Raw genomic sequence first — 144,179 nt, 5'->3', positions numbered from 1 at the left:
CCTAAACGCCCAAAATCCAAACCTCTAAACACCCAAAACGCATCCTCCTAAACACCCAAAGCCCAACCCCTGAAACACACAAACTCAACCCCTTAAACACCCAAAACCTAACACTCTACACACCCAAAACCCCAACCGCCTGAACACCCAAACCCCAAAATTCTAATCACCCAAAACCCAACCTCCTAAACACCAAAAACCTAGCCCCCAAAATACTCAAAACCCAACCCCCTAAACACCCAAAGCCCAACCCACTAAACACCCAAAACCAACCCCCCTAAACACCCAAACCCCAACACTCTAAACATTCAAAACCCAACCCCCAAAACACCTAAAACCAAAGCCCTAAACACCCAAAACCCAACCCCCTAAACACCCAAAACCCAACCCCCTAAACACTCAAAACCCAACCCCCTAAACACCCAAAACCCAACCCCCTAAACACCCAAAACCCAACCCCCTAAACACCCAAAACCCAACCCCCTAAACACCCAAAACCCAACCCCCTAAACACCCAAAACCCAACCCGCTAAACACCCAAACCTCAACCCCCTAAACACCCAAAACCCAACCCTATAAACACCCAAAACCCGACCTCTTAAACACCGAAAACTCCTAAACACCCTAGATGCCTAAATACGCAAAACCCAAACCTCTAAACACGAAAAACCCAACCGCCTAAACACCCAAAGCCCAACCCCCTAAACACCCAAAACCCGACCTAATAAACACCCAACACCCAATTCCCTAAACACCCAAAGCCCAGTCCCTTGAACACTCAAATCCCAACCACTTGTACACTCAAAACCCAACCCCCAAAACACTCAAAACCCAATGCCCTAAACACACAAAACCCAACACCCTATACACCCAAAGCCCAAACCCTAAACACCCAAAACCTAACCCCCTAAACACTCAAAACAGTCCAAAGATGTGTGGGTTAGGTTGATTGGCCAGGTTAGAAATTGCCCCTTAGAATACTAAAATGCGTAGGTTAGAGGGATTAGCGGGTAAATATGTGGGGGTAGGGCTGGGTGGGATTGTGGTCGGTGCAGACTCGATGGGCCGAATGGCCTCCTTCTGCACTGTAGGGTTTCTAAGATTTCTATGAAAACCCCATCAACTAAACACCTAAAACCCAACCCACTAAACATCCAAAACAAAAACCCCAAAACACCCCAAAATCTTAAACATCCAAATCAGTGAGTGAGTGTGAACAGTGAGTGGGTGAATAGTGAGTGTGTGTGTACAGTGTGTGTGTGAACAGTGAGTGAGTGTGAACGGTGTGTGTGTGTGTGAACAGTCAGTGAGTGTGCAAAGAGTGAGTGAGTGTGTAAAGAGTGTGTGTGAGAGAACGGTGTGTGTGAGAACAGTGTGGGTGTGTGCAAACAGTGGGTGAGTGTGAGTGAGTGTGCAAACAGTGTGTGTAAGAACAGTTTGTGTGTGAGAACAGTGAGTGTGTGAGCATGAACAGTGAGTGAGTGTGAAAAGTGTGTGTGTGTGAACAGTGAGTGCGTGAGAACAGTGAGTGAGTGCAAACAGTGAGTGTGTGTGAACAGTGTGTGTGTATAAACATTGTGTGTGTAAAGAGTGAGTGTGAACAGTGAGTGTGTGTGAACAATGTGTGTGTGTGTGAGAACTGAGTGACTGTGAACAGTGAGTGTGGCTGAACAGTGTGTGTGAACTGTGTGTGTGTGAGAACTGAGTGTGTGTGAACAGTGACTGTGTCTGAACAGTGTGTGTGTGTGAACTGTGAGTGAGAGTGAACAATGAGTGTGTGTAAACAGTGAGAGTGTGTGAACAGTGAGTGAGTGTGTAAACAGTGTGTGTTGGATTAGCGTGTGTGTGTGAATAGTGTGTGTGTGTGTGAGAACTGAGTGAGTGTGAACAGTGAGTGTGTCTGAACAGTGTGTGTGTGAACAGTGTGTGTGTGTGAGAACTGAGTGAGTGCGAACAGTGAGTGTGTCTGAACAGTGTGTGTGTATAAACATTGTGTGTGTGTGTGAGAACTGAGTGACTGTGAACAGTGAGTGGCTGAACAGTGTGTGTGAACTGTGTGTGTGTGAGAACTGAGTGTGTGTGAACAGTGACTGTGTCTGAACTGTGTGTGTGTGTGTGTGTGTGTGAACTGTGAGTGAGAGTGAACAATGAGTGTGTGTAAACAGTGAGAGTGTGTGAACAGTGAGTGAGTGTGTAAACAGTGTGTGTTGGATTAGCGTGTGTGTGTGAATAGTGTGTGTGTGAACAGTGAGTGTGTGAGAACAGTGAGTAGGGGTGTGAGAACAGTGTGTGTGTGAGAACAGTGTGTATGTGTGAGAATAGTGTGCATCTGTGTGAATAGAGTGCGTGTAAACTGTGAGTGTGTGTGAACATTGAGTGAGTGTGAACAGTGTGTGTGTAAACAGTAAGTGAGTGTGAACAATGCGTGTGTGAGAACAATGAGTGAGTGTGAAAAGTGTGTGTGCAAGGAGTGAATGACTGTGAACAGTTAGTGTGTGTGAAGAGTGAGTATGTGTGTAAAGAGTGTGAGTGTGAACAGTGAGTGTGATAACAGTGTGTATGTGTGTGAACAGTGTGTGTCTGTGTGAATAGAGTGTGTGTAAATAGTGAGTGTGTGTGAACAATGTGTGTGAACAGTGAGTGTGTGTGAACAATGTGTGTGTGAGAACAATGAGTGAGTGTGAAAAGTGTGTGTGCAAGAAGTGAATGACTGTGAACAGCGAGTGTGTGTGAATAGCGAGTGTGTGTGAATAGTGAGTGAGTGTGAACAGTGAGTGAGCATGAACAGTGAGTGAGTGTGAACAGTGAGTGTGTAAACAGTGAGTGAGCGCGTACAGTGAGTGTGTGTGAACAGTGAGTGAGTGTGAACAGTGAGTGAGTATGAACAGTGAGTGAGCGTGAACAGTGAGTGAGTGTAAACAGTGAGTGAGTGTGAACAGTGAGTGTGTAATCAGTGAGTGAGTGCGAACAGTGAGTGTGTGTGAACAGTGAGTGAGTGTGAACAGTGAGTTGTGAACAGTGAGTTGTGAACAGTGAGTGTGTGTGAACAGTGAGTGTGTGTGAACAGTGAGTGAGTGTGAACAGTGAGTTGTGAACAGTGAGTGTGTGTGAACAGTGAGTGAGTATGAACAGTGAGTGTGTGTGAACAGTATGTGTGTGTGTGTGTGTAAACTTTGTGTGTGTGAGAACTAGTGGATAGTGGACAGTGAAGAAAGTTATCTCCAATTGCAACGGGATCTTGATCAATTGGGCCAGTGGGCTGATGAATGGCAGATGGAGTTTAATTTAGACAAATGCGAGGTGATGTATTTTGGTAGATTGAACCAGGGCAGGACTTACTCAGTTAATGGTAGGGCATTGGGGAGAGTTACAGAACAAAGAGATCTAGGGGTACATGTTCATAGCTCCTTGAAAGTAGAGTCACAGGTGGACATAGTGGTGAAGAAGGCATTCAGCATGCTTGGTTTCATCGGTCAGAACATTGAATACAGGAGTTGGAATGTCTTGTTGAAGTTGTACAAGACATTGAAAAGGCCACACTTGGAATACTGTGTGCATTTCTGGTCACCCTATTATAGAAAGGATATTTTTAAACTAGAAAGAGTGCAGAAAAGATTTACTAGGATGCTACCGGGACTTGATGGATTGAGTTATAAGGAGAGGCTGAATAGACTGGGACTTTTTTCTCTGGAGTGTAGGAGGCTGAGGGGTGATCTTATAGAGGTCTATAAAATAATGAGAGGCATAGATCAGCTAGATAGTCAATATATTTTCCCAAGGGTAGGGGAGTCTAAAACTAGAGGGCATAGGTTTAAGGTGAGAGGGGAGAGATACAAAAGTGTCCAGAGGGGCAATTTTTTCACACAGAGGGTGGTGAGTGTCTGGAACAAGCTGCCAGAGGTAGTAGTAGAGGCGGGTACAATTTTGTGTTTTAAAAAGCATTTAGTTAGTTACATGGGTACGATGGGTATAGAGGGATATGGGCCAAATGCGGGCAATTGGGATTAGCTTAGAGGTTTTAAAAAAAAGGCGGCATGGACAAGTTGAGCTGAAGGGCCTGTTTCCATGCTGTAAATCTCAATGACTCTATGACTGTGAGTGAGTGTGAACAGTGAGTGTGTGTAAACAGTGCGTGTGTATGAACAGTCAGTAAGTTGCAAACAGTGTGTGTTGGGATAGCGTGTGTGTGTGAGAACAGTGAGTATGTGTGTGAACAGCGTGCTTCTGAGTGAATAGTGTAAACAGTGAGTGTGCGTGTGAACAGTGAGTGAGCGTGAACAGCATGTATATAAACAGTGAGTGAGTGTGAACAGTGAGGGAGTGTGAACAGTGTGTGAAAGAACAGCGAGTGAGTGTGAGCAGTGTGTGTGTAAACAGTGAGTGTGTGAACAGTGAGTGAGTGTGAACAGTGAGTGTGTGTTTGTGAACAGTGTGTGTGTGTGTAAAGAGTGAGCGTGTGTATAAGCAGTGTGTGTGAGAGAGAACAGTGTGTGTGTGAGAACAATGTGTGTGAAAACAGTGAGTGAGTGTGAACAATGAGTGTGGACAGTGAATGAATGTGAACAGTGAGTGTGTGTAAACAGTGTGTGTGAGAACAATGTGTGTGAAAACAGTGAGTGAGTGTGAACAATGAGTGTGAACAGTGAGTGAATGTGAACAGTGAGTGTGTTTGTAAACAGTGTGTGTGAGAACAGTGATTGTGGGAACGGGGTGTATGTGAGAACAGTGAGTGTGTGTGAACAACATGTGTGAACAGTGAGTGAGTGTGAACAGTGCGTATGAGAACAGTGAGTGAGTGTGAACAGTGTGTGTGTAAAGAGTAAGTGAGTGTGAACAGAGAGTGTGTGAGAACAGTGAGTGTGTGTGAACATTGAGTGAGTGTGAACAGTGTGTGTGTGAACAGTGTGTGTGGGTGGGTGAACATTGTGTGTGTAAATAGTGAGTGTGTGTGTAAACAATGTGAGTGTGAGCAGTGTGTGTGAGCAGTGAGTAACTATGAACAGTGAAAGAGTGTGAAAAGTGTGTGTGTGAGAACAGCGAGTGAGTGTGAGCAGTGTGTGTGTAAACAGTGAGTGAGTGTGAACAGTGAGTGTGTGTGTGTTTGTGAACAGTGTGTGTGTGTAAAGATTGAATGTGTGTGTAAGCAGTGTGGGTGAGAGAGAACAGTTTGTGTGAGAACGATGTGTGTGAGTGTAAACAGTGAGTGTGTGTGAACAGTGAGTGAATGTGAACAGTGAGCGTGTGTGTAAACAGTGTGTGTGTGTGCATGAGAACAGTGAGTGAGTGTGAACCGTGATTGTGTGTGAACAGTGTTTGTGTTTGTGAACAGTGTGTGTGTAAACATTGTGTGTGAGAACAGTGAGTGTGTGAGAACAGTGAGTGTGTGTGAACAGTGTGTGTGTGTTTGTGAACAGTGTGTGTGTGTGTTAAGAGTAAGCAGTGTGCGAGAGAGAGAACAGTGTGTGTGAGAACAATGTGTGTGAAAACAGTGAGTGAGTGTGAACAATGAGTGTGAACAGTGAGTGAATGTGAACAGTGAGTGTGTGTGTAAACAGTGTGTGTGTGAGAACAGTGAGTGTGGGAACAGGGTGTATGTGAGAACAGTGAGTGAGTGTGAACAATGAGTGTGTGTGAACAATGTGTGAACAGTGAGTGAGTGTGAACAGTGTGTGTGTAAGAGTAGTGAGTGAGTGTGAACAGTGCATGTGTAAAGAGTAAGTGAGTGTGAACAGTGAGTGCGTGCACAGTGAGTGAGTGTGAACAGTGTGTGTGTGAACAAATGTGTGTGTGAACATTGTGTGTGTGTAAAGAGTGAGTGTGTAAACAGTGTGAATGTGATCAGTACGTGTGAGCAGTGAGTAACTATGAACAGTGAATGAGTGTGAACAGTGTGTGTGAGAACAGCGAGTGAGTGTGAGCAGTGTGTGTGTAAACAGTGAGTGAGTGTGAATAGTGCATGATTGTGAACAGTGCATGATTGTGAACAGTGTGTGTGTGTTTGTGAACAGTGTGTGTGTGTAAAGATTGAGAGTGTGTAAGCAGTGTGTGTGAGAGAGAATAGTGTGTGTGAGAACAGTGAGTGTGTGTGAACAGTGTGTGTGCAAACATTGTGTGTGTGAGAACTGTGTGTGAGTGCGAACAGTGTGAGTGTGAACAGTGTGAGAACAGTTAGTGTGTGAACAGTGAGTGTGTGTGAACAGTGAGTGTGTGTGTGAGAATGGTGAGTGTGTAAGAACAGTGAGTGTGTGTGAACAGTGAGTGAATGTGAACAGTGAGTGTGTGTGAATAATGTGTGTGTGTGAACAGTGAGTACATGTGAACAGTGTGTGTGAACAGTGAGTGTGTGTGAACAGTGAGTGTGAGAACAGGGTGTATGTGAGAATAGTGAGTGAGTGTGACCAGTGTGTGTGAACAGTGTGTGTGTGAAAAGTGAGTGAGTGTGTAGAGAGTGAGTGAGTGTGTAAAAAGTGTGTGTGTGAGAGAACGGTGTGCTTGGGAACATTGTGGGGGTGTATAAAGAGTGAGTGAGTGTGAGTGAGTGTGTAAAAATAGTGCGTGTGAGAGAACAGTGTGTGTGAGAACAGTGAGTGTGTGTAAACAGTAGGTGTGTGTAAACAGTGAGTGTGTGTGAACAGTCAGTAAGTGTGTAAACAATGTGTGTTGGGATTGCATGCATGTGTGTTTTAATAGTGTGTGTGTGAACAGTGAGTGTGTGAGAACAGTGAGTATGTGTGAGAACAGTGTGTCTGTGTGAATAGTGTGTGTACAGTGTGTGTGTGTGTGTGTGTGAACAGTGAGTGAGTGTGAACAGTGAGTGAGTGTGAACAGTGAGTGAGCGTGAAGTGTGTGTGTGTGAGAACAGTGAGTGAGTGTGAACAGTGTGTGTGTTAAGAGTAAGTGAGTGTGGACAGAGAGTGTGTGTGAACAGTGAGTGAGTGTGAACAGTGAGTGTGTGTGAATAGTGTGTGTGTGTGAACAGTGAGTACATGTGAACAGTGTGTGTGAACAGTGAGTGTGTGTGAATAGTGTGTGTACTGTGTGTGTGTGTGTGTGTGAACAGTGAGTGAGTGTGAACAGTGAGTGAGTGTGAACAGTGAGTGAGCGTGAAGTGTGTGAGTGTGAGAACAGTGAGTGAGTGTGAACAGTGTGTGTGTTAAGAGTAAGTGAGTGTGGACAGAAAGTGTGTGTGTACAGTGAATGAGTGTGAATAGCGTGTGTGTTTGTGAACAGTGTGTGAGTGTAAAGTGTGACTATGTGTGTAAATAGTGTGAATGTGCGCAGTGTGTGTGCAAACAGTGAGTGAGTGTGAACAGTGAGTGAGTGTGAAACATAAGTGAGTGTGAACAGTTTGTGTGTGAACAGTGAGTGTGAGAACAGTGAGTGAGTGTGAACAGAGAGTGTGTGTGAACAGTGTGTGTGTGTGGGTGAACATTGTGTGTGTAAAGAGTGAGTGTGTGTGAACAGTCAGTAAGTGTGTAAACAATGTGTGTTGGGATTGCATGCATGTGTGTGTTAATAGTGTGTGTGTGAACAGTGAGTGTGTGAGAACAGTGAGTATGTGTGAGAACAGTGTGTGTCTGTGTGAATAGTGTGTGTACTGTGTGTGTGTGTGTGTGTGAACAGTGAGTGAGTGTGAACAGTGAGTGAGTGTGAACAGTGAGTGAGCGTGAAGTGTGTGAGTGTGAGAACAGTGAGTGAGTGTGAACAGTGTGTGTGTTAAGAGTAAGTGAGTGTGGACAGAAAGTGTGTGTGAACAGTGAGTGAGTGTGAATAGCGTGTGTGTTTGTGAACAGTGTGTGAGTGTAAAGTGTGACTATGTGTGTAAATAGTGTGAATGTGCGCAGTGTGTGTGCAAACAGTGAGTGAGTGTGAACAGTGAGTGAGTGTGAAACATAAGTGAGTGTGAACAGTTTGTGTGTGAACAGTGAGTGTGAGAACAGTGAGTGAGTGTGAACAGTGAGTGTGTGTGAACAGTGTGTGTGTGTGGGTGAACATTGTGTGTGTAAAGAGTGAGTGTGTGTGTAAACAATGTGAGTGTGAGCAGTGTGTGTGAGCAGTGAGTAACTATGAACAGTGAAAGAGTGTGAAAAGTGTGTGTGTGAGAACAGCGAGTGAGTGTGAGCAGTGTGTGTGTAAACAGTGAGTGAGTGTGAACAGTGAGTGTGTGTGTTTGTGAACAGTGTGTGTGTGTAAAGATTGACTGTGTGTGTAAGCAGTGTATGTGAGGGAACAGTTTGTGTGAGAATGATGTGTGTGAGTGTAAACAGTGAGTGTGTGTGATTAGTGAGTGAGTGTGAACAGTGAGTGTGTGTGTAAACAGTGTGTGTGTGTTAACAGTGAGTGTGAGAACAGGGTGTATGTGAGTGAGTGTGGACAGTGTATGTGTGAACAGTGTGTGTGTTCATACTGAGTAAGTACGAACAGTGAGCATGTGTGAGAACAGTGAGTGTGCATGAGCAGTAAGTGAGTGTGAACAATGAGTGAGTGTGAACAGTGTGCCTGTGAGTGTGTGAGAACAGCGAGTATGGGAACAGTGAGTGTGTAAGAACAGTGAGTGTGTGTGAACAGTGAGTGAATGTGAACAGTGAGTGTGTGTGAATAATGTGTGTGTGTGAACAGTGAGTACATGTGAACAGTGTGTGTGAACAGTGAGTGTGTGTGAACAGTGAGTGTGAGAACAGGGTGTATGTGAGAATAGTGAGTGAGTGTGACCAGTGTGTGTGAACAGTGTGTGTGTGAAAAGTGAGTGAGTGTGTAGAGAGTGAGTGAGTGTGTAAAAAGTGTGTGTGTGAGAGAACGGTGTGCTTGGGAACATTGTGGGGGTGTATAAAGAGTGAGTGAGTGTGAGTGAGTGTGTAAAAATAGTGAGTGTGTGTGAACAGTCAGTAAGTGTGTAAACAATGTGTGTTGGGATTGCATGCATGTGTGTGTTAATAGTGTGTGTGTGAACAGTGAGTGTGTGAGAACAGTGAGTATGTGTGAGAACAGTGTGTGTCTGTGTGAATAGTGTGTGTACTGTGTGTGTGTGTGTGTGTGAACAGTGAGTGAGTGTGAACAGTGAGTGAGTGTGAACAGTGAGTGAGCGTGAAGTGTGTGAGTGTGAGAACAGTGAGTGAGTGTGAACAGTGTGTGTGTTAAGAGTAAGTGAGTGTGGACAGAAAGTGTGTGTGTACAGTGAGTGAGTGTGAATAGCGTGTGTGTTTGTGAACAGTGTGTGAGTGTAAAGTGTGACTATGTGTGTAAATAGTGTGAATGTGCGCAGTGTGTGTGCAAACAGTGAGTGAGTGTGAACAGTGAGTGAGTGTGAAACATAAGTGAGTGTGAACAGTTTGTGTGTGAACAGTGAGTGTGAGAACAGTGAGTGAGTGTGAACAGAGAGTGTGTGTGAACAGTGTGTGTGTGTGGGTGAACATTGTGTGTGTAAAGAGTGAGTGTGTGTGAACAGTCAGTAAGTGTGTAAACAATGTGTGTTGGGATTGCATGCATGTGTGTGTTAATAGTGTGTGTGTGAACAGTGAGTGTGTGAGAACAGTGAGTATGTGTGAGAACAGTGTGTGTCTGTGTGAATAGTGTGTGTACTGTGTGTGTGTGTGTGTGAACAGTGAGTGAGTGTGAACAGTGAGTGAGTGTGAACAGTGAGTGAGCGTGAAGTGTGTGAGTGTGAGAACAGTGAGTGAGTGTGAACAGTGTGTGTGTTAAGAGTAAGTGAGTGTGGACAGAGAGTGTGTGTGAACAGTGAGTGAGTGTGAACAGTGAGTGTGTGTGAATAGTGTGTGTGTGTGAACAGTGAGTACATGTGAACAGTGTGTGTGAACAGTGAGTGTGTGTGAATAGTGTGTGTACTGTGTGTGTGTGTGTGTGAACAGTGAGTGAGTGTGAACAGTGAGTGAGTGTGAACAGTGAGTGAGCGTGAAGTGTGTGAGTGTGAGAACAGTGAGTGAGTGTGAACAGCGTGTGTGTTAAGAGTAAGTGAGTGTGGACAGAAAGTGTGTGTGTACAGTGAGTGAGTGTGAATAGCGTGTGTGTTTGTGAACAGTGTGTGAGTGTAAAGTGTGACTATGTGTGTAAATAGTGTGAATGTGCGCAGTGTGTGTGCAAACAGTGAGTGAGTGTGAACAGTGAGTGAGTGTGAAACATAAGTGAGTGTGAACAGTTTGTGTGTGAACAGTGAGTGTGAGAACAGTGAGTGAGTGTGAACAGAGAGTGTGTGTGAACAGTGTGTGTGTGTGGGTGAACATTGTGTGTGTAAAGAGTGAGTGTGTGTGAACAGTCAGTAAGTGTGTAAACAATGTGTGTTGGGATTGCATGCATGTGTGTGTTAATAGTGTGTGTGTGAACAGTGAGTGTGTGAGAACAGTGAGTATGTGTGAGAACAGTGTGTGTCTGTGTGAATAGTGTGTGTACTGTGTGTGTGTGTGTGTGAACAGTGAGTGAGTGTGAACAGTGAGTGAGTGTGAACAGTGAGTGAGCGTGAAGTGTGTGAGTGTGAGAACAGTGAGTGAGTGTGAACAGTGTGTGTGTTAAGAGTAAGTGAGTGTGGACAGAAAGTGTGTGTGAACAGTGAGTGAGTGTGAATAGCGTGTGTGTTTGTGAACAGTGTGTGAGTGTAAAGTGTGACTATGTGTGTAAATAGTGTGAATGTGCGCAGTGTGTGTGCAAACAGTGAGTGAGTGTGAACAGTGAGTGAGTGTGAAACATAAGTGAGTGTGAACAGTTTGTGTGTGAACAGTGAGTGTGAGAACAGTGAGTGAGTGTGAACAGTGAGTGTGTGTGAACAGTGTGTGTGTGTGGGTGAACATTGTGTGTGTAAAGAGTGAGTGTGTGTGTAAACAATGTGAGTGTGAGCAGTGTGTGTGAGCAGTGAGTAACTATGAACAGTGAAAGAGTGTGAAAAGTGTGCCTGTGAGCAGTATGTGTCTGAACAGTGATTGAGTGTGAACATTGTGTATGTGAACAGTGAGTGTGTGAGCAGTGAGTATGAACAATGAATTTGTGTGAACAGTGTGTGTGTGAACCGTGTGTGTGAACAGTGTGTGTGTGTGTGTGTGTGTGAACAGTGAGTGAGTGTGAACAGTGATTTAGTGTGAACAGTGAGTAGTGCGAACAATGAGTGAGTGAACAGTGTGTGTGTGAGAACAGAGTGAACGTGAACAGTGTATATGTGTGTGAACAGCGTGTGTGTGTGAGCAACGAGTGTGAGCACTGAGTGTAGATATTGAGTGTGTGTGAACAGTGTGTATGTGTAAACAGTGAGTGAGTGTGAACAGTGTGTGTGTGAACAGTGAGTGTGTGTGAAAAGTGAGTGAGTGTGTAAAGGGTGAGTGAGTGTGTAAAGAGTGTGTGTGTATGAACAGTGTGCTTGGGAACAGTGTGGCTGTGTGTAAAGATTGAGTGAGTGTGAGTGTGTAAACAGTGTGTGTGAGTGTGAGAACAGTGTGTGTGTGAGACCAATGTTTGTGTGAGGGAACGGTTTATGTGTGAGAACAGTGAGTGAGTGATAACTGTGTGGGTGTGTGTAAACATTGTGTGTGTGAGAACTGAGTGACTGTGAACACTGAGCATGTGTGGACAGTGTGTGTGTGTGTGTGTGTGTGTGTGAACAGTCAGTGAGTGTGAACCGTGATTGTGTGTGAACAGTGTTTGTGTTTGTGAACAGTGTGTGTGTAAAGAGTGAACATGTGTGTAAGCAGTGTATGTGAGAGAGAACAGTGTGTGTGAGAACAGTGTGTGTGTGAGGAAACAGTTTATGTGTGAGAACAGAGAGTGAGTGTGAACAGTGTGTGTGTGTGTGTGTAAACATTGTGTGTGTGAGAACAGTGAGTGTGTGAGAACAGTGAGTGTGTGTGAACAGTGTGTGTGTTTGTGAACAGTGTGTGTGTGTGTGAAGAGTAAGCAGTGTGCGAGAGAGAGAACAGTGTGTGTGAGAACAATGTGTGTGAAAACAGTGAGTGAGTGTGAACAATGAGTGTGAACAGTGAGTGAATGTGAACAGTGAGTGTGTGTGTAAACAGTGTGTGTGTGAGAACAGTGAGTGTGGGAACAAGGTGTATGTGAGAACAGTGAGTGAGTGTGAACAATGAGTGTGTGTGAATAATGTGTGTGAACAGTGAGTGAGTGTAAACAGTGTGCGTGTGAGAGTAGTGAGTGAGTGTGAACAGTGCGCGTGTAAAGAGTAAGTGAGTGTGAACAGTGAGTGTGTGCACAGTTAGTGAGTGTGAACAGTGTGTGTGTGAACATTGTGTGTGTATAAAGAGTGAGTGTGTGTAAACAGTGTGAATGTGAGTAGTGTGTGTGAGCAGCGAGTACTATGAACAGTGAATGAGTGTGAACAGTGTGTGTGAGAACAGCGAGTGAGTGTGAGCAGTGTGTGTGTAAACAGTGAGTGAGTGTGAACAGTGCGTGATTGTGAACAGTGCATGATTGTGAACAGTGTGTGTGTGTTTGTGAACAGTGTGTGTGTGTGTAAAGATTGAGAGTGTGTGTAAGCAATGTGTGTGAGAGAGAACAGTGTGTGTCAGAACAGTGAGTGTGTGTGAACAGTGTGTGTGCAAACATTGTGTGTGCGAGAACTGTGAGTGAGTGCGAACAGTGTGAGTGTGTGAACTGTGTGTGTGTGAGAACAGTTAGTGTGTGAACAGTGAGTGTGTGTGAACAGTGAGTGAGTGTGAACAGTGAGTGTGTGTGAATAGTGTGTGTGTGAACAGTGAGTACATGTGAACAGTGTGTGTGAACAGTGAGTGTGTGTGAACAGTGAGTGTGAGAACAGGGTGTATGTGAGAATAGTGAGTGAGTGTGACCAGTGTGTGTGTGTGTGTGTGTGTGAAAAGTGAGTGAGTGTGTAGAGAGTGAGTGAGTGTGTAAAAAGTGTGTGTGTGAGAGAACGGTGTGCTTGGGAACAGTGTGGGGGTGTGTAAAGAGTGAGTGTGAGTGAGTGTGTAAAAAGAGCGCGTGTGAGAGAACAGTGTGTGTGAGAACAGTGTGTGTGTGGAGAACAGTGAGTGTGTGTAAACAGTAGGTGTGTGTAAACAGTGAGTGTGTGTGAACAGTCAGTAAGTGTGTAAACAATGTGTGTTGGGATTGCATGCGTGTGTGTGTTAATAGTGTGTGTGTGAACAGTGAGTGTGTGTAAACAGTAGGTGTGTGTAAACAGTGAGTGTGTGTGAACAGTGAGTATGTGTGAGAACAGTGTGTGTCTGTGTGAATAGTGTGTGTACAGTGTGTATGTGAACAGTGAGTGAGTGTGAACAGTGAGTGAGTGTGAACAGTGAGTGAGCATGAGGTGTGTGTGTGTGAGAACAGTGAGTGAGTGTGAATAGTGTGTGTGTTTGTGAACAGTGTGTGTGTAAAGAGTGACTATGTGTGTAAATAGTGTGAGTGTGCGCAGTGTGTGTGCAAACAGTGAGTGAGTGTGAACAGTGCGTGAGTGTGAACAGTGAGTGTGTGTGACCAGTGTGAGTGTAAACAGTGTGTGTGAAAATGGTGAGTGAGTGTGAACAGTGAGTGTGTGTGAACAGTGTTTGTGTCAACATTGTGGATGTTAGAACAGTGAGTGAGTGTGAACAGTGAGTGAGTGTGAACAGAGTGACTGTGAACAGTGAGTGTGTGAGAACAATGTGTGCATGAACAGTGCACACGATCAGTGATTGAGCACTGAAAAGTGAGTGAGTGTGAACAGTGAATGTGTGTGAACAATGTGTGTGTGAGAACAGTGTGTGTGCGAAAAGTGAGTGAGTGCGAACAGTGAGTGAGTGTGAATAATGAATGTGTGTAAGCAGTGAGTGTGTGCAAACAGTATTTATGTGAACAGTGAGTGTGTGTCAACAGTGAGTGTGTGTCAACAGTGAGTGTGTGTGAACAGTGAGTGTGTGTGAACAGTGTGTGTGTCAACAGTGAGTGTGTGTGAACAGTGTGTGTGTGAACAATGAGTGAGTGTGAACAGTGTGTGTATGAGAACAATGTGTGTGTGTGAGAACGGTGGATGTGAACAGTGAGTGTGTGTAAACATTGAGTGAGTGTGAACAGAGTGGGAACAGTGAGTGAGTGTGAACAATGAGTGTGTGTATACAGCGAGTGTCTGTGAACAGTGTTTGTGTGCAGAGTGAGTGTGTATCATCAGTGAGTGTGTGTGAACAGTGTGTGTGTGAACAGTGTGTATGTGAACAGTGAGTGAGTATGAAAAGTGAGTGAGTGTGAGCAGTGAGTTGTGTGTGAACAGTGAGTGCGTGAGAACAATGAATGTGCGTGAACAGTGAATGTGTGTGAACAGTGAGTGTGTGTGAGAAAAGTGAGTATGTGTGTGAGCAGTGAGTGGGTGTGAACAATGAGTGGGTGTGAACAGTGTGCCTGTGAAGAGTGTGTGTCTGAATAGGGAACAGTGATGAGTGTGAACAGTGTGTGCGTGAACAGCGAGTGAGTGTGAACAGTGAGTGAGTGTAAACAGTGTGTGTGAACAGTGTGTGTGTGAGAACAGTAAGTGTGTGTGAACAGTGAGTGGGTGTGAGAACAATGAGTGTGTATTTGTGAAGTGTGTGTGTGTGTGTGACCAGTGAGTGTGTGTGAACAGTGTGTGTGTGTGAACAGTGTGTGTGAACAATGAGTGAGTGTGAACAGTGTGTGCATGAGAACAATGTGTGTGTGAGAACAGTGAGTGTGAACAGTGAGTGTGTGTAAACAGTGAGTGAGTGTGAGCAGTGAGTGAATGTGAACAATGAGTGTGTGTATACAGCGAGTGACTGTGAACAGTGTTTGTGTGCAGAGTGAGTGTGTGTCATCAGTGAGTGTGTGTGAACAGTGTGTATGTGAACAGTGAGTGAGTATGAAAAGTGAGTGAGTGTGAGCAGTGAGTTGTGTGTGAACAGTGAGTGCGTGAGAACAGTGAGTGTGTGTGAACAGTGAATGTGTGTGAACAGTGAGTGTGTGTGAGAAAAGTGAGTGTGTGTGAGAACAATGAGTGTGTTTGAGCAGTGAGTGTGAGCAATAAGTGGGTGTGAACAGTGTGCCTGTGAACAGTGGGCGTCTGAAAAGGGAACGGTGATGAGTGTGAACAGTGTGTGTGTGTGTGTGCAGTGTGTGTGTGTGTGAACAGTGTGTGTGTGGGAACCGTGTGTGTATGTGTGAGAAGAGTGAGTGTGAACAGTGTGTGTGTGAGAAAAATGTGGGTGTGAACAGTGAGTGTGTGAGAACAGTGTGTGTGTCTGAACAGTGTGTGTGTGAACAGTGAGTGAGTGTGAACAGTGAGTGTGTGAGAACAATGTGTGCATGAACAGTGTGCACGGACAGTGATTGAGCACCGAAAAGTGAGTGAATGTGAACAGTGTGTGAGTGTGAACAGTGAGTGTGTGTGAACATTGTGCATGTGAGAACAGTGTGTGTGCGAAAAGTGAGTGAGTGCGAACAGTGAGTGAGTGTGAATAATGAGTGTGTGTAAGCAGTGAGTGTGTGCAAACAGTATTTATGTGAACAGTGAGTGTGTCAACAGTGAGTGTGTGTGAACAGCCTGTGTGAACAATGAGTGAGTGTGAACGGTGTGTGTATGAGAACAATGTGTGTGTGAGAACAGTGAAGAGTGTGTGTGAGAACAGTGAGAACAGTGAAGAGTGAGTGTGTGTCATTACTGAGTGTTTGTGAACAGTGTGTGTTTGAACAGAGTGTATGTGAACAGTGAGTGAGTATGAAAAGTGAGTGAGTGTGAGCAGTGAGTTGTGTGTGAACAGTGGGTGTGTGAGAACAGTGAGTGTGTGTGAACAGTGAGTGAGTGTGAACAGTGAGTGAGTGTGAACAGTGAGTGAGTGTGAGCAGTGAATGTGTGTGAACAGAGTGTGTGTGAGAAAGGTGAGTGTGTGTGTAAGCAGTGAGTGGGTGTGAACAATGAGTGTGTGTGAACAGTGTGCCTGTGAAGAGTGTGTGTCTGAATAGGGAACAGTGATGAGTGTGAACAGTGTGTGTGTGTGTGTGAACAGTGAGTGAGTGTGAACAGTGAGTGAGTGTAAACAGTGTGTGTGTAAACAGTGTGTGTGTAAACAGTGTGTGTGAGAACAGTAAGTGTGTGTGAACAGTGAGTGGGCGTGAGAACAATGAGTGTGTATGTGTGAACAGTGTGTGTGTGACCAGTGAGTGTGTGTGAACAGTGTGTGTGAACAGTGTGTGTGTGAACATTGAGTGGGTATGAACAGTGAGTGAGTCTGAACAGTGTGTGTGAAAACAATGAGTGTGTGTGAGCAGTGTGTGTGAACAGTGAGTGTGTGAACAGTGAGTGAGTATGAACAATGAGTGTGTGTGAACAGTGTGTGTGAACAGTGTGTGTGTGAACAATGAGTATGTGTGAACAGTGTGTGTGTGAACAGTGAGCGAGTGTGAACAGTGATTTAGTGTGAACAGAGTAGTGCAAAATATGAGTGAGTGTGAACAGTGTGTGTGTGAGAATAGTGAGTGAGTGTGAACAGTGTATATGTGTGTGAACAGTGAGTGTGTGTGAGCAGCGAGTGCGAGCAGTGAGTGAGTATAGGTATTGAATGTGTGTGAACAGTGTGTGTGTGAACAGTGAGTGAGTGTGAACAGTGAGTGTGTGTGAACAGTGTGTAAGTGTGAACAGTGAGTGTGTGTGTGAACAGTGAGTGAGTGTGAACAGTGAGTGAGTGTGAACAGTACGTGTGAACCGTGAGTGAATTTGAACAGAGTGATCGTGAACAGTGCGTGAGCGTGAACAGTGAGTGTGTGTGAACAGTGAGTGTGTGTGACCAGTGTGAGTGTAAACAGTGTGTGTGAAAATGGTGAGTGAGTGTGAATAGTGCATGTGAGAACAGTGTGTGTGAACAGTGAGTGTGAACAGTGAGTGAATTTGAACAGTGAGTGATTGTGAACAGTGCGTGAGTGTGAACAGTGAGTGAGTGTGAACAGTGGGTGAGTGTGAACAGTGAGTGAGAACAATATGTATGTGAACAGTGATTGTGAACAGTGCGTGAGCGTGAACAGTGAGTGTGTGTGAACAGTGAGTGTGTGTGACCAGTGTGAGTGTAAACAGTGTGTGTGAAAATGGTGAGTGAGTGTGAATAGTGAGTGTGAGAACAGTGTGTGTGAACAGTGAGTGTGAACAGTGAGTGAATTTGAACAGTGAGTGATTGTGAACAGTGCGTGAGTGTGAACAGTGAGTGTGTGTGACCAGTGTGAGTGTAAACAGTGTGTGTGAAAATGGTGAGTGAGTGTGAACAGTGAGTGAGTGTGAACAGTGGGTGAGTGTGAACAGTGAGTGAGAACAATATGTATGTGAACAGTGAGTGTGAGCAGTCAGTGACTGTGAACAGTGAGTGAGTGTGAACAATAAGTGTAAACAGTGTGTGTGTGTGTGAACAGTGAGTGTGAACAGCGAGCATGTGTGAGAACAGTATGTGTGTGAAGAGTGTGTGTGTCAACAGTGTGTGTGTTAGAACAGTGAGTGAGTGTGAACAGTGAATGTATGTGAACAGTGTGTGTGTGTGTGAATAGTGTGTGTGAACTGTGAGTGAGTGTGAACAATGAGTGTGTGTAAACAGTGAGTGTCTGTGAACAGTGTTTGTGTGAAGAATGAGTGTGTGTCAAAAATGATTGTGTGTGAACAGTGTGTGTGTGAATAGTGAGTGAGTATAAACAGGGAGAGAGTATGAATAGTGAGTGAGTGTGAACAGTGTGTGTGTGAAGAGTGTGTGTGTGAACAATGTGTGTGTGAACAGTGAGTGAGTGTGAATGGTGAGTGAGTGTGAACAGTGTGTGTGTGAACACTGTGTGTGTGCGAACAGTGTGTGAACGATGTGTAGTTGAATAATGTGTGTGTGAACAGTGAGTGAGTGTGAACAGTGAATGTTTGTGTGAACAGTGGATGAGTGTGAACAGTGTGTGTGTTAGAACAGTGAGTGAGTGTGAACAGTGAGCGTATATGCACAGTGAGTGTGAACAGCGAGTGAGTGTGTACAGTGAGTGTGTGTGGGAACAGTGTGTGTGTAAACAGTGAGTGTGTGTGTGTGAACAGTGAGTGTGTGTGAATAATGAGTGGGTGTGAACAGTGTATGTGTGAACAGTGTGTGTGTGTTAATAGTGAGTAAGTACGAACAGTGAGTGTGAATAGTGAATGTGTGAGAACAGTGAGAGAGTGTGAACAATGAGTGAGTGTGGACAGTGTATGTGTGAACAGTGTGTGTGTTCATACTGAGTAAGTACGAACAGTGAGCATGTGTGAGAACAGTGAGTGTGCATGAGCAGTAAGTGTGAACAATGAGTGAGTGTGAACAGTGTGCCTGTGAGCAGTATGTGTCTGAACAGTGATTGAGTGTGAACATTGTGTATGTGAACAGTGAGTGTGTGAGCAGTGAGTCTGAACAATGAATTTGTGTGAACAGTGTGTGTGTGAACCGTGTGTGTGAACAGTGTGTGTGTGTGTGTGTGTGTGTGAACAGTGAGTGAGTGTGAACAGTGATTTAGTGTGAACAGTGAGTAGTGCGAACAATGAGTGAGTGAACAGTGTGTGTGTGAGAACAGAGTGAACGTGAACAGTGTATATGTGTGTGAACAGCGTGTGTGTGTGAGCAACGAGTGTGAGCACTGAGTGTAGATATTGAGTGTGTGTGAACAGTGTGTATGTGTAAACAGTGAGTGAGTGTGAACAGTGAGTGTGTGTGTGAACAGTGAGTGAGTGTGAACAGTGAGTGAGTGTGAACAGTGAGTGAGTGTTAACAGTGTGCGTGTGATAACAGTGAGCGTGTGTGAACAGTGAGTGTGAACAGTGAGTGAGTTTGAACAGTGTGTGTGTGAACAGTGTGTATGTGTAAACAGTGAGTGAGTGTGAACAGTGAGTGTGTGTGAACAGTGAGTGAGTGTTAACAGTGTGCGTGTGAGAACAGTGAGCGTCTGTGAACAGTGAGTTTGAACAGTGACTGTGTGTGTGAACAGCGAGTGTGTGTGAGCAGCAAGTGAGTGTGAACAGTGTGTGTGAGAACAGTGAGTATTAACAGTGTGTGTGTGTGAGCAGCGAGTGTGAGCAAGGTGTGAGTGTAGATTTTGAGTGTGTGTGTGAACATTGAGTGAGTGTGAACAGTGAGTGAATGTGAACAGTGTGTGTGGGAACAGTGAGTGAGTGTGAACAGTGAGTGAGTGTGAACAGTGTGTGTGGGAACAGTGAGTGAGTGTGAACAGTGAGTGAGTGTGAACAGTGTGTGTGGGAACAGTGAGTGAGTGTGAACAGTGAGTGAGTGTGAGCAGTGTGTGTGGGAACAGTGAGTGAGTGTGAACAGTGAGTGAGTGTGTGAACAGAGTGTGGGTAGTGAGCACTTGTTTTTATTGAGTGTAATGCATCAGTTTTCCACCCGAGCATACTCCCTCAATTCTTTCACATACTTTAGTGTCTCAATCAAGACTTTTCCTCGAGTGTTGCGCACTTTTGGAAGGGAAATAAAAGTGTGAAAAAAATCCTGAAAGAAATGTGTGGAATATCTTAAGAAACAAGCAGGCGAGTGAAGTTAAAGAGTAGCTGTGAGTGCGGTTCTGCTGGTTTCCTGCAGGAGAATTTGCTTCGGGTTTCCTTGTTCGTGTTTTGAACTGACACATGTACTAATCAGACTAGCACATGCTCTTTATTGTTTGGAGGTCAGAGCAGGGAGCATTAATATCAAACAGGTGAGAAGGTGGCGTTGGGAAAGTGGAATGTGATGGTGTTTTGCAATCACATCTAAAACACAGCAGTCACAAACCTGGATCAAAGAGCTAACAATTTTATTTTGAAAAGGTCATTTTTTACTAGCTGAAGTCTGAAAAACCATGAAATTGATTCAGCCAATCCCTGCCGGGAGAATGGCAAAACACTCTGGGAACAGTTTACATTCTCACAGAAGGTCACAGATGAAAGTTTAAAGAAAATGCCATTAAAATATTCAGCTGCAGCAGACAGCAACACCGTCCAATTCGCGATATTTAAGTAGTTGCAGCTAATGGTGTGATGATAGGGAAAGGGGAGGCAGGGTTTTGAAGATTATTAGATGAGGGGAATATGGTTGATATGGTTCAGCTTTTCAGAAAGCTTTTGATCAGTTCCCTGCATGGGCCAGGATTCAAACATTCTGAAACTCTGCACGAAAGGGAATCATAGAATCGTAGCTTCACGCAGTGTCTGGGAGGCATGCCAACCCTTTAACAGGGTTGCCCCAATAGATCCCTGTCCATCCTCGTTAGCCCCTGCTAATTGCCCTCTTCAAATACAACAACAAATTACATTTATATAGCACCTTTAATGCAGCAAAGCATTTCATTTCAGGACAGTTATCAGACAAAATGTGACACCGAGCCTGATAAAAAGGTATCAGATGGCCAAAAGCTTGGTCAAAGGGGTAGGTTTTGAAAAGTTTCTTAAAGGAGGGAAGACGGAGAGTTGGAAAGAGTCAGGGAGCAAATTGAAGGGCTCCGGGCTCAGGCAGTGGGAGACGCAGCCCCCCGTTGGAAAAGTGATTAAAAATTGGGAATAAGTGAGAAGCCGGAAGTAGAGGAGTACAGATATCTCGGAGGGTTTGGGGACTGGAGGAGATCACCGAGATAAAGACGGGGGGGAAGTCATGGGGGAATTTGAAAACATGAATGAGAATTTTAAAATCGGAGCATGGTCAGACTGAAGCCAATTCAGTTAGTCAGCAACTACAGGGTGCTGGGCAAATGGGATTTAGTGCGGGTTAGGATGCGGGAGCAGAGTTTTGGATGATCTCAAGTTTACAGAGGGTAGAATGTAGGGAGTCAGCCAGGCAATTGTTGGAATGGTCAAATCCAAGGGTAATGATTGAGGTTTTCAACTGCAGATGAGATGTGGCTGGGGCAATGTTGTGTGAATATCTGGAAGTGACAACAGGTGGCCTTGGTGATGCTGTGGAAATATGGTCGCAAAACTCACCCTGCTCTCAATTTTGACACCAAGGGCAGTGCAGCATGCACCTGTGCACACTCATATTCAAGTACGCAGAAATACATTCCCACACTCATTGGTACGCTTACAGACACTTAGCAAACTCAGACGCACAAACTCATGCAGACAGTAAAATAAGGAATTTGAAAAGCATTCACAGGATGAAGGACTGACACAGCTGATCATTTTTCAGCAAATAATCATTTTGGTAAAGACATTGTTTTGTAATAAATATGAAATTGGACAAGCGCTCGAGGAATTGGGAGAGTGTAAGAATGATATAAGATGTTGAATTATTGATCAGATGTTGTCTGAGTAAACTTGTCCAGATTTTAACCATTGCAGAGTTTCTGACATGTTGCTAAAATTGTGGCAGTGTTGTCCAAGAGTTTGCATGACAGAAAGCAGAGAGGAAAAGTGGGTAGATTGGCTGTTTGCTGGATCATCTGGCAGTGTTTAGCTCTCCAGCCCTGAACTACATTCTTTATAAACCACACAGAATACCTGTGGCCTTAATTCATTAATGAACAGTGATTTTTCTGCTTCCTTTCAACATGCCAATGTTTTTTTGTAAGGAACTGCCCTTTTTTCAGGAAACCCTTTAGGGCCCACACCTTCAATTGCTGGTTAGAATCCACCTTATACAATAACAAAACCACACATATTGCTTCAGCTTGTGTGCGGTGGCACCAATTCAACACACATGAGCAGAAGTCATCAACTGCAAGTGTGCCCAGCGTGCTGTTCCCAATGTACATACCCAAAGCCTCGGTACTTGCAATAAAACAGCATTCATTTTTGGGGGTGTTACAGAGCTGCAAATCAATGGAGACCTCTGGCACCATCCTGAACTTCAGTTTGAGTCTCAGCAGAAACACTGCCTGCTGAACTGAAGATGCTCGCTCGCTCAGTTCAATCCAATATTGATAGAAACTTCCAACACATGAGACCACTCATCCCATTATGTCTGTGCCAGCTGCAAAAGGACATCGTCCCTAAGCTCACTTTTGAACTCTTGGCCTTATATGTAAAGGTTACAGCACTTAACGTGCAATTCTAAATACCTTTTAAGTTTATTTATTTATTAGTCACAAGTAAAGGTTACATTAACACTGCAATGAAGTTACTGTGAAAATCCCCCAGCCGCCACACTCTGGCGCCTGTTCGGGTTCACTGAGGGAGAATTTAGCATGGCCAATATACATAACCAGCATATTTTTTTCGGATTGTGGGAGGAAACCAGAGCACCTGGAGGAAACTCACGCAGGCACAGGGAGGACGTACAAACTCCACACCGACGGTGATCCAAGCCGGGAATTGAACCCAGATCTCTGGAGCTGTAAGGCAGCAGTGCTAACCACTTTGCCACCGTGCTGCCCCATTTTAAATGTGATGAGGGTTCCTGCCTCTATGGTAGTGCGTTCCAGTCCCCCACCATTCTCTTCAGCTCCCCTCTCAGCCTTCTGTCAATAACTTTAAATCTATGCCCCGGGTTATTGACTTCCCTGTTAAAGAAAATAGGTCCTTCCAACTCACTCTGTCTAGGCCACTCAATTTTATATACACCAATTACATTTCCTTCAACCTCCTTTGTTTCAAAGAAAACAAACCCAAATCTATCCAATCATTCCTCATAGTGTTAGGGACCAGATCAGAAACTCCGAGGAATATTGTGAAGTTAGCTTGGACCCCAACTATTTTTGGTTTTGGTATTAATGTGAGCATAAGGTGAGTCCACTCCAGGTGTGATTCTATTGACCCACTAGGAAGCTTTTATTAAAAGAAACTTTATTTAACAATACAGTTTAACTATAACAAAAAGAATTAGCATAACTTTCACCAATTGAAATATTTAAACATGACAAGGTATAACTCTTAACTGCTAGCTATTTCTATTAGTTCCAATTTAAGCAATATCCCCCATAAACGTAAACCCCTCTTCAAATTCAGTTAGCAAAAACACACAGGCTACGTGAATTCTCAGTACTCCAGTCTTTTATCCCCTCTGACCAGAGATACAGAGAGACCCATCTTCTGACTCACAGACAGCAGCCTCCAGAGGAAAACCTATCTTCACACAGCAAAACTCCAGTGAGAGGGAGAGAGAGAGGGAGGAAACATATTTTGCCTTTTGCAGACATCTATCTCCTAGCAGGTCTGCAGACTTCAATTTCCAGAAAGAGAGAGAGAGAAAAAGAGCTACTGCTCTTTCCAAATTCAAACTGCAACTGCCTGCTTTTTTCCCCCCTGCAAGACTTGCTCCACCGACACACATGATTTTCTTGTCAATCATCCTAAGCGAACCCTACTCTGAAACCCCAGGGAACAAAACTAAGAATAACAATAATGCATTAACCCAAATTAAAACAAACACTGCGATAATTAGGAGAAATTAACCTTCTGCAGTGTCAGCATGTGAGCTGCCAGTTTAGACCACAGGCACTGTGATCAGAGTTGAAGTATAAGACAGTCCCTTCAGAAGAAACATGGAACAAATACATTTCTTAAAGGTACAGTTTTGTCAGAATAGCTAAACTTCTCCAATACTGGCAACATCCTCGCAAATCGCCTCCATACCCTCTTTAGTGTGATAACATCCTTCTTGGAATGTGGTGACCAGAAATATACAAAGTCTTCTAGCTATGGCCTAACTAGTGTTTTGTAGTTCTACCATGACCTCCCCAGCCTTATATTCTATGCCTCAACTAATAAGGGAAAGTATCCCATATGTTTTCTTCACCATTTTATCTGCTTTACCCACTACTTTCGGTGATCAGAAGGTTTGAACTCCCAAGGTCCCATGGATCCTCGACACCTTTCAGTTTTCGATTATTTATTTTGCCTTTTCCAACTGCATTACTTCACATTTCTCCAGATTAAATTCCATCTCCCACTTTGCCGCCCACTTGACCAGTATAACGGGGCTAGGGTCTCACACTCTATACTTACATGAACTGTTATATGTGTATAAATAATATATACAGGGACTAGCTTAGGGGTTAAAAACGGGGCGGCATGGACAAGTTGGGCCAAAGGGCCTGTTTCCATGCTGTAAACCTCTATACTCTATGGCTTTATATACATAAATAATATATGTTATATATTTATAGTCATGGCAATTTCTAAATTTTTAAAACTAGACAATGACTTTTTAAAATGGTTGAAGCCATGTCTGGCTGTGACCTTCAAATACTAGGAATTAATCTAATAGTGTCAGGGAAATTTGCATCTTGTTATCTGTGAAGAGACCCAGCAACTCTTGTGGGCTGCAGAGACCAAATACAAAGGGTACTATACCAAGGCCATCTGCATTTAAGAACCTTTAAGAAAGGCAGCACGGTAACACAGTGGTGTTACTGCTGCCTCACAGCGCCAGGGACACAGGTTCAATTCCAGCCTCGGGTCACTGTGTGGAGTTTGCACATTCTCCCTGTGTCTGTGTAGGTTTCCTCCGGGTGCTCCGGTTTCCTCCCATAGTCCAAAAGTGTGCGGGTTAGGTTGATTGGCCATGATAAATTGCCTCTTAGTGTCAGGAGGATTAGGAGGGTAAATATGTGAAGGTTACGGGGATAGGACCTGGGTGGGATTGTTGTTGGTGCAGGCTCAATGGTCCAAATGGCCTCCTTCTGCACTGTACATTCTATGATAGGTCTATGATAACCTAGACTGGGGAATTGGAACCTATTCGTCTGCTGAGACAAAGAGTCCTACAACCTTCCTTGCAAATTCTTAATGGTTTGAACATTAACAATCTCAGCAGCCAAGACACCCTTTGTCAAAGCCAAAGTGGAAAGGTTGGAGTCATCTGACATGACCACCCAGATTAGTTGAATCTATAATATTGCCTTGTTAAACTCTAAAGCTTTCTGCCAAGTTCTTATTTACCAAGCAGCTACACAGAAAAGGGGCTCTGGTCAGACTTGAATGCCCAACCCCCGCCGACACTACTTCTACTGGAACTTCTGAACATCTGCACCATCGCCTGTAAGACGAATTCATCTCTGCGTGCCTTTCTGAGAGTGGAAGGCATCTCTATTGGAAAATTAACCAGCATCAGTTTTCAACCTGCCAAACTCTGCAAAGGCACACACCGTTGGATTTTGACTATGATCTCTGGACTCACGTGAAACAATTTTCTTTGATCTGTGGTCTTTGCCCCGTAAAACTTTCATTCTCTTTCCCCTCTTTCATTGCATGAGTGAAAAGGTGGCAACTTTGCTACCCTCCCCCTGTGTTTGAAGGTGTGCAAAATAAACTAACCCTTTGAGTTCATCCTATCATGAATTTTCTGTGGGAATATTAATGGAAATTGGATCACACCAAAACCAAGGGGTTTGGAATTACAGCACCACATATAAAGGGGGAAATCAAAATCAAACATCTTCTTGTTTATGAATGGGTGACAAGTGGAGAAATCGGGGCTTTTTAAATTAAACTACCTCCTGTCTGGAACAGAATTTGACCAGAATCCAAGTTAAGAGATGAGCCAAATCTGATATAAAAAAGGAGATAAAACAGGAAATCTGATATAAAAGAGTCAATTGGAAGCCAAAGAGCAAGATGCAGTGGCTGGAATGAATTTTAAATTACAAGTCACTTATCACAGCAGGTTCCTTATCCCTAATACTAAGAAAATGTCAACCTTTGATGCCCAGAGGCACCTTTGATGCCTTTGGGGCAGCACGGTGGCACAGTGGTTAGCGCTGCTGCCTCACAGCACCAGAGACCAGGGTTCGATTCCCGGTTTGGGTCACTGTTTGTGCGGCGTCTGCATGTTCTCCCCGTGTCTGCATGGGTTTCCTCTGGGTGCTCCGGTTTCCTCCCACAGTCTGAAAGACATGCTGGTTAGATGCATTGGCCATGCTAAATTCTCCCTCAGTGTATCCGAATAGGCACCGGAGTGTGGTGACTAGGGGATTTTCACAGTAACGTCATTGCAGCATTAATGTAAGCCTATTTGTGATTTTAAAACTTTAAACCAAAAGGTATGGATCAAGCAAGGAAATGTGAACAGTGAACCTTTAGCAGCTCTCCGCACAGAACAACTGGAAGTGATAGCTAGGGAGGGACAGTTAAAATTGCCCAGCAAAGCGAGGAGAAGTGAACAGATCCAATTGTTGGTAGAACATTTGGGTCCCACGTTATCAGTAGAGCAGTTAGATGTAGACCTCAACCAGGACTCAGAATCCCTCTACTCGCCCAATTCGAGCTGGAAAAGCTCAGAGCGCAGTTAGAATTTAGGAGATGGAACAGGAAAGGGGAAGAGAAATCCAGCTCCGAAAATTGGAAATGGAGCTGGCAACTCAAAGGGAGGGAGAGAGAGACCAGATAATCGGAAGCTGCAAGGGAAAATCTCACTACCTGGTAATATCTCCTACCTCCCTACCCCAGAACCACTCTCTGAGACTCTCATGTTTGCTAGATTCATTCCCAAATTCGAGGAGAGCGATATGGAGTCATTTTCTCCCCCACTTTTGAGTTAAAGATCCAGGACAGCTAAATCAGCCATCAGAGATCTGGACACTTTTAATTCTAGGGCAGCCGTCAGGGACAGCCCAAGATGTCTACTCTGTGCTGACTCCTGATGTGTCCATGAACTATGAGCAGAGCAAGGATGCCATCATAAGTGCCTACTAATTAGTCCCGGAGATATATCGGCAGCAATTCCGAAACGCATGTAGGAAGGCCACACAAACCCGAGTTTAAATGGCTGAAGCAAATCATGTTCGACCGATGGATGGGATAGTCGTTGCCTGGCACTTGTTTAACATGAATTAAACTTGCCGTTTATTAGCCCAAGCTTGAATTTTGCCCAGGTTTTGATGCATGTGAGCACGGATTGCTGCAGTATCTGAGGAGTTGTGAACAGAACTGAAGATTATACAATCATCAGTGAACATCCCCATTTCTGACCTCATGATGGAAGGAAGGTCATAGTGAAGCAGTTGAAGATGGTTGGGCCCAGGACACTGTCATCAACATTGGGTTCATTGGTGTTAAGGTTGGTGAACCAAGTTGAAGCTTAGGGTTGGCGAATTAAGTTTTAGCATTAGTATTAGTGTTCAGGGTTAGTGTTGTGATTCTGTTAGGGTTCAGTCCTTGGTGGCTGTTTTTGAGTTAGAGTATTTAGGGAGAAGTAAAGTTTAGGGATTAGAGGTTATGATTAGGAACTATGGTTAATGTGAAGGTTAGAGTTGATGTTGTGGCTAAAATTAGAGTTGTGCTTGGAGAGTTTGGTTAAAGGTTAGAGCTTGGGTTGGGGGTTAGGTTTAGGGTTGGCATTATCAGGACAAATGTGTCCTTTGTTGACAAGAAGACATGGTTTAGTGTAAGGACTCTAAATTTACAGGCCTCAAAAGTAAGCCTGCATGGTGGAGCTGGTGAATATCAGCCAACAAATAAAATCCATTTTGTGAAAGGCAGAGGTCACTAAAGTGACAGTCATGTGCTTTGTGATGTATGAAGGATTTCCAGGACTTTGGATTGCCCAGAAGTCTCTAGAAATAGAGGATAGATATCCTGAGGATTGCTGCCAATGGCTCAGAACTAACAAGTAGAGTTGTTGGCCAATGGCAAGGCTGTAAATGGTGACCAATAAGCATGAGCTGGGTAGAGTTAGGTTTTTGGGGGTTAAAGTTAGGGCTAGAGTTAGGGCCAGGGTTAGGGTTAGGGTCAGGGTTCGGGTTAGGGATAAGGTTAGGGTTAGGGTTAGAGTTTGGGTTAATAATTGGCAGGTCAGAGACTGCAGTTCCCAGGCTTATCAGGAAACAAACGACCCTAACAATTGGAAATTTTTCCGAATCCATTTACCCAATCCACCCCTACTAATGTGTCATACTTTTCATCGGTTCATGGGAGCCCGACTCTGCATCTCAGGGGAACTTCCCAGTCAAACTGGGATCAGACCTACTGGAACCTACACTATAGAGAGGCACCTGGAGTTAGTGCCTGTTCATAGCAGCAGGAGCTGGGGCTCTGAGGGGGAGCATCATATGGTTTACTATCCCTGCCTACAATTGGGGAGAACTTTCCTGGGCAAAAGCAGGTGTCTTCAGGTGCATCAAGCCCCCTAAAAGTAATGTGTTGCGATCCCAACATCATCCCATCCTCTTCCTGAACTCCACTGGGACTGGATTGAAGGTGAGTAAGGAATCCCCTGTCAGCTGTTGGGTCAGCAACGTTCACCAAAGTAGGAGCAGCCATACCATCACCTTTCTCCTCCTTAGTGTTTCACCTGTTCACAGGTTAGATGGGATGGACACTGAGATCCACCTGGAAGGAGAGTAAATATTGAAATAAAGGAGATTGTAGGGAGATTTGATAGAGGTGTACAAGATAACAAAGGTTTAGGTGGACAGGGAAAGGCTGTTCTCCATCGGCTGCTTGTGCAGGTGTAGGGTACGTGGATTTGGGTGTGGGATGGGGAGTGGGGAGTGAGTAAGCATGTTTTTACACTGCAAGTGGCAATGATCTGGAGCCTGCTGCTTACCAGGGCACTGGATGTAAAGACAATCAATCATTGTGAATTGAAAGATGTGCACGGGAGGCCATGGCCTGGTGGTTAGACTATTAATCCAGAAACTCAGCTAATGTTCTGGGGATTTGTGTTCGAATCCCACCATGGCAGATGGTGGAATTTGAATTCGATAAAAAAAATCTGGAATTAAGTATCTACTGATGACCATGAAACCATTGTCAATTGTCAGAAAAACCCATCTGTTTCACTGATGTCCTTTAGGGAAGGAAATCTGCCATCCTTACCTGGTCTGGCCTACATGTGACTCCAGGGCCACAGCAATGTGGTTGACTCTGAAGTGCCCTCAGGCAATGAGGATGGGCAATAAATGCTGCCCAGCCAGCAACACCCATGTCCCACGAATAAAAAAAAAGATTAGGTGGATTGGCCATGCTATAAGTGGGGTAAATAAGTAGGGTTACAGGATTAGAGCTTGGGTAAGATGTTCTGTCGGAGAGTCAGTGCTGATTCGATGGGCCGAATGGCCTCCTTTTGCACTGTAGGGATTCTATGATTCTATGAAAATTGGATGGGCTGCAATGATAGAGCAGGCGAATGGAATTACAACGAATCAGCATGATTCTAGGGGGCTAAATGGCCTCCTTTTCTGTAATGACTCTATGATATTATTGGTAAATTATTGCATGTTCCAAATAAATTAATAAAGATTCCCTGTTTATTATATATTCTTGCAATATTCTTGGTAAATTATTATATGTTCTCAGAAAATTATTGAAAATTCTTGGTAAATTATTATAGATTTTTATAAATTATTAAACAATTCCTGTATTCAGTAAATTGTTAGCCATTCCCTGTAAACAAATACATATTTTCTGTAAATTATTAAACATTCTCAGTAAATTATTATGTGTTATCTTGTCGAAGTGGTGTGACCATTTGAAGGTTGGGATCCCAAAAGCCAAATGGGTGGTTTTATTGAGCCTCTCCCCATGAACCATGGCATTAGCATCCTACCTCTCGGCTCCTTTGTCCACTGGACCTATCAGAAGAAGGATTTCTAGTTAAAGGGACCCAAGCTGGTTTCCAAAGACTCAGCAGTCCTTGCATTTTTAAAGCTGCAGCGACAGTAGGAATGGAGGGTAGACCAAGGGACGGTGCTACGTCTCTCACTATGGCTGGTAGTCTTGCTGTGGGATCTGAGAGGCCACAGTGAGGAACAGGAAGAAGACATCCTCTTCATCCAAATGGATGTAGGTGGAAATGACCGAGGAAGTCAATAGTAGAAGTGTGCTTCCTCCATCCTGGAGGTGGTGCATTATGAGCATCCATGGCCTCAGGAAGGGGTGGTATTTGGCTTGGTTGGGTTTGTCCTGCTTTTTTGTGTGTGCCGGGCATATTGGACAATTTTCGCATTGCCAACTAGATGCTAGTATTGTAGCTGTACTGGAACAGCTTGGCTAGGAGCGTGACAAGTCTGGAGCACAGAACTCTGATAAATCTCCTCAGCACTCTGTCCAAGTCTCTCACATCCTAAAGTGTGGTGACCAAATGTGGATGCAATATTCTTGTTGTGGTCGAATCAGAGCTTTATAATGGTTCATCATAACTGCCTTGCTTTTGATACCAATACCATTGTTTATGAAGCCCATCTGCATTGCGAATTACTCTCTTAGTGTGTCCTGTCACCTTCAAAGATCCGTGCACATGAACCCCCAGATCCCACTGTCCCTTCATACTTTTTCGAACTGTGCCTTTAAGTCAATATTCCCTGTCCCTAATCCTTCTGCCAAAATGCATCACCTCACACTTCACTGTATTAAATTCCATCTGTCCCTCGCCTGCCCATTCTGCCATCCTGTCTATGTCACATTGCAGTTGATTTGTAATATATCCTCACTGTCAGCCACATGTCCAAATGTGCGATTATTGGCAAGTTTTGAAATTTTACTCTGCGTTCTAAAATCATTGTTGTTCACATAGAAGCAAAAGCAGTGGTGCTGGCACTGATCCTTGGGGAACACCGCTGTCTACCATCCTCCATTCCAAAACAACCAATATTTACCATGACTCCCTGCTGTCTGTCCTTGAGCCAATTAATTTACCAAAACTGATACTGACTCTCCTATTCAATGAGCCACAAATTTTATTAACTGGCCTCTTGTTTGGTGCTTTGCCAAAATCTTTTGTAAACTCCATTCAGACTGTGTCCATTGCATCAACCTTCTCTGTTACTTCATCAATAGGTTCAAGTTGCCTTTCACAAATCCATGCTGGCTCTTCTCAGTTGACACAAACCACTCTCAAATATATGTTGATTTTTCCCTGATCAATGTTACTAAAGTCTTACTCCCCACCGATGTTAAGCCGACAGGACTGTGATTACTTAGAATGTCCTGACACCCTTTTTGGAATAACAGTGTTGTGTGTGCCACTCTCCAAACCTCTGGCACCTCCCCCCATTGAGGGGAGTTTAGAAGATTATGGAAAGCCCTTTGTTATCTCCATCCCCTCTCCCTTCAGCAACCCGGAATGTAAGCCGTCTGGAGCAGGAGACTTATTCATTCGAAGCATTGCCAGCCTCTTCAATACCTTCGCCTTTCAATTTTCATGCCAATTATTGCCTCTTCCATCTCCTCTTCTGCCCATCTTTAATGGCCATCCTCTTCCTTAGAAAACACCGATACAATGTACTCTACACATTCTAGCATTGTCTGTATCATCTTATTTGTCTCCAGTTGGACCCACACTGCTTCTTACTATTTGCAGAATATCTATATGTCAGTTGAAGATTTTTGGGTTTTTGTATAATAATTTACCGAGAATATTTAATAATTTACCAAGAATATATAATAGTTTCCAGGGAATGTGCAATGATTTACTAAGAAGATGTAATAGATTACCATACAGAGGCAAAATACTGCAAATGTGGGAAATCTGAAATAAAAATAGAAAATGCTGGATAAACTCGGCAGGTCTGGCGGCATCTGTAGAGAGAGAAACAGAGTTAATGTTTAAAATCCATATGACCCGTCTACATATAATAGATTAGTCTGTCGGATTAATAATTTACCGGAGATATGTAATAATTAACTAGGAATGTTTACCTTGATCTCCGAGCACACTCTGAGGGGAAAACTCAATGACCCCCTCAGGAGTGGCAGGGAGGCTGAGTGACCTACAGCGAGTGGCAGAGAGGTAGGGTAACCTATGGGGAGTGGCCTGGGCAGTGGGATGACCCTTTTGGCACTAGAATGGGAGTTGGGGTGACCCTTTGGAGAGTGGGATGGAGGGGGGGGGGGGGGTGGGGTGACAGTTCCAGCAGTGGGCTGGCAGGGTATATAATCTGGCAGTGGAGAGCACATCACCTTCCCAACTCCTCTCGATCCAGTCAGGGGCAGGGAATGTTGAGGTGGGCTTTCCTGCACAGAGGAAAATTCAGGTTCTTGAGTGGCCAATCAAAGGCTGCTTCAGGGCTTCATCCTAGTGCTGCCAATGGGGGTTTGGGGCCCGGTACCTGAGCCATGTGGGCAGGCTACTGGGTACAGCCTGGCAGTCTCGCTGCAGGTTTGGCATGCTGAGTCCTGCTGAGTCCCACGCCGTGCCCCTCTGGAGCCATGGACTGCCCCTATTGAATACTACCCTCCACAGGGACAGTGCCCTTGCCCCTCGCTAGGGCCTGCCTAGCTGCCAGGATGAACCCACCCTACTCACATCTCTTCCAGGTCTCCATTCTGATCCAGGGTCTACAGGCTTACACAGTGATAAGCACTGCTGCCTCACAGCGCCGGGGGCCTGGGTTCGATTCCCAGCTTGGGTCACTGTCTGTGTGGAGTCTGCATGTTCTCCCCGTGTCTGTGTGGGTTTCCTCCGGGTGCTCCGGTTTCCTCCCACAGTCCGAAAAACATGCTGGTTAGGTGCAATGGCCATGCTAAATTCTCCCTCAGTGTATCCGAACAGGCGCCGGAGTGTGGCGATTAGGGGATTTTCACAGTAACTTCATTGCAGTGTTAATGTAAGCCTACATGCGACACGAATACATAAACCTTAAAGCACCACTCCTGGGACTGATTAACCAGCAGCCCTTGGGAGGCTGGGTCTTCACCTTGAAGGGCACTGGAACACCAATGCAAACAGTTAACTGCCTGATAGGTAGTTAATCCTCTGCAGGGCTCCAGTAAATGACCACAGTGCAGTTGCCACTGGCTTTCCAGCCCATACAAAGCGCCACTGCCACGGTTATCAAATCCATCCAAAAATTTCAATTCAGATACATACATCAACTATAAAGCAGAAATTATAACGACAACTTGGCTGCTTGCTGGGTGGGGGGAAGCTCTGAAAGAAACAGAGGGGAATATTTTAGTGAAGAGAGAGCTTTAATACCAGTTCAGGGATAAGTTTTAATTGTTTTTTTCCAAGAGTTTATTGTTTTCAGTTGGTACTGTGGCCTTTGTACAACATTAGTAGGGTAGTGGCTTAGGGGGAGATGGCAATGTAAAGGTAGTCATGATGTGGAGATGCCGGCGTTGGACTGGGGTAAACACAGTAAGAAGTTTAACAACACCAGGTTAAAGTCCAACAGGTTTATTTGGTAGCAAAAGCCACACAAGCTTTCGAGGCTCTGAGCCCCTTCTTCAGGTGAGTGGGAATTCTGTTCACAAACAGAACTTATAAGACACAGACTCAATTTACATGAATAATGGTTGGAATGCGAATACTTACAACTAATCCAGTCTTTAAGAAACAAAACAATGGGAGTGGAGAGAGCATCAAGACAGGCTAAAAAGATGTGTATTGTCTCCAGACAAGACAGCCAGTGAAACTCTGCAGGTCCACGCAACTGTGGGAGTTACAAATAGTGTGACATAAATTCTGATTCTAGGATCGCATTCGGCCTCTGATATTCGGGTAAGCGTTCTCCAAGGCGGCCTTCGCGACACACGACAGCGCAGAGTCGCGGAGCAGAAACTGATAGCCAGGTTCCGCACACACAAGGACGGCCTCAACCGGGATATTGGGTTTATGTCACACTATTTCACATAAATATTTCTGCTTTTTTCCTCCTGAGTCTTTATCATGCGATCCTAGAATCAGAATTTATGTCACACTATTTGTAACTCCCACAGTTGCGTGGACCTGCAGAGTTTCACTGGCTGTCTTGTCTGGAGACAATACACATCTTTTTAGCCTGTCTTGATGCTCTCTCCACTCCCATTGTTTTGTTTCTTAAAGACTGGATTAGTTGTAAGTATTCGCATTCCAACCATTATTCATGTAAATTGAGTCTGTGTCTTATAAGTTCTGTTTGTGAACAGAATTCCCACTCACCTGAAGAAGGGGCTCAGAGCCTCGAAAGCTTGTGTGGCTTTTGCTACCAAATAAACCTGTTGGACTTTAACCTGGTGTTGTTAAACTTCTTACAATGTAAAGGTATGCATGGGGGTGTGAGGGGGGAGGTGGGGGGTTTGCATAATGACAAGGGCGCACTATGCACGGGGGGTCGGCTGCTGTGCATGGCGGTAGTCGTGCAGAGGGGGGGCTGGTTTATGGATGGGGTCATGATGGGGCTTGGGGGGGGGGGGGGACATGTCAGGGGTTCACCGGGGGAGCCATCAGGAGGGCCCTGATGTCCTGATGCTGGAGACCAGTGTCGGTGTGGGGGTGACAATGCTGCCAATGACGAGGGCTGGTCTGCAGCCGCCTTCACCAGCGTGTGTAGTCTCTGTCCCCACCCCACCACCCACCCACTCACCCACCCACACACCCCCATGCCAGCTCTCAAAAAAATTGACCGAGTGCCGGAAGATTGCAACGCCGAGCTCACCAGAAATACCGGTGCGGAGGACTCCTGCTTTCTCGCCAACACACCGCCTTGGGAAAAACTCCGCCCAACATCTCCAGGTCTATCTGACTGGTTGGTGCGCTCAATTCTGATGGTGACTGGAGTCACTAAAACAAACTGCCCAATTTAATTTTGCTGTAAAACCTCTCTTTGTCCTGTCTGAAGTTGCTCGCCGCACTGTTTTGCAACAGGTCCAAAGGGAGACCTTTGTGAAAGATCCTTTCCTCCTCTTCAGTGGGGGCTGAGAAGTTGGGAAATGTCGATTTTCTGTTCTCGGTCAAGACACTGTGATTCTAGCATTCGAACCTTTTCCAGTTTAAATATTTCACCCAGTTATTGATCATAACAACATTCAACCCAGCGATCGGGGCCCTCACTGAGAGATTCAGCAGGTTATTGCTGCTATGTGAGTTTGGGTTTTTAAATATTGATTTGACTCCCGGACTGTATCCTTCTCTACCTGTGGAAATGTTCTATTAAAATTTATCTCGGGCACCCAGATTTGTGCATTTGGAAATGCATTTTTGTGACAATCTGAATAGTGAATGCAGCTGTTTAATTGCAGTCAATGCCCTTTGTGGTTAATGCTAATTGAAGGCAGCACCTTTTTAGAATTCTGGATGCAGTTCCAAATTGCTCCAGAATGCTGGAGCATGAGAAAATGTGTTTCCCGGGAAACAAGTCAATCCCTGCCATTGGATTCGTGCGACATTTTATTTGGGAGTGATTAGAGGGCCCTATTATCAATATTGGTGAACAGGTTTGATTTGCCAGGTGCTATGTTTTAGTGTGTTTCTGGGATATCGCGTCATGCTTGTAGGCTGTCCCTGTCAGAGTCAGATTAATCTGTGATGCTGTATTCAATGGGCTGGTCCCGCTTTACTGCTTTGTCTCTGTGGCCCGGATTGGAGTGCTATCGTAGTCTTGAGATATAAATTCACTGGGGGCAGGCGTTGTCAGTGAGGTTGAGGTTTTCAGCCTGAGTGGGCCTTTCCCCTGCGACAGGGACTGTTCTTTCATCATGGTCTTGGGAGGGAGGGAGGAGCAGTGTGTGAATAATCTTAAAATCATTCAGTACGGCTGAGGTTAGTTTGTTTATAATCCAGTTTATTGTAACCTGCTGTGGCTGGTTCCCCTCCTAATACCTGGACATGTTAAATTTGGACTCTGGGGAAAGCAGGCACAATGCCTGAATTCAAGATGCGAACCACAAGGGATCTGCTTTGTGGTACGAGGCAGCCCAGGTCGATGCATGACCTGTGGAGCTGTGACTGTCTGTGAGCACAGCTGAGTTACGTACTTCTAAATCGCCAATTGTTTTTGTTTTAAATGTCCCTTTCATTTTTCCTTTGTTGCAGCTTACTGTTCCGACAATGGGTCCGTGAAGTGGGTTAATCAACTCGGCCTTCTCCCAGTCCTCACCCAGGTTTTGCAGGCTGCTTATGTAAATGTTCAATCGGATCTTGTTTCTAAAGTCCACTTTTCAGAACCTGAAGCCAGTTTTTTTTTCCAAGGTTTTCCATGATGTGTTAGCTGCTTTTATGATCAACGTTCATTCCTTTGCCAAAGGCATTTGGGAGACAGGTTCTTTCTCTCCAGCAATAATAGCTCGTGGATTGTCCAGCTCATTTTATAAATGATTTGAACTATTCGAACAAAAACTTCCCCCCCTGGCTAATGGAAATCCATTTGACCCAGGCTTCAAACTCGGATGTTGGACGAAGCCTGTGCAGTGAGGTCCATCCTCTGAGTGTAGAATGCATTGGTGTGGAGATGCCGGCGTTGGACTGGGGTAAACACAGTAAGAAGTCTCACAACACCAGGTTAAAGTCCAACAGGTTTATTTGGTAGCAAAAGCCACTAGTGACTCGCCTGATGAAGGAGCAGCGCTCCGAAAGCTAGTGGCTTTTGCTACCAAATAAACCTGTGGGACTTTAACCTGGTGTTGTGAGACTTCTTACTCAGTAGAAAGCATTAACAGAGGGTGAACAGTCACCACTGAGGGATCTCAATTTCATGTTGGAACCATTCTCTGCGATCAACCTGAGACGTGACATTTGTTTTACTTCAGTTGGTATTCTCTTCCCACGTTTGTCTCCCCAAGCAGGTCAAACTGTTCTAAGTTAACGAAGGGTTTTGTTTCATTTGGAGGCAATGCTTTTGCATTTTGTCGCATTTTAAATAGACAATTTTGTTTGTAATGCAACACTGCCATCTGGTGGCTACTCGCTTTTGTAGGGCTCTCGCTGACTCTTCATTAATGTCAACCCAGGTTTTAGTTTCCATTATCCACATCCCAACCTGGGGTTATAGTTGGAATTAGAGCTCAAGGTGTATATCAATTACTTGTAATAGGGCTTATGAGAGAGCAGACTAGTCTAAGCTCAAGGTGAGGTTTAGAGTAAGGGAATTAGTTATTAGGAATGGGGGCGTATGAATGAAGATTGAGTGAGTTAAGATTCAACGTTAGAGTTAGTGTTCAGGGTTAATGTTGGCATTTCGATTTCTTTGACTTTTTTATGGGATGTGGATGTCACCGGCTAGGCCAGTATTTGTTGCCCATCCCTTATTGCCCTCAAGAAGATGATGCTGAGCTGCCTTCTTGGGCCGCTGCAGTCCATGTGCACCCACAGTACTGCTTAGGGAGGGAGTTCCAGGACTTTGACCCCGTGACAGTGAAGGAACGGCGATATATTTCCAACTCAGGATGGTGTGTAGCTTGGAGGAGAATTTCAATGATGGTGGTGTTCCCATGTATCTGCCATCCTTGTCCTTCTAGGTGGTAGATGTCGCAAGTTTGGAAGATGCTGTTGAAAGAGCCTTAATGAGTTGCTGCAGTGCGTTTTGTAAATGGTACTCACTGCTGCCATGGTAATGTAATTGAATGTCAAGGGAAAATGGTTAGATTCTCTGTTGTTGAAATGGTTTTTGTCTGGCACTTTGTTATGCAAATGTGACTTGCCACTTATCAGCCCAAGCCTGAATGTTGCCCAGGATTTGCTGCATATGGACACAGACTGCTTCGCTATTGGAGGAGTTGCGAATGGTGCTGAACATTGTGCAACTGTCAGTGAACATACCCTCTTCTGACCTTGTATTGGAAGCGAGGCCATTGATTTATTATTGTCACATGTATTAGGATACAGTGAAAAGTATTGTTTCTTGTGTGCTATACAGACAAAGCATACCGTACATAGGGGAGAAGGAAAGGAGAGGGTGCAGAATGTTATGTTACAATCATAACTAGAGTGTAGAGAAAGATCAGCTTAATATATGATCGGTCCATTCAAAGGTCTGATGGCAGCAGGGAAGAAGCTGTTCTTGAGTCGGTGGGTATGTGATCTCAGGTTTTTGTATCTTTTTCCTGGTGGAAGGTGGTATGTCCCGGGTGCGTGGGGTCCTTAATTATGTTGGCTGCTTTCTTGACGCAGCGGGAAGTGTAGATAGAGTCAATGGATGGGAGGCTGGTTTGAGTGATGGACTGGGCTACGTTCACAACCCTTTCTGGTTACTTGTGGTCATAGTCAGAGCAGGAACCATGCCAAGCTGTGATACATCTGGAATGAATGCTTTTTATGGTGCATCTGTGGAAATTGGTGAGAGTCGTAGCAGACATGCCGAACTTCCTTAGCCTCCTGAGAAAGTCGAGGCGTTGGTGGGCTTTCTTAACTATACCGTTGGCATGGAGGGACCAGAACAAGTTGTTAGTGATCTGGACACCTAGAAACTTGAAGCTTTCTTGGGCCTAGGGCACTACCCTGAGGAACACTTCTGCAGTCACAATCTGGAACTAAAATGATTGCCCTCCAACAACCATCTTCCTTTGGATTCCAACCAGTGGAGAGATTTCCTTCTGATTCCCATTGATTTCGGTTTTGCCTTGATGTCACACTTGGTCAAATGCTGCCTTGATCATAGAATCCCTACAGTGCAAAAGGAGGCCATTTGGCCGAGCGAGCCCGCACTGACAACAATCCCACACAGGCCCTATCCCCTTAACACCCAGGTATTTACCGTGCTAATCCCCCTGACATTAATTTAGCATGGCCAATCCTCCTAACCTGCACATCTACAGACTGCAGGAGGAAACTGGAGGAAACCCACGCAGACATGGGGAGAAGGTGCAAACTCCACACAGACAGTGACCCAAGGCTGGAATTGAACCCGGGTCCCTGGCAATGTGAAGCAGTAGTGCTAACCACTGTGCCACCATGCCGCCCTTTGATGTCAAGAATAGTCACTCTCTCCTCACCACTAGAGTTGGGCTCTTTTGTCCATGTTTAGACTAGAGCTGTAATGAGATCAGGAGCTGAGTGACCCTGGCACAATCCAAACTGAGCATCAGTGAGCAGCTTGCTGTTGTATAAGTGCCGCTTGATAGCACTATCAACAACACCTTCCATCACTTTGCTCATGATTGAGAGTAGACTGATGGTGATTGGATTATCTCGATTCTTGTGGACAGGATATTCCTGGGCAATTTTGTTGGCTACATGTCAGTGTTGCAGCTTAACTGGAACAGCTTGGTGAGGGGCGCAGCTAGTTCTGGAATACATGTCTCCAGTATTATTGCTGGAATATTGTCGGGGCCCTTAACCTTTGCAGTATCCAGTGCCTTCTGCTATTTCTTGATATCACGTGGAGTGAGTTGAATTGGCTGAAGAGTGACACTCGTGATGCTGGAGACCTCGGGCAATGATGGATCATCCACTCGGCATTTCTGGATATAGATGGTTGCAAATGCTTCCACCTTGTCTCTTGCACTGATGTGCTGGGCTCCCCCAATCAAATGAGTTTGGAGACATTTGTGGAGTTTCCTTCTCTGGTTGGTTATTTTATTTTCCATCATCATTCTTGACTGGATCTGGCAGGACTGCAGAGCTTAGAAACACAACCTGTGGGTGTCCACAACGTGAAGATGGGACTTGGTCTCCACAAGGACCACGATTATGTTTTGTGGCAGTACCAGAGTGCTAAATGGGATAGACTTCGAACAGAACTAATAACTCATGAGGAACTGTGAGCCATCAGCAGCAGCAGAATTGTATTCAACCACAATTTGTAATCTCATGGCCCAGTATATCCTCCATCCCACCCCTACCATCAAGCTAGGGGATCAACCCTGGTTCAGTGAGGAGAGAAGGGGGGCACGTCGGGAGCAACACCAGGCATATCTAAACCTGAGGTGTCAACCTCGTGAAGCTACAACACAGGACTACTTACCAATACCATGGACACATGTATCAGCGACAGGTAGATTGGACAGGGTCAAGTCAGTTTCTTTCCTCTTGTTGGTTTCTTCACCACTTGTTGTGGACCCAGTTTAGCAGCTATATCCTTTCAGACGGGGCAGCTTAGTCTGAGGTGGCATTTTGAGTCTGGATGACCCTCCGTCGGAGCTGACGAAGAGTCACCCAGACTCGATGTTAGCTCTATTCACTCTCCCACAGATGCTGAGATTTTCCCAGCATTTTCTATTTCTGTTTCAGATTCAAGCCTCTGCAGTATTTTACTTTTATATCAGTCTGAGCTGATGCTACTGAGCCACACTTGGTGATGGACATTGAAGTCCTCCACCCAGAGTACATTCTGTCACCCTTAGTGCTGCTTCCAAACATGGAGGGTGACTGATTCTTCGGCAGTGGTGAGGAGGGGGAGGGGCTGGGGGGTGCGTTGGTGATTAACTGGGGGTTTCCCTGCCCATGTTTGACTTGATACTCATGAAACTTCATGGGGACTGAGATGAATGTTGAGGACTTACGAGGGGTATGGACAGAGTGAATAGGAAGCAGCTGTTCCCCCTTGGGTGAGGGGTGAATCACAGGAAGGCAAGTTTTAGGGTGAGGGGCAGGAGATTCAGAGGGGATTTGAGAAAACATTTTTATCACTCCAGCGGATGGTGGGAATCTGGAGTGCGCCGCCTGGGAAGGTAGTGGAGACCGGAAACCTTACAATCTTTAAAAAGTATTTGGATGAAACATTAAAACTTTCCAAGGATATGGGGCAAAGTGCTGGAAAATGGGATTAGTGTGACTTTAGTGGATGTTATTGTCGGTGCGGACTCGATGGGCTGAAGGGCCTTTTCTGTGCTGTATGACTCTGACTCTTAGACTCCCAGTGCAACACCTTCCTGACAGTACACCGCTGATGGTGAATGTATCCGCCCGGTGAGAAAGGGCATACCCAGGGACGGTGATGGTGGTGTCTGGGACATTGGCTGTAGGGTACAACTCCATGAGTATTTCTGTGTCAGGCTGTTATGATTTGCAAGCTAGATTTAGGGTTAGGACATTAGTGTTAGGACGATTAAGCTAATGTTAGAATTAGGATAATAAGGTTACTGTATTAAGGTTATGGTGAGGCTTGGGGCTTTAGGTTGAGGGTAGGCTATGTTAGGGTGCATTAGAGCTGGTGCTTTGGAGTTCAAATGTGTTGGAGTTAGGGGTTCGGGGTTAAGGTTAGGGTATTTGGATAAAGGTATCTTTCCTTGTGTCCATTTACTCATTTCTTGTGTTTTATTTCACTGTTAGCTGCTACTTTTAATCAGCTCACACTTTGTATTCTTGTCTGCCCGGTTATTCTTGACATTATCCATACCCAGCTGGACTTTATGGTCTTGCAGGTTTAGTATTTTGGCACTTCCTGGGCAATACAATCACAATATGCTTCCCCCAGCCCGTGTTGTTTTATTTCATTGGTATTCAAAGATTCTGCTTCCACTGCCTTTTGAGGAAGAAAGTTCCAGAGACTCCCCTCTGAGGTAAAAAAAATAACTTTCTCCTCATCCCTATTTTAAATCCCTTATGTTTAAACAGTGACTCGTCCACAAGAGGAAAGATCCTCTTCACATCCACCCTGCCAGTAACGTTCAGGTTTCAATCAGGTCGTCTCTTACCCTTCTATAGAATCTTGGGATTGTTTTACCCCCAGGAAGCTGTGGAGGACGACTGAGCCCTTGAACATTTTCAAGGCTGAGATCGGTAGGTTTTTAATCAGTGGGGGAATTAAAGGTTATTGAGAGAAGGCAGCAAAGTGGACTTGGTGAGCATCAGATCATGATCTTACTGAGTGGCAGAGCAGGCTGAAAGGGCTGAATGGCCTACTCCTGTTCCTATTTCTAATGGTCTTAAACTCTGGTGGATTCAAACCAAACCCATCCAACCTTTCTTCATAAGATAAGTTGTCCATTCCTGGAACTTGCCTGGTAAATCTTTACTGAGCTGTTTCTAACAACATTTACATCTTTCCTTAGATAAGAAGACCAATTCTGTACGAGGTACTCCAGATGTGTTCTCACCAATGCCCTGTACAACCTACATTTGTAATCAATTCCCCTCATAAATGCTGGGTGCGATCAGGGGAGAATTCTCACCCCATATTCAAACAATTAAATTTTCAAAGTTTAATGGTTGAATGTGTTCTTTATACATTCTGCCTCCTTTAAATAAATAGCTTGCTTTCTTTGCTGGTACGACATTGCCATCTAGTGGTTTGGCATGATATCTGCACACCTGTAGAAACTTAATAAAAAGATTTGGATCTAATTCAATATAAAAACAAAATACTGCGGAGGCTGGAATCTGAATCAAAAACAGAAAATGTTTGGAAAATCTCAGCAAGTCTGACAGCATCTAGTGGTGAGGGAATAGAGGTAACGTTTCGAGTCTGGATGATCCTTCGTCACTCGCCTGTCCCAAAGCTGTCTAACATTGCTGCTATCCTGAAGTGCTAAGTTTAAAATTTTCATTCTATTTATTACATTTTTATATTTAAAGGTTATGAGGGAATTGAGCCTGGTTTAGTTCCAGCAGGCGTTGTGAATAGAAGCATGGCAGCTTCCCCGACAAAGACCTAGCACATGCAAGATGGGCCACATTTTGATTTGATTTGTCACATGTATTAACATAGTGAAAAGTATTGTTTCTTGCGCACTATACAGGCAAAACGTACCGTTCATAGAGAAGGAAACAAGAGAGTGCAGAATGTAGTGTTACAGTCATAGCTAGGGGGTAGAGAAAGATCAACTTAATGCAAGGTAAGTCCATTCAAAAGTCTGACAGCAGCAGGGAAGAAGCTGTTCTTGAGTCGGTTGGTACGTGACCTCCGACTTTTGTATCTTTTCCCCGAAGGAAGAAGGTGGAAGAGAGAGAGTCTGGAGTGCGTGGGGACCTTAATTGTGCTGGCTGCTTTGCCAAGGTAGCGGGAAATGTAGACAGAGTCAATGGATGGGAGGCTGGTTGGTTTGCGTGATGGACTGGGCTTCATTCACGACCCTTTGTAGTTCCTTCCGGTCTTGGGCAGAGCAGGAGCCATACCAAGCTGTGATCCAACCAGAAAGAATGTTTCTATGGTGCATCTGTAAAAGTTGGTGAGAGTCGGAGCTGACATGCCAAATTTCCTTAGTCTTCTGAGAAAGTAGAGGCGTTGGTGGGCTTTCTTAACTATAGTGTCGGCATGGGAGGACCAGGACAGGTTGTTGGTGACCTGGACACCTAAAAACCTGAATCTCCCAACCCTTTCTACTTCATTCCAATTGATGTAGACAGGGTCTTGTTCTCCTTTACGCTTCCTGAAGTTGATGACAATCTCCTTCATTTTGTTGACATTGAGGGAGAGATTATTGTTGCCAGATTCTCTATCTCATTCCTGTACTCTGTCTCGTCATTGTTTGAGATCCGACCCACTACAGTGGTGTCGTCAGCAAACTTGAAAATTGAATTGGAGGGGAATTTGGTTGCACAGTTATAGGTGTACAAGGAGTATAGTAGGGGGCTGAGAACACAGCCTTGTGTGGCATCGGTGTTGAGGATGATCGTGGAGGAGGTGTTGTTGCCTATCCTTACATGACCTCCTCCTGTGCAGGAATGTTTATAATTACATATTCTGTTTGATGGTACCTGCCCAGTACATAAACCAAACCAGGTTTCATTTCTCCATCAATGAATTGTTTGAATTCATACTATAGATTTGAGCTCGGATTTAGACCTGGAGTCTGTGGCCTTGAAGGTTTTTATTTTTGGCACTGCCTGGGCAATCCCAATACACAGTGAGTCACACTCAGTGTTGGGGAAGGGTATTCAGGTGGGAAAGGGGGGGAGGGGGGAGCTGTTTCTCCTCCAGCCCCCCTCCACCCCCGCCCCCCGAGTTAATTTATTCATGCTGTGAGGCTTTATTTCATTGGTCTCTGCCACGATTAACCGGATCACACTTTGCATTGAGGTTTTTCTTGCCATTGCCCAATCCTTCCTGGAGTTATAATTCAAGGTCTGTGCTAATTACTTGCAGATACTCGGTCATCAAATAATCTTTCTTGGACAGCAAGATCCTTTGCCGGAGAAACCTCGAAACGGTTTACGCACCGTCCTCCGGGGAAATTTACAAACTTCCTCACCAAAAAGAACTGTCGCTCAGAAACTCGCTTGCACCTTCGTTTCTTGGTGATTGGCTCATTCTAAGAGGCCACAGGTGACTTCAGCCGGCTCAGTCTGTTCAGTAGCCATTCTTGCACAATGCAAGTCATTCACGTTCTGCCTGCCTAGGTAATGCAGTTTATTATATTTGATACAGGAAGTGCTTTAATTTGCAGGATGCGGGTCGAACAGGGACCTCAACTGTTCTCTGTATTTATTAACGATTAAAATGATGGGAAATAAAAGCACATATTCAAGTTTGTCCGTGACACACACAACAGGCAGCATTGCAAACTGCTCAGCTAACGTAACCTAATGCAGAAACGATTTACCAGGGATGAGGGACTTTAATTGGGGCGGCACGGTGGTTAGCATTGCTCCACATCTCCCGAGGGACCCGGGTTCAATTCCAGCCTCAGGGGACTGTCCGTGTGGAGTTTGCACATTCTCCTCGTGTCAGCGTGGGTTTCCTCCGGGTGCTCCGGTTTCCTCCCGCACTCCAAAGATGTGTGGGTTAGGTGGATTGGCCATGCTAAATTGCTCCTTAGTGCCAGGGAGCTCAGCAGGGGTAAATACGTGGAGGTTAAGGGGATATGGCCTGAGTGGGATTGTTGTTGGTGCAGGCTCTATGGACTGAATGTAGGGATTCTATGATTCTTTAATTGTGTGGATAGATTGCGGAGGCTGGGTCTGTTCTCCTCAGGGAAGGAGAAGGTTGCGAGGAAGTTTGATAGAGATCTTCAAAATCATAGGGTTAGATTTAGCAGCACCCTACTGGCTGCGATACTGAGGGGAGGGGAGGGGGGCATGTGAAATATGAGGAATGGATAGCCCATCGCCTTGTCTACCCCTGATCTATCCCCCAAAATGCAGGCTGTTGGTGAGTGCCAAAATCAGCCACTCTTCCTCCATATGAAAATAAATAATTAAGGGCCAACCATAACATGTTTGACATGGGTAGACAGGCAAGGGTAGGCTGCCCGTTCTTTGCAGAAGGAAGGGGGTCCTATCTTCTGTGGCTTGCCTTTTGCCAGATCCCTCCCCACCCAATAGATTCTTTGAGCCCAGGATCCATTTGGGCCTCGATTGACCCCAATCACATTGACCAGTTGGCAGATCCTGAAGGTGGGGCTTTCTCCCAGTGAGGGGCCGAAGTGCCACACTTCCCTTGTTGGTGACGCCTGCAGCATGTATCATCGTGGGTCGGACTTTTTATTCATCAGTCAGTCCTCAACCAACCTTTCAGCTGGGGCAAGTAGCATACACCGCCCCGCCCCTCCACAACACAATCCCGTAAAATTCAGCCCATGAGGGGTCTGGAGAGCCCAGATAGAAAGAAACTGTTCCCATTGGCGGTGGAAGGATCAAGAATCAGAAAACAGCAGGTAAGGTGGTGCTGGGAAAAAAAATCAACGTGACCTGGGGGGAACCAGTCAGAGGTTAGGATCTGAGGTAGCATTGCCTGCGAGAGCGATGGGGATTGGTTCAGTTGAGGCTCTCATAAGGGAATTGGGTATGTTCCCCTTGAGGTGAAAATGCCAGTGGCTGCAGAATGAATGGGAGTGTGGGGCTGGGGTTAAACCGCTCTCTGAGAGGCAGCCTGGACGGGCTGAATGACCTCCAGTGCTGCAACCATAAACAGGACAACTCAGTGAGGTCACTCGCTATATTTCCAGGCGCTGGAACAATAGACTGAACTCATGTGGCTCCATGAGCTCCTATTGTCAACCCAGACGCCATTAATCAACTGACAGAGACTTTGATCCCAGAATCATAGAATCCCTACAGTGCAGAAGGAGGCCATTTGGCCCATTGAGACTGTACCGACCACAATCCCATCCAGGCCCTATTCCCATAACCCCACATATTTACCCTGCTAATCCCCTGACACTAAGGGTCAATTTACCATGGCCAAACCACCTAACCCACACATCTTTGGACTATGGGAGGAAACTGGAGCACCCGGAAGAGATCCCGGCTGACACGGTGAGAATGTGCAAATTCCACACAGACAGTGACCTGACGCCAGAATTGAACTCGGGTCCCTGACGCTGTGAGGCAGCAGTGCTAACCACTGTGCCACCGTGTCGCCCTGCGCAATCAAATTGATGCTTAATCAAAGCATGAATGCAGGCCCCAGGTTTCCACAGATCAGTGCCCAGTATATAAGATGTTATCATATTCAATCAGTCATTCGCAGTCGAGTGTCCCTGCACTCTGAAGCTACTGACATCTTCCATGAGGCAAGCGACATTGAATACTGGTGTGGTAACTAGAAACACTGAATAGGGGTGGAAGAATGCCACACTCGAGCTCATATTTGCATTCAAGTTAAAATTGGCATGGTGAAGGACAGGTTCAATTATGTCGATATGCTCAAAGTTCCCTCCATTAGCTCCCAATTTTAAAGGAGCATTTGTTGGGCCTAAGACATCTCAAACTGCTTTGCAGTCGATGAAGTATTATTACAGTGTAGTCAGTATTGTAATATAGGGAAATACAGCAACCAATTGTGTTCATCAGGAGGATAATGACAAGATTATCTATGCTTTTTAGTGAGGTTGATCAGGACTCCAGGAAAATTCCCTCACCTTTCGTCAAAATAGTGCTTTTCATCCCATCAGAGAGGGCAAACTTTCTGCCTCAGTCCCTGCTCCCTCCTCATCTCCATGTTTATAGTGAGGTCACAGAGTACAAAAGCAAGGCAATTATGATAAACCTTTATAAAATATTGGCAAGACCACAGTTTATAAAGAAGGTCAGAATCTCGCAGAGGAGATTTACCAGAAGGATGCCAGAGCTAATGGAATTAAGTTATATTGAATTTAGGTTTATTTATTATTGTCACAAGTAGGCTTACATTAACACAGCAATGAAGTTACTGTGAAAATCCCCTAGTCACCACACTCCGGCGCCTGTTCAGGTACACTGAGGGAGAATTTAGCACGGCCAATGCACTGAACCAGCACGTATTTCGGACTGTGGGAGGAAACCGGAGCTTTCGGAGGAAACCCACACAGACAGGGGGAGAATGCGCAGACTACGCACTGACAGTGACCCAAGGAATCGAACCCAGGTCTCTAGCGCTGTGAGGCAGCAGTGCTAACCACTGTGCCATCATGCTACTCTGAGAGACTGGAGAATCATAGAAATTTAAACTACGAGGAAGACCATTTGGTTCATAATGGTGCTGTTTTTTTGACAGAGCAGTCATACTTCATGCATGACATCCCTGCTTTCTGTCTATAACCTGTGAGTCCCTCATTTTCAGAATCTGTCCAACTCCCTTTTAAAATTATCTATGGAGTCCGCTTCCACCACCTTTCCAGGTTGGACATTCATTCCCAATAATTCTGAGTGAAAAGATTTCTCTGCAACTGCCCTCAGTCATTTTCTAAGGATTTAAATCTATTGCCTCTGGTAATTGAAATACTCAAAGGATAATTTTACTCTGTATAATCTACTGACTTGAAAATCTCTATTTGATCACCTCTTAACCTTTCCTGTTCCAAGGAGATCAGTCTTAACTTCTCATCATAACTGAAGTCCCTCATCCTTGTGACATTCTGATAACCTTCTCTCTAACCTTTCGATCCCTCTCTACATTTTTCCTGGACTGTTCCCAGAATTTTTTATTCTTTCATGGGAGATAGATGGCACTGACAAAGCCAGCGTTTGTTCATTATACCCAATTATGCCGGAGAAGGTAGTGGTGAGCTGTCTTCTTGAACCGTGTGATGTAGGTACACCTGCAGTGCTGTTAGGGAGGGTTCTCCAGGATTTTGACCCAGCAACAATGAAGCAACAGCGATATATTTCCAAGTCAGGATGATGAGTGGCTTGGAGGGAAACTTGCAGATGCTGGTGTTCCCATATGCCTACTGCCCTTGTCCTTCCAGGTGGTAGAGGTCACGGGTTTACAGGGTGCTGTAGAAGGAGCCATGTTGAGTTGCTGCAGTGTATCTTGTAGATGTTACCCATTGTAGTCACTGTGCGCCAGTGGTGGAGGGAGTGAATGTTTAAGATGCCAGATGAGGTACTGATCAAATTGTGCTGCTTTTCTTGGGTGAGTTTTGTCGGAGATGCATTCAACCAGGCGAGTGGAGAGTATTCCATCACACCCCTGACTTGGACCTTGCAGACAGGCTTTGGGAAGTCAGGAGGTGAGTTACTTGCTGCAGAATTCCCAGCTTTTGAGCTGTTCTTATAGACATAGGACAGAATTTTCCCATCCCACCTGCCATAGGAATCGTAGCAGGCGACCTCGGGCGGGAATTTCCGGCCTTGAGCTGAGCGCGGCTAGGGCGGGGTTTTCTGGCTGCCCTCGCCCCAATGCCAGAAAATCCCATGGACCTTTGCATGGTCCATGTCTCGCCCGCTACGATTCCCGTGGCGGGTAAGATGGGAACATTCCGGCCATAGTGTTTATACGGCTGGTACAGTTCAGGTTCTGGTCAAGGGTAACCCCCAGGATGTTGACAATGGGGGATTCAGTGATGATAATGCCATTGAATGTCAAGGGGAGATGGTTAGATTCTCCAATGCTGGAGATGGCCTTTGCCTAGAACTTGTGTGACACTGGTCAGGTAATTCCTCATTGCACTTAAATAGTGCTCAGCCCCCTTGGACAGAATGAATATGGGGGGGGGGGGGGTGTAAGGAGGTAAAATCACCTCATATAGGACCTATATTTCACACACTTGCTCAACAGCCAATAAATAAGCATTCTTGTAAGATTACATTTCACATTAGGATCAGAGATTTCTTAGTGAGTTAATTGCAGCCACTTTGTATTCATTGATATAGGTTCCTCCCACTCTGAGCTCAGTCACTTTCATTGCAGGAAGTATTTATTCCTGTTTTCCTAGCCCAAATCAATCATTATTGATGTATCGCTAATCCACCCAAAGCAATTTTCTAAGATGCTTTCTTTCAGCTTGCTGCAATTTCTTCAACATTATTCAACATTCTGATTATTAATCAGAAAAGTTGTGTAGAGTGATTAAATGTGTGACATGATATTATGGACTGGTAGATTCTTCAAATTCTTTCACAGGATCTGGACATCGCTCAGAAAGCCCCATCTCTAATTTCCCTTGAACTGAGTGGCTCTCTCAGCCATTTCAGAGTCAACCACATTGCTGTGGGACTGAAGTAGGCCAGACCAGGTAAAGATGGGAGATTTCCTTCCCTGGAGGACGTTTGTGAACCAGCTGGAATTTTACAATAACATGTCAGGTGAAGTGGGCTTTATATTCCAGGTTTATTAATTGAATTATGGGCAGTATGGTGGCACAGTGGTTAGCACTGCTGCCTCACAGTGCCAATTCTGGCTTCGAGTCACTATCTATGTGGAGTTTGCACATTCTCCCCCTGTCTGCGTGGGTTTCCTCCGGATGCTCCGGTTTCCTCCCACAATCCAAAGATGTGTGGGTTAGTTTGATTGGCCATGTTAAATTGACCCTAGTGTCAAAGAACGAAGAAAATTACAGCACAGGAACAGGCCCTTCGGCCCTCTAAGCTTGCACTGACCATGCTGCCCGACTTAACTAAAACCCCCTACCCTTCCGGGGACCATATCCCTCTATTCCCATCCTATTCATGTACTTGTCAAGACGCCCCTTAAAAGTCACTACCGTATCCGTTTCCACTACCTCCCCCGGCAACGAGCTCCAGGCACCCACTACTCTCTGTGTAAAAAATCTGCCTCGTATATCTCCTTTAAACCTTGCCCCTCGCACCTTAAACCTGTGCCTCTTCCATCCTGTCAGGGGGATTAGCAGGGTAAATGTGTGGGGTTACGGGAATAGGGCCTGGGTGGGATTGTGGTCGGTGCAGACTCGATGGACCGAATGGCCTCCTTCTGTACTGTAGGGTTTCTAATTCTATGATTCCATGAATTTAAATTCTAGCAATGGCCATGCTGGCATTTGAACCCCTGACCTCAGAGCTTTAGCCTGGGTCTCAGATTATTAGTCCAGAGAGATTATCACTACACCACCATCTCCCCAAAGACCTGGTACTCTTTGAGTCAACATTTATCCAAGAGATATTTCAAGGGAGACATGTTTAATAGGAGCTCTGTCACTGTGCTAAAGAGATCAATGATACTTAGCACCAAGCCTACATTCCACTTTGGCGGGAGAATCAGATTAGGTCCTAGCTGGGGAATCGAGCATTGCAGAATGACAGATAAAAAAAGAAAAACAACCTTAAAACGGGGCAAATACCACCAGACAAAATAGGACGGCATCTTAATATCATATCCCAGCAGGCCACATGAGGTTCTTCCAGCTTTCCATTGTAAAAGTCCGATGTTAACATTGCAATGTTTATTTGTACACTTGGTGACTCCCTATCCTGTCATACTTTTCATAGGATCCCCTCTCTAATGTGAGTCGGTGACACTGTCGTTGCAGGTTGCGGCCAGTGTGTGACAGTCTGCCACAGTGTACAAAGCGAAACCCTTTATTTTAATTCTTGTGGTTTAAAATTGAATTTTTACTGTGCCAGGCAAGAGACCACCCCTAGTTCCAGTTTTTAAATATTTAGATAGATGGATACATAAATATATTCTCCCTCCAATTTAAAAACAATATTTGGAATGTCTTCAGCTCCTTCTTTTGTTGGTCTATGATCTTTCGTTCTCCTTTAACCCCTAATGGAGCATCCACTGAGGCCTCATATTCCCTCAACTCTTTCTATCCCTCGTTAAATTTCTGTAGAATTTTACATCCTGCTGCATCTCTTGCCATTTTGGATTGAATCTGCTGATCCACTGCAACTCCTTTTATCTCCCCTGCCCTCCCATCATCTTCATCCTGATGTTCCCGAGCTTTTCCTTCATGGTGGACAACAAACTCTGTCTCTCGTGGCTCCCAGTATATATTTGACTCTCCATTTTGGAGTGATCCTTTCGTTACTGTAGATTACCCTTGTGGCCAATAGTCTTGAACACCTAGTGACCCCTCTTTCCAAAGAGATATCTGACCGTTTTTGAATCATCCTCCCCAGTCTGTCCTCTGCATCAAGGGCTCTCTAAACCTGAAAATTGTCACCCTCTGATCAAAAGGATTGGATCCTGAGTTTAAACTACTCAGGCAAAAATTCAGTTGGGAGTTTCATGGTTTGGCAAACCTGACCTTTAGAAATTGTGTCCTGCACATTGGATTTTCGGTTGGGGGAGGGGGTAGGGCGGGACATGGGCTGAAATAGGAGTGGAATCAGGCAATCTTTAAATTAAAGACCCAAGCAGATTTTCCCCACAACAAGGGAAAATCAGTAGATGTAATATATTTGGATTTCCAAAGAGCATTCAATAATGATAGAATCCCTACAGTACAGGATTAAGCTGTTCAGCCCATCAAGTCTGTACCAACCATAATGCCCCTGACACTAGGGTCAATTCAGCATGGCCAATCAACCTAACTCACCCATCTTTGGGCTGTGGGAGGAAACTGGAGCATCTGGAGGAAATCCACACAGACACGGGGAGAACGTGCAAACTTCACACAGTGACCCACGGCCAGGATTGAACCTGCGACCCTGGCGCTGCGAGACAGTAGTGCTAACCACCGTGCCACCGTACCTCCCCACAGATAACGTAATGTACAAAAGGCTACTTCATAGTTAAGAGCCCTACCCAACTTCATGCCCATTAGGTTGTCACTATTCTCAGCCAGAATCAGAATATTTGTTGTTAAACAGAGTGAAGAGTGAGCTGAAGGAAATTTTAGATTGCAATAATATATTCAGTATAATGTTACCTATCATGGATTTTCCATTCCATCAGCAATTTTAAGGATCAAAGCGAGTTTCCGTATCCTTTTCACATATTCCTTGTTCAGAAATGTCTGACAATAACATGGTTATGGAAAGGGTGGCCATGATAATATGTGAGGAAGAGGTCCACAGATTCTGATAATAATCGAAAGGTACTTGCTTCTGTTATCACATGCATCTTTAATAATGTTCCATTTAGCAACTTTCCAACATCGTCATTGTCTGTCTTTGTAGATTATTCACATGGAATGGTGCAATCAAGATGTTATACGAGCCTAATACATTCGTTAGACTCCAGCTGCCTCTTGCTTGTCCTTTTTCCAACTCTAAGGGGGTAAATTTGTCCAGTGCTAGTGAATCAGAAACCCGTTCGATATGTTGCTCATATTGATTTCAAGCCCAATTTCAGCCCCAGATTTTTGTGCTGTTAATTCACCATAATAAGCAAATTACTGTCTTAAAAAATTACTTGGATTTTTTAGCCACAAAAAACAATGAAATCAGAGAGCCATTAATACACACCAAATACCTACTAAATAATTCCCCAAATTAGTTTTTCTGTTAGTTTGCAAATAACACGGGTTGTGACAATTTTAAGGTTATGCTACTGTAAGTCATCTATAATGTAACTAGATTATTCTAACCAAATTGTGAGCAACTAAAGATATAACTGTGGATAAAAAGCTCAAACCATGGCGAACAATTAACAGAAGCTAATCAGCATTTTATAAAATCAAAGTTCTTCCTTTATTTCTTCTTCTGTATTATCCGTGGTACTTGGTTTTTCACCAGGTTTCTGTGAAAGGAATAGGAAAAAAAGCTGAGATGCGAATCGGTAACTTAATTGTGTTACAAGTCTCAGTATGAAATTGGGTGATTTTGTTTGGGACATTCCTCCATGATCCTGCCTCAAATTGGGTGGGAGAACGATGGTGAGATGGATGCACTTGGGTGGTGATGGCAGCTGCCAGCTCTCAGTCCTAACTGAATCCCTTTCTCCCTCTCCCACCAGAATTACCACCAGCCACTCCTGCCCCACCCCCATCCATATGCAAAACAGCAAGTGGGCATGGCCCTGGTTGCCAGCAGATTTTTATGTTTACTTGCACCTGTATTATTGCCAATTCCTAGGGCCGCCATGGAGAAGATTCTGGAAATGGTTCTGACTGGAGGGGAAAATGTCTTGTAGTGGCCTACTCTTCCTCCATTCAATACCCTGATCTGTTGAAGCTCTCAATCTTGGCTAAGACCTTCACTTGAGGTGATGGCCTAGTGGTATTATTGCTCAGCTAAATATATATGTATATATCTAACTCAGCTAAATGTTCACGGGATCAGGGTTCAAATCCCGTCACAGCAGATAGTGGAATTTGAATTTAGGAAAAGAAATCTGGAATTAAGAATCTACTGATGACCATGAAACCATTGTCAATTATTAGAAAAACCCATCTGGGTCACTAATGTTCTTCAGGAAAGGAAATCTGCTGTCCTCACCTGATCTGGCCTACATGTGACTCCAGAACCACAGCAACAGAGTTGACTCTCAACTGTTCTCCAAGGGCAACTAGGGATGGGCAATAAATACTGGCCAGTCAGAAATGCCCATGTCCCACGAATGAGAATCAATGTAGATGGTGCATTTCTGCACCACATTTATTTAAATGAGTCATTTAGAGCATCTATTCAAATAGCAGAGCCTGCATTTAAATAGCATCCTTCAGAAACCTTGGAGTGTTCCAAAGTGCCTTACAACCAATGAGGTTGGTTTAAAGTGTCATTAGTATAGTAATGTCGGAAATGCAGCAACCAGTTTGTGCTCCACCAAGTCCCACAAACAACAATGAGCAGATCTTTTGTCTGGGAATTTGGCTGAGGGTTAAATATTTGTTAGGATACTGAGGAAAACTCCTATGGAATATATTATATCCACCCGAGAGGGCAGATGGAGCTTCTGTATAATATCATCTAAAACACTGAGCCTCTGACTCCAGTAGCTCTCCCTTAATCAAGCTGGGTTAGATTATGTGCTCAAGTCATTGGGGTGGAACTTGAACTCAATTTTCTGTTTTTTGTCATAAGTAGGCTTACATTAACACTGCAATGGAAGTTACTGTGAAAATCCTCTCGTCACCACACCCCGGTGCCTGTTCGGGTACACTGAGGGAGAATTTAGCACGGCCAATGCACCCTAACCAGCCGCGTCTTTCGGACTGTGGGAGGAAACCAGAGCACCCAGAGGAAACCCACACAGGGAGAACGTGCAGATTCCACACAGACAGCGACCCACGAAACAGGGAAATGCTTAGAACTTAACCAAATTATTTTAAATTGTATTAAGCTTAGATTATACAAATATAAAAAGTGTTGCTGAAAAAAAGTCGTATCTGATGTTAGACACTATGGGTGGGATTTTACGTACTCGCTCAACCTGAGACCGGAAAATCCCGCCTGAGGTCAATGGACATTTCCCTTGTCCACCCCTCGTCCGCTCCAATTCCATGGTGGGCAGGGCAAAAGTATTCTGGCGCATGTTCTGAGTTTTGTCAAGCACAGGCTGGTTCAGCATGATCAGAACTTTGCCTGTTGCAAATAACTCAAGGGACACACTGTTTGACATGATTCACAAGCCATTGTGACATATGGCCTACATACCAAGATCACACTGCTACTGGAATTCATAAACACATTACCGGTGTGATGCCATGTAAGCCGTGCTTCCCAATGACTGTTGGGTGGTATCAAACATCATGTCATTCTACAACTGGACAACACTTACTAAACAATCCTTATTGTGCTAAGAACTACACTAACAACTGATTTAAGATTATTAGTTGAGCCCACAGTGTGGCTCACTTATGTATGCCAGAATTGGCAGTTTCCACTAGCGGGAGAGACTAGAAATCGAAGGCACAGCCTCAGAGCGAAGGGGCGCTCCTTTAAAACTGAGATGAGGAGGAATTTCTTCAGCCAAAAGGTGGTGAATCTGTGGAACTCATTGCCACAGAGGGCTGTGGAGGTCAAGTCATTGAATGTCTTTAAGACAGAGATAGATAGGTTCTTGATCAATAAGGGGATCAAGGGTTACAGGGAGAAGGCAGTAGAATGGGGATGAGAATCATATCAGCCATGATTGAATGTTGGAGCAGACTCGGTGGATCGAATGGCCTAATTCTGCTCCTATACCTTCTGGTCTTATGCTACATGTATTTACACACATGACCCTATTGCATGCAAAGATAAAGAACATATCCACTCATTGCATCTTTTTCAACTAAACAAAAGTTTGGGTAACAACCATTCCCTGGTTCATTCCCCATGCCAATGCCTTGACTAATTAAAGTCAGTGTGCCTGGTTTAAATTCAAACAAAAACCTGATGGTTAACTGTTAACATAAGAACATAAGAAATAGGAGCAGGAGTAGGCCATCTAGCCTCTCAAGCCTGCCCCGCCATTCAATAAGGTCATGGCTGATCTGAAGTGGATCAGTTCCACTTACCCGCCTGATCCCTATAACCCCTAATTCCCTTACCGATCAGGAATCCATCTATCCGTGATTTAAACATATTCAATGAGGTAGCCTCCACCACTTCAGTGGGCAGAGAATTCCAGAGATTCACCACCCTCTGAGAGAAGAAGTTCCTCCTCAACTCTGTCCCAAACTGACCCCCCTTTATTTTGAGGCTGTGCCCTCTAGTTCTAGCTTCCTTTCTAAGTGGAAAGAACCTCTCCACCTCTACCCTATCCAGCCCCTTCATTATCTTATAGGTCTCTATAAGGTCCCCCCTCAGCCTTCTAAATTCCAACGAGTACAAACCCAATCTGTTCCCTGGTGCATTCTCCATGGCAACATCTCTGCCAATCAGAGTCCACTTGCTAACCAATCAGCACCTTCTTCTCATGCAGTATGAATTGTTACTCCCTTTGAGATTAGCCATTCTTGTGAATCTGACTTGATGAATGCATAACAAAAAGCTTCAACAACATGTTTTATTTTTTCAGCGTTACTCAAGTCCTGTACTCCCAAGCAACTATTAATTTTTTTTAACTGAATTGTGAGGCAACTATTAAATATTAAAATTTGTTTTTTACTGAATTGAGAGGCAGTACATTGCTAATAGATTCAACTTTCAGCTTTAAACATTACTAAATAAAATGGGCTGACTTAACGTAATTGAAAACATACCTTTGATTTTTCTTGTTTATCCAAAAATTCAGAAAGAGCTTCGAGAGTCTTAGCCTTGGTATAGTGCACAATCTGCATGAAAACAAGTGTTAAGTATTGATGTCAGAATGAAAAAGACACAAGGAAAAGCTTAATAAAACAAAGGATCCTGATGGTAACAAACCTTTCTCTTTGATCCAGCAGGGAAATATGTTAAACTTGGATACTTCTCAACTATAACTGACTCAACTTCATTCATAGTGATGTCTATCTTAGCAATAACGATATTTTCAGAGTCCTTGTATTTCATCCCCAGTTGATCCCAAATAGAATTAATTTTCTTGCACCTCTGAGATTGTGGAGAACCTTTAAAGTAGAAAACAAAAGTGTTACTAAATTATGCAACAACTATCAACTTCACTTTCCATAAGTTCCAGCATGTCTTTCAGAATGTGGGAGGAAACCGGAGCACCTGGAAGAACCCACGCAGACATGGGGAGAAAGTGCAGACTCCACACAGACAGTGACCCAAGCCGGGAATCGAACCTGGGTGCCTGGCTGATGGTTTCCTGAGTATGGAATGAGTTGGTTATTGTAATTCTGTTTGCTCCCCAAGTTTCAGCTGGTTAACATAATGCATAGGTAAGCTACACAGGAAGTTCTTGGTCTGTGTCAATTTAGCTAACCTCAGCTGGCATGGTGACTGGGCTGCAACACTTTCCCAGAGTAGGATGGGAAATTTCTCACCCCTGCCACTCTCCAGTAATCCACTGGAAGTGCACATCTGTGGACAATGCGTGAGTGAGGTCACCTTTGGGGGCTTTGTTCCCTTAAATCAAATATCCTGCTGGCCTGTGTTGTATTTGCCTGTTGACTGAGGTTCTGGGTGGTGACTAATGCCCAGCGAGAAGTTTAACATCATTAGGAGAGAAAATTGATGAAAAGAAAAACATTGTTTATACGTACTATTAAAACAGGAATCCTGAGAATAACATGCATTGGGTCAATATTGAATTCAAATGGGATAAGATGCAATTTAAGCAGATGCACAAAATTGGTATTAGTGGGTTAGTTGCCTGTTATACACCCATCTGTTTACCTTTTCATTAACTTTGGATGTTTGTAGTGGATGGTCGATCCATTATCACTGTTTCATATCCCAGTGTATCAAAGTGGAGATAATGGAACGTCCTAATAATGTATTGTCCCTAACTGTCTTCATATCATGGTTACATTCAGGTCGCAAATGCTTTGTGACAGAATAGGAAAAATACACAAGACTGCACAACTACACGAGAACGATCGGTTCTTACAAAATACTTACAAAACAACACAAAAACACTCTTTGTGATATTAAATACAACTTCATCAAAATTCATTCCCACGAGCACTTTGACGGGATTCTTGTCCCAATCTTCTGGAATTTCCTCGCTGAACTCTTGAGGCTGATGAAGTAAATGGAAGTATTAGACGATGATTCTTTTCTATTGGAATGTCACATTGTTATACATGCCAAATTTCAAATTGCCACACATGCCTATTGTCACATTGACACACATGTTCATACATTCTAAATACATAGCTTTTTAGTTTTAGAAATTGAATTTTAAATGCAAGTTCAGTGGGAGAAAGGCTGGTAAATATCTAAAGGCTGGTAAATATCTAAAAGCACAAAGGCTTAACACAATTACAGTTCAAAGAGTAATTTGTATTTACTGGATAAGGTCAGAGTAAAAGGATGAGAGTCATAAAATGGCAGGTAGGCTTACTTAGCTAAAAAACTGGAGACATGGGGTGGAATTTTACAGAAATAATTCTAAGTGCCGAACAAGAGTAAAAATGGGAGAGAATCACACTGAATCATGACTCCCAGTCGCAATCATACAGTACTTGGTTAAAAAAAAGCCCGGATGCAATTCTCGCCAGTATGTGGGGGACAGAGTCTAATCTCGCCAGTTAAGCCAGCTGCTGAGCTCCAGGGACACCATTGTGCAGGCATCCTGATCTTCCAGTGCATTGGGAGATCTCCTGTCATCCACCCAACCCCCCTCCACGGGACATCAGGACCCACCATAGATCGTTCCTTGTGCCAGTATCCCACCCCTACCAGGCGCCACCCCTGCCCACCGTCTTCCCCACCTATCACAGTCCCTGCAGAGCTCCCCCCTTGGTCCGATTGCCGCCTCTGCAAAGTCCCCCCCCCACCTCGCCTATCGTCACCCCCACTGATCAAACCCCCCCTTCCGCTGAGTTCTCCCCTTCACCCACCCTGTGGGGCTTCCTGCCATCATTGCTCCACCCCTTCTCAGGCCTCACCCCCTCTTGCCCCGCCCTTTGCACTGCCAGGGTGCCCGGTGGGCAGTGCCAGGCTGGCCCTGTCCCCGACAACCTGGGGGGTTTCAATAGCCCCCAGTCCCATTGGCGAGGCCTTTACGTCTGGCCTTCACCGATGGCGACCAGCTGTGATTCTTGCTGGTGAGGACCTCGACCGGTGAGCAGGTAAGTGCAAGTGAACCCGGATGATAGTGTCCAGGACTCACTAATGACATGCACATTTAAATTGGCTTCTTGCTTTTCCTGGGCATGAAGATGATTTCACCAGCAAATCAGTGCCGGTAAGATCGCAAGAGGTGAGAAACGAAGCGCGATGCTGATTTTTTGCCTCTGGCAATATCTTACTGGTTCGCCTTGCTGACCAATGGAACGAGCTGGTAATATTGCATCTATGAAGTCTGCAGCTATTCCAGTGACTGATTTAAGTTATTCATTTTCCATCCCAGAAGAAAGGAGAGCTTAGGAATTAAAAAGTGGCTAATTTGCATTTCAACTTGGAAACAGGCAGTGCGTGTCACCTTACTATGGAGATGGGTGAATCTTAGTCAGAGTCTTTGTTGTGAATTTACCTCTGTGAATTCAGTAAGTGGAAAGCCAGCAGGGAAGACTGGTTGATGTTTGGAAAATAGCTAAGTGGCTGTGTCAGCGTTGGGTCTAATATAGCTTGTCGCTCCTTGGAAATCGAGAGCTAAAGCCAGATATACGTCTGAGGCAGAGTAAATGCTAGATGTGTTGTGGGAAATCTAGGGAGCTGGGATGTACCTTTTGGATTGGTCCCAAGAAAAATGAGGGAACCTTCGAGATTTCGTAAGAAAAGGGAAACTTTTTTGGGGTGAAGGTGGGGGCAGGTGGGGCGGGGGGGGAGTGGGGGTGGGAGGTGGTTCAAAAATGTTGAGCAAGTGTGGTGAACCATCGTTGGTTCCCACTAGATAGTACTGAGCCAGGGTCTGGCCAGTACTACAAGTATGTATATATGTTGCTGTTGGGGTTAGGGATGGGTTGTTCTACTTGTTGCTGTTGGGGTTAGGGTTGGGCTGTTACACCTTGTATTATAGTTATTGTGGTACATCCCAGTCGGGCTCCGCCTCCTGGGAGAGGTATAAAGGTCACTGCTCTGTCTGGGACCCCTCAGTCTGGGATCGTGTATATAATTAGTAGCTTCGTTGTAACAGCTAATAAAAGCCTTTATTTCCTGAGCATCTCAAGCCTCATGTGTGATAACGCGCATCAGCAAGTAAAATGTGGAAGTGAATTTATAGCTTGAGTCTTTATAAACTTTAATGTTAAATTAATAGTGCGTTCTTTAATTTCTCTTTATACGTACAATAAAGCTTGTTTTGTGAAGAAAGTTACATCTTGTGGTTTAGTTCTGTTGGTTAATTGCTGGATGTTCAGATTTCCACTGAAAACCTCCACCCTTGTTCACGGCTGGGATTCTCCGGTGCCGCTGAAGTGCATTGTGTTTTAGCTGGAACGCCAGATTCTCCATTCTCACTTGCAGCAGGCGGGAACAGACGAGATCTGTTTTTAAATGCAATGCCAGGAATGTACATCTTTATTCCATGTGCTATCTAAAAGTGCATCTGTACAGGGCATTGGTGAGGCCGCTGCTGGAATACTGTGTGCAGTATTGGTCCCCTTATTTGCGGAAGGATATATTGGCCTTGGAGGGAGTGCAGAGAAGGTTCACCAGGTTGATACCAGAGATGAGGGGTGTTGATTATGAGGAGAGACTGAGCAGATTGGGTTTGTACTCGTTGGAATTTAGAAGGCTGAGGGGGGATCTTATAGAGACCTATAAAATAATGAAGGGGCTGGATAGGGTAGAGGTGGAGAGATTCTTTCCACTTAGAAAGGAAGCTAGAACTAGGGGGCACAGCCTCAAAATAAAGGGGGGTCAGTTTAGGACAGAGTTGAAGAGGAACTTCTTCTCTCAGAGGGTGGTGAATCTCTGGAATTCTCTGCCCACTGAAGTGGTGGAAGCTACCTCGTTGAATATGTTTAAATCACGGATAGATGGATTCCTGATCGGTAAGGGAATTAGGAGTTATAGGGATCAGGCGGGTAAGTGGAGCTGATCCACTTCAGATCAGGCATGATCTTATTGAATGGCGGGGCAGGCTCGAGGGGCTAGATGGCCTACTCCTGCTCCTATTTCTTATATTCTTATGTTCTTATGTATGCTGGTGCACTCAAACTGATGGATAATCCAATAGCACAAGGTTAATCAGTTTAGCAGCCACAAAACTGTGGGACATTCAGCTACTGATTACTGGACAAGCGTACTCTATGATGTGAAGCAACAATGTCCTAGAGGATAAAGCAGGCTTTGAAATCCATTGGCCTGGAAGTTGATATGGGATCACACACTCAGACAGGCTGCAGGAAGTGCCAGGCATGAAAAAACATGGCAGAATGAGAAATGAGAAGGAGCATTCATAAAAAATCAACCTCTATGCTAGGGAATGATTTGTTACAAGCTATTTCTGTTCATCAAAGTAAATTAAGAAGACTATCAGGTTGTTTGAGTATGTCCCCGTAGAGGATGATAATTTTTAAAAAGAGATGAATCTTCCAAAGGCTCAATGAAACACAAGGAGTGGGATTTTCCTGCCAATCATGTTGGTGGGATCTTCCAGTCCCACCAAAGGCAACCCTCCATGGCAGGTTCCCCAGCAGTGAGACAAGAAAGCCGTAAAAATCTTCGCTCACGCTGACGGGACCAGAAGCTCCCACTGGTAAGTCACCTTCATCATCTGAAAACACACTGTGGGCAGGAGGTGGGGGAGTGAGGGTGTGGAGAATCCCCCCCAAGATTTCACTTTTTTAAAGACTTTTATAATAGCAAACTAAAATCGATATAGTTCAAACATTAATTAACAGGCAACTGATACATCTAACTTACAAAAAAGGTACATTTTGAATTAATCAACGCAATTGAAATATGTCTTCCAAAATTATTTTGCACCCCACTTCTGGTAGATATATAGGATGGGATTTTCTGGCCATGCTCTCCCGAAACAGGAAAATCCCATCTGAGATCAATGGACCTTCCATGGACGGCTCCCCCCCGTTCACTACGATTCCCGTAGCGGGTGGCACAGGAAAATTCCCCCCCCCCATAGAATTAAATGAACCATCACAAAGTCACTCTCAGCTCTCCATTTACCTCCCCTCGTCATACCAAGCTGAAATTTCAAGTGTCACTTGACAACCATTGCACAGCGTCCAAAGATTCCCTGGATGCATTTATCACCAGCAAGGAACACCACAATAAATCCCCCCTCTCCCTCAGGTCACAACAGCCCTACCAATCCAGAATTCCAGATATTCCTGTGGCTGACCCCTTTAAATGGTTTAATCAGCTGTGGTAAAACTGTTTTCCCCATGGAGAACTTTACTTCTGCTCCCCATCAGAACTGTCAAGACCTGATCCTGGGGGAGTTCCAATTCTCCTGCTGTTTGTGTCTCTGCACTGGCTGTCTCTTGCTCTTTGTACTACTGTGAAATGTACTAAAAATGGCAATTGACATCTCAATTGGTTTCTATTTGAGTTTCTCTCCCTGCGACAACCTGAAGTCACATGAGTACTTCACCAAACTGAGATGTGTATCAGTAATTCCAATTACAACCTTTCCAAAATTTTCTTTCACTCACAACTTAAGTCATAGAAACCCTACAGTGCAGAAAGAGGCCGTTCGGCCCATCGAGTCTGCACCGACCTCAATCCCACCCAGGCCCTACCCCCATATCCCTACATATTTACCTGCTAATCCCTTTAACCCTTGCATCTCAGGACACTAAGGGGCAATTTTAGCATGGCCAATCAACCTACCCCGCACATCTTTGGACTGTGGGAGGAAACCGGAGCACCCGGAGGAAACCCACGCAGACATGAGGAGAATGTGCAAACTCCACACAGACAGTGGCCTAAGCCGGGAATCGAACCCAGGTCCCTGGAGCTGTGAAACAGCAGTGCTAACCACTGTGCTACCGTGCCGCCCCAAACAGACATTTGCCTCACAAAGGTTAGTGTTTCTGACAGTTTGTGTAGCTAATGTGAACTAATTGAGTGACGTGTTCCAATTAAATTAATTTTATTAAAAAAAGACATTTAAAGGGTTGATGCAGCTGAGGAAATGTGAAGACTTATAATCGGATTCAGGTGACAATTACGGTCCCCAGCATATGAGAATGTAGCATTGCGCTGCTGCTTAAAATACATCGCACAATATATTCTCTCATTCGGTCAATAGTTTTGTTCTAGAAAAGAATCAGCAAAAGACAAAGTCCAGATGTTTTCCTCAAGTCACAATGGATGTTATTGCCTGGAAAGCAGTGCAGGCCATGGGCACTTTGTTCTAGTTTCACAACAGTTTCAGATTCCACTCCCAAGTTGGGCAGTGTCACATAGCAAAGCTTTTTTATTCCGCAGACTGTTATTCATAGAAACCCTACTGTGCAGAAGGAGGCCATTCGGCCCATCGAGTCTGTACTGACAACAATCCCACCTAGGCCCTATCCCTGTAACCCCACATATTTAGCCCGCTAATCCCTTTAATCCACGCATCCCAGGACACTAAGGGCAATTTAACGTGGCCAATGCACCTAACCTGCACATCTTTGGACTGTGGGAGGAAACCGGAGCACCTGGAGGAAACCCACGCACGCACGGGGACAACGTGCAAACTCTACACAGACAGCCACCCAAGCCGGGAATCGAACACAGGTCCCTGGAGCTGCGAGGCAGCAGTGCTAACCAGTGCCACCATGCCGCTCCAGCATATTGTAGTCATCTCTGCAGGCTTGTGTGCAAAAAATAAAGTTGAAGCATCTCTCAAGATGATTCTAATTGTTGCTATACTCATGTCTAATTCTATACTTTTTCATTTCAGGGTGCTCATTTGGAGAGTCCTGTTTAGAGATGAAATCTAGAGAGCCATGGATGAGGGGGTCCCAACAACTCACTCACATAACAATAGTCTATGTTAAAACAGGACAGGTAAACTGTGTTTACCGTCCCATTGGCACAGTAACCGGATCACAATCAACAGTGCTTAGATGAAAAAGTGCAGCTTTAATGCAACCACAAGATCAAACAGTAGCAATAAGCAATACAAAATGGCCGTTCGCAAATGAGAACAGCCACCAGGGTTCAATAATATATATTGGCACAGGGCAACGCCAATGCCAGAATGGGTGTCTCTCAAATTTCTCCCAAGTCCCTCCATCCCAATCCTTCACCTCTGGCTGCTCCTGGGCAAATTACTACAGAAACCTCCAAACAAGTCCTAAAATCTGAATAGAACAACTTATTCCTGGTATACAGACAGGACCTTCTGCCAAGGTAGGCAGTCAGCTAGATCATAAGTGAGATCCAGCTGTCAGGAGATTTCCAAACATGCTTTTGAAGTAATTGCTTTTCCAGCTGAACAACATGATTGTTTCAGTGAGCGTGCAAGTTAGTCTTCAATCATAGTTTGGCAATCCCCTGCCTGCTGCCTGCTGCGACTGTTCAGTTTCCATTTGCCCACCTGCCACCCATCATCCTCCATCTCCCCCCTTTTCTTCCTGCTCCATAGCTGGTTGTCACTGTTATTTCACAAACCGAGGAACCAGATGCCTCTTTCTATGGCCATATTGTAGTCATCAAAACAATGTAACACCTGCAGTGTCGAGCACCTCTGGTGAAACGCAAAGGTTGGAACTGCTTGCTCCACCTCTGTGTCTATGAAAGCTCTTTTAAGGAAGGTATGAGCTATCCGAGAGCATATTTTAATGTTCCTTATCCAAGGAGGAGCAACCAAACAATCTATCATCGTCCTGGGACAAGCGGGGAACCTAAGATTCCCCTTTGAGCAATCATTTGCACACTCTGCAAAATGTGCTTTAATGTATAATTTTATGACGATGGGTTGAGATTATCTGGCTATTCAGTTTTGTTCTCCTGATGAGCATATTGCAATGTCTGAAATGGCCACATGAATCTGGTCAGTGTTGCATTTTACCCATGGAATGCAACACCTTTCATAAAAGTTGCCAGGATGCAGCGTCGATGGGCCAAAGGGCCTTTTCTGCACTCTATGACTCTGTATGATTCTATGAGGTCGTGCCGCCTCTGTGGCTGATGCTGTACCCAATGCTGATTTAAATATATTCAGCACCATGTCAAGTCTCTGTGACATCAATAACACAGCAATGAATTGCAGACCGACTGCTGTCTCCTGTTATTGCCTGTTCTGTGTTGTTGTTGTTGTCAACCTAAAATACATTAACGCCAAAACTGACATTTAAACGTGCATGAACCCATATTATATATGAGTGGAAGAGAACAAAAACATGTTCTAATACTTCATAGAAATCATAGAAACCCTACAGTGCAGAAGGAGGCCATTCAGCCCATCGAGTCTGCACCGACCACAATCCCACCCAGGCCCTACCCCCACATATTTTACCCACTAATCCCTCTAACCTACGCATCCCAGGACTCTAAGGGGCAATTTTTTTAACCTGGCCAATCAACCTAATCCGCACATCTTTGGACTGTGGGAGGAAACCGGAGCACCCAGAGGAAACCCACGCAGACACGAGGAGAATGTGCAAACTCCACACAGACAGTGACCCGAGCCGGGAATCGAACCCAGGACCCTGGAGCTGTGAAGCAGCAGTGCTAGCCACTGTGCTACCGTGCCGCTTCATTAACTTCATTAATGTTCATGCAGAAAATGAGGACCCTAAACACACACCCACACCAACATAGATTAGATCCCACAAACACATTTAAGGGTTAAATTTGAAGAGCTTAAACGATACAATATTTCAGGAGAAGCAATTCCTTTAAGCTAATGTATTTTCTTTTGACACTGAGTGCATCGCATATTTGCTCTCAGTGCCATTTAACTGTATTGGGTGTTCTGTAAAACAATGATACCTTTTCTTTTCCATTGAGATAAGCCTGGCAGAAAGACTTCACGTTTTCACTTGTGACTTCGTCACCTCGCATTCTGTATCTCATACTATCTGTCGTATTAATCAGACGAACAGCAGGTATGTCCAGCTCCCGAATCCGGAAAAACTCTCTCAAGCGGCCATTCTGACTTTCATCGGTGTCCACCAAAATAAAGATGATCTGAGAAGTTCAGCAAAGGAAAGCTTACAAACAACTAGAAACGTCCTCGAAAAACAGGATTGTTACATAATACTGCACGAGATGGGTTTTTAATTACAATGTTTGAAGTACCACTTAATAGCGAGGAAGTTCTGGACGAAAGGAGAAGGCATGTAGGCAATTGCTTTAATTTAAAAAAGCAGCAAGTGCTGAAAAAACTCTGCAGGTCTGGCAACATCTTTGGAGAGAAACAGAGTTAACAGGCAGGATTTTCCGGTCGCTCCTGCAGCAGGATCGGGTCCTGATGGTGACAACCTCCTGCTGCGGGTATCCCGGTGGTGGAAGGTGTGAACATTGACAACGGTGGGACTGGAAGATCCCGCTGCCGGATAATGGTGAGCCACCTCCTCAGGTGTATAACATGCCACGGGGGCGGGGGTGTCGGGGGGGGTGGGTGTGTTGGGGGGGGCGGGGGGGGTTGGGAGGGGGTGGAATCTGGCCCAATGTTTTGAGACCAAAATGACCCTTCGTCAGAATGGACCTGCTGAGATTTTCCATCATTTTCCGTTTTTATTTCCAATCCCCAGAATCCGCTGTAATTTCCTTTTAGTTTAGGCAATTGTTTTATTGCCTCTGCATTTTGATCATCTAATTGAGTTATTATCATGGTAATACCAGCATCCTGGGGGTTACCATTGACCAGAAAGTGAACTGGACTAGCCATATAAATACTGCGGCTACCAGAGCAAGTCAGAGACTAGGAATACTGCGGTGAGTAACTCACCTCCTGACTCCCAAAGTCTGTCCACAATCTACAAGGCACAAGTCAGGAGTGTGATGGAATACTCTGCACTTGCCTGGATAAGTGCAGCTCCAATAACACTCAAGAAACTTGACACCATCCAGGACCAAGCAGCCCACTTGATTGGCACCACATCCACAAACATTCAATCCCTCGATCGCCAATGAACAGTGGCAGCCGTGTGTATCGTCTACTGCACTGCACAGCAGGAACTCACCAAGGTTCTTTCGGCAGCACCTTCCAAACCCACAACCACTACCATCTGGAAGGACAAGGAACACCATCACCTGGAGGTTCCCCTCCAAGTCACTCACCACCATCACTGACTTGGAAATATATCACCATTCCTTCACTGTTGCTGGGTCAAAATCCTGGAATTACTTCCCTAACAGAATTGTGGGTGTACCAACGCCTCAGCGGTTCAAGAAGGTGGCTCACCACCACCTTCTGAAGGGCAACTATGGGCGGGCAATAAATGTTGGTCTAGCCAGCGAAGTCCACCTCCCATAAATGAGTAAAAAATAATTGATTAGGATGCACTGCACTACCCATGACTCTAATTGCACTGGATTACAGCACGATTCAAACATGTCAGGGTTTTCCACAACCTCCATTTGCAAAAAAACAGGGGAATCGCTCTTAGAAAGAGTTTGCATTTCTGATTAATGCATGGTGTGAAATAATGCAGGTAACCCATTTTAATCTTAGCAAGAAGATTACAGTTTAGATGAATCTGTTCAACTATGACTTGAGCAACATCAGCTCAAGGTTCGTGGTGCTTATCGTGTCTTGTTTGGAAACAAGAAAATGAGCTAAGCTTGCAGATAAAATTGTAACTTTGATTGGAGATTGTGTTGTGTGGATTGTTCACGGAAGTGTTTGAAGTGTAACGTCACTAAGCATTTTTAATTGTATTTCTGGATGTAATCTCATCACGTCTGGCTGGAAACCTGACTTCAAGGGAAATTGAGTGAATAAGAAATGGATGCTGGTATCCATCTGGTTCCAAGATTAGGATCAGATGAATCAAGCTCTTTGGTGAATGACTTGCGTTAAATATATGAGCCTTCAATTCCAAATGACAAAAAGCAAGTGGGAGCGACAGAGGGGAAGGAGATTGCCATTGCAATGTAATTACTGGGGACTCTTGTTAAAGTGTCTCTTGTTTTGAGCAATACTTCAAGAGAAGTCAGTAAAAAAGGATAAATTAAATCCCTATTGTCTTTGCCGATTCAATCACTGTGTCGTAACTTCAATGTCTATTGAATTATGTTACATTTCATTCTGAGCATTTATAATTGAACATAAATACACATAGTAGTAGTTCAAGAAGGTGGCTCACCCCCCACCTTCTCAAGGACAATTCAGGATGGGCAATAAATGCTGGCCTAGCCAGCGACACCCACATCCTGTGACAGAATAAAATAAAGTGACTTCAATACTTGAAAGCTGTGGTTGGAATTTGATAACATGTCAATTTGATGATTGCATTGACGAGGAAGGATATGATTAATCCAGTACTTAGATAGAACTATAGTGCTTAACAGTCATACACTTCTACAAGTGTAGATTACAGATTAAGTTACAATTTCCAGCAATTGAATCTATTAAACCAGAGAAGCAACAATTAAAACTCAAAACCAAAGAAGGTGCAAAATTCACATCCAGAAATTTAAAAAATATATTACTTTATGGTATCTTTCTCAATTTAATGTAAGATCTTAAATAATTAATGTGATTAGAACAGACAGAGGAGCAAACCTGAGCCCTGAAGTCGGCAGCAACATCTTTCATGTCTTTGTAGATATCATTAAACTCCTTCGATGTTTTGTCTACAAATAGCAGAAGGTGACTGGCAACGCCAACATCAAAGATCTTGTCTGAAGACTGAAAAATAATTTTTAGATGTAAAAGAAAAGAAAAAGAATCTCTCAAAATTGAATTATTTTGAAATAAGAATGTAAACTAAGACATAAGTTGACAGTTTATATTTAGAGCAGAATTTAGGACTCTGCTCCAAATCTGACTTTCAGCCACTGAGGAAAATTTGAGTTTAATATTTTTATAATCTCCAAGGATTACAAATCCAACAGTTTTCGCTGTGAATTGGAAAGCTTTGTGCCAAAAAGGACATTTTGACGTGACTTTCCAGAGGTTATGAACGCCAACTAAAGAGTGGGGAAAAAAAGTCAGCTGAATCACTCCAGTGGTAAATATGATAAATGGGCACCAATAAAATAAAATGAAAAATTACTGTTGGATGATCTTACCAGATAACAGCTTCATGTGTCCATTTGACAATCTTCTGTCCGCTATTTTGAGAGAAGCTGCACTTCTAAACATGCCCATTAAAATTACAGGCAACAACAATAACATTGTGTTCATATAGCACCTTTAACATTAGAGAATGTCCCACTGGAGCAATGTAAATTTATGACAGTTAGCCAAATAAGGAGATAATTGGGCAGATGACTATAAACAAAAGTTGTTTCCAAGAACTACGCTTTAAGGAGGCTCCTAACTAAGGAAAACGAAATCCAGGTAGAGAGGTTGAGGGAGGGAATTCCAGAATTTAGGTCCTGTGGCAGCTGAATGTGTGGCCATTGCTGACGGAGCAATTGGGGCTATTGGAGAGGCCAGTACTAGAGGAATGCAGATATCTCAGAAGACTGTGGACTGGAGGAAGGTTGCAGAGTTAGAGAAGGTTATAGAGGGATTTGAAAACAAGAATTAGAACTTCAAAAGCTAAGGTGTGCTTAACAGAGAATGAATGCAAATCGATGATAACGGGGGGTGGTAGATGAATGGGATTTGCTGTGAGTTAGGACACATGCTAAATAAATTTGGATTAGCACAAGTTGATGGAGGGTAGAAGATGGGAGGGGGGAGGGCGGGGGGTGGGTGGGCGGGGGGGGGGGGCGGGTGGTGCAGCAAGGAGTGTGTTAGCATGGTCCCATCCAGGGGTTAAAGAATGAATGATGATTTCTGTAAATTCAGCTGTGTCAGGGGTAGAGTCAGATAATGCTATGGAAGTGGAAATAGGTTGTCTTAGTGATAAAGCAGATATGTGGTAGAAAGCTAATCTTGGGTCAAATATGATATCTACATTGTGAACAGTCTGGTTCAGCGCGGACCGTTGTCTGGGATTGAGTAGTTGGCTAAGGAGGACAACTTGTGATGAGGACTGAAAGCAATGGTTTTGCTCATCCTAATGTTTAACTGGGCAGAGGAATGTGATGTCAAGATGCGAAGCATCCATACACACACACACCACCAAGATTAATTTCTAGCTTCTGATAGACTAATACAGAATGAGAGAATATTCACCCTAAATTTCAGGATGGACTGAAACCTCTGGCCTGGATTTTCACCAGGGTCAAGAAGACTTGGTAGCCCTTTAAAAATAGTGCAAGCCCCAATTCTGAGATTCCTGACCACATTCATGGGTTGTCTGATTTTCAGGAGTATGGGCTGTTTTCTGTCAAAAGCCCACTTCCAGCATTGCTGATCTGGCTGGCACCATTGCAGAGTTGGAATGTCCTACTCCACTACAATTTTCATGGAGTTTGGCTAGGTTTATAAAACATGGTAAGCCCTAGTCTGCATGTCGGGATGTATTAGAAGGTGAGTTCAAAACGTCCTTCTCATGCTCCCTATGTCAAAATATACCACTCCGTCCATCCAATGGCCTCTTACACTTCCAATGCTAAGCTATGCCCTTCACCCACCCCACAGCGACCCTCATGTCCCCCATGCCAAGCTGTGGCAATTCCATGTCAATTCATAGACTGAATAGGGCAACGAACCCTATAGTCACAGTAGGATATGTAAAGAAAATATTTTTTAAAAGTAATTCATTCATTGCTTTCTACTATATTAAAAAGTCATTTCACTTAGAAGTTAAAAGTGTCAATCATCCAGGCCCTTTATTGTATCAATAGCAAAACCACAAATCCTTGAAACCACTTATGTAAAAAATATTGTGAAATTGACAGCACAGATCAGAGAACCTGAACTGTCAAACAACCATTATTTTCTCGGGGGGTGGGGGGGGGGAGGCGGAGTGTAGGTGTTTCAACAAGTGGTATGGTACCTGCGCTGTCTGTGGCCAAGCATACATACAAGGTTACACTCGTTCTACACAGGTGTGAATGTATTCCTTTGCAGCTTTTTGGGGGAATTTGGAGGTATTCTATAAAGAAAGCCATGTGCCTTTGGGTGTTTGTACAGGGTTTAATTCAGATGGGGAAAGGTTAATGGAAACAGCTTGTCTGGGGGAGTTGAAAGGTAAAAGGATAACAATGCTAGATGCATTTGTAATGAGAGGCTATGGTGAGTTGGATTTACAAGTAAATACATTAGGAGATAGATAAAGACTTAATTTTTCAGCTGTTAAACTTCAAAGGGGAGTTTAAGGGACGTTTACAACTTACAAAGGTTTCATGAGTAAACCAGGGAAGGTTATTACATTTTATTTGACCTGAAAGTGGAGGCAATAGGAAAACATGAAAGATATTTATATTCTGAGAAAAGTTAAATTCAAAGAGATGCTGAGGATGATGGAATCAGAGACAGAAGAGGAAAAGGATATTTAAAGAGAGATGTTGAGTTGAGTAGTGATGGTTGCATAGGCAAGATGCCTTGAGGCCAGCTCTGTGCTGAGAGAGAGTATGAAATGTGAAACAACCATCCTTTAAGACTGAAACAATCTTTGTTTCAGAAGTTTTGTTTCTGAATTTTGTTGGATTTCTACAGCAGACTGGAAGGGTTTGTGGAGACCTGTGGCATACTGTTACTAAATTAAAGCAGTTTTGCCCTAATTGGACTTTTATAATTAAAAATCTATACGGGAGATGTTGCCATTTAGTTTACTTGTGTGTTCTGACCAAGTGAGTTTTTTTGCTGTGGGGAAGGGGTGTTTTGTAAGATTGTTTTAATTGTGTAACTTTTATCTTTTGTGCTTAAGGTTTTTTCGCTTTTGTTAATAATCCTTCTAATTTTCAAAATCATAAAATTGTTACTGGAATTCTATGCTTCTGTTTTCAGTAATTTTTTTTCTCCTTGTTTTCAAAATACAAAAGAAAACTTAATGGGCAAGGCAAATTTCCCTCTGGGATTTGGCTAACTCAGCAAATAACACCTCCTGTTGTTGTAACACAGTGTATAGTGAGTAAATGGGCATGGAGGTGCCACAGCTTGACGGGAAACATGAGGGGCCATAGGTGTAGATGGAAGGGTATAACTTGTCATTGGAGGTATGAGTGAGCATAAGGCCTGGGGGAAAGGGCAAATCTTAGCATGGGGGAATGAGGTGGCATGGAAGGGGCATATGGTGTTTGAATGGTGGGGGTGGGGAATGAGGGCTGGAGGACCTTCATGTTTTTATTTTAACTAGGATGGTGTCTTACTGCATTGGGGTAAAAGCTTTTAAACAGTCCACCTCTGAACTTGGCAGCCCTTGTGACTGCCTCCAAATTTTTTCCCAGGTTGACTAGCCTAACTCCAACTCAACCCCACCTCCGCAGCAATGAAGATCCCACCTGTGTGGGCACTTACTCCTGAGGTGGATGGGCTGAGCAGGAAATTTTCCTGAATCCTGGCTTGTATTTCATTTGATTCATTCATGGGATGGGCGTCGCTGGCTGGGCCAGCATTCATTGCCCATCCCTAATTATCCTTGAACTTAGTGGCCTGCTAGGCAATTCCAGAGGGCATTTTTTAAGAGTCAACTACTTACGTGTCAGTGGGACTCATAAAACCAAATAGCCTTGAGAATCCTGCCCAAATAAATCAGTATGTGAAGACAGTTTGAAATTGCTGGTTATAATGTGCTGTAGGGTTTCTATGATTTCTATGATAACTAATTAAAATAGGGACATTCTCCATTTACCTCTCGATTATACTCTGTGACTAAACGCAGCTCATTGACTTTGATGAATTTGATTAGATCATCTTTTTCCAGTCTACTGCCGTCAGCAATTTCATAGCCAATGCGTTCTTCTTCAAACTATGATCCAAAGAAACATATAAACATTAACAACAAAGAACAATACAGCACAGGAACAGGCCCTTCGGCCCTCCAAGCCCGCGCCGCTCCCCGGTCCAGGATTGAATCCTGAATCCAGGATCCCCGCCCAATTTTCCAGCCTATCTACATACCAATATCCTATCCACCGAGCTGTCCCCCACAGCTACGATGCTTTGTTCATTACAACCTATTAACTCACCCCCACCCCCCCCATTCCAGACCATGTGATCTCCAGGGAGAGGCGAAAACCCAGAGTGAAAAACCCCAGGGCCAATATGGGGAAAAGAAAATCTGGGAAATTCCTCTCCGACCCCCTGAGGCGATCGAAACGAGTCCAGGAGATCACAATGGCCCTGATCGGAAAATGCTTCCCAACCCTAGTCATTTCCACTTCCACGAGAAACAAGGAACAATTAGCCCGCGCCGCTCCCTGGTCCAAACTAGACCACTCTTTTGTATCCCTCCATTCCCACTCCGTTCATATAGCTGTCTAGATAAGTCTTAAACATTCCCAGTGTGTCCGCCTCCACCACCTTGCCCGGCAACACATTCCAGGCCCCCACGACCCTCTGTGTGAAATATGTCCTTCTGATATCTGTGTTAAACCTCCCCCCCTTCACCTTGAACCTATGACCCCTCGTGAACGTCACCACCGACCCGGGGAAAAGCTTCCCACCGTTCACCCTATCTATGCCTTTCATAATCTTATACACCTCTATTAAGTCTCCCCTCATCCTCCGTCTTTCCAAGGAGAACAACCCCAGCTTCCCCAATCTCTCCTCATAACCAAGCCCCTCCATACCAGGCAACATCCTGGTAATCCTCCTCTGTACTCTCTCCAAAGCCTCCACGTCCTTCTGGTAGTGTGGCGACCAGAACTGGACGCAGTATTCCAAATGCGGCCGAACCAACGTTCTATACATCTGCAACATCAGACCCCAACTTTTATACTCTATGCCCCGTCCTATAAAGGCAAGCATGCCATATGCCTTCTTCACCACCTTCTCCACCTGTGACGTCACCTTCAAAGATCTGTGGACTTGCACACCCAGGTCCCTCTGCGTCTCTACACCCTTTATAGTTCTTCCATTTATCGTGTAGCTCCTCCTTACATTATTCCCACCAAAATGCATCACTTCGCATTTATCAGGATTGAACTCCATCTGCCATTTCCTTGCCCAAATTTCCAGCCTATCTATATCCTTCTGTAGCCTCTGACAATGTTCCTCACTATCTGCAAGTCCTGCCAGTTTTGTGTCGTCCGCAAACTTACTGATCACCCCAGTTACTCCTTCTTCCAGATCATTTATATAAATCACAAACAGCAGAGGTCCCAATACAGAGCCCTGCGGTACACCACTAGTCACAGGCTTCCAGCCGGAAAAAGACCCTTCCACTACCACCCTCTGTCTTCTGTGACCAAGCCAGTTCTCCACCCATCTAGCCACCTCCCCCTTTATCCCATGGGATCCAACCTTTTTCACTAGCCTACCATGAGGGACTTTGTCAAACGCTTTACTAAAGTCCATATAGACAACATCCACTGCCCTTCCTTCGTCAACCATTTTGGTCACTTCTTCAAAAAACACCACCAGGTTAGTGAGGCATGACCTCCCTCTCACAAAACCATGTTGACTATCGTTAATGAGTTTATTCCTTTCTAAATGCGCATACATCCTATCTTTAAGAATCTTCTCCAACAACTTCCCCACCACGGACGTCAAGCTCACCGGCCTATAATTACCCGGGTTATCCTTCCTACCCTTCTTAAATAACGGGACCACATTGGCTATCCTCCAATCCTCTGGGACCTCACCTGTGTCCAGTGACGAGACAAAGATTTGCGTCAGAGGCCCAACGATTTCACCTCTCGTCTCCCTGAGCAGCCTTGGATAGATTCCATCAGGCCCTGGGGATTTGTCAGTCTTTATATTCTCTAAAAAACCTAACACTTCCTCCTTTGTAATGGAGATTTTCTCCAACGGTTCAACACTCCCCTCCGAGACACTCCCAGTCAACACATCCCTCTCCTTTGTGAATACCGACGCAAAGTATTCATTTAGGATCTCCCCTACCTCTTTGGGCTCCAAGCATAAGTCCCCACTTTTGTCCCTGAGAGGTCCAATTTTTTCCCTAACAACCCTTTTGTTCCTAACATATGAATAAAATGCCTTGGGATTCTCCTTAATCCTGTCTGCCAAGAACATTTCGTGACCCCTTTTTGCTCTTCTAATTCCCCGTTTGAGTATTTTCCTACTTTCATTGTACTCCTCCAGAGCTCCCTCCGTTTTTAGCTGATTGGACCTAACATACGCCTCTCTTTTCCTTTTGACCAGTCCCTCTTTTCCTTTTGACCAGTCGTGATCTTCACATCTTCAGCAGTATAAATGACACTGATAACCTGCCCTACACACATGCATACATTTCACCGATGCTATTATACATATAGAAATACCAACTGCATTTTACTTCCAAATATGTTATATTTCTGCTAAAATATTACATGTGTTTGTAGATGTGAAATTTTAATTTTGGTTTTCTTCTCAATCTTCCCTGGCCAGGTCAGGCTATCCAATCAAGAAGGTTGGTCAGCTTGCACAGTTTTAGACACTGGCTGGGATTTATGATGCTGGTGCCAGGGGCACATTTTCAGTGGTACATTGCCAGGTGGTAAAGTGGCATTAGCCATTGACTCTGTCTACACTTCCCGCTGCCTCGGCAAAGCAGCCAGCATAATGAAGGACCCCACGCATTCTCTCTTCCACCTTCTTCCTTCGGGAAAAAGATACAAAAGTCTGAGGTCACGTACCAACCGACTCAAGAATAGCTTCTCCCCTGCTGCTGTCAGACTTTTGAATGGACCTACCTTGCGTTAAATTGACCTTTCTCTACACTCTAGCTATGACTGTAACACTACATTCTGCACTCTCTCATTTCCTTCTCTATGAACAGTATGCTTTGTCTGTATAGTGCGCAAGAAACAATACTTTTCACTGTAAATACATGTGACAATAATAAATCAAATCAAATTAAATCAAATCAGATATGCCGACCAGCAGTTGCCAGGAATTAGCCTGGACCTCGCGATCTGCAGAACAATAATTAAAATTTTGCACCACCAATACATTGTTTATCACATATTAAAAACTATCACACTAATTTTAGATGTTATGGGTATATCCATTGGTGTCTATGTCATACCTTCCTGAACAGAATGATGGTGTCCCTGGTGATGCCATACTTAGCAAAATGTTTTGCATTATTTGTGACTCCAAATGGAAGATCAGGAATGTCCTTTGCAGTCTCATAAAAAGTTTTAGTGTCATTTCCTTTCAGATCCTGTTTAGAAGCAATGAAAATGCGATTGTATTAATAGTTATTAGATCATCATAGAAAAGCTCTTGTAAAAATTGCAAAAGTTGTCCTTTGCTCACCCCAACCATACGGTATGTGTCATGAGTATAGCTATAAATAAACTACTCTTCAAATGAATGCTGAGATAATTACCAATGGTTTTATTTTATTATGCATTCATGAAATGTGACTGTTCCACACAAGTTCAACATTTGTTGTCCATCCTTCATTGGTGAGCCATTTTCTTGAACTGCTGCAGTCTATGTGATGTGTAGGTACACCTACATTGCTGTTAGGAAGGGAGTTTCAGGGTTTTGACCCAGCAACAGTGAGCGGTTGCTTGCCCTGTTCAATAAGATCCCAGATGTCCTGTAGAGACTTCCAGTCAGTGCCAGTATAACTACAACATTGGCATCTACCCAGCGATGTGGAAAATTGCCCAGGGATGTCCTGCATACACAAAAAGCAGGGCAAACCCCCAGCCAATTACAGAGCCATCAGTCTACTTTCAGTCTGACCATCAGCTAAGTGATGGAAGAGGTCATCAACAGTGCTATCTAGTGGTGTTTGTTTAGCAATTAGCTACTCACTGGCAGTTTGGATTCCACCAGAGTCACTCAGCCCCTGACCTCATTACAGCCTTGGTTCAAACATGGACCATCAAGCTAACATGGAGCTTAGCTCTAGAGATGAAGTGAGAATGACTGCCCATGACATTTGATAGAGTGCGGCTTCAAGGAGACCTAGAAAAAATAGAGTCAATGGGGATCGGGGAAAGCCCTCTGCTGGTTGGATTCATATCGAGCACAAAGGAAGATGGTTGTGGTAGTTGGAGATCAATCATCTCAGTTCCAGGACATCACTGTAGGAGTTCCTTCGGGTAGGGTCCTTGACCTAAACATCTTCAACTGCTTCATCAATGGCCTTCCTTCCATCATAAGGTGAGAAGTGGAGATGTTCGCTGATGCATAATGTTCAGCATCATTCATGACTCCTCAGATACTGAAGCAGTCCATGTCCAAATGCAGCAAGATCTGGACAATAGCCTGGCTTTGGCTGACAAATAGCAAGTAACACTCATGCCACACAAATGCCAGCCAATGACATAGAAACATAGAAACTAGGAGCAGGAGTAGGTCATTTAGCCCTTTGAGACAATTGCGCCATTCAATATGATCATGGCTGATCCTATATCTCAATGCTATATTCCTGCTTTCTCCCCATACCCCATGATGCCATTAAAATCTGAAAAAAAACTATCTCTTTATTGAATATATTCAGTGACTTGGCCTCCACAGCTTTCTGTGGTCAAGAATTCCACAGGTTCACTACTCATGTCCCTGGTTCTAGATTCCCATCCCTGCATCTAGTCTGTCTAGCCCTACTAGAATTTTATACATTTCAGTCAGATCTCCTCTCATCCTTCTCAACTCTAAAAGTGAATACAGACTCAGTTGAACCAATCTCTCTTTATAGGTCAGTTCCACCAACCCCCATATCAGCCTAGAGAACCTCTGATACACACCCTCTATGGCAAGTATATCTTTTCTTAGGTAGGGAGACCAAAGCTGCACACATTACTTCATGTGTGGTCTCACCAAGGCCTTGTATAACTGCAGTAAGACATCCTTACTTCTGAACTCAAGATCATCTTGCAATGAAGGCCAACATACCATTTGCCTTCCTCATTGCTTGCTGAATCTGCTTCTCCACTTTCATTGACAGGTGCGCAAGGACACCCAGATCCCTTTGTACATCGTACTTCCCAATATATCACCATTTAGATAAACTTTTCCTTTCTGTTTTTCACATGACCATCTCTGACAAAAGGGGATCTAATCATTGCTCCTTGACATTCAATGACATCACCAGTGCTGAATCGCCCACTATCCTGGGGGTTACCATTAACTAGCCTAAACAAATACTATTGCTACAAGAGAATGTCAGAGATCCGGAATCCTGCGGTGAGTAACTCACCTCCTGACTCCTCAAAACCTATCCACATTCTACAAGGCACAAGTCAGGAATGTGACAGAATACTCTCCTCTTGCCTGGATGAGTGTAGCTGCAACACACTCAAGAAGCTCAACACCATCCGGACAAAGAAGCCTGCTCGATTGGCAACCCTTCCACAAACATTCATTCTTTCTACCACTGATGAACATTGGCAGCCGCGTGTACCATCTACAAGATGCATTGCAGGAGTTCACCAAAGTTCATTTGGCAGCACCTTCCAAACCCACGACCATCTAGAAGGACAAGGGCAGCAGATACATGGGAACACCGCCACCTGGAATTTCCCCTCCAAGCCACTCACCATCCTGACTTGGAAATATATCGCCGTTCCTTCACTGTCGCTGGGTCAAAATCCTGGAACTCCCTCCCAAGCGACACAGTGAACTGCAGCGATTCAAGAAGACAGCTCACCATTTCCATCTCAAGGACAACTAGGCATTGGCAATAAATGCTGGCTTCGCCAACGATGCCCACATCCCGTAAATGAATTTAAAAATTAAAAAAGGGGGCCCCTATGTTTCCATCTTGCACTTCCACAATTTGCAGATCAAAATATCTTGGGAATTAAATAGGCGCATGCATGTGTAACAACAGGTAACGATGATGCATGTGTAACAACAGCAAGTGCCATTCACTGGCCTGCCCCAGAAATCTTTGGGCTATTATCTACAGTATTAAACATCTTGCTTATGTAGTACTTCAAAGATAAGGAGGAGAACCTTGGTTCATTTCTCCGAAGTGTCTCATCACATACATTGAGATGCCTCCAGGTACAGTAATTATTATGGAGGCAGATGCAGCAGCCATTTTACATTCAGCCATTATCTTGATGGAAGGCTTATTTAAAACTTCATTCGTGGGTGATGCAGGTTGGGCCAGCATTTATTGTCCATCCCTAATGTTTTTGGAATTCTTTCATGGGATGTGAGCATCACTGGCTGGGTCAGCAATAATTGGCCGTACCCAAGGGACATTTTTTTTAAATAGCCAACCACATTGCTGTGGATCTGGAGTCACATGTAGGCCAGAGCAGGTAACGATGGTAGATTTCCTTCCCTAAAGGACATTAGTTAGATAGATGGGTTTGTCTGACAATCAGCAATGGTTTCATGGTTATCATTTGACTTTTAATTCTAGATTTTTATTGAATTCAAATTTCACCATCTTCCGTGGTGGGATTCTAACCTAGGTCCAGAGCATTACCCTGGCTCTCTGGACTACTGACAATACCACTACACCACTGCCTCCCCTCATTGCACTTGAGAAGGTGAAGGTGAGCCACCTTCTTGAACTGTTATAGTTCACGCAGTGTAGGTACACCCCAAGTGCTGTTAGAGATGGAGTTCCAGGATTTTGACCCAATGACACTGAAGGAACCGTGATATATTTCAGTCAGGATGGTGTGTGATTTGGAGGGGAACTTCTAGGTGGTGGTGTTCCCATTCATCTGCTGCCCTTTCTAGATGGTAGTGGTTGGAATGAGCTTGGAAAGTTTGAATAGTGATGTGGTGTCTTTAATGTCCATTGTTGTGGTATGGAATCTTTGACATGTATGGAAAGCCTAACCATTTCCAGAGTCCGTGAAACCAGTCATAGAAACATAGCAACAGGCCATTCAGCTCCTTCAGCCTGCCTTTCCGCTCAATGGTATCATGGTTGACTGGTACCACAACTCCATTTATCAACACTCACTCCATACCCTTTGATACCCATACCAAACACAAATCTATGTCCTGAAAGCTCTAACTGTCCCAGAATACAAGGTTTTCAGGGTGCGAATTTCAGATTTCTACCAACTTTTCTCAACTGCACTCTTGAACAGTCCAGCTCTAATTTTAAGATGATGTCCTATCATCAGCAGAGGTGGTTTCTCTTGGGCCACAGGTTGAAGAGCTTTGATAATGAAACCGATTTTTATCCAAACACCCAAAATATTTTGGAAATTTATTGTGAGATATCAGTTGAAAAACATCATGCTCCCTTTAAACTCTGATCCATTGCCAAAACCCTGGTTTTTTGAGTGTGGGAGTGTGGTTGGCAGCATTCTGGCAGTGTTGGCTTTTATGACCCTGTGAGACTGACCATAGCTTCAGAATGAAGGGCTTCATGGAGAAATCCAGAAGTTGCCACAGTCTGCACTGTACAACCGCCCCCCCCTCCCCCCACCACCGTCCCCCTCTCCCCCCACCACCGTCCCCCCATCCCTCCTCTCCCCTGCCCTCCCCTCCCCTTCGCCTATCCCTTCCCCTCCCCTCCCTCTCCCTCCCCTCCTCCCTTCCCCCTCCCTTCCCCCTCCCTCTTTCCCCCCCACCCCCTGCCCTCTTTCCCCTCCCCTGCCCTACCTCTCCTCTGCCCCTCCCCCTCCCCCCTCCCCACCCCACCCCACCCCCCCTTGCCCTCCCCCTCCCCACCCCCCCTTGCCCTCCCTCCCCCTCCCCCCTTGCCCTCCCTCCCCCTCCCCTCCCCCTCCTTCTCCCCTCCCCTCCGTCCCCGCCTCCAACACAGAGCTGGAAATTTCGAGATCAGTGAGAAATTCGTCTCCCCCCCCGCCCCCCCCCCCCCCCATTGCCATTTGATTGTTCAAATGTTTCAGGCACCGCCACATGGTGAAAGTGGTAAAATTCTTGTCAAAGCGATTGCTGGATTTCTTGGCAAGACTTACTTCAAGGTGAGCAGTGCTCATGCTTAATGGTTGACCACAGATTTCAGGCTATTTTGTTTATAACTTTTAATTCATGTAAAAAAACCACATCCTTCCTTCACTTCTCTTTCTGCTTTCTTCCTATTTATCTGGCAGTTTTCTCCGGATATTCCAGCTCTGTCTTTTCCTCACATCCCTCCCCAGTCATAGAAACATAGCAACAGAGATGAGCATTCAGCCCCTTTAGCCTGCCTCTTCACTCACTGATATCATGCTTGACTGGTACCACAACTCCATTTATCAACACTCACTCCATACCCTTTGATACCCATACCAAACACAAATCTATGTCCTGAAAGCTCTAACTGTCCCAAAATACAATGTTTTCTGGGCAAGAATTTCAGAGTTCTACCAACTTTAACACCATAATATTTGCAAACGATCTTCTCTGTCAGCCACCTCACATGATGTAAATAATTGTCCACAATTCTACATCACGTACTATCTGAATCACAAATAGATTTCAGCTTTATCACTCTCTTATTGCTATCAGTGACTAAGAACTGCCAAGTTTTCATGGCCCAAAAGGTATCATCTATTCTGAAGGGATTTTCAAGCCATTTTGTTTGCACACATTATTCAAAACTAACCGAGGAAAATGACACAAGCAGAGTTTAATAATCAATCCTTCAGTCTTCAATCAAAATGAACAGATGTAAATAAATAACAGATATACACATATTTATATTTTAAATGAACAAATACAAGTTTGGGGCGGCACGGTGGCACAGTGGCTAGCACTGCTGCCTCTCAGCGTCAGGGACCCAGGTTCAATTCCGGCCCTGGATCACTGTCTGTGTGGAGTTTGCACACTCCCCCCGTGTCTGCGTGGGTTTCCTCTGGGTGCTCCGGTTTCCTCCCACACTCCAAAGATGTGCGGATTAGATTGATTGGCCATGCTAAATTGACCCTAGTGTCAGGGGGATTATCAGGGTAAATATGTGGGGTTACGGAAAGAGGGCCTGGGTGGGATTGTGGTCGGTGCAGACTCGATGGGCCGAATGGCCTCCTTCTGCGTTGAAGGGATTCTATGATTCCATGAAGTAAAGCAGTAAAAATAAAGACAGAAGAGTTAATGTGACAGTTTCTATTTAAGGTATAGTAAGTTATAAAAGGGGTTACCTTTAAGAAACCAACAACTACCACATCTGCAGAGGCGATAAAGGTTTCGACATGAGTGATATTGAGCAGATGTATGGCACTTGGACCAATCCTTCTCTTTATCCAGGTGGCAATGGAAGATTCACTTCTTGCTCCTGAAAGAAAGGATCCCAAACTATGTAACTTCTAACCTTACAAATCTGAAAAGCTATTCATGTAATTATTTGTTGAAAAGCGTGCTTTGTCACAAAGAAAAAGAACTTCCAGTCAGCCTCCAGGTTCCCTGTATGATGAGGAGGTGTGGGTGTAGTTTAACTGGCTGGAGGCTGGCACCCAGTGCTCCAGGTAGGCCTATGGTCTCTCTGTACTTGCCTGTGTCTGTGTTCAGCTAAAGGCCTCCCTGAATAAGGATCCCCTGCCCCACCCCATAGTGGGGGCCGGGTTGGTTTTTCTATTTCATTAAGTTATTCTAATAAGTTGCTGAAAGGGCCACTTGATGTTAAAGCACCCTATCAGTTACATCCCCTTTAGTGCAACTGGCAGCTTCACTGAATTCTGAAGGCCTCTGATTAGCCCTCCAGCTTTAAGAGGCCACCTACCACCCTTGGGACATGGAACCTGATTCTGTGCTGACTCAGGAGGTGCCCCAGTCAAAATCCCAAAGAACGCCTGTTTTCCCTAGAGTGGATTTGGGACCCAGAAACATTCTGGCTCCTGTTTCCCACCCCTCAAAGCACAAATATTTAACCTCGAAATTCAGTTCTGGAAATAGCAACTTTCAAACTCATTACTGAACACAACCTTTATCATGCATAATAGGCCTCATTTTAGGACACAACCTGAGTTACTGCACTATACTCGTAGCATTAGTGGCTTTGAAGAATGTTCTAAATTAAACAGAACTCACAATATCTAAACAAACTGTTCAGCCTATCAGGTCTTTGCTTGTGTTTATGCTTCACATAAATCTCCTCCCAATTTCATTTAATCCTGTAACATTAATTTCTCCCTCATTTAATTATCTATTCCCCTCTTAAGTGCCTCCAAGCTTTAACCAGTTTAACCACTTCATGTGTAGCAATTTCCTCATTCTCACCACTCTCTGAGTAAAGAAACCTCTCAGTGAATTGCTTATTGTATTTATTCGGGCATCCCTGATTGCCCTTCAACTGAGTGGCTTAAGAGTCAACCACATTGCTGTGGACCTGGGGTCACATGTAGGCCAGACCAGGTAAGGATGGCAAATTTCCTTGCCTAATGGATGTCAGTGATCCAGATGGGTTTTAAGGTAATGGCTTCAAGGTCATCATTAGACTTTTAATTCTAGGTTTTTATTGAAATCAAAAGTCACCATCTGCTGTGGTGGGATTCAAACCTGGGTCCCCAGATTGCAACCCATTGACAATTCCACTACGTCCCCCACCCCCCACTCCGACCCCTGTGACTCTTATATATTCATGGCTTATTGTTTCGAACTCCCCACATAAATTATCAGTAATTCATTATCTGCACATGTAATGTTACTTTTTGATCATTTCATGGACCATTTATTCTCAATCTATACAATAATTCAGTATAATATCTCCATTTTTGGATTAGACAGTAAAACTGTTATGGTGTATGTAACAGATTCCACTGCACTGTTCAATGAAGAGCAGTTATTGCTCATTGCCAGCTTGTCATGTTCCACTAACACCACCCAAAAGTGGCAGGCTGGCACAGTGGTTAGCACTGCTGTTTCACAGTGGCAGGGAACTGGGTTCGATTCCTGGCTTGGGTCACTGCCTGTGCGGAGTCTGCACGTTCTCCCCATGTCTGTGTGGGTTTCCCCCGAGTACTCAGGTTTCTTCCCACAGTCTGAAAGACGTGCTGGTTTGGTGCGTTGGCCATGCTAAAATTGTCCTGGTGAGCCCGAACAGGTGCTGGAGTATGGCGACTGGGGAATTTTCACAGTAACTTCATTGCAGTGTGAACGTAAGCCTACTTGTGACACTAATAAATAAACTTTAAATTTTTGAAAGCATAGAATTATTTAACTTTTAAGTTGCTGTTTTTGGGAGCTTGCTCTGAGTAAACTGGCACGTTTGCCTCCTTCACCCCAGTAAGTACACTTCAAAAAAGGTGTGACTTTGAATGCAATAAGGTGCCGCATAGAAACAAGCCTCCTTTTCCTTTGTCTTGGTGGGGTGAACAAGAACAAACATCGTAGTTTAATACTGAGAGCTTTCTGTTAATTAGCACAACATGTACACGGAGAGAGAGCTCGCCAGAGGAATGTGTGAGAGTTGTGTTTTTTTTCAACAATTGCAACCTGTACAGTTCAGGGGGTTTATCCTGTCTCCTTTTATGAAAAATTTCAGAAATGGATAATCTTGAGAGTCAAACTCTTTCGTAAGATCCTTTTCTTCCGAGACATCAACCTTGCCGAGTTTCACTTGATTTTTCTCATTCTCGAGCAGTTTCGCTGCCTTCTCAAATTCTCCCAGCAAAGCGAGTGAATTCCCAGACAAGGGGGCAACTGCAACAGGAGGCAAGAACGTGAAAGAATGAATATTATAGCCCAATATTTCCCCATTTTGCTGTAAAACCAAATATGCTGCATTAATTCTCAACGTTTCCCTGATACATTGCGTGATATCCAGAACTCCAAACAGGATTTCTTCTTGCGCATATTAATTATTCTTTTTAAAAATTAATTCAGTCGCTGCAAAAGGTCCATTTGATTGAATTCTCTGGGAGAATTTCTCAGCAAATCATTGCATATTCTCTTTGCAGATAGGTCGGTCTATTTGATCAAAGCTCAGGCAGCTTGAGTTTCCTCAGTGAAGGCAATAATGAGGTTACAGTGATTGCTGCACATGCACACAGTTCCCCTCTTATCCCTTATGAAAGAATTGTATGTCTGTGTCAAGATAAAGGATAATGACTTAGTCAGAATGTCAGCAAGTCCTTCCAAAACTTATACCAACTCTTTTATCTTTATGATTTTTCTGAATTACAACTTGAAAAGATTTCTGTGTTTCCCTTACTCTGGTGCGCATGATTTTGCTTTATTTGTGAGAAATATTCACAGCTCCTCTCATTCTGACAACTCTTTAGCAATGGTCACTTTGAGTTGTGCTGGAATCATGACTCCGGCCCTTCCTGATCCAGATATGGATGCAAAAAGCTTCAGGCCAAAGGAAATGCGAGCGTGTAGCTGAATAGAGAAACATGTTGCCGATTCTTCTTCTTGTCTTGCTTTCATCAAGGCAAATGCAAGGATGGCAAATCTCACATCATCACAAGTTATATCACAGGAGAATTAATCTGCACCAGTCTGCCATGAATCAATTAATCAATTAATCAAATTACCCTGCAAGTCAAGAGCCTGGATTCTCCCAAATTGCAACTAAGTGCCCGCGCCAATGGGAAAATCGGAATGTTTCCTGTTGGTACTGGCAGCATCTGTCAGGCGGGATTCACCACCCAAAATATGCAAATGAATGCATGTCGGGAATCACGCCAGCCAGCCCCGCCTTTCAAAGATTGGGGCGCTGGTTATAAAGGGTGCTCCAATCTCCTCATTCGCAGACAGGTCCTCCTCCCAAAAACCAAACTGTGATCCCCCCCCCACATTGACAAGGGAGCACTGTCCTTCCCTCACCACTGAAATAACAGGTCACGCACCTCCCCCAGTGCCTCCCTCACATCACGCAGGCATGAGTGGGACCCAACCCAGTGCTCCCCTCAGCCCCCTTTCCCCTTTATCCCCCCCACTCCCTCAGACCCCCTCAGATACCCCTCAGCACGCCCCTCAGAATGCCCCTCAAACATATCCTCCTCTCTCAAAACCCCCCTCTCCTCCTCAGAGTCCCACTCGGGCCCTCCTTCAGGCCCCACTCCTAGGCAGTGCCTGGCCCCGCTCCTGGCACCTTATCTCTGTCCCCCTGGCTTGGCACCTTGGACCCCAAGGGGGTAAAGGATTTAAGATCCAATGCCATGTCCCCCTCTGCCACTGCCAGGCTGCAGGCGGCAGGTACCCTAGGTGTCTTGGGGGTTGGGTGAGCTTGGGCTGGGGGCAAGGGGTTGACCTCAGCACCCTCCCCCATGATGGGGCTCTTATGGGTGGGCTGCCCCTTCTAACTCTGGGAAAGGTATTGTTCAGTTTGTCTCTGTCCTCTAAAACCATTCACATTCCCTGGTCACTTTAATCACCTTGCCCCCTGGACAGACGGAAGGATTCCAGATCACTGAGGCACTCCATTCAGCTGAAGGGATTCCCCCTTCTCTGTCTAGGAAGCTGCAGGTGTGAGAAGGTCCCTTTCAAGTCCTCTGACTGTCAGAAGACACTCACTGTCACTATGGGGGTTGGGGTGGGGTGGGATGGTGGGAATTACCATCTCCACAGCTGTTCACTCAGTCCCATTGTTTTAACATAGCATTTATTGGAGGTCTCTGAGCCTCTCAAAACCATTGTGTCCAGTAATTTGAACTCTCATTTGATTGACAGATTAATGGTTTCTCCTCAGCATGCAGTTAACTGTGTTTATTTACCTTTCTCTTCATGCATGAATGCATCTCAAGTACCCCCATTGTAAACCACAATGTTTATACGGAAGAGGGAATGAAAAGCTTAGCTGGGTTGAAATTGCTTACAGCTGCTAGTGCCCAAGACCACTCAACTCCAGGACTCTTGGGGGAACCTCCCTCTGCAGCCTGGCAGCAGCAGAGGGGCACATGACTCTGCACCTACCACCTTCACCTACCACCTACACACCAGGTCCACATTGGGGGTCATGACCTACACCAAATCCCACCCGGTGCAGTTCCCGCTGAGGAGGCAGGTGAATAGCAGGTGGCCGCTGAATGGGCTGGTCAGCCCGTTAATGATATGTCAATGAGGGGTTTTACATCATTATTGGGTTTCCACCCATTATGGGCACAAACCTGATCGGGGCCAGCAGGGTGGGCTTGGTGAATCCCGAATGCCTTCATGCTCGGCAGTAAACCTGTTTTTAGCCCCGACGCCCAATTCAGTATGCAATCTGGATTCCTGCTATTGGTGAACGGGGCCAGTGAATCCCCCTCCAAGGGATCTCAAATATTTGAGCAACAGGTTAAGCAAGCCACTTCACACTGCTACTATGCAGTGGCGAGGCAAGTGATATTTTCCACCAACAGGATGCTGTTGACACTCTAAAATGACATTCTGCCTATCACACAATAGGGTAACATGGTAAATGAATTTAAGTGCCAGTGTGATGCCAGGTACGTAAGCTGTATGTCCCAGTGATTGGTTGATCGAGTCAAACAGCATGTTGTTCACAATAGGCAGAGTACAGGCTCTACTCAACCAGTCCACAATGCAGAACCCAAACAAAAAATGCCGACTGTTAGATGTGATTTCATGATTGGGCAGTACTAACTAAACAATCATGAGTGTGCTAATAGCTACACTAATAATCCATTTAAGATAATCCATTGATCTTGTAATATGGCTCATTTACACTTACTAGAAGCAACATCGATTCATAAATTGGGACCTGCTCCCTGCAAACAAAAGGAATACATTCAGGATTTGCATCTTTTCTAAATGACCCAAAGCTTGGGGAGTCTATTGTTTCCCATTGCTTTCACACTGGCAATCCTCCAGATTCGACTTGCCAACATGTTAGCACCTTTTTCTCCTGTAGTATAAATTGTTGTGATTGTTTAAAATATGTCATTCTTGCATTTGTCCTGATGAGTGCAAGATGAAAAGCTTCAACAACATGCCTCTTTTTGTGGCAAAATTCTAATACTCTATTACAAGATGGGAGTATTTTGTCTCAACATGAAGGCAGCATTTGTTGAAATAAAACAGAAAATGCTGAAAATACTTAGCAGGTCAGGCAACATCTGTAAAAAGAAAAATCTGATGCTTCAGGTTGATGACTCTTCATTGACTGAAGGTCTCATAACTGTTTTTGAAACACTTCACAAACATATCTAACTGAAACAGTGACTAGTGAGGTTCTGCAGGGATCTGTGCTAGGACCCCAACTGTTCACATTGTATATTCAAAGAACAAGAACAAAGAACAAAGAACAATACAGCACAGGAACAGGCCCTTCGGCCCTCCAAGCCCGCGCCGCTCCCCGGTCCAGGATTGAATCCTGAATCCAGGATCCCCGCCCAATTTTCCAGCCTATCTACATACTAATATCCTATCCACCGAGCTGTCCCTCACAGCTACGATGCTTCGTTCATCACAACCTATTAACTCACCCCCACCCCCCATTCCAGACCATGTGATCTCCAGGGAGAGGCGAAAACCCAGAGTGAAAACCCCAGGGCCAATATGGAGAAAAAAAATCTGGGAAATTCCTCTCCGACCCCCTGAGGCGATCGAAACGAGTCCAGGAGATCACACTGGCCCTGATCGGAAAATGCTTCCCAACCCTATTCATTTCCACTTCCACGAACACCATATGAATTCCCTGCCCCCGAGACAGGTTCCCAACTATCCGCAGTCTTGCTCTGTACTGGCACCAGCAAGATGATCATAGAATGAAGCCTTGAAACGAGAAACAAAGAACAATTAGCCCGCGCCGCTCCCTGGTCCAAACTAGACCACTCTTTTGTATCCCTCCATTCCCACTCCGTTCATATAGCTGTCTAGATAAGTCTTAAACGTTCCCAGTGTGTCCGCCTCCACCACCTTGCCCGGCAACACATTCCAGGCCCCCACGACCCTCTGTGTAAAATATGTCCTTCTGATATCTGTGTTAAACCTCCCCCACTTCACCTTGAACCTATGACCCCTCGTGAACGTCACCACCGACCCGGGGAAAAGCTTCCCACCGTTCACCCTATCTATGCCTTTCATAATTTTATACACCTCTATTAAGTCTCCCCTCATCCTCCGTCTTTCCAAGGAGAACAACCCCAGTTTCCCCAATCTCTCCTCATAACCAAGCCCCTCCATACCAGGCAACATCCTGGTAAACCTCCTCTGTACTCTCTCCAAAGCCTCCACGTCCTTCTGGTAGTGTGGCGACCAGAACTGGACGCAGTATTCCAAATGCGGCCGAACCAACGTTCTATACATCTGCAACATCAGACCCCAACTCTTATACTCTATGCCCCGTCCTATAAAGGCAAGCATGCCATATGCCTTCTTCACCACCTTCTCCACCTGTGACGTCACCTTCAAAGATCTGTGGACTTGCACACCCATGTCCCTCTGCGTCTCTACACCCTTTATGGTTCTTCCATTTATCGTGTAGCTCCTCCCTACATTATTCCCACCAAAATGCATCACTTCGCATTTATCAGGATTGAACTCCATCTGCCATTTCCTTGCCCAAATTTCCAGCCTATCTATATCCTTCTGTAGCCTCTGACAATGTTCCTCACTATCTGCAAGTCCTGCCAGTTTTGTGTCTCCTGAATATTCATGATTTGGAAGAGGGAATGAAACGTATTATCTCTAAATTTGGAGATGATACAAAGCTGGGTGGGAGGGTGAGCTGTGAGGAGGATGCAGAGATACTTCAACAAGATGTGGACAGGCTGAATGTGTGGGCGTATGCATGGCAGATGCAGTATAATGTGGATAAATGTGAAGTTATCCACTTTGGTAGCAATAATAAGAAGACAGATTGTTACTTGAATGGGTGTAAATTGAGAGAGGTGGATACTCAGTGAGACCTTCGTGTCCTCATGCATCAGCCACTGAAAATAAGCACGCAGGTAAAGCAGGCAGTAAAGGAGGCAAATGCCTTCATAGTGAGAGGACATGAGTATAGGGATAGGGATGTTTTGCTGCAATTCAACAGGGCGTTGGTGAGGCCACACCTGGAGTACTGTGTGCAGCTTTGGTGTCCTTATCTGAGGAAGGATGTCCTTGTTATAGAGGGAGGACAGCGAAGGCTTACCAGGCTGATTCCTCAGATGGCAGGTCTGTCATATCAGGAGAGACAAAATCAGTTGGGATTGTATTCACTGGAGTTTAGATGAGTGAGCGGGGATCTCACAGAAACTTATAAAATTCTAACAGGGTTAGACAAGACAGATTCAGAAAGAATGGGGGTGAATCTCCCACCCTGCTGTGCTGATTTTTAACGCAGCGCGCCGCAAGATTTCGGTGGCGCCGGATTAGCGCAATCCGCGCTGGGTGTCTGGAAATAGGCACGGAATTGCATTATATATGCAGCCCTTCATTTGCATCTGTTTTAAATGGCATTAGCGGGCCCGGGACTAAAGACTCCAAGCCCGCTGGCGTCTCTCCCACCCCCCGCCATGAGTGTTTCACTCTAGCGGGGATTACTATAACTCCCGACTTGTGCAGAGCTAGCGGCCCGACCCCACTGGAGTGAAGGGAAGGGGGGCAATGGGCAATGCCAAGGGGGTGAGGCTTAATCGGGGCATTGGGCAGTGCCAAGGGGGCGGGGCCTAATGGGGGCAGAGCCTGATGGGGGCGATCGGTGGGGATGGGGGTCCCGTTGTCACTCTGCAGTCGGGATGGTGGGGGAGGGAAGGATGCCAGCGATCGGGGCTGGTCATCGGGTTGGGGAGGGGGGGGGCAACCTGCTGGGGGGGTTGGAGCTGCAGGGGGAGGGCGGTCAGGACTGTTGTGGGGGAGGGGGTAATGAGGGCGTGCAGGAGATTGGGGCTGCGGGGGGGGGAGGGGTTCAAGACTGGGCCCGGGCATGTTTGGGATGGGGGGGGGGCGGCAGTGAACAGGCCATGGAGGGTGCGGAGGGCCGGTGATGGGGGGCCGCAGGGTTGGCCAGTGATTGAGCTGGCCGGCAATCAGGAGGCCGGCAGACAGGGGCCATTGCGCATGCGCCTATCTCGGTGCTGACAGATCGGCGCATGCACAGTGGCCCAGTCAGAACTATGCAGCTGGCCTTTCCAGTGGGAGTAGGCCCTGCCCACTGAAGTTTTACATGATTTCTGCTTGTGCACTCAGCAGTGCTCAGAGTGTGGGAGATTCTTCTCTCAACGCCCACTGAAAAAAACCCAGCATGATTTACTCCAGTTTTCACAATAATTCAACACTTCGAATCTTTTTGAGAGAATCACCCCCAATGTTCCCAATGATGGGGGAGTTCAGAACTAGGGGTCATAGTTTGAGAATAAGGGGCAAACCTTTTAGAACTGGGGTGAGGAGAAATTTCTTCACCCAGAGGGTGGTGAATGTGTGGAATTCACTACCACAGAAAGAAGCTAAGGCCAAAACATTGTGTGATTTCAAGAAGAAATGAGATATTGGGGTTAACGGGAGATATGGGGGGGAAGGCAGGATCAGGATATTGAATTTGATGATCAGCCAAGATCAAAATGAATGGCGGAGCAGGCTCGAAGGGCTGAATGGCCTACTGTGGCTTCTAGTTTCTATGTTTCTATGAGGCAGCCACAGTGTGAACATAAACATGAGGCAGAGAAAAGATTTGAAAGGTTCTACCATGCCAGCCCTTCTTAATGAATGAAAGAGGGAATGGAGTTGGGTGTCTGTGACAGTAAACCTATCAAAAAGGTCATTCAAATCAAGTGGCTGGAGATGGTACCGACCCGATATATACAGAGAAGCAATGGGGGTGAGGGTGGCTGTTTTGCATTCAGGAAACTGTAAGAATGGTGTTTCCCTCAGCTTGTGGGTGTTGAGCAGGGAACATTCCTCCTCGTCCTGGTACACAGTGGTGCTGGAAAAGTATACATCTCCCAGATCCAGCAGTCCTCATTCCCTTTTAAGTGATGGACTTCCCAAGACCAGAGGAATCCAACTGGCCCAAAACCTAAACCTCAGCCACTGAGCCACAATCACCCCAGAAAAAGGTTCTGATCAGGCGGCACAGTGGCACAGTGCCTCACAGCGCCAGGGACCCGGGTTCGATTCCTGCCTTGGGTCACTGTCTGTGTGGAACAAAGAACAAAGAACAAAGAACAATACAGCACAGGAACAGGCCCTTCGGCCCTCCAAGCCCGCGCCGCTCCCCGGTCCAGGATTGAATCCTGAATCCAGGATCCCCGCCCAATTTTCCAGCCTATCTACATACCAATCCTATCCACCGAGCTGTCCCTCACAGACACGATGCTTTGTTCACCACAACCTATTAACTCACCCCCACCCCCCCATTCCAGACCATGTGATCTCCAGGGAGAGGCGAAAACCCAGAGTGAAAACCCCAGGGCCAATATGGGGAAAAAAAATCTGGGAAATTCCTCTCCGACCCCCTGAGGCGATCGAAACGAGTCCAGGAGATCACAATGGCCCTGATCGGAAAATGCTTCCCAACCCTATTCATTTCCACTTCCACGAACACCATATGAATTCCCTGCCCCCGAGACAGGTTCCCAACTATCCGCAGTCTCGCTCTGTACTGGCACCAGCAAGATGATCATAGAATGAAGCCTTGAAACGAGAAACAAGGAACAATTAGCCCGCGCCGCTCCCTGGTCCAAACTAGACCACTCTTTTGTATCCCTCCATTCCCACTCTGTTCATTTGGTTCAGACAGCAGAGTTTGCACTTTCTCCCTGTGTCAGCGTGAGTTTCCTCCGGGTGCTCCGGTTTCCTCCCACAGTCCAAAGATGTGCGGGTTAGGTTGATTGGCCATGCTAAATTGCCCCTTAGTGTCAGGGGGACTAGCTCGGGTAAATATGTGGGGCTACGGGAATAGGGCTTGGGTGGGATTTTGGTTGGTGCAGACTCGATGGTCCGAATGGCCTACTTCTGCACTGTAGGATCCTATGTAAAACCCCTGCTTCTGGAAATTCAGGTCCCCTCCTGAGTATTTATTTCTCAGCCGCAGGTTTGAAGGCCAGTGCTGCAAAAATTCAGTGACTGTGGGCGGAAAGGTAAAACAGCGGACACTCTCTCTCTGCTCCTCAGGTATCCCTCTGCTCTTCCACTGCGCCCAACATGAAGAAAAGGTGTGAGCTATGCAAGCTTCAATCGCATAGTTAAATGAACCATCAGCTTTCAGGGAATAGCTTGGCTGCTCGTCCCCCTCCTGAAAAGGAAATGAACGCGTTTTTGGTGGTTTAGGTATGATTATGCGATGTTGATAATTCGAGTTGTATGGAATTGGTGTTGGATTGGACTGCACAGAATTCACAACATTTCAGACACTGTCAGCAATTACAGATTGAGGGACAATCCATCTACGGTAAGAATAAATAATAGACAGAATTTAATTACCACCCTCCACCCCCTCGCCCCCACTCCCTGTCCCCGGGTGGGAGTGGGGAATCGGTATAATATGTGGGGAGGTGAAGACCCTATCGCCTTTCCTATTGCCCACAGAAAAGATTTACTAGGATGCTACCGGGACTTGGTGGTTTGGGAGTTTTAAGAAGAGGCTGGATAGACTGGGCCTTTTATCTCTGGAACGTAGTAGGCTGAGGTCTATAAAATAATGAGGGGCATAGATCAACTAGATAGTCAATATCTTTTCCCAAAGTTAGGGGAGTCTAAAACTAGAGGGCATAGGTTTAAGGTGAGAGGGAAGAGATACAAAAGTGTCCAGAGGGGCAATTTTTTCACACAGAGGGTGGTCAGTGTTTGGAACAAGCTGCCAGAGGTAGTAGTCGAGGCAGGTACAATTTTGTCCTTTAAAAAGCATTTGGACAGTTACATGGATAAAATGGGTATAGAGGGATATGGGCCAAATGCGGGCAATTGGGATTAGCTTAGAGGTTTAAAAAAAAAGGGCGGCATGGACAAGTTGGGTCAAAGGGCCTGTTTCCATGCTGTAAACCTCTATGACTCTATAATTAAATCTGAGGTGGAAGGTATCAAGGACTGCCTTCCTATCTGGATGTCAATTGAGGCCCTTAAGCGGCCACATAAAAGCCTCATCCCACCACCACACACGTGGACAAACTATCAGGTGAATTCTGGCGAGAATGCCTGTGGCCTGGGTGGGGGGATCCCTCCTTCTCAGAAATCTTGTTCACAAGAGAGGGATCCACCGGTGACAAGGGAGTGACCCGGTGAAAGACACCTCCTGACTTTCACAATGACATCCCCCAAACTTGCTGGGGCCTCCCTGACTGGCCCCTGCAATCCCACCCTACCCACCTCATGCCAGGAGTTCCAGCGATGATCTCTACCCTCAGGCCTCCTGCAGTATCAGCAGTGGCCACAGCTTCTAGTGCGCTGTTAATATTGGAGAGCTGCAGGGCCTCTGATTGTTCATTCTCAGATTTGGGATATCTGCCCCGCACCAGGGCGTGCAGTGGGGAATTGCCCCTGGTGGAGCTGGGAACCCCGGCAGTGACCAGTGGGTTTAATCCTGGTGGGACACCCAGAAATGGCAATAGCGGGATTGCCACTCGCTGACTAGCTGGTTGATGGAGCCACCACCACACAACCATTAAATTCTGCCCAATGTTTCCAAACCAGAATCTGAATCCAAAATTCTGCTCTACCTCAACATAATATTAAATGTTGAGCTTCATGAGCAATTGGGTCAAGTTGGTTAAAGGCAATTTTAATATAGGTGTTCAATTTTATGAGGGGTATTTACAGAGTAAATAGATTGAAGCTGTGTCCACTGGTGGAAGGGTTGGTAACAAAGGACACTGGTTAAAGATAGCTGGCAAAGGAATATATTGAAAAAGAGACAGGAATCTGCATCTATAGTAAGTTGTTACAAGCTGGACTGGACTTCCTGAAAGTGTGGTGAAATCAACTGGCATAGAGTCAATCAGATACAGAATTAAACACGTGGCAAAAGAGTAGTGTACTAAGAAGAGGTTTTTGACACGTGGCACACTGCTACTGGTACTCAGGAAAGAGGGAGCTGTTCCGCTGGCATAGGCTTCACTAAAACTGGTCTGGGACCGGTGTCCCAGCGAATTGTATAACCAGGGCTGAGGATAGGGTTTTGAACTAACAGGTATCGTTCGTGTGAAGAGAGATTTAGAAATCAAAAGAGAATGATCAAGGCAGCTGAATGGTGTGGTGATGCAGATAAAAATCAAGCAGAGTGGGGCAGGGTGATTGTAGAGAGTTTAACAGTAACTGTACATTGGTAAGTAAGGTCCATGCAGGAAATTAGAGTAACAAAATGAAATTATAGGTTCTTTATCTGAATACGTGAAACATCCCCAGTAAGATAGATGGACACAGGTGACACAAATAAAGATAAACGGGTTTGATTTAATTGCCACTATAGACATGGTTACATGGTGACCAAGGTTGCAAAATAAATATTCCAGAGTACACAATATTTCAAAAAGACAGACAGAATGTCAGAATGAGGTAGCACCAGTTGCATAGGGAGACATAAGGTCATCAGTGAGAAAGGATCTTGGCTCAGAAGCTCATGCAGTATAATCAGTATGGGTTCAGGGTAGGAATAGCAAGAGTCATAAAACACTGGTGTTGAGTTGGTTATAGGTCACGTAACAGTGAGATGTCAATTGAGGCCCTTAAGTAGCCACTTAAAGGCCTCATCTGTTGGACAAAGTATTAACAACAAATTATTGGGATGTGTAACAAAGTCAATATAATAATTATGTAGGACTTTATTCTTCAAATAGACCGGAACAACCAAATTGGTAAGGATAGTCTAGAAGATGTATTTTATAATGATTTCATGGTTGTTTCCTGCAGCATTATGTTACAGAACCAACAAGAGTTAAAGCTATTTTAGGTCTTGTATTGTGTAATGAGGCAGGGTTAATTAGTAACCTCATAGTAAAAGATTTGTGAGGAGCGCGTGACCATAATACAACTGAATTGTTAAATTTGAAAGCACCATACTCTAATCACAAAAAATAATCTTAAATTCAAACAAAGCCGATTGCATCGGCATGGGGGAGACATGGCTAAGCTTGATTGGATAAATAGACTAAAAAAAAGTACGGTCATGAATAAAGTTCAAAATGTTCACCAAAAAATACATTCCATTAAAAATCAAAAACTCAACAAGGAAGATCCATCTGTGGCTTACTCAGGAAGTTAAGGATAATACTGGATTAAAAGAAGAGGTTTAGGTTACAAAGAATAAAAGCAAGTCTGGGGATTGGGAATGTTTCAGAAACCACCAAAAGGCCACCAAAAAGTTGGTATGTAGGGAAAAAATAGATTGTGAGAGCAAGCTAGGCAGGAATATGAAACAGATTGTAAGAGCACTTAGAAGTATATAAAAAGGAAGAGAGTAGCTGAAGTAAATGTTGGTCCCATAGCAACAGGGACAGGGGAAATTATCATGAGAAATGAGGAAGTGGCAGAGACATTCAACAAATATTGTGTGCCTGTCATCACAGTGGAAGACATGAGTTGCGCACCAGAAATAGAGGGTAACCTGTGGGCTAATAAGAGTAAGAAAATCAGGGTCATTAATATCAGCAGAGAAAAAGTACTGGAGAAACTAAAATCTGACAAATCTCCAGACCTGATCATCTACATCCTAAAGTTCTAAAATAGATACTGGACGCTCTTCCCTAGATTTTTCAAAATTCCCTAGATTCTGGACCATTCCCAGTGGATTATAAATTAGTAAATGTGACACCACTATTAAAGAAAAGGTCGGGGGGGGGGCGGGTGGGGGGGGGGGGGGGGGGCGCGGAGGAGAGAGAGAGTAAACAGAGAACTAGAGGCCAGTGAGGCTGACATCAGTCATTGGAAAAATGCTGGAATGTCTTATCAAAGAAGCTTTAACAATGCATTTTGAAAATCATAGTATGACCAGACAAAGTCAATGTGGGTTAATGAAAGCAAAATTGGGTTTGGCAAATTTATTACAGAGTTTTGAGGATGTAGTTAGGAGGGTAAAGGGGAACCAGTAGCTGTGGTATACGTGGCTTTCCAAAAGGTATTTGATAAGGTGCTGCAAGTAAGGTTAATAGGCATGATAAGGAAAGAACGGGGAGGTAGGGAGTGAAGGGACTAATTGGTAGCTCTTTCATAGAATCCCGACAGTGCAGAATGTGGCAATTTGGCCCATTGGGCCTGCACCGACTCTCCGACAGAGCATCTTACCCTAGCCTGTCCCCTGCTCTATCCCCATATCCCCACACACATACCCTGTGAATCCCCCTAACTTACACATCTTTGGACACCAAGGGGCAATTTGACATGGCCAATTCACCTAACCTGCACATCTTTCGACTGTGGGAAGAAACTGGAACACCCGAAGGAAACCCCACAGACACGGGGAGAATGTGCAAACTCGACAGAGTTGCCCAAGCCTGGAATCGAACCCAGGTCCCTGGCGCTGTGAGGCAGCAGTGCTAAGCACTGTGCCACCATGCCGCCTCAAAGATCAGATATGGGCCAATGAGCCTTCTGTGCCTTCTCATTCTATGGTTCTATGAATTCAGTTCACAGTAACATAATCAAAAAGGCTTATATGGTTTTTCTCTTGTATTCTAATAATTGGGGATTAGATTTAATCAATTCTGTGCATTACTGTAGAATTAATACAGTTAGGGAAAGGATTAATTTCCTAATTAATCACTTATTATCTTGATGTGCAGAGAAAGGCTCAATCTTAAAGGACTTGAGGGTTATGGTGAGCGGGCGGGTAAGTGGAGCTGAGTCCACAAAAAGATCAGCCATGATCTTATTGAATGGCAGAGCAGGCTCGAGGGGCCAGATGGCCTACTCCTTCTCCTAGTTCTTATGTTCTTAGACAGCTTCAGCTTTGGCTGAATTTTTATTGTCAGGTTTCCACTTAAAGGGGGTGATTCTGGTTCTTGCATCGCGCTGCACTAATTTTTTTAACACAGCGGGCCGGGAGAATCTCTCAGTGGGCGATTAGTGGGATTCATGCATGCGTTACTGCCGTGATAGCGTCTCTCAGCGCCGGATGTCTGGCAGCGTCAGCTCCGCGCCAGAAATGAGTGGGGAGCCACGGAAATTATTTGAATGTCAATTTAAATATATTTCAAATACAATTAGCGGGCCCGGGACTGAAGTCTCCGGACCCTCTAGCCTCTCCCCACGCACCCACCCCCCCTCCCGCCAGGAGTATTTCACTCCAGTGGGGTTTACATCAGCTCCCCACTAATGGGGAACTAGCAGCCCGACCCCGCTGGAATGAAGGGGGAGCAATCAGGACTCCCCCGAGGGACAGGCAGTGGGGGGTGTCCCCTGGGCAGTGCACCTTGGAAGTGCCAGTCAGGACCCCCGGCACTGCCCAAGAGGTAAACTGCCAATGTCCAGGGGGCACCTTGGCACTGCTCATTGGGCATGGGGCAGTGCCAAAGGGGTGGGGCCTATGCAGGGCAAGGCCTGAGGGCAGGGCCTGATGGGGCAGGGCCTGGTGGAGTAATCGGTGGGGATGAGAGGTCCCGCTGCCACTCTGATGTCGGGGTCAGGTTGGGAAGGAGGGAGGCCAGCAATCAGGGCGGGCTGGGGGGAGTCAGCCTGCTGGGGGGGGGTCAGGACTGCGGGGGGGGGGGCGGGTAACTGTTGGGGCTGCCGGGGGAGGGCAGTTGGCACTGCGGGTGGTTGGGGTAACTGTTGGGGGGGAATCGGGTGGGCTGGATCAGGGCGGGCAGAGAGTGGGGGTTCAGGGCTGGGCCCAGGAATGGTCAGGGTGCCAGTGATAGGGCTGATTTTGGGAGGGGGGGTCGCACAGCCAGCATTGCAGGGATCGCGGGGTTGGCCAGCAATCGGGAGGCTGGCAGTGCAGGGCCACTGCACATGCACCAATCTTGGCGCTGGCAGATCAGTACACGCGCAGTGGCCTGCTCCGTGCTATGCTGCAGGCCTCTCCAGCGCAAATAGGCCCCACTCACTGAATTATAATGATATACATGCTCGTGGCCTTGACAGTGCACAGGGTGTGGGAGATTCTTCTTTGAACTCCCACTGAAAATAACAGCATGAATTACTCCAGTTTTCACATGAATTCAACAGTTAGAATTCTTTTGGGAGAATTCCGGCCAAAGCATTTGTAATGGAATGTGAAAATGCTGCATATTGTAATGGATGCTCAAATATCAACAACCCCAGAAATATACTGATCTAGGTGACCAATTTAAATATGTGTTTGGTTCTGGGACCTTAGGAAGGATATATTGGACTTGGAGGGAGTGCAGCCTGGAGTTACCTGAATGTGCCAAGCTTTAAATTACGAGGAGAGACTGCATAGACTCGATTTGTGTTCCCTGGACTTTACAATTGATAGGCTGGAGAGAGAGAAAAATTGGTTGGGAAGTCTGGAACTAGGTTAAAAATTTGAGGTGGATCTTTCGGGAGTGAAGTTTGGAAACATTTTGACTTGCAGAAAGTGATAGAAGTTTGGAACTCTTTTCCGTAAGCTGCGATTGATGCTCGGTCAATTGTTAATATGCAGTCTGAGCTTGATGGATTTTTGTTCACAAAAAGTATTCGGGATTTGGGGCAAAGGCAGGTGGATAGGGGATTAGATAATTCTTTCTAGCATTCTTTCTGGTTGTATCACAGCTTGGTATGGCTCCTGTTCTGCCCAAGACCGCAAGAAACTACAAAAGGTCGTGAATGTAGCCCAATCCATCACGCAAGCCAGCCTCGCACCCATAGACACTGTCTACACTTCCTGCTGCCTCGCCAAAGCAGCCAGCATAATTAAGGACACCACGCACCCTGGACATTTTCTCTTCCACCTTCTTCCATCGGGAAAAAGATACAAAAGTCTGAGGTCACGTCCCAACCGACACAAGAACAGCTCCTTCCCTGCTGCTGTCAGACTTTTGAATGGACCTACCTTGCATTAAGTTGAGTTTTCTCCACACCCTAGCTATGACTGTAACACTACATTCTGCACTCTCTCCTTTCCTTCCCTATGAACAGTACACTGTCTGTATAGCGCACAAGAAGCAATACTTTTCACTGTATGCTAATACATGTGACAATAATAAATCAAATCAAAATAATAAATCAAATCACAGATCAGCCATGGTCTCATTAAACAGCAGAGCAGACCAGAGAACCCAAATGACTTGTTCCTATGTTCCTATGACAATTAACTGAATGTAATATCTTCAAATGCAATTTCAGAATTGTAATTTTAAGAAATAACCAATGAGTTGATTTCAAATAGATGAAGAATACTCTAGCTAAGAGGAATTATATAACCTAATGCTTTCATCACCATTTGTCCTTCTCCTCTGCTGTTATGGAAAATGTTTGAAATGGTTTTACCTGTTTGATGTTATGATATACAGACGGAAATGCAACATCTGGTGCAGCTTGATAGGAAGTGTGACAACAGGATGCTAATTGATGCTTTATTCTGAATTGCTTTTCCAAAACATACAATGACATTTACAAATGATGTTATTTAGAAGTGGAAATACTGGAATGTCCTTGGAGCGCTTTCATTTCTTCGCAATCACAGGTCGCATGGTTTTCTAACAGGTGTTTGACAAGCGTCTGGCAAGTGCTCAGAACCAAAGACAACGGGGCAATTACTACACTTAACTTCAATGCTGGAGTTCAGCAAAGTTGATTCTAGCGTAATTATAAGATAATATTATCATACTTAGCATCAGTCTGCTAAGTATTAATACTTAATGTAGAAACGTTGCTCCGAATTAATTCAAAGACTAACATGATACAGTTCGGTCAAAATAATGATACTCAGCATTCAGGTTGAATGAACTTACAGAAGATGACGAGGAGGAATTTGCTTTCTTGCAGAGCTCTGTCAAAATTGCCTTTGTTCAGCACAAGGACGCTTTGATCTTCTTTAATCTTGGGCCGTTTGACTTCTTGTGTCTTGGTGTCATTTTTCTCCTTTTTATTCTTGACGGTGTGCTCAGCCCAGACTACAGATAAAAAAGCTGCTACCAAAATAAGCACAAAAACTGAGATTCGCATATTGTGGCTGGAAGCGAGTCAGAGCTGAGAATTCAATCACTCGTTATTTTCCACTGGCAAGGAAACTCTTTTCACAAAATCTCAAGATAGCGAGAGCAAACAACTCATGCACCTGTGCATCTGAATTTTTAAAAAATGGTTATGTAAACCATCTGCAGTCAAACTGTTTAAACAATGATGAAACAGTACAGCTTGACCTTGTAAGGTTAGTTCTGCTAGTAAACTGAATCTGGATTTGTTCACTACCTACGACATTTACAATACGTTCTCCAAAGTCAAAAGATGAAAATCTTATTATTTCTTACACTATTCGCTACTAGCGGTTTGGCACAAATACCGTTTATCTCAGGAATTCAAGGAATCCTTTTTCTATTGGGTGAACTTGTCAAGCTTCAAGTATTTGTTTCCTGCCCCGTTACCTGTGACCATATCAAATATGCAAAATTTACATTGCACTGTTAAACTACTAAAGTTTTCATGATTGAGGAAAGTTCTTCAGAAATAGGAAAATAATAAGCAAACTCTGAGAGTTCATGGTGGCATGTCATTTGAGAAGGGTTACCATTGATAGTACTTGCAGCACAGCCCACTTTGTCTGATGTCCCTTTTATTAATTGGCTTGACCTTGGACAGCATGGTTGCATTCAGGAAAACTGGCTCTGCATGTGGCTTAACCTGCCTTCCTTAAAGCAACTGCCAAAAGGTAAGTTTTAAAAACTACTTATTGAATGTGGAGACTGATGGAGTCGGACTACTTCTCCTGTCTCCACATCAAAACCAAAGTCCTTACTGGCCTCTTCTCGCCTTCCCTTCTCAATTGTTGCCTCTCTTTGCCAATCGCTGCCTGCACTACATCCCATTGTCCCCCTCCTTCCTGATTGTTTACCCCCTCTCCTCAAAGGCAAGTTCAAATGAAAGAGCTTTGAGGAGGGGAGGAGATGGAAGGACCGGAATTTAGAGAAAGTGTTTGGCTTTGATAGCTATACTCTGCCACTAATATTAAAAAAAGGTAAAAATAGCATACATTCTGAGTTTTGTTTTATTAAGAAGACTGAATGGTGTCAGTGTAATGAGAGAATCACCAGTCTCTATTGGGTCCCCTTAGGAAGGATCTCTACAGATTGTACAGGTTCCTACAATAAATGAATGAAAGGTGGTGAGTGCACTGTATGCGTTCACCATTTCCCCTTATAGTATGAGCGACAAAACACATACACATGAAGCTACAGTTGTGCTAACCCAGTAAAGGTGCTGATAACATTGTGAAACATGTATCATTGTATCTAATGTGTTGTGTCTCACAGCAATTTTCAGTCAGATGTCTATGATATTGTCAAGTTGGAGAATAAAGATAGGTAGCGGAGGAGGACTGGAAGTGGAAGAGGCGGATGGGCACCAGGAAGGGTTGGGATAGACTATGGGATAGACTATGGGATAGATCATGGGAAGCGAGTTGGGTAATGGGAAAGGAATGGAAAATGGATGAGGTGGATAGTTGGAAGGGATGGACAGTGAAATGGAGAATGAACAGTGGGAGGATGGAACGAGTAGTGGGAAGAGGGATGGCAGTGGAATGGGCAGTGGAAGCTGGAAAGACAGAGGAATGGGGTGGGAAGAGTGTGCGGGGAGGGGGGGGGGGGTAGGGGGAGGGCCTAATCAGGGGCTCTAGGGATGTGGCAATCTGCACAGAGGGAATTCATTTAAATACAAATGCCCAGAGTCCTACCGAAATCCAACCTCTACGCAGCTGCTGGCTGCCGGGATGGTCCAGGGAACTGCAAATTGACTTATTTTGGATTCCCATGACCATTCCAGTGTGGCTGCTGCATTACCTGTGAAGATTACCTGAGAATATTATGACAGTCCCCACCTGCCTTTAGTGATTATATTGCCAATGGTTTGATTCATAGAATCCTACAGTGCAGAAGAAGGCCATTTGGCTCATCGTGTCTGCATCGACCACAATTGCACCCAGGCCCCATCCCCATAAACCCATGCATTTACCCTAGCTAGTCCCTCTGACACTAAGAGACAATTTAGAATGGCCAATCCACCTAACCTGCACATCTTTGGACTTTGGGAGGAAACTGGAGCACCCGGATGAAACCCACGCTGACACGGGAAGAATGTGCAAACTCCACACAGACAGTGATCCAAGCTGGGAATCGAACCCGGGTCTCTGGTGCAGTGAGGCAGCAGTGCTAACCACTGTGCCACCGTGCCTTCCATTCATTGTCATAAAAATTGCAGTGACCAGCAGCATGCCTGGTTGAATTTGGGTATTACAATTTTCAAATTTTAACACCTCCCACACATCATTTTCTATTGATGGGGGTGAGGGGGTTTAAAATCCCAGCCCATGAGTTTACAGATGGATTAGTAATCATACCTGAGCCCTGAGAAATTTAGCTGACTCCTCACTCCTAAATGTATAACTCCTTAATATAAACTGAAAGATAAATAGGAAACATTGAGGATAACAGACAATTGGGCAATTCAACAGCAACATTGATGTCAAACAGTTAATGATAACCAGTGAGTGTTCCGGGTGTGCAGTAAAGCACCATCACATGGTTCAAATTACACCGATTTAGCTTTCATTTAAATATTAGCTTTTATTTGAAAGTAAATTGTGCATGTTCTTCATTAATAATAACCGAATAATGAAATCATTTCGCTTGAAACAATGCAAGAACTACAACTTTCATATTCACAAAATGGGCCCAGACAAGGGGACAAATTCTCCTGTTGCCATATGTTTGGGTTGACTGTGCATGGAGAATGGGGGAAAATCCAATGGGCTGGAGGGCCCAGAGTGAATCCATTTGAAATCCCATCCATGATTGAAACACATGGAGAGCCATTGCTTAGGTTCCTCCCATCCAAATTTCTTCTATTCACCAAGAACAGTGGGTGTAATATATTGAGGCACATGAAGACAAAAAAAAACAACCCGATGGTTTCAGAGAAGCAAATGTTTATTATGTAGAAAATAATTTGTTTCACGTTAATGGTAAAAAGACTCCTTTTCCCCAATTCTTCGTATGCATTACTATGTCCTGTACTGTCAACATCTGATTTATTAGAATAATAGAGTAAAACATGTTTCCCACTCCAAAATGTCAATGCTTTTGATGGGAGGTGGGTCACCTTCATGAAACATTATCAAAGCCACAGTACTGGTTTTGTGCTTAGTTCTGGACCAAACTGTGTAAGTGAATCTTTAAGGATAGAATCTACAATTCATCCTTTTTAGCTTCACTGGCAGCATCTTCACCTCTTGGATGCTGCTCCATTGTTTTGTTGGCCTTTCCATTGAGAATATCATCAATATCCTGCAATATTTAGAAGCAAATATTAATCATTAGAAGAGTTGAGCATGAGAAGAGGAAATAGCACTCGGTAAAATTGCTGTGGATCAAATACAGAATGCACTGACCAGTTCATCATTATCAGCAGTGGCACTTTCTTCAGCTAATTTGCCACCATTGTCCAAAAACTTTGTAAAGGTTTCCAGATCCCTTGCTCCTTCGTAGTCTATCATCTGTAAGATAAACAACATACAATGATCTTTATTACAAAATGATCAAATGTTGAAGAGGTGACTTGGTAGCATTTTGGGATTTGATATGGTATTTCTGAAAATATGAAATCATCTGAGTCGAAAGATGTATTAGTTCGCAATAAGATCTATAATAGGAGGCCAATCCTATCACCATCTGATACACATACCTCATTGCTAGCTTGTACAATCTACATTGCTTCTGTGTAGATTTATTTCCAGAATGGTGTCCATATTGCCATATGAACAAGAGTAGGCCATTTAGTCTCTTGAACCTACTCATTCAACAAGATCATGGCTGATTGTACTGTGGGCTCAATGCCACTATCTTACCCACCACCAATACTCGATGACTCCCTTGTTAGTCAGGAACCAATCTACCTCTGCCTTAAAAATATTCAATTGCCTGCTTCTACCACTCTCTGGGGAAGAGAGTTCCAAGAATCCTGCCCCTTTGAGAGGAAAAATATACTCCTCACTTTCATCTCAAATGGGAGACCCTTTATTTTTAAACTGTGTCCCCTAGTTCTGGTCTCTCCCACAAGAGATAGCATCTTGTCAGCATCCACCCTGTCATGTCCCCTCAGGATATTATGGGTGTGATCACACGACCTCATCCCCTCCGACCTTCAGCAAGGCGAGGTGGTAAGATTGGCCGGGAGGAGGAAACATCAGGTTCGCGCCCAGTTTTTTGCCTCCTACCATCGCACCAGCACTGTTTCACCGGTGAAATCGGCTTCAATATTAGTGGCACCATTTGAATGTCATTAACAATTCCGGACACTATCGTCCGGGCTCACTTATCTTAACCACCTCACCGGCCAAGCTTCTCCCTGACAAGAATCATGTATGATCCCCACCAATGGGAAGCGGAAGTGATGACCATGCTGGGGGGGTGATCGGAGGCCATTGATTTGTCTTCCTCATTACATGCTGTATCTGCATAACATTTTGTGATTCATGTACCAGGATTGCTCTGTACCTCAAAGGTCTGCAATCTTTCTCCACCACAAATGTATAATTATGACACTACAGATTTTAAGGACAATTTTGAGGTTACATTTCCGTTTTCAAACTTCTACAAAATGGAAGTATGGACAGACAACATGGCATCTCCGGGTTTTATTCAAACCTCGTCAGACCCATGTCTTTAGACCTGGCTACACAGACTCATTTAAAATGCAAAGATCACTCTGAGTATATCCACTGAATTCTAAAAGATATATTTTTTAAAACCTTTTACTTCTGAGGGAACAGGAGTGTGGTGAACCATCGTTGGTTCCCACTGGATAGTACGGAGCCAGGGTCTGGCCAGTACTACAAGTATGTACATATGTTGCTGTTGGGTTAGGGATGGGTTGTGCTACTTGTTGCTGTTGGGGTTAGGGTGGGGTTGTTACACCTTTGTATTGTAGTGTTGTGGTACATCCCAATCGGGCTCCGCCTCCTGGGAGAGGTATAAAGGTCCCTGCTCTGGCTGGGACCCCTCAGTCTGGGATCGTGTATATAATTGTTAGCTGCTTCGTTACAGCAAATAAAAGCCTTTATTTCCTGAGCATCAAGCCTCGTGTATGATAACGTGCATCAAGGAGGTGGGAAGGGACTTCAAAGGACCTCAACCTAGTTAACGTCTTTACCTGGTAGATCAAAGCTTTGTCAAAATTAACATAGTGGCCATTTTAAGTTTTCAAATTGTACAAGGTCTGTTTGAAAACAGCCATTTTGTATGTAGTGCCCAGGAAGAACTTAGAAAAAGCTTCAGGAAGATTCTTGGCCAAGGAAGGACAAAGAGGAAAATATTCAGAAATCAAATGCTATTCTGCTGAAACAGTGTAAGCAATCTGCAAGTGCCATAATTGCAGAATTAATGAGAACTTCACATTCCCAAAGTGTAAGTGGGTCCACCTGAAAGGCAAATCTCTGACTAATCGACTGTAGAAGCCATCACAGTCACTAAACAGAACCTCAAGCTTCAACTCCTTCACTTCAGAAAGAAGTTCAAGAATCGGGCTGGCAATTATATCTTAGAGACTGAATTGAAATCTCATCTTAAAGTATCTTTTTATATTTATCTGCTTTTAATATTTGTATCTCTATTTTAGTTACCTAAGAAATTTCAGCAGTAGTTTTTGTAACAAATCTCTATCCTGTTTAAGACTAAAGCTTGTTTGCTGGGTTATTTTTAAACTGAGCCGCACATGAATTAAAAGGGGGTTACATACACATACAAATTCTTAGCTCACTGACCACTTTAAGGATACAGTTTTTACATGATTGTGATAGCCTCTGTTTAAATAATATGCTGCCTTTCTATTCTTCCTGCCAAAGTGCACAAGTTCACATTTTCCCACATTATGCTGCATCTACTAAATTTTTGTCCATTCACATAACCTATCCATGTCCCTTTGTATACCCTTTTGGTCCTCTTTGCAACTTACTTTCCTACCTATCTATGAATCATCAGCAAATTTATCAACTATATATTTGATTCCTTCATGCAAATCATTGATATAGATTGTAAATAGTTGAGGCCCCAGCACTGATCCCTGTGGCATGCCACTCGTTATACCTTGCCAGTCCAAAAGTGACACCCATTTATATCTGCACTGTGTTTCCATTTAGCTATCCAATCCTTTATCCATGCTAATATGTTATCTCTTTTACCATGAGCTCTTATTTTGTGTAGCAACCTTTGATGTGGCACCTTGTCAAATGCCTTCTGGAAATCTAAGTACATAACACACAAACCTTCCCTTTATCTATGTTGCGAGTTACATCCAATAAATTAGTCAAACATGATTTCACAAAACCATGATGACTCTGCCTGATTGCAACTATAACCCAGGACAGAACTCCATCACAGGTTACAGAATAATTCTAATGGGAGGCCGAGTCCATCTTGAAGGCCATTAGCATGGGGCCAGTAGACTTCAGGCAGAAATCCAATGAGTTGGGGCAACTGACCCACTCCAGACCACTGAGCCAGTCAGCCTCCAGGTTTGAAAAGGGTATCTTCTGGAATGAGCGATGGGCACCTATTCTCATGTGTGTGAGGGACTTAAGCAGGAGGACTCCTTCTTCTCCTGGCCCCACAAAAACATTAAAACATACCTGGTGCAATCTTTAAAATCAGCTGATACTGGGCAGAGTATTCACAATGCATACTCCTCCCAGAATGTCTGAAAATAGAAATCAGGGTCATAATTATGGCATTGGCAGCTGATTTGAATAAGGGCCTGCCTCCTGACTCAGGTAGGCATTTCAGTTGGTCAGCGATCAGGCCGAGGGTAGATCCCCATTGGCAGGAAAAGGTCGGTAAGTCATTCTCACCATTTTTGGGGGTGCAACTACTCCCTTCCCCCTGTGTTAAGTCAGTGCAAATTAACAGTTGATTGCTCACATCGCCGACTATTGGAAATAGGTAGCTACTGCAGCAATAATTATACCCACTGGGCTCTATTTATAAAGGGGCAGAGTTTCCGCTTGTTTCTGTTTGTGCAATCCAGGTGGAACTATCTGAACTAGTGCAAAAGAATGGAGAATTTTAAATGTAAATGAGATAACACCCAAAACAAATTACGTTTGTGTTTTCCTTGATTTTTTCCCCTGGCTCATGATTCAATTTTCCCTGTTTTGGCTCCGTCCACAAAGCAGCCCTTGCTCTCCGCCCCAGCCGAAATTGTATAATTTCATCAATTGACACTAGTTTGGGATTTGTGCTCCTCACATTGTGCTCATCGTTTTAGGTGCTCAGGCACTAGTAAGCGCTTTTTGAATGCTTATTCATTTCAAAAACACTTCATTTACTAAACGTTTGATTAGTGTTTGCAAATGAAACTATTAAATGGTTCAGTATGGCTTTTGAAGGCCCAGAGACCCTTATGAAAAATGCTCATTTTTGGTGATAATCCCATTTTTAGTTGTCTCTATAAAGGTGACCATGATGTGGAGATGCCGGCGTTGGACGGGTGAGGCACAGTAAGAAGTCTCACAACACCAGGTTAAAGTCCAACGAGCTCCTCTATAAAGGTGCATCAGGTCATCACTCTTAAACACATAAAGGAATGTTTTTGAATGGGGAAAAGGAGAAAGATTGATGCTCTATGAGTTTGGTTACACTGCCTCTGGGAAATTTTTCAAATTCATGAATATGGAAATTAATTATTGCAGAAACGTGAAGCCTAAGCTGACCGTCGCAACTTGGATGCGATTTCCTGTTTGCGCCCAAAGCAGAATCTCTGCTCCAAAAGCTTCAATACTGTAATTTCTGTTATTGGCAGTGATTTTCATGGGTCCATATTACTGTCTCATCCAGCAGCAATGAGTTAGAGTATAAAGTGAAAATTACTTGAGAACCGATGAAACCTATTGGCTCCCCCTTAGGGAGAAGTGGGGACGGGGGGAGGAGATCAGGATATTGAATTTGATGATCAGCCATGAACATCATGAATAGTGGAGCAGGCTCAAAGGGCTGAATGGCCTACTCCTGCTTCTAGTTTCTATGTAAGAGTCTTTCACGCATTGTTTTAAGCAACGCAAGTCAATTTTCCTTTGCCGCAGTAATCTTTTTAAATAAATTACTATGAAAGTAGTTGGCATATATAAGGAATAACTTCCATCCCCTCAGCGTTGGGCCTTGAAGATTAAAGTATTTGCTGGGAGAGATTGTTCAACCATTTAAGTGAATGTTTGGAGAATGAGGCAAATTGGCTGAGTTGCCATTATGGAATTTGCATAGGCATTGAACCAATCAAAAGCGCAGTCAAAAAGTCACCCAACTAGTTTTTAGGGTGGGGGTCGCTAAACAGACCTTTTTTCCTGAGGCAGCAGGGAAGTATTTGATAGTTGGAAATCCTTGGATTGTAACAGATTCAACTTCATTGATGGTGGCATCCATTTTAGCAATTAAAACATTTTCATGATCCTTGTACTTCTCGCCCAGTTGGTCCCAAATAGGAGCCAGTTGTTTACAGTGACTACACCAGGGAGCATCTGTAAGACAAAACCAAAGCATCAATTGCCGGCAGCTTTGATCCCTTCAATTTCCTGTGCTAATCATGTTGATGATGACAAAAGAATAAGATCTAATCTATAGGCACGAGATGTTTGTGTGACAAAGCGTGTTAGTAAGTAACTATCAGTAAGAAGCAACTGCAAGTAGCCATTCTTCTGTAATGGTAACTAAATTCCCATCAGTAACCAGGGGCTGGATTATACACTGAGGGTTGGGCTCCACGCACACTTTCATAAAGTTCAGGGACAAGTACCCACGCCCCTCCCCCTCACTGGTCAGCAGCCCAAAGCACTGGGATGAGGCATTTAATTGGACATTAATTGTCCACTTAACTGCCTCAGTTGTGGGCTGATAGTGTCAGCACTAAGAAATAAGAGCCACAGGGGTTGCTGGGTATCAAGGAAGGCTGCTTAAAAGGCCACCTCGGTGCTCTGGGACTATGTCCCAGTTGTAAACACAAGCAATAAAAACAAAAAAATGCCCTCAAGTTCTCACCCCCACTCACAATGCCCCAACCATGCCAACTCATGCCCACCACCAACCACCTCATAACCTTTATACCACCTCATGCTCCTACCCACTCAATGGCCCTTTATAATTCCTGTGCTAGCTTAGTGCCAACTCATGTCAACCCAATGCCTCCCCACCCACCACCCTTTGCCCTTACACCCTTCCTGCCAACTCTCCCCGTATCCACACTCTCACTCAGCCTATCCACTTTTTACACACGTTCATGTCTAATCCTAACAATCCCAAAGGCAGTCTTAACTTTCCCAAAGACCATTTTACCTCTCCCAAAGGGGTACCTTATTGCTCCTAAAGATTACCTGGAACTCTGCAAAGGGGTAATTGCATTTCCAAATAACCCTGGCTGTTTTAGTCATTTTCATTAATTCTGCTTTGGACAGCCCAGGATTGAAGGGATTTGTACTTTTACCTGTGCAGTTGCCTCCTTGAACCAAGGATGCAAACTACAACTCTCCCCATCCCCCCAGTGACGAAAATGGTGGATGCCGGGTTCGGGGACAGGAAGCCTTGGAATTGGGGCTCCGACACCATTTTGGCTAAGACACGGGGCCCTGCCCGCTTTGCAAACATTCAGGATTCTGTCTGCAAGTTTAGATATATCGGTACCAGCAGGTGGCCACAGAACACCTCTGGCGCAGACAGGCCTAATAATCGAGTCTCCAATTTGTCTTCCAAAAAGCTGAGGTAGTGGATTCCCATTTGGGGAACCAATTGAAAACAGCATGACACTGATAGAGAAAGCAAAATTCACTGAACGATTAGCATGAAAGGTCAGGAAGCATCTAGTACCAGCAGAAAACAAACACAACAAAAATGATAATAGCCCAGAAAGGGACTTTATTTCCTGTGGCCTATAAGAGAGCTTTTGGATGATTTCCCAGCCCTGGTAACCCTGGGTCGCCTGATAGGATGAAGATTATTTATACTGAGAACACTCATATTCACACATTCTGTGTAGACCATCATCACCCTTATTTAATTAGCTAAATGTGGTATCCAGCTATTTCGAAAAGGAGCTTCCTGTTCCTGTCTCCTGGGTGGCAGATGAGTGCAGGCTCAGCTTTGCACCTCCTCTTTTTGTCTATCATATGCTGAGATGGACAGAGTTTTGGTCTCTCAGAGAATCAAAGGATATGGGGAACAGGCAGGTAAGTGGAGTTGAAACCCAAGATCAGCCATGATTGTACTGATCGGATGGAGCGGGATTTATGTGCCGCATGGTCTTCTCCCGCTCCTATTTTTTATATGTGCATCCTATGAATTGGTTCACACACCAGGCAAAATGGCACAAAAATTAACCTAATCAAATACACCTGAATCCTTCGGCGGGATTTTAGGCCTCGCTCGTTCCGAAACCGTAAAATCCCGCCCGAGGTCACCAGACCTTTCCATTGTCCTGTGGCAGGTGGGGTGGTAAAATTCCAGCCCTTTAATTTCCTAACCAGCAGCAAAGGTGCAGTATGATTCTTGATAGCTTATTGGCTAGAAGTTACTGTCTAAACAGACCCTTATATGAAAGATGCTGGAGCAAAGCTTTCATTACACAATTATGTTATTTTGATTGTCCCTACAAGTTGTTTTGTAGACGAGCTTTTGTTCCTTTGCCAGTCTAATTGAGAGAGGTTGTAAGATTCGAAGAAGCTTTAGTAAGTCACTGCTATGCATAATGAAGATAGTACACACTGCAGTCATGGTGCGTTGATGATGGAGAGAGTGAATGTTTAAAGTTGCAGATTATTCTGAAGTAATCTTTTTGTATAACCGCATGCTGACTTTTTCTCAAATGCGTGATGAAAAAGGTTGAGAAATCAAGAGCTGGGAGAAGTTCCTTGTCTTGAGGAGCAAGTGAAATTCCAGCTGCAGTTTATCCTTTGAGGAAAAGTTCCGGATTCACAGCAGTGTTAAAAATAGGGATATCTGTGTAAGGTAACATTTAGCAAGCTTTCATCCCATGTTTTTAGTACTGCTTGTTTAGACTAGCTTTGGTACTCAGATTTACAGAGCAAGTAACAATCAAAATACTAAATTGGAAAAAATAGACATTTGAAAAATGTACTTTTTCACAGGATGTGGCCAGCACTGTTGAAGGAGCTTGGGGAGTTGTTGCTGGGCATCTTATAGAAGGTGCCCACTGCTGCCACTGTGCGTTGGTGGTGGAGGGAGTAAATGACTAAGATGGTAGACTAATAAAAGCACATATTCTTCTTGTGGAGTGGCAAGTGGTTCAGACCATGAACAAATCTGGGTAAATGCAAGGTAAGGCTCCTTATATATGAAAACTTAAACTCTGCTTTTTGAACAGAATTTCTAATCCAAAATATATCCGCAAATCCAACACTTACAGAACTCAACGAATACGTTTTTAGTCTCATCAAAAGCAACTTTTTCAAAGTTCTTTCCAACCAGAACCTTAACTGGATTCTTGTCCCAGTCCTCAGGAATGTCTTCACTCTTTAGGTAAGGCTAAAATTATTAAATAAGTCTTTAGTAAAACAGATGACGAGTAAATATATTTTTAAAAAACTGATTAGAACTGATACTAGTAAATGAATAATTCATTCAGTACTGGAGCTGGATTTAATTTAATCAATTTAGCACTTGAGGTTATAGTTTAATAGTTTACTGCTGAAATTTTGACTGAGATTAATAATTATGACCTAATTTCCTTTTGTTTTGCTTCTTTAGCAACTTTTGTTAATTGCAATCTGGAAATTGGTTCTTGTTAAATTATATTTATTGCTTAAATAATTACCATGTGTGAAATGATCTCAGCATCTTTGATATCCTGGCTGCAATTACTTGTACTGTTTTGCTAATGCTTAATTAAAGAGGGCTTCAGGATATGATGCTGGAACTGAACAAAGAAAGACTTTAGTCTATTTACAATGTTTAGCAAAGTGGCAAAATCTGAAATGTGTGGTTAATTAGGGCGGCACGGTGGCACAGTGGTTAACACTGCTGCCTCACACCACCAGGGACCCGGGTTCGATTCCTGGCTTGGGTCACTGTCTGTGTGGCGTTTGCAAGTTCTCCCCATGGCTGTGTGGGTTTCCTCCGAGTGCTCCAGTTTCCTCCCACACTCCAGAGATGTGTTGGGTGGGTTGGCCATGCTAAATTGCCCCGAGTGTCAGAGGGATGAGCAGAGTGAGTGTGTGAGGTTACGGGGATAGGGCCCGGGGCGGATTGTTGTCAGTGCAGGTGCGATGGGCTGATGGGCCTCCTTCTGCACTGTAGGGATTCTATGATTCTCGCTGTTCCATTTCAGCTTCTCAATCCATAGCTCACCCAAAATGTGAACAACATCTTCAAGTTATGTTTATCAAAGGTGGGAATGATACGAAAATATTTTACAGTATTTTGAATAAAAAAAACCTCTCTCAGTTTCTAACAAAAGTGAAATATTTACCTCAAGTTTTACATCGAGACTGTCCTGACAGAAACGTTTCACATTCTCCGTGGTGATGACATCAAATGGAAACTTGTATTTCTTAACACTGCTGATGTTAATTAGACGGATTGTTGGTACATCCTTCTTTGTCACAGAGAAATAGCCCAGTACGTGTTCAATATCACTGTTCATTTCAATGAAAACAAAAAGGATCTGGGAAAAAAAAATGGAGACAGCTGGGACTGAGGTCAGTCTTTAAAGGGCTGGTTGGCAGCAGAAATGTTTATCTGAAACATGCCATGAGAATAGGACGGCCATTCTTACTTTCACTGTTACTACATTCATTGGGTGGGATTTTCCAGCACCCCTGCGGCAGAGGCAGCTCACCCATTAGCCACCAGCAGGATCCTCCGGTCCCACCAATGTCCACGGCGTTTTGTATGGTTTGCCCGTCGCACCACCGGGAACCCAACACAGGGCTCAGCTTCGGCATTGCCAGAAGATCCCGCCGGTGGGAAAATCCAGAAAAATCCCGCCCATTGTCCTTTTCTGGTTCAGCAAAGTAAAAGAAAATGTTGGTAGCTTGAATAAACCTTGGTGTAAAGTCCTTGGGTGGGATTCTCCGGCCGTGCTCGCCCCAAAATCGGAGAATCCTACCTGAGGTCAACAGACCTTTGCGTGGTCCACCCCACCGCCTGCTAGGATTCCCGTGGAGGGCGGGATGGGATGGGACGGGAGAATTCCCTCCTCCCTCATGGCTGTGATTCTAAATGTTAAGAACTCTAATTCAGTTCACAAGATCACAAGGCAAGCATGATGAAGACCTCTGTCCATCATGGCATATTCAGAAAGACCCTTCATCCCCATGCAATATTCAGACCCCCACGCCCTGTGGCACACGGATTTTTCTTAAATAATTCCAATTTGTTTTCCATTGTGGTGGGGAAGTTGTTGGAGAAGATTCTTAGAGATAGGATGTATGCGCATTTAGAAAGGAATAAACTTACTAACGATAGTCAGCATGGTTTTGTGAGAGGGAGGTCATGCCTCACTAACCTGGTGGTGTTTTTTGAAGAAGTGACCAAAATGGTTGACGAAGGAAGGGCCGTGGATGTTGTCTATATGGACTTTAGTAAAGCGTTTGACAAAGTCCCTCATGGTAGGCTAGTGAAAAAGGTTGGATCCCATGGGATAAAGGGGGAGGTGGCTAGATGGGTGGAGAACTGGCTTGGTCATAGAAGACAGAGGGTGGTAGTGGAAGGGTCTTTTTCCGGCTGGAGGCCTGTGACTAGTGGTGTTCCGCAGGGCTCTGTATTGGGACCTCTGCTGTTTGTGATTTATATAAATGATCTGGAAGAAGGAGTAACTGGGGTGATCAGTAAGTTTGCGGACGACACAAAACTGGCAGGACTTGCAGATAGTGAGGAACATTGTCAGAGGCTACAGAAAGATATAGATAGGCTGGAAATTTGGGCAAGGAAATGGCAGATGGAGTTCAATCCTGATAAATGCGAAGTGATGCATTTTGGTGGGAATAATGTAGGGAGGAGCTACACGATGAATGGAAGCACCATAAAGGGTGTAGAGACGCAGAGGGACATGGGTGTGCAAGTCCACAGATCTTTGAAGGTGACGTCACAGGTGGAGAAGGTGGTGAAGAAGGCATATGGCATGCTTGCCTTTATAGGACGGGGCATAGAGTATAAGAGTTGGGGTCTGATGTTGCAGATGTATAGAACGTTGGTTCGGCCGCATTTGGAATACTGCGTCCAGTTCTGGTCGCCACACTACCAGAAGGACGTGGAGGCTTTGGAGAGAGTACTGAGGAGGTTTACCAGGATGTTGCCTGGTATGGAGGGGCTTGGTTATGAGGAGAGATTGGGGAAACTGGGGTTGTTCTCCTTGGAAAGACGGAGGATGAGGGGAGACTTAATAGAGGTGTATAAAATTATGAAAGGCATAGATAGGGTGAACGGTGGGAAGCTTTTCCCCGGGTCGGTGGTGACGTTCACGAGGGGTCATAGGTTCAAGGTGAAGGGAGGGAGGTTTAACACAGATATCAGAAGGACATATTTCACACAGAGGGTCGTGGGGGCCTGGAATGTGTTGCCGGGCAAGGTGGTGGAGGCGGACACACTGGGAACGTTTAAGACTTATCTAGACAGCTATATGAACGGAGTGGGAATGGAGGGATACAAAAGAATGGTCTAGTTTGGACCAGGGAGCGGCGCGGGCTAATTGTTCCTTGTTTCTCGTTTCAAGGCTTCATTCTATGATCATCTTGCTGGTGCCAGTACAGAGCGAGACTGCGGATAGTTGGGAACCTGTCTCGGGGGCAGGGAATTCATATGGTGTTCGTGGAAGTGGAAATGAATAGGGTTGGGAAGCATTTTCCGATCAGGGCCAGTGTGATCTCCTGGACTCGTTTCGATCGCCTCAGGGGATCGGAGAGGAATTTCCCAGATTTTTTTCCCCATATTGGCCCTGGGGTTTTCACTCTGGGTTTTCGCCTCTCCCTGGAGATCACATGGTCTGGAATGGGGGGGTGGGGGTGAGGTAATAGGTTGTGATGAACAAAGCATCGTAGCTGTGAGGGACAGCTCGGTGGATAGGATATTGGTATGTAGATAGGCTGGAAAATTGGGCGGGGATCCTGGATTCAGGATTGAATCCTGGACCGGGGATCGGCGCGGGCTTGGAGGGCCGAAGGGGCTGTTCCTGTGCTGTATTGTTCTTTGTTCTTTTGTTCTTGTTCATTGCCAATCTACCTAGATGTCCATTGCATCAGTGTGTGAATAAAACTTCTCAATAACATTCTCGAATGATAGAAATATTACCACCACAAAGCCTTGCTACCCCGACATTGCTAGAGTTATAATTCATGTTTAGCAACTCAGGAACCAGTCAAATGTTCCAATAGAACCAACTATTCAAAATGATATAAACACAAAATTGATTAGTAGATTCAGATAGAAAAACATGTTTTTGACTTTCATTATTAAATCCAGCAAAGACTAAAATGAAACTATACATGTTTCAGAATAATGATGGAAATGAGGGAAAAAAAACCCATTTCTTAGCTCCCTGAACATTTTTTAATGGTTTATTGGGAAATAGTCATGGGGGTTAACAGGCAATGAGCAGATGGTGACATACCTTGCCTCTGAAGGAAGCTGCAGCATCTCGAAACTCCTTCAGTAGCTGATTGTGCTCCTCAATAGTTTTGTTGATGAACAACAGGATGTGGTGGTCAATTTTAGCATCAAATATTTTAGCATTATTCTGTAAAATTAAATGTCATGGGTAGCTTGACAAGAATGTTATAAATATACAACTGCAATAATAGGTTATTTGTAGTGGTGCCCACAATGAATAAATAAAAATAAGTTAGACTGGGTCCCAGAAAATGTTCAACAGTAAGACAGAGAGTCACAGATTCAAGAGCAGATAAGAAACGGGACTGTGTAATTAACTTATAACTTCTTTATGCAAAAGGTATACATGCTCTTGCCTATCCAGTAGAGGATGTTGTATATTTGAAGAAAGTAACCATATATATTTTTTGAGACACAACAAGGAAATACATTAAGGTAGGAAGTCAAACCTTTGGCAATGATCCTGGGGTAGCATGGTGGTCATGATGTGGAGATGCCGGTGTTGGACTGGGGTAAACACAGTAAGAAGTCTAACAACACCAGGTTAAAGTCCAACAGGTTTATTTGGTAGCAAATGCCACTAGCTTTCGGAGCGTGCTGCTCCTTCGTCAGGATGGCCTCAACCGGGATCTTGGGTTCATGTCACACTATCTGTAACCCCCACAACTTGCCTGGACTTGCAAAATCTCACTAGCTGTCCTGTCTGGAGACAATACACATCTCTTCAACCTGTGCTTAATGCTCTCTCCACTCACATTGTCTGTACCTTTAAGACTTGATTAGCTGTATTAGCATTGATTAGCTTGATTAGCATTCCAATCATTATTTTGTAAATTGAGTTTGTGTCTCTGTATGCCCTGTTTGTGAGCACATCTCCCACTCCACCTGACAAAGGAGCAGCATGCTCCGAAAGCTAGTGGCATTTGCTACCAAATAAACCTGTTGGACTTTAACCTGGTGTTGTTAGACTTCTTGCGGCATGGTGGCACAGTGGTTAGCACTGCTGCCTCACAGCTCCAGGGACCTGGGTTTGATTCCCGACTTGGGTCACTGTCTGTATGGAGTTTGCACATTCTCCCCGTGTTTGCGTGGGTTGCCTCCGGGTGCTTCGGTTTTCTCCCACAGTCCAAAGATGTGCGAGTTAGGTTGATTGGACATGTTAAATTAACCCTTAGTGTCCCAGGATGTGATAGGTTAGAGGGATTAGCAGGGTAACTCAGTGGAGGTAGGACCTGGGTGGGATTGTTGTTGGTGCAGACTTGATGGGCTGAATGGCCTCCTTCTGCACTGTAGTGTTTCTATGATTCTATCTGATGGACAGCAAAATTATTTTACATCAATAATTGCCCTCGAACTGAGTCAACCACATTACTGTGGGCCTGGAGTCACATGTAGGCCAAACCAGGTAAAGATTTTCTTCCCTAAAGTACATTAGTGAGCCTAATGGGTTTTTATTACAACAGTTAATTCCATATTATTATTAAATTCAAGTTTCACCAGCTGCATTGGCGAGATGTGAACCTGGGCCCCCAGAGAACTATGCTGAGTGTCTCAGTCTGGTGAAAATACCGCTATGCTATCACCTCCATCAGGGACGCTCGCTCCCTCAATAAGATCACCTCTAAATCATCATTTTTCCCAATCTTATCTTTATTTACAGTTCAAATCCTCAATCTCTTTTAGCAACTTGACTGACATTATTTAGGGGTCATTAGAAGTTGTTTTTCTTTCAGCGATTTCTACCAAAATGTTCACTGATTTAATTTGAAGGGGTTATCAGTTAGAACTGATTTCCTCACAAATATTAGGGGGGAAAGAACCCTTGCAACTTTCAATTGGATTCTTATTTAAAAAATGAAGGTCCGAGACACACCTGCTCCAAATCAATGATTCAGCATACATATTCCATGCTGATGTGATGTACATAATTGAACTCATTTCTGACAGGAACGGAATTGAAGACTGCATAATTTAGAGTTTTTTTTTAAGCAGAGTTGGATCATCTTTTGATGCTGTTCTGAGAGTGAAAGCTATAGTCTTTAATCAACTATTGACTCTGTTCACACACTGGGTTGTACAGATTATTAAAAACAAGGTCAAAACTCTTCCCTTCCAAGAAAATTACAATTTCATCATCCTCGCATCATTTTAGGCAATAAATATAGGCCTTACATTTTAATTTTAATTTCAAATTAAAATGATTTGGAGTTTAAGCTGAATTGCCTTGAGGTTTCTTTCATTCGAATGCAGTAACTTCAGTGAGAGCTCCGTTTGCCAGTCCCATCAAGGTTCATGCTCTGCTAAAGTTACTGTGGCAGAGCAGGAGAAGTCCTGAGGAAATTTTCCCCAATGATGGTGAGCCCCTTAAATATGGTGTCAAAAACTGAGGGGGGGGGCGATCTTACCCGCTTGTCACGCTGGTCGATGGGAGGGGCGAGCCAGTAAGATCGGGACAGAGGTAAAAAACGGGGCTCGCACCCAGTTTCTCGTCTCTTGCAATCTTACCGGCACTATGAAGCCATCATGATCAGCCTTGCGCCTGGGCAGGGCACGAGGCTGATTGTAATATTTAAATTATAAGTGAGCCCAGGACGCAATCGTCCACTTGCCTTAATGGCCTCGCCGGTAGGGGTCCTCGCTGGTGAGGATGACATATAATCCCCATCAATGGGGACCAGGTGTAATAGCCTTGCCGATAGGACCAGAGCCCATTGAAGCCCTCTGGGAGGTTGGGGGGACAGTGCCCCTTGGGTAGTGCCAGTCTGGCACTGCCCACTAGGCACCCTGACAGTACCTAGGGGGAGGGCCTGAGGGGAAGAGGGGGAGCTGTGCACTCTGCAATTGAGGATTGCCAAGTTGGCAGTCCCACTAGATGTGGGAAGATGCGGGAAGAATGTTCCCAATGTTGGGGAAATGCAGAACTAGGATTCACAGTTTAAGAGTAAGAGGTAAGCCATTCAGGACTGATTTGAGGAAGAACTTCTTCACACAGAGAGTTGTAAACCTGTGGAATTCTCTACCATAGAAAGCTATTGGGGTCAGTTTGTTAAATATGTTCAAGAGGGAGCTGGACGTGGCCCTTGTGGCTAAAGGGATCATGGGGTATGGAGAGAAAGCGGGAGTGGGATACTGAAAGTGCATGTTAGCCGTGATCTTATTGAATGGTGGTGCAGGCTCAAAGGGCTGAATGACCTACTCCTGCACCCATTTTCTATGTTCTATGTCAATAATCTTCCAGAGAGGAGTGGAGGCCAGCGATCGGGGGGAGGTGGAGGACAGCAATTGGGGGGTGGGGGGGGGGGGACACAATATCTGGGGGGGGTGGGGTTGGGAGTGAGAGATCTCTCAGTGCATTGTCTGCACTTGCACAGTGCACTGAGAGATCGACACATATGCAATGGCACCCTCTAGCTGTCAGCAGCTGGCTTTCCGACAAGAACAGACTCTGTCCACTCCCTCTACTGGCGTGAATCACACTTTCCCCCTTTTTTTGCACTAAGTGCCATAGGTGCCATTGGAGCCTGAGAGCACACCAAAAAAATGGGTCCAATTCTCTCCTGTTCTCACGTTCATTCAGCACTTAGAATATTTTTGGTAAGATTGCCCCTGTAGGTTTTCATTCCGTTTTTCAAAGCCTCTTGTTTGTTTTCCTGAGCATCAGGAATCTACAAAATAAAAATTTACTTTGTACTGATTTTCATTGAATGTACGGGTTACCAAACTATCAACACCCAACTTTAATGATCTTTACCGTCCTTCATACTCCATCCAAGGTCCAGAGCATAGAACTATACACAATGGGCCTGAACTTCCTCAGAGTGGCAATCCACATCGGAATGCCACTCTGTGCCCAGCCTGTCATGCCTGACTCAGGCCAGGTGAGACCCAGGCAGTGGAGCATGTCCCGAGGCTTGGTGTTGAAGTTCAACTGAGTCAAAGGCAACACCCTTTTATAACAGCACTAGCTGCCATAAACCAAATAAGTTTAAAAATCCAACAAAGTTGAATGTTCCTTGACAGGCCAGGAAGAAGGAAAGTTTCCGGGGTAGGTGGGTGGAATTTGGGGAATGGGTGGATTGGAGTTTGGGGGTGGGAGGAGGAGTGGAAAATCAGAAGTTGGGTGGGTATTGGAGGTCCCAAGGGGATTGGTTGGGCGGGGTGGTGTTGGTGAGGCTTGGGGAAGGTCCAGTGGGTTGAAGAGGTTTCTTTTTGATGGGCATCGGGCCTTGGGTCGAGTTAAGCTCTGGAGTTACTGAAATTTGAGGGTTGGGACTCAGCGAGCGGTAGTTGGGCTTCAGTCAGATTTGGGGTGGAGGGGCTATTGGGTCTTGGGCCTTAGGTCGGGTCAGGGTGAGAGTCTGGTTGTGTGGGGGGGAGGTGTGGGGGGGAGCAAGGTGTTGAGGGAAGAGTCCCCACTTGGGTGAGGGAAATCCCATAGGGGCTGGGCAGCCGAGGTTATGGGGTGCCCCTGGGTATGGGCAGGGAAGTCCCATGGAGTGGGGTAGTCAGGGGGTTGGGGGAGGGAGTCCTGGTGGGGGGTGCCTGCGGGGGGTTGGTCTGGGTGTGTATAATTGTTACAGAAGTCACAAGTGGCTTTAGCCCTTCTAACTCTTTCTGGGTAACTATTGATGTAACCCAGTTCCAACCATCCGAAGTTTGTGATTTAAATCACATTTTGAGATGGTTCCCAGCACAGGGGGAGTTTGCAAATCTGGGCAATTGTGCTGCAAACTTTACCTGTGAACATCCAAAGGGGATTCCCCAGCACATATACCACCACCCCCAATATGACGCTGGGGAGTTAAATGTTACAGCCCAATATTTAAGGTGGGAGGGACTAACGTTTTGTACAAATGAACGATTGCTTCCTGGGATTTGTACTTTATTCCTCAAAGTACAATTGCCAGGATCTCTTTGATGGTCCTTAACCGTCACTGCACACCTTGCATTCCCACTGTCTGTGCCCTTCCGAAGATGCAACCTAATCTCCCACTTTTGACTGAATATCCTGCTCTATCCAATTCATCAGCAACTGTTTATTTATAAATTTTCCCAATTTAGTATAATTTGGAAACTTGATTGGCCACTTTGGGCGGAATCTTCGGATACTTTTCCCAGAGTGACAGTTTCAGGAAGAAAACCGGACTGTAACTCTCTGGCTGCACAGCTTCTCTCCAGATTCTCTCACACTCTGTGCACAGAGAATCTGGGGGTGTGGTTTCCCCCGTTATACTGGGTGGGAGGGCCTGATAGAGAGCTCCACAGAGATTAGGGCAGCATCAGTAAAGGCTTCCCCGATCTGCATTGAAAAGAAACTCCCTCCATCCCTTCACAGACACGGAGAGGGACCCCCAGCATCGGGGCAAAACCCCCCCAACACAATAAATGGGGAAACCACTCTCCCCAGTACAAGCACTGAGGCATCCCCCTACCCCCACTCCCCAATTCCCTGCCATACATAAGGAGAACCCCAGTGGGCCTGCTCCCAGCACAGCCCTCTGGCACTGCCAGGGCATGTCCCTCTCCCCCCCCCCTGGGAGTCATACTTACCTTTGCCCCCTGCAGATTCCTCTTGTCCTATTCCTGTAATTTGCAATACCTGTTGTAAACCTCACCGACATGATGTCACATCAATGAGGGACACATTCCTTACCTGAGGGGAGCACATAGCAGGGCAGCCCTTTAAATTCATCTGAGCTTATTCAAACGCGTTTAAGTGAGGCTCCCGCCCTCCGTGTTCATGGCTTTGGGGGCACAAAATCGACTTCATTTAGAACTAATGAATTCTGGCGGAATATTACTGACTCTTTTTCTCTCTGCACAGGCGCTGCTCCATCTGCTAGGTACTTCTAGCATTTTCTGATGTCTCAGATCTCCAGCTTCTGCACTATTTTGCTTCAATTACGGCTAAATACATTTCTTTAAAGACCCAAAGAAGTAAAGTGTTATATAACTCACCTCTTTGGTAAATTCGGTTACAAGGTGCATCCCATTAATCCTGATAAATTTACTGAGTTCCTCCTTAGTCAAACCTGCTTCAGCCTCAATTTCAAAATCAGCTCGATGATCATCAAACTAAAGAAACAAGGAACATGTTAAAGTTACATTCAGCCAAATAATTCACAATCGATCAAATATAAATACTTTGTGTACACACACAATCAATAGTTACGTCATTTAATTTTCTGGAATTTGCATCTCTACACAATATAGTGGGCTGGCTCTTTCCACATATCCGAATATCAGCAAATATTACTGACAATTGTTTCGGGTTTTGTTTCTGGAACTGGCACAGGAACAGGAATATGTCACTTACCTCTTGAGCCTATTCTGCCATTCTGTGGCTGATCTGTGATCTAACTCTGCACACCTGCCTTTCCCCTTGTGTCTGAATACCTTTGGTTAACAAAAATCTATCAATCGCAGTTTGAAAGATCCCCAAATCTCTTCGGACCCCCACTGTCCCCAGCTTTACTCCATTTAGAAAGTATTTTTATCTATTCATTTTAGGTCCAAAGTACATCCACGAAACAGTCCCACAGTTTGAGGCCAAACACGCAGTTGGGATAGAGTTGAGGGTGCCAGTCCGTGAAAAAATCCTGCAGCACGCACTGTGTTATAATTGACCACAGCAGTGCAGTAAGCACGCAGCTACAGCAGGCAGTAAAGAAAGCAAAAGGTGTGTTGGCCTTCATAGCGAGAGGACATGAGTATAGGGGTAGGGATGTTTTGCTGCAATTGTACAGGTGAGGCCTGTACAATTGGTGAGGCCACACCTGGAGTACTGTGTGCAGTTTTGGTGTCCTTATCTGAGGAAGGATGTCCTTGCTATAAGAGGGAGTACAGTGAAGGTTTACCAGGCTGATTCCTGGGATGGCAAGTCTGTCATATGAGGAGAGACTAAGTCAGTTAGGATTATATTCACTGGAGTTTAGAAGAGTGAGAGGGGATCTCATAGAAACTTGTAAAATTCTAACAGGGTTAGACAGGGCAGATTTAGAAAGACTGTTCCCAGTGGTGGGGGAGTCCAGAACTAGGGGTCATTGTTTGAGGATAAGGGGTAAACCTTTTAGAACTGAGGTGAGGAGAAATTTCTTCACCCAGAGGGCGGTGAATGTGTAGAATTCACTACCACAGAATGTAGTTGAGGCCAAAATGTTGTCTGATTTCAAGAAGAAATTAGATATAGCTCCACGGGCTAAAAGCATCAAGGGATATGGGGGGAAGGGGGATCAGGACATTGAATCCGATGATCATCCATGATCATAATGAATAGTGGAGCAGGCTCGAAGGGCTGAATGGTCTATTCCTGCTTCTAGTTTCTAAGTTTCTAAATAAGAAATCTCAGTTCTCAATTTCAGGCATTGTTTAAACATATGCTGTGGGAGATGCAATGGTGGATAGGCCCAATCAAATATAACCATGCTTTAGTTTCTGGATATTAAAGTCAACTTGGCACATATATTGGCTTCAAATGGATTTCCTGTAGTTTTGTCCACTGAAAGTCAGGGCAAAGCTAATTTCAATTAGAATGCATGAGTGGGTGTGTACAACAATAACTCACCTTTCTATAGCACCCTTAACATTGTAAAATTTCCCAAGGCATTTCACAATTAGCAAATTAGCAATTATCAGACAAAATTTGACAACCAGCTAGATTGAAGACATATTAGAGTAGATGACTGAAAGCTTGAACAAAAAGTTAAGATTTCAGAAGCGTCTTAAGAAAAAAAAAGAGGTCACAAGACAGAGAGTTTTAACTTTTTACACCATTCCTAAAGTTACAAAGCCAATGCTCAGAATGGACTGGGCAAACACAAATCCATTCCTTGCTTGCTCCAGAAAATAAGTTCACAGTCCAACTGGGGCGGCACGGTAGCACAGTGGTTAGCACTGCTGCTTCACAGCTCCAGGGACCTGGGTTCGATTCCCGGCTTGGGTCTCGGTGTGGAGTTTGCACATTCTCCTCGTGTCTGCGTGGGTTTCCTCCGGATGCTCCGGTTTCCTCCCACAGTCCAAAGCTGTGCGGGTTAGGTTGATTGGCCATGCTAAAAATTGCCCTTAGAGTCCTGAGATGCGTAGGTTAGAGGGATATGGGGGAAAGGCCTGGGTGGGATTGTGGTCGGTGCAGACTCCATGAGCCGAATGGCCTCTTTCTGTACTGTAGGGTTTCTATGTTTCTATGATTTCTATGAATTCCAATTCAAGGTCCCTGTAAAAGGGACAAACAGGATCTAAGTTGACAAGATAAGGCATTGCATCCCATCTTGGGCTTGATCTTAGCCAAAAGGCTGAGTAGAGGACATAGAAACATAGAAACCCTACAGTGCAGAAGGAGGCCATTCGGCCCATCGAGTCTGCACCGACCACAATCCCACCCAGGCCCTACCCCCACACATTTTACCTGCTAATCCCTCTAACCTATGCATCCCAGGACTCTAAGGGACAATTTTTAACCTGGCCAATCAACCTAACCCGCACATCTTTGGACTGTGGGAGGAAACCGGAGCACCCGGAGGAAACCCACGCAGACACGAGGAGAATGTGCAAACTCCGCACAGACAGTGACCCGAGCTGGGAATCGAACCCGGGACCCTGGAGCTGTGAAGCAGCACTGCTAACCACTGTGCTACCGTGCCGCCCCACATGTTGGAATGTTAAAACAATGAAAATCAGGGATGTGGAAATTCTCGGAATCGGAAGAATTCGCAGTTCTGAGATTGATGAAGCTCCAAGATTGGTAAAAATGGGAATTTGTTCTCCGTCCTCGCTGGCAGCAGTGGGGAGGGGAGGTGGGGGAGGGGGGGGGGGGGCGGGGGGTAACAGCCAGAGGACTCCAGCCGAAATGTCATAAAACATTTCCTCAAATCAGAAATGCACAACATGCATAGAAAATGTATGACTAATCAACTTTCCAGAGAATTGAACAAAATAACTTGGAGAATGTGCTCTTTTTCTTACTTGTTTTTGTCCTGTTGTTGTTTGTTCATTCTGTCTCACCTCTTCTGCTTCTTCCTAATCTCCTTGTGCTTCACTCTTTCCCTTGTTTGCCATCAAAGAATGCTGGCCACATTTGGGACAGTTTGTGTGAAAATGTGACCTTCTGCAGCTTCATCTTATGTTCTTCCCAATTGCTTGTGGATCTCCTCAGCCCTCACTCCCATGATGTGGAGATGCTGGCGTTGGACTGGGGTGGGTACAGTGAGTGGTCTCACAACACCAGGTTAAAGTCCAACAGGTTTGAGTTATACAGTGGGTGAATTTCCTGGCCTCCTTGTGATGCGTTTCTCACGGCGGGAGGCGCTGCACCATTTGCTGATGGTGGGATCTTCGGATCCCGCCGCTGTCAATGGAATTTCCCATTGACTACACCCATGCTGCCGGGAAACCCGCGGCGTTGGTACGCTATTAGGGAGACCAGAAGATCCTGCTGGCATGAACAGCCAGGAAATTAATGACCAGTCATTAAGATATTCTTCCCCTTTAACCTCAACCCTCCATCCACTCCTCTCTACCTCCACTAAGTATCCTCAAGGACAAGAATGCCCTCAGCCTTCTTCCCCTCTCAATTTTCCTCTCACACTCCCTATTTTGGTTAATTTGTTTCCATAGTTTATGCTGTTTAGAGAAACTAAATTAGAAGATGCTCTGCCTTTTCGTATATGTTTCCCTTTCACACACAGGGAAGAAACAATCATTGTTGATTTACTTTTCTAAGTGTCAACATAACAGTTAAGATGCATAGCTTTAAATTGGACTGATGTTTGCAATAAGAAAAACTCTCCTTCTTTCACACTTGCCCTGACCCAGTCTCTTCCTCCCCCTTTCTCCGTAAGTTGCACTTTCTAACATTTATAGAGCACTAAAGTTAAAACAGACATAGAAACATAGAAACCAGAAGCAGGAGTAGGCCATTCGGCCTTTCATTTTGAACATGGCTGATCAGTGCATTAGCAGCTGGAGCCTCAAGAAGGTTGATACTGAAGATGATCAAAGAGAAGTAGTTGATTTAAGGCTTGAATTACTCTATCTGTGGCTGTAAAAAAGGTTTTTTTTTCATTTCATGATCTTCTATACAAGAAGAATTTTCTCGAAAATTAGGAACAAAGCTATGTTAATTATAGTACAATTCTGACGAATGCAGTCTCGTTCTCTCTATGGAAAAATGCAAGTCTCAACTCTAAACTCCTCCCCCCATTCTACCTCACAAAGATTGAGAATCAACCCCACAGTGAAGAGAGACAGGTGTGAACCGATGTTCTTCCACTATCTGATTTCTTTCTAGGCTGTGTTTAGGTCAGTATTAATTTTTGCTCAGGATTCCTATAAACGGCAGAAAATTCTTCTCAATCTATAGATTTTTGGTTATAGGTTTTTTTCAAAATGAATATATAAACACGACTGGAAGTAAAATAAATGCATACTTTACATCCTAGTTATTGCATTTCTAATTAATACTCCCAAAAATTGTGTGCATGAACTATTAGCTTCACAGACTATGCAACCAAGTGGGGAGAGGCAAACTGGGAAGGCCAGATGGTTCGTTCTGGGACTGTACAATTAAATTAATGCAGAGTGACTCATTAATGGGTATTCTATAATTGGATCAAGAATGTGTTTGTCAAAAGCCAACGATTTCTCCAAATGAAACAAATTCACACAACTTACCTTTTTGAACAATGTTACAGTACTCCTTGATATGCTGTATTTTTCCAAAACCTTTACATCGTTGCTGATAGCAAATGGTATTTCCACCGCGTCATTTGCCGTCTCTGAAAATGTTTTCACGTCATCATTTTCAAGGTCCTCAGTAAAGAAATGCAAAATCGGTTCTATTAGACACTCCAGCATAACACGAACTATGTAGGCCTGAATAATGATGCATTTAGCTTACCAGATTTACCAGAAATGCAATATCAGTTCTGTAACATACTCCAGCATAAGATGGACTTTGTAAGTCTGAATAATTATACATTTAACGCAGCTGATTTTTTTTTGAGGTAAATAAAATGATTACCTTGAAAAAGCCGACAATGACAACATCAGCGGAGTCAATAAACTTTTCAACTTCAGCCACGCTATCCAGGAATGCATAGCTAGGACCAGTCCTTCTTTTTAGCCAGCTGATGATACCCTTGGCAGTTCTTTTCCCTGAAGGAGCATTAACCATCAGCTGACTATCAATATATATTGTTGTCCAAGTAATCCAAAATCATTGATGAATGTGTCTACAACCAACATTTGCCCCACTGTGGCATTTTAAGCCCCTTAAATAAAATGATTCTTCTTACTGATTACTTCAAGAAATTGGTTTCTGTTAAAAAAAGTCGACAAATATTGGACAAATGTGATGAGTCAGTCATTACTGAGGGTAGATAAAGTGACACGTGTTGTGATAGTAAGAAGTCTCACAACACCAGGTTAAAGTCCAACAGGTTTATTTGGTAGCACAAACTTTCGGAGTGCTGCCCCTTCATCAGGTGAATCCTTCATCAGGGACGGTCTGATTTCTGACTCCTGGGATAGTGGGGGTGGGACTGCAATACAATCCATGGGGAAGGAGTCTGGGATGGGGGTATGATGCAATCCCAGGAGAAGGAGTCTGGGGTGGGATTACATTACAATCCCCGGAGGGGAAGGAGTCTGGGATGGGGGTACAATAAAATCCCAAGGGGAAGGAGTCTGGGGTGGGGTTACAATACAATCCCGGGAGAAGGAGTCTGATCCTGGACCCAGTGCAGGGTGTCCAATTCCGCAAGTCCAATGGTGGGGGTTCAGGGGAGGCTTTAGTATGGATGCGTTTTCTAAGCATGGTGGGCTGGGAGAAAGCAGCTCACTGACCCATAAACATCCTCGCCAAGGCTCTCCTACTCTTGCAGCAATTGCCAGGGAAAGCTAGTTGGTCACAGTTAAACTTGCAAAACAAATTGACACTGAAGTTTCCAGCCACATTAGCCCAGTTAAAATGCCAACTCGTCTCCTCAGAGCGGGTTAGATGTCTGCCCTTTGTCTCACCCGAGTAAAAGCTGGAAGTTAGCAGGTTAGAACTGGCCTCCTGACACACTTCTCTGAATACTTCTGGAAGAATCTATGCATTTTGTTTGAAAGATCATGCATTTTCTTTAGCCTGGAGTGGGCTCGAACGGCTGAATTTCTGCTCCCACCTAATTGCCTAATTCCTATGATCAATCAAAATGACTGCAACAGCCATGGAGTTGCTTTCTGGAATATAGTAAACATTTTACAAAAATAGGTTAGAGTCGAGCAGGTACAATAAATTAATGCAAAAATGATGTCTGGGAAAAAAAGGACAAATAAAATGGACTAATGACCCGTTGTTTGTAATAGGAACATTCTTACCCTGTGGTTCTTTAATCCCGCCACCTGCTCCCAAACCCACTCACACTCCTGTGTTAAAACTCCCCGTATATTTTGTAGCATACACAAAGACAGGGGCAGAGTTGGTGGAATATTGCTCTTAACCCAACTGTCTTATACCTGAGCTGATAGTGGAATAGTTAGCACTGCTGCCTCACAGCGCCAGAGACCCAGGTTCGATTCCCGGCTTGGGTCACTGTCTGTGTGGAGTTTGCACATTCTCCCCGTGTCAGCGTGGGTTTCCTCCGGGTGCTCCGGTTTCCTCCCACAGTCCAAAGATGTGCGGGTTAGGTGGATTGGCCATGCTAAATTGCCGCCTAGTGTCAGAGAGACTAGCTAGGGTAAATGCATGGGGTTACGGGGATAGGGCCTGGGTGGGATTGTGGTCGGTGCAGGCTCAATGGACCGAATGGCCTCCTTCTGCATTCTATGATTCTATAAATCCAATACTGAGATCTCTAATCCTAGACATAGAAAGGTATCAATACAAAATCGATCTCTGGGAAAAATAAGGACAAAACATAGGCTAATGACCCATTGTTTGTAGCAGAAACATTCTTACCCTGTGATTATGGGATGTCCAAGTCAACAGGTAAAGTCTGAGGGATTCACTTTCACCCCAATGCTCGCATTCAGACACAGCAGCTTCCTGGAGTGTCCAATCTATTAAAACCTCCTGTATTGGACTCAGTCCACTCTAACCTATGTTTGCAACATGTTTATACTATTCCAGAAAGGAATTCCATGGCTGTTGCAATCATTTTTGATTGAACATAGGAATTAGGGGCGGAATTTTACCGGTTCGCCCCACCCAGCGATGGGCCAAGCGAGCCAATCAAATTACATGAGAGCCGAGAAATCAGGATCGCGTCCGATTTCTTGGCTCTCGCAATCTTACCGTAGCCGGATTTCCGGTGAGGTCAGCCTCTCACCCATTTCCGGCAAGAGGCTGAATAAGTTATTTAAATTTATTAAAATGTTGATTACCATGTTCTTGGGGAGTCCGGCACTCAATTGTCCAGACTTACTTACATAGAACATAGAACATAGAACATTACAGCGCAGAACAGGCCCTTCGGCCCACGATGTTGCACCGACCAGTTAAAAAAAAACTGTGACCCTCCAACCTAAACCAATTTCTTTTCGTCCATGAACCTATCTACGGATCTCTTAAACGCCCCCAAACTAGGCGCATTTACTACTGATGCTGGCAGGGCATTCCAATCCCTCACCACCCTCTGGGTAAAGAACCTACCCCTGACATCGGTTCTATAACTACCCCCCCTCAATTTAAAGCCATGCCCCCTCGTGCTGGATTTCTCCATCAGAGGAAAAAGGCTATCACTATCCACCCTATCTAAACCTCTAATCATCTTATATGTTTCAATAAGATCCCCTCTTAGCCGCCGCCTTTCCAGCGAAAACAATCCCAAATCCCTCAGCCTCTCCTCATAGGATCTCCCCTCCATACCAGGCAACATCCTGGTAAACCTCCTCTGCACCCTCTCCAAAGCCTCCACATCCTTCCTGTAATGTGGGGACCAGAACTGCACACAGTACTCCAAGTGCGGCCGCACCAGAGTTGTGTACAGTTGCAACATAACGCTACGACTCCTAAATTCAATCCCCCTACCAATAAACGCCAAGACACCATATGCCTTCTTAACAACCTTATCTACTTGATTCCCAACTTTCAGGGATCTATGCACACATACACCTAGATCCCTCTGCTCCTCCACACTATTCAAAGTCCTCCCGTTAGCCCTATACTCAACACATCTGTTATTCCTACCAAAGTGAATTACCTCACACTTCTCCGCATTAAACTCCATCCGCCACCTCTCGGCCCAACTTTGCAACCTGTCTAAGTCTTCCTGCAAACTACGACACCCTTCCTCACTGTCTACCACACCACCGACTTTGGTGTCATCAGCAAATTTGCTAATCCACCCAACTATACCCTCATCCAGATCATTAATAAATATTACAAACAGCAGTGGCCCCAAAACAGATCCCTGAGGTACACCACTTGTAACCGCACTCCATGATGAATATTTACTATCAACCACCACCCTCTGTTTCCTATCCGCTAGCCAATTCCTGATCCAATTTCCTAGATCACCCCCAATCCCATACATCTGCATTTTCTGCAGAAGCCTACCATGGTGAACCTTATCAAACGCCTTACTAAAATCCATATATACCACGTCCACTGCCTTGCCCCCATCCACCTCCTTGGTCACTTTCTCAAAAAACTCAATAAGGTTAGTAAGGCACGACCTACCTGCCACAAAACCATGCTGACTATCACCTATCAATTCATTACTCTCCAAATAACTATAAATCCTATCCCTTATAATTTTTTCCAACATCTTGCCGACAACAGAAGTGAGACTCACCGGTCTATAATTCCCGGGGAAGTCTCTGTTCCCCTTCTTAAACAATGGGACAACATTCGCTAACCTCCAATCTTCTGGTACTATACCAGAGGCCAACGACGACCTGAAGATCAGAGCCAGAGGCTCTGCAATCACTTCTCTTGCCTCCCAGAGAATCCTTGGATAAATCCCATCCGGACCAGGGGATTTATCTATTTTCAGACCCTCCAGAATATCCTGCACATCCTCCTTATCAACTGTAATACTGTCTATTCTACTCCCTTGCAACCCAGTGTCCTCCTCAGCTATATTCATGTCCCCTTGCGTGAACACCGAAGAGAAATATTGGTTCAATGCCTCACCAATCTCCTCCGGTTCCACACATAACTTCCCTCTGCCATCTATAACTGGCCCTAAACTTGCCCTAACCAACCTTCTGTTCTTGACATACCTATAGAACGCCTTAGGATTCTCTTTAACCCTATCCGCCAAAGTCTTCTCATGTCCCCTTTTAGCCCTTCTAAGCTCGCTCTTCAACTCCCTCTTAGCCAATCTAAAGCTTTCTAGTGCACTACCCGAGTGCTCACGTCTCATCCGAACATAAGCCTCCTTTTTCTTTTTAACCAACAAAGAAACTTTTTTGGTGCACCACGGTTCCCTAGCCCTACCAATTCCTCCTTGCCTGACAGGGACATACCTATCACAGACTCGCAGTAGCTGCTCCTTGAAAAAACTCCACATGTCGGACGTTCCCAGTCCCTGTAATCTCCTAGTCCAACCTATGTTTCCTAATTCTCTCCTAATAGCCTCATAATTACCCTTCCCCCAGCTAAAACCACTGGCCCGAGGTTCATGCCTATCCCTTTCCATCACTAAGGTGAACGTAACCGAATTGTGGTCACTATCACCAAAATGCACACCAACTTCCAAGTCTAGCACCTGGTCTGGCTCATTTCCCAGCACCAGATCCAATATAGCCTCACCTCTAGTTGGCCTGTCTACATACTGAGTCAAAAAACCTTCCTGCACGCTTTGAACAAAAACTGACCCCTCTAACGAGCTAGAGCTATAACAATTCCAGTCAATATTAGTCAAGTTAAAATCCCCCATAACAATTGCCCTATTACTTTCACTCCTAAGCAGGATCGACTCCATTTTGGTCTCGCCAGGAGAGGTTCTCTCCGGCAAGGAAAACACCTGCCCCCCCATGAACGGGGAACAGTCATGTTGGCCTCGCCGGTGGAACCAGAGGCCATTGAGGCCCCACCAGGGAGGCTGAGGACAAGGGGTGTGCCCTTTGGGTAGTGCCAGCCTGGCAGTGCAAGCCTGGTACCTTGGCAATGCCCACCGAGCAGCTTGGCACTGCCAAATGTCAGGGGGTAGGGCTTATGGGGGTGGGATCTGTGGGAGTATGGGGTGAGGCCTGAAGGTGGGGTTATGGAGGTGGGGCCTGGAGGAGGCGGGGCCAGGCTGGTGTGGCCCGATCGGGGAGGGATGGGGGCCCCGATGCTGCTCTGCATCAGGTCGGCAGGGGAGAGAGCGGCACGATCGATCTGGGCGGCGGGGTGGGTGGCGGGTGCTAAATGTCCGGGCAGTGTGGGACTCGCGATCGACTATGCACCCCCGCGATTTTGATGGGGTGGGTATGGTTATTTCAGGCCGACTCCAATAACAGAGGCCTGACTCTCCCTGATAGGCCTCTTGCGACTGCACATGTGCAGACAGAGGTCTGCACGTGCAGAATAGCTCCCTCTGCTGCCAGCAGGTGAATTGAGCCTTGCTCACTGCCTCTCATAGCTAGAAAAGGTGTAGCCCATTTTTAATGCACTATGTGTGCAAGATTGGGCATAAAAACTCGCCCAAATAATGGATCTGCAACTCTCCCATTTTCACGTTAGCTGGACACTTAGAATTTTTCTCATAAATTTCTGGCCTAGGAAGAGGTGTCGGCAATTCAGCCTTTCGAGTCCGCTCCGGGCTAAAGAAAATGCATGATTTTTCAAACAAAGTGCAAAGATTATTACCGAAGTATTCATAGAATCATAGAGTCCTAGAATTCCGACAGTGCAGAAGGATGCCATTCAGCCCATCGAGCCTGCATCGATAACAATCCTACCCAGGCCCTATCCCCATAACCCCACGTATTTATCATGCTAATCCCTCTGACACAAAGGGGGAATTTTGCATGGCCAATCAACCTAACCTGTACATCTTTGCAGGATGCCACATGACCAGGATATATGGATGTGGCTATATGCAAGGGGATAGTGGTAATATCACTAGGCTCGTAATGCAGAGATCAAAGCCTGTGCTCTGGGGACATGAGTTCAAATCCCACCATGGCAGCACTTCAGTTCCATTAATAAAGGTAGTCTCAGTAATGGTGACCAAAAAGCTGTCACTTTTTTGTTGCAAAGACCCATCTGGTTTAGGGAAGTAAATGTGCCACCCTTACCAATGTGACACCATATCCACAGCAAGATGTTTAACTCTTAACTGCCCTCTGAAATGACCTGAAAAGCCTCTCAGTCCAAGGGCAATTAGGGTTGGGCAATAAATACTGGGCCAACCAGTGGCACCCACATCCCATGAAAGAATAACAAAATGAGCACCAAACACCAAGTACCCTGGGTGGATGCAGGGAGGATGTTCCCGATGGTGGGGGAGTCCAGAAACAGGGGTCACAGTCTGAGGATTCAGGGTAGACCATTTAGGACGGAGGTGAGGAGACATTTCTTCACCCAAAGAGTGGTGAGCCTGTGGAATTCATTACCACAGGAAGTAGTTGATGCCAAAACATTGAATGTATTCAAGAGGCGGCTGGATAAAGCACTTGGGGCAAATGGGATCAAAGGTTACGGGGAGAAAGAAGGATTAGGCTATTGAGTTGGATGATCACCCATGATCGTAATGAATGGCGGAGCAGGCTCTAAGGGCCAAATGGCCTCCTCCTGCTCCTATCTTCTATGTTTTCTATGTTTAAAAGAAGACTGTTTAGTTGGGATGAAGGGAGATCGCCACTGAGTGCTTTAAAAAAGGATGCGTAAGTTTAAGTGAACAACAGTGGTAGTGTTAATTATCTGTGGATTCAAACTGATTAGAAATAAGTCAATATGTGAAAGATGTCACCCTCTCTGCAGGTACTCAAGGGAGAAGTCTGCATGGTTTCCCCAATATACCATGCCTTGGGACATCCTTTCCTGCAGCGTATCAGGTAGACAATGTTGGCCGAGTTGCAAGAGTATGCACTGTGTACCTGGTGGATGGTGTTCTCACGTGAGATGATGGCATCCGTATCGATAATCCGGCACATCTTGCAGCGGTTGCTGTGGCAGGATTGTGTGGTGTCATGGTCACTGTTCTCCTGAAGGCTGCACAACCCTGCCACAGCAACCTCTGCAGAACGTGCTGGATCATCAACACGGATGCCATCATCTCACGTCAGACAACGGATGAATGAACACCGCTCAACAATCACCAGGCAAGACTGTTCGCTTCCTGTTGGGGAACAGTTCAGCGGTCACGGGCATTCGGCCTCTGATATTCGGGTAAGCATTCTCCAAGGCGGCCTTCACGACACACGACAGTGCAGAGTCGCTGAGCAGAGACTGATAGCCAAGTTCCCCACACATGAGGATGGCCTCAACCGGGATCTTGGGTTCATGTCACACTATCTGTAACCCCCAGAACTTGCCTGGACTTGCAAATTCTCACTGGCTGTCCTGTCTGGAGACAATACACATCTCTTTAACCTGTGCTAATGCTCTCTCCACTCACATTGTCTGTACCTTTAAGACTTGATTAGCTGTAAAGACTCGCATTCCAATCATTATTCATTATTCTGTAAATTGAGTTTGTGTCTTCATATGCCCTGTTTGCTGTTTATGAGCAGATCTCCCATTCACCTGACGAAGGAGCAGCGCTCCGAAAGCTAGTGGCGTTTGCTACCAAATAAACCTGTTGGACTTTAACCTGGTGTTGTGAGACTCCTTACTGTGTTTACCCCAGTCCAACGCCGGCATCTCCACATCATGACATCTCGTTATTTGTCCAGTCTGAAACCGGTAAATATCTGATGAGAATTATATTACCTGTGTATTCAATGGGAGTTTTTCTGTCACTCTCCTTAAAAAACTTCAAGGTTGGATAGCTATGGACACCAAATTCTGAACCAAGTTCCTTCTCTTCTATGACATCGACCTTGGCCAGTTTTAAGTCAGAAGATTCGTTCTTCAGCTGTCCTGCAGCGTTGGCATATTCTGGTGCTAAACTCTTACAGTGTCCGCACCATGGGGCATCTTGAAGAAGGAGACACTGAAATATCAACCTTAAGATCACTAATTAACTGAAACGCTTCACATCAAGCAACAAACATTCAATCTTCAAAAGGCTTAAAGGCTTTCATTTATTTTCAGTCATATCAGTATCAGAGAAAACAAACTCTTTGGCGGAATCAAATCGAGAGTTAAACCAGTGTAACCACGCTTCAATTTTAACTGAGGGACAAAGCAAACATAAAGAATAGAATTGTGTGTGTGTGTGTGCTAAAGAATAAGACAATTAATTTATTTTCTTAAAAATAAAAGTAGCTTAGTTCTAGAATTATATTTTTGTTTGCTCAGAATAATTCTATGAATCTATCCATAACTTCATTGGGCAGGTCAATTGGAACAAGTTCTGAAGAAGTCATACTGGACTCAACTCTTGTTTCTCTCCCCACAGATGCTGGGTCTTTCCAGTATTTTATGTGCTTATTTCAATTGTAATAAGGTTGTTTGCCGCGCACATGAGGAACAGTAGCTGGCTATGAATTCATTTGCTGAGTGCCTAGTATGTGCAAGTTCTGCGATTTACATGGTGGATTGGCACTGGGCAGTCAGCATGAGAGATTTGTAATGAAGAATAAGATACCATGGTGCCACATCAGTGTTAATGCAATCTTGTTATTGCTGTTAACTCGGGTAGGTTTTGATCACGGTAGTAGCACTGAATTACAGTGACTTTTACAAAGTAAGGCCGAATCTTTCAATAGATCCTGGAACGTGTGCCAGATATTTTTTTGCGAGTCTTTGTTTCAGAATAATTATTTAAGAGGTGAATGATATTTCTCGGGGGAATTCTGGAAATACAAGTTCGACCTCAGTCTCAGAAAGTATAAATGATTGTACATCCACACACACCAATCCCAATTGTAATTAAGATTGGATAAAATAAAAGTTTGCATTTATAATCAACCAGCTATATATTTGTTTCCAATGCAATTATTTTCAGATAGTGTAAATTCTGCGTTAATTAATTGGCTGAATGTACAATTAAATAAGTCTGAGCTGTCACTTTTTTATGCTAGAATTTCATATCGATATTTACACGCACAAGATTTGTCAATTGAGTTGACCTTCGAACACCTATACCTTGCAAATGAGTTTGGATGCTTACAAAATTCCACCAGCAGGTATTTGTTCTCGTTCAGTGCTCTCCCGAAGTTGTGCCTGTTCAGCACCAACACGTCCTGCTCTTCAGTAATCTCGTCCGAAACGGCTCCGTGGGCATCTTCCTCTGGTGGCGGTGCCGGCTCTTCTCTGACCTCAGTTTCTTCAGCCTTCGCGGCGGAAGGGAAGGCGAGCAGCAGTATTAAGATGCACCACTTGGTCATAGTGAGGAGAGGCCAAGGCTGCACGGTGCCCACAGGCAGCGCTGATAAAGCCAAGGCCAATGTGACGCCTGCCTGACGACGCTTCGTGGAATATTGTGACTGGTTTGTGGCTGGAGGACAAGCACCGGCGGGTGGCCATTGACCGACCAAATTAAAATACGACCACCCTTACAGTAGCATGTTTATCCAGTTTGATGTAGTAGGATCACAGCATGTAACAGTTCCACAATCTCAGCTGGGCGGTAACCTTATCAATTCTGAACTGCGGATTGCCCTCCTGAATTGCTTTATAATTTAGTCCCTCTTTTAAATTATGAACAATTGATTTCCAGATGGTTTGGGGTGCCATTGATTTTAACTAATCGCCAGTAATTTTAGTATCAGTGTTTGCTGCTTGTAATCTCAACTCTTGTTATGAGCAAATATATAAATATAGTTCGAATTTTCTTCACACTTTTTCTTGTGAATTCCACCAAACAAGCTATTTTAAAGTTTAAGTTCATTTATTAGTGTCACAAGTAGGCTTACATTAACACTGCAATGAAGTTACTGTGAAAATCCCCGAGTGAAAATCCCCTAGTCGGGTACACTGAGGGAGAATTTAGTATGGCCAAAGCACCTAGCCAGCTTTCAGACTGTGGGAGGAAACCGGAGCAGCCGGAGGAAACCCATGCAGACACGGGGAGAACGTGCAGACTCCACACAGTGAGCCAAGCCGGGAATTGAACCCGGGTCCCTGGCGCTGTGAGGCAGCAGTGCTAACCACTGTGCCAAAACTAACTGAAGCATTCTGAAACAGTGCTTGGTGGTTGTACAATTTTGATGAATTCTCCACTCAACTTAGATGAAAAGAACTATTTATTGTTCAAACTCCATTTAATGCTAATATTATTTATTAATATTATTTATTAAAAAGTTATGAGAGGAAAACACTTTACAATATAAAACAACCTCCTGTTAGCTCTAACTTACATCACTCGTGCCCATTAGCAGAACAAGGTTTGGCTGAGGGAGTTTGACTGACTAGGTTGGGAACTGGGGAATAGGTGAAGCCGGAAGCTATATAAAGACAAAAGGTAAAGCTTGGTGGCTGAAGGCAGGTGACAGAGGTTCCCAAAAATGCAACGAGGCCACAGAGACCAATCTCAAAATGATTGTTGACCATCTCTGCCCTGCTTCCACCATTGCTCTCAACCTGCATCACAACCTCCCATCTCTATCTTTACACGATATAATGTTGTGAGAATTGCCTCTTCCTATAAACTACCAAACATGCCCTGCCATGTATTCTCAGTATTAAAATAAAGGTTCATTGAATTTCTACAGTTCAGAAGGAGGCCATTTGGCCCATTGAGTCTGCACCAACTCTCTGAAAGAGAATCTTATCCAGGCCCTCACCCTGACCTTATCCCCGTAACCCCACACATGGTTAATCCACCTAACCTACAAATCTTGGGACAGGATGGGGAAATTTTACCATGGCCAATCCGTCTAACCTGCACGTCTTCGTACTGTGGAAGGAAACCGGAACATCCGGAGGAAACACACGCAGACATGGGGAGAACGTGCAGCCTCCACAGAGACAGCCACTCAAGGCCAGAATTGAACCTGGGTCCCTGGCACTGTGCCATTGTGCCGCCCTCATTGCACAGGATGCTAGAGTAACTCCTTTGTTCTTCAGATCTCAAATCTGAGACACACGTCCCCAAGTCTTTCCTTCATTTCAGGTTTGTAAAATCCAAACATGGTGTCACATAATTATTTCTTCATGATTTGTCACGTCATCTGATTATAGTTTCAGCATAGGTTAGCAATTGTATAACTGGTTATTCTGGCTTAGAAAGAAAAATTTTGCAAGTTTGTGTAGTCATTGACAGACCATGACAGAAATGTTGGTGCACTCTGCCTTAGATTTTCTGACTATTAAGTTTAAAATCAGAAATTTGTGCCCCCAAATTCTGCTACGTGCTGTCAGTTGTCAAAGTTTCAAGCTGGCAGCTACATTGAAGTGATCCACTACACTATTGTGCCCAAATACTAGATACACAGTGAGAAGCCAATTGTGAATAGTGGTGTCAAAAGACACGTACACCTCCTTACATTAATAACAATGCACTAGCTTTTATTTCAAATGTTGCCTCATGGATTTAAATAGCGGTGACTTTCAAATGAGCAATGTTTGACATTGTTAACCTTATGGGTGACTCATTGTGTGATGAAATTGTATCCGCTGTGCATGTAGACCTTCATAATAGGGGTGGGAATCTACCAACTTTATCCATATGTGTAAGTTCTTTGATTTGGTGGATTGTTCATGCAGTTCAACTTACAACAAACAAACTGGGAACTTATAACTCTAGAGCAGCTGCAGTGCTTTACTGAGAAGTGCAATGTGTCCATTCCATTTGCTGTCGCTGATGTCATTCTCAATGATGTTGCCAAATTCCGAACCAAGTCTGGGAAGACTTCGTTTAAACATTGGTTAAACACTTGCAGATTGTGAAGTCTCCCATAATGATTATAGCTGTAACTGACCATGGTGGACATAATATCAAGCATATACAAGCAAATCACACAGCACATTAGTTTAAATCATTCATTGATGAATTCTTATTTTAGTTGTTTTAAGTTTTAGAATTAATTCAATTTAATTTGATTTATTCTGACATACAGAAACATCTTTGAAATCTGGAAATGCAACCTATTCACCTTCTGCCATGTTATTCCATGATGTTTAAACTGACCTTCGATATGCCCACAGAATCTTTAAAAAAGACTTTAGACATAACTCAAACCACATCCAGACAAGCCAAACTTATCAAAGACACTCATTAATCATAATTAATGCAATTAATTCATTACAATATTTGCCACCACCCATTTAAATACTCTTTAAACTGTTGCAGTAAAAAGTAGGAAAATGGTATTCATATATAGAGAGGTGAGCGATCAGTTTCTTTCAACATCTCTATTTCAATAAGCTCATATGGGCGGCATGAACAAAGAACAAAGAACAATACAGCACAGGAACAGGCCCTTCGGCCCTCCAAGCCCGCGCCGCTCCCTGGTCCAAACTAGACCATTCTTTTGTATCCCTCCATTCCCACTCCATTCATATGGCTGTCTAGATAAGTCTTAAACGTTCCCGGTGTGTCCGCCTCCACCACCTTGCCTGGCAGCGCATTCCAGGCCCCCACCACCCTCTGTGTGAAATATGTCCTTCTGATATCTGTGTTAAACCTCCCCCCCTTCACCTTGAACCTATGACCCCTCGTGAACGTCACCACCGACCTGGGGAAAAGCTTCCCACCGTTCACCCTATCTATGCCTTTCATAATTTTATACACCTCTATTAAGTCCCCCCTCATCCTCCGTCTTTCCAGGGAGAACAACCCCAGTTTCCCCAATCTCTCCTCATAACCAAGCCCCTCCATACCAGGCAACATCCTGGTAAACCTCCTCAGTACTCTCTCCAAAGCCTCCACGTCCTTCTGGTAGTGTGGCGACCAGAACTGGACGCAGTATTCCAAATGCGGCCGAACCAATGTTCTATACATCTGCAACATCAGACCCCAACTTTTATACTCTATGCCCCGTCCTATAAAGGCAAGCATGCCATATGCCTTCTTCACCACCTTCTCCACCTGTGACGTCACCTTCAAGGATCTGTGGACTTGCACACCCAGGTCCCTCTGCGTATCTACACCCTTTATGGTTCTGCCATTTATCGTATAGCTCCTCCCTACATTATTTCTACCAAAATGCATCACTTCGCATTCATCAGGATTGAACTCCATCTGCCATTTCTTTGCCCAGATTTCCAGCCTATCTATATCCTTCTGTAGCTTCTGACAATGCTCCTCACTATCTGCAAGTCCTGCCAATTTTGTGTCGTCCGCAAACTTACTGATCACCCCAGTTACACCTTCTTCCAGATCATTTATATAAATCACAAACAGCAGAGGTCCCAATACAGAGCCCTGCGGAACACCACTAGTCACAGGCCTCCAGCCGGAAAAAGACCCTTCCACTACCACCCTCTGTCTTCTGTGACCAAGCCAGTTCTCCACCCATCTAGCCACCTCCCCCTTTATCCCATGAGATCCAACCTTTTTCACCAGCCTACCATGAGGGACAGTGGCACGGTGGCACAGTGGTCAGCACTGCTGCCTCACACCCCCAGGGACCCGAGTTTGATTCCCAGCTTGGGTCACTGTCTGCGTGGAGTTTGCATGTTCTCCCTGTGTCTGCGTGGGTTTCCTCCCACAGTCCAAAGATGTGCAGGTTAGTTTGATTGGCCATGCTAAATTGCCCCTTAGCATCAGGGGGATTAGCAGGTTAAATACGTGGGATTACGGGGATAGGGCCTGGGTGGGATTGTTGTTGGTGCAGGCTCGATGGGCTGATTGGCCTCCTTCTGCACTGTCGGGATTCTATGATAATGTAACATAATAAAACATATTTCACAGCTTAGCAACTGTAAATGAAGCACTTGATGTCTGGCAGCCAGTAGAGCTTGCAGCATGTGGGTAATAAGTGCAAAAACATTGCGTGCCAAAGTAAAGACAGATACCCATTTCAAAGAATGGGAACATACTGTCATGGTAAAACTATTTATTTAATTTTACAGGCTCCCACAACACAAAATGCCGACACCTCCTTTTCACCACAACGGTGGAGCTGACAGTTAACAGATTTTCCTAAAATATGAGGGATGCAGGGCAATTAAAAAGTAGCTCAGCGAAGATTGCCAGCAGCTTCAGCAAACGCTTTGATCTACTGGACAGCCATGTTCCTTTATAAGTGAATAATAATCTCGTGTAGCTGGTTAGAAATTAAAACTGCCACAAACCAACACTTAATAACTGCATTGACTATCACAGTTATTTGTAATGAAACTTGGACACTGAAGGTACAAACACAGCTCTCTCTCATGCAGGTGTACAAATTGAAGGGAGAAATTAGATTCCTGCTGAAGTGTCCAACTATGCGAGTATGTTCGATTGCAGAAACCTGCCAACATTCCACATGGCGAGTTGTAGCGTCTTGATGCCAATTGGAAATGATTTGTGTTGCATCCGAAGCTTATTGGTCAACACATTTATAATGCCGTTGGAACAGTTAGTGACATAAATCCTGCAGCAAAAAGCAACAAACTAATATACAAGGATGCATGGCAGAGTACAATCTTTGGAAAAAAAACAGCTCTGGTAGAAGATTTCATGAGTAGTCTGGGAGGAGCCAGGAGGGAAGAACTTGGTTCAGTGTTTCAGACAGGCTAGCTTGACTGGATGTCTCAGGATTGTCTTTGTGCCACTTTGCAAGAATGTCTAACACAGGTCATCCTGACAGAAGTAGACTAAGAAAGCAGTGTAACTCACCTCCAGACTCCCCAGAGCCTATCCACCATCTACAAGGCACAAGTCAAGAGTTTGATGGAATACTCCCCACTAGCCTGGATGGGTGCAGTTCCAACAACACTCAAGAAGCTTGACACCATCCAGGACAAAGCAGCCTGCTTGATTGGCACCACATCTACAAACATTCAATCCCTCCACCACCGACGCTCAGTAGCAGCAGTGTGTACCACCTACAAGATGCACTGCAGCAATTCACCAAAGATCCTTAGACAGCATCTTCCAAAATCACGACCACTTCCATCTAGAAGGACAAGGGCAGCAGATAAATGGGAACACCACTACCTGCAAGTTCCCCTCCAAGCCACTCACCATCCTGACTTGGAAATATATCGCCGTTCCTTCACAGTCGCTGGGTCAAAATCCTGGAATCCCCTCCCTAACGGCATTGTGGGTCCACCCACAGCATGTGGACTGCAGTGATTCAAGAAGGCAGCTCACCACCACTGTCTCAAGGGCAACTAGGGATGGGCAATAAATGCTGGCCAGCGATGCCCATGTCCCACGAATGAATTAAAAAATGATTTGCAGAGGGGGAATCAGCGAGAGAATTGGGTGAAGCTGTACCTTCAGATTTTAGAGTGCTCGTCTGAAAAGAATGTTCCAAGGACAAGATTCCTGTTTGGAGTTACTGAAGTCAGCCACTGAGACTGTGGGCAGTATTTGACCATTTTTAGTCTAAGTGCCGGGCGGGCGTGGAACTGGGAGTGTTCCAGATCCGTTTTTTGGGTGTGTTTTTGCCCCCTCCATACACGCTCTGGCAGCAAAATTCTGAGCAAGCCGGTTGCTCGCTGCAGAAGCCTGTGGCTGGGGCTTAACACACCCAAAACCCTGCAGAGGGAGGTAATGCGCATGTGTAGGCCTCTGATGCTGCACATGCACGTTAGCAGTAGCAGGGATCTGACAGACAGAGAGAGAGTTGTCAGGCCTCAGCTACTGCAGGCAGCCTAAAGCAACTCCTCCCCTGCAATCGCAAGGGCCCGCGGACATAGATGCAGCCTCCACCAACTCCCCCGCCGCCCAGACCGATTGCGGACCCTCTCCCTCCCCCACCGATCGTGGCCCCGCTGTCCTCCCCCCACCAATCGCTGCAGAGTGGCACCGGCCCCCTTGCCCATTAGCTCCGCCCCGACTGGCCATTCCCAATTAGCCCTACCCCACTGGCCCCTCCCCCATTAGCACCATCCTCCCTGGCCCCACCCCCATTGGCCCTGCCCCAGCACTGTCCAGTGGGCATTACCCAGGTGCCCAGTGGGCATTGCCCAAGTGCCATTGCCAGTCTGGCACTGCCCAAGGGGCACCCCCTTACCCTTCGCCATCCCGGGGAGCCTCAATGGCCTCCAGTGCCACCAGCGAGGCCAAGTCAACTGCTCCCTGTTACGGGGAGCATGTCTATTCCTCACCAGCGAGAACCTTTCCCAGCGAGGTCATAAAGGCAGGTGAACCCGGACGATTGAGCGCGGGGCTCGCTGATGACATTGAAATGCTTATTTAAATAAATTTCAATAAATCAACCTGTGTCTCACCCATTTCTGGCGAAAGGCTGACCGCGCCGGAAATCATATTGTCGTAGCAATTAATCGCGCTAATTGCTTTACGCTCCACTTTACAACTGCATCGCACACAAAACCAGCGCAACATGATGGTAAAATCCCTGCCTGTGTGTGTCTTTGGCACTTATAGTGGCAGCCCCAGAGAATCTTTGACTTTGCTGCAGGGTTCAATGGAATATGTGGCAGCTTCATTCGAATTAGTAGCATGCCCCCTACCAGAAGAAGGAACCAATGATTCCTCTATCTCCAGGGAAGCACAGATTGCAGTCCTGCTGGCAATCAGGAACTAAATAGACAACACTTTGATTTCTGATTTCCATGCCAGTTATAATGCAGGCTGCTGATTTTCAGGCCTTTTCCCTGGCTAATCAAAATGAGGAAAATGAGTAGGCCATTCAGCCCTTCGAGCCTGTTCTGCCACTTAATGAGATCATAGCTGATCTGTGGCCTAACCCCATTTGCCTGCCTTTGCCCCATATCCCTTAATACCTTTGCTTGACAAAAATTTATCTACCTCAGATTTATAGATAGCAACTGGTCTAGAATCAACTGCCATTTGTGGAAGAGAGTTCCAAACTGCTACCACCCTTTGTGTGTAGAAATGCTTCCTAACATCTTTCCTGAATGGTCTGGCTCTAAGTTTTAGACCATGACCCCTAGTTCTAGAATCTCCAGCCAGTGAAAATAGTTTATCTTTATCTACTCTGTCTTTTCCTGTTGGTCTCTTGAAGGGTTTGATCAGATCACCCCTTCTAAATTCTAGAGAAAACATGTCTAATTTGTATAATCTCTCCACATAAATAAACCCCCGAATTCCAGGTATCAGTCTTATAAACCTACATTGTACTCCCTCCAAGGCCAACAGATCCTTCATAAGTATGGTGCCCAGATCTGCCCACAAGTGAGGTCTGACTGGCGTTTTGTATAACTGCAGTGTAACTTCTGTGTCCTTAGATTCCAGTCTGCTAGATATAAAAGCCAACATTCGATTCGCCTCCTTGATTATTTTCTGCACTTGTTCTTGGCATTTTAAAGATCTATGCACCTGAATCTCTAAGTCTCTTTGGACAGCCACTGTATTTAACTTCATATAATCTAGAAAGTACTCTGATATATCCTTTATTGATCCAACATGAATAGCCTCACACTTGCTTAGATTGAAATCCATCTGCCATAGATTTTCCCTTTCACTTAGTCTATCAATATCCCTTTGTAATTTTATGTTATCATCGACACTGTCCACAATACCATCTAACCTTGTGTCATCAATGAAGTGGGAAAAAAATATACAGATGAGTACACTTTAAAAAATAACTGCCTGGCACATAAACAGT

The 144,179-nt window shown here is 44.8% G+C and overlaps 2 protein-coding genes across 2 annotated transcripts; both read right to left on the bottom strand.

The window, feature by feature from the left end:
* Positions 1-51,729: 51,729 nt before the first annotated feature.
* Positions 51,730-100,679, bottom strand: LOC144510432 (protein disulfide-isomerase-like). Its single transcript, XM_078239880.1, has 12 exons — positions 100,541-100,679; positions 99,606-99,767; positions 83,341-83,547; positions 81,051-81,184; positions 75,059-75,196; positions 71,720-71,836; positions 67,591-67,716; positions 64,851-65,048; positions 56,910-57,030; positions 55,770-55,951; positions 55,607-55,678; positions 51,730-52,218 (listed from the first exon to the last, which is right to left on the bottom strand). The coding sequence occupies exons 1-12, from the start codon at positions 100,677-100,679 to the stop codon at positions 52,156-52,158; spliced, it is 1,659 nt and encodes a 552-aa protein (XP_078096006.1). The 3' UTR covers positions 51,730-52,155.
* Positions 100,680-103,055: 2,376 nt separating this feature from the next.
* On the bottom strand, positions 103,056-135,875 carry LOC144510431 (protein disulfide-isomerase-like). Its single transcript, XM_078239878.1, has 11 exons — positions 135,659-135,875; positions 134,314-134,520; positions 126,484-126,617; positions 126,135-126,272; positions 121,425-121,541; positions 115,468-115,593; positions 112,330-112,524; positions 111,266-111,386; positions 108,192-108,373; positions 103,259-103,363; positions 103,056-103,154 (listed from the first exon to the last, which is right to left on the bottom strand). Exons 1-11 carry the CDS (start codon positions 135,873-135,875, stop codon positions 103,056-103,058), a joined length of 1,641 nt encoding a protein of 546 aa, XP_078096004.1.
* Between the last annotated feature and the right edge of the window lie 8,304 nt (positions 135,876-144,179).

Source organism: Mustelus asterias, chromosome 23 (assembly GCF_964213995.1).
Source record: "Mustelus asterias chromosome 23, sMusAst1.hap1.1, whole genome shotgun sequence".
NCBI classification, from domain to species: Eukaryota; Metazoa; Chordata; class Chondrichthyes; order Carcharhiniformes; family Triakidae; genus Mustelus; species Mustelus asterias.
This window is presented reverse-complemented; position numbering and strand designations above follow the sequence as displayed.

Coding starts and splice junctions, on each gene's coding strand:
- LOC144510432 (XM_078239880.1), bottom strand. CDS start 100,679: ATGGGATGTAGTGCAGGCAGCGATTGGCAAAGAGAGGCAACAATTGAG. Junction 83,548..99,605: donor ATTCCTCCTCGTCATCTTCT/GTAAGTTCATTC, acceptor CTCCTGTTGCAG/TTGCCCCCTTGTCTGGGAAT. Junction 71,837..75,058: donor CCATCATTCTGTTCAGGAAG/GTATGACATAGA, acceptor TTTGGATCATAG/TTTGAAGAAGAACGCATTGG.
- LOC144510431 (XM_078239878.1), bottom strand. CDS start 135,875: ATGACCAAGTGGTGCATCTTAATACTGCTGCTCGCCTTCCCTTCCGCC. Junction 121,542..126,134: donor CTGTAACATTGTTCAAAAAG/GTAAGTTGTGTG, acceptor TTGTTTCTTTAG/TTTGATGATCATCGAGCTGA. Junction 103,155..103,258: donor CTGCTGATAATGATGAACTG/GTCAGTGCATTC, acceptor TAAATATTGCAG/GATATTGATGATATTCTCAA.